General features: G+C 39.9%; 1 protein-coding gene, 5 long non-coding RNA genes and 1 pseudogene across 16 annotated transcripts; 5 read left to right on the top strand and 2 right to left on the bottom strand.

The window, feature by feature from the left end:
- Positions 1-5,202: 5,202 nt before the first annotated feature.
- On the bottom strand, positions 5,203-28,658 carry LOC114013906 (uncharacterized). The gene is made up of 3 exons (XR_003557164.2): positions 28,466-28,658; positions 15,874-16,035; positions 5,203-5,626 (listed from the first exon to the last, which is right to left on the bottom strand). It is a non-coding gene; the product is annotated as an uncharacterized LOC114013906 (long non-coding RNA).
- Positions 28,659-31,098: 2,440 nt separating this feature from the next.
- Positions 31,099-33,888, top strand: LOC114013893 (uncharacterized). The gene is made up of 3 exons (XR_003557151.2): positions 31,099-31,192; positions 31,971-32,136; positions 33,520-33,888. It is a non-coding gene; the product is annotated as an uncharacterized LOC114013893 (long non-coding RNA).
- A 10,915-nt stretch (positions 33,889-44,803) lies between these two features.
- Positions 44,804-77,220, bottom strand: LOC114013910 (uncharacterized). The gene is made up of 4 exons (XR_003557169.2): positions 77,003-77,220; positions 51,991-52,511; positions 49,117-49,182; positions 44,804-45,316 (listed from the first exon to the last, which is right to left on the bottom strand). It is a non-coding gene; the product is annotated as an uncharacterized LOC114013910 (long non-coding RNA).
- Positions 49,768-66,466, top strand: LOC114013909 (uncharacterized). Its single transcript, XR_003557167.2, has 3 exons — positions 49,768-50,361; positions 58,887-58,975; positions 62,413-66,466. It is a non-coding gene; the product is annotated as an uncharacterized LOC114013909 (long non-coding RNA).
- On the top strand, positions 67,210-81,824 carry LOC114013911 (uncharacterized). Of its 2 annotated transcripts, XR_008745063.1 has the most exons (9): positions 67,210-67,425; positions 68,372-68,512; positions 71,962-72,033; positions 72,948-72,997; positions 73,450-73,489; positions 74,846-74,894; positions 77,219-77,403; positions 78,723-78,789; positions 79,340-81,824. It is a non-coding gene; the product is annotated as an uncharacterized LOC114013911 (long non-coding RNA). The 2 variants fall into 2 exon arrangements; XR_008745062.1 differs by lacking the exon at positions 79,340-81,824 and having other exon boundaries at positions 78,723-79,152.
- Positions 81,825-86,347: 4,523 nt separating this feature from the next.
- On the top strand, positions 86,348-116,156 carry LOC101922569 (pulmonary surfactant-associated protein A1-like). 10 transcript variants are annotated; one of them, XM_027795536.2, is made up of 9 exons: positions 86,348-88,235; positions 88,679-88,829; positions 89,550-89,627; positions 106,045-106,170; positions 109,956-110,096; positions 112,688-112,835; positions 113,446-113,562; positions 114,787-114,849; positions 115,594-116,156. In XM_027795536.2, exons 6-9 carry the CDS (start codon positions 112,703-112,705, stop codon positions 115,968-115,970), a joined length of 690 nt encoding a protein of 229 aa, XP_027651337.1. In that variant the 5' UTR covers positions 86,348-88,235; positions 88,679-88,829; positions 89,550-89,627; positions 106,045-106,170; positions 109,956-110,096; positions 112,688-112,702; the 3' UTR covers positions 115,971-116,156. The 10 variants fall into 10 exon arrangements, with proteins under 10 accessions (XP_027651337.1, XP_027651343.1, XP_027651338.1 ...); XM_055819969.1 differs by having other exon boundaries at positions 86,358-88,235; positions 113,497-113,562; XM_027795542.2 differs by lacking the exon at positions 106,045-106,170.
- On the top strand, positions 89,637-96,623 carry LOC101922388 (mannose-binding protein-like; annotated as a pseudogene).
- Positions 116,157-121,896: the final 5,740 nt, after the last annotated feature.

Here is a 121,896-nt window from a genome sequence, read left to right on the forward strand (position 1 = left end):
ATGATCGCATTCCCAGCAGAGCGGCAGCTCCCCATCAGTACATTAATGCTTAGGGAGACAAAAAGAATGGGTTTTTTAAAGCAAACCCTTTACTAAATTGTTGCAATAGAAGCAAATTGTGTATTTTGTCTGTATTTCTATCATTCCCCAGCATCACGTTTCACCATGCAAACCAAGGATGTGGATACGTAAAGTATCGGCAACTGCACTGCCTGCAGTTGTAGAAACAATTCACTAACTGCAGCAGCTTTTTCCTGAGCACTGTGCACAGGGGAGGGATGCCACACACCCACGCTGCTCCCACAGTACTTGTGTGACTAGGACATGAGAACCCACTATGTGAGAACAGAGTAGGTTTTCTGTCCCCTGTATGTCCCGTGGTACATCTGTCCTTGTACAAACCATCGTACAAAAAAAAAAAAAAAACAACAACCCAACAAAACAGTACCCTCTGCCTGTACTTCACAAAATGTAATGTCTACTCCTACACTGCAATTAGTCAAGATATATAACTGAGACTTAATTTATCAGGGGTTCTCTCAACAGTGAGAAGGCGTGATAGAGAACAGCCAGCATCTCATGAGGTAGAAATCTTAATTTATGTCTTTTTTTCTCTATATAAAACAACTGTGTGTACATAAATAATCAAATAATACCCACCCGAGTGGGACAAGGCAGGAGGGAAAGGAAACAGGCAGAGTATGTCCATGGCATCCCTGTGATGGCAACGGTGGGAGATGCCTGCAGATATATCCTTCCTTCTCCAGGCCGAGTCAGAACGACAGGCAGCATGTCCTGAAGCGCCTCAGCATTGCAAACTGCTACTTAGGAATGAAGATTTCTTAGCAACTCTGTTTCAGTAAACACCGCAAGCAAAGATGAGTTGAGTTGTTTTACAAGGAAATTGCATGAAATTCTAGTCTAACCAGCACAGAAATTGTTCGTGAAAGTATGCTAAATGCTAAGGACTGTAAATCTGTGTCAAAAACAAAATTGCCTGCATTACGGAGAGAGAAGCATGACACAATTGTTAATAGCGTGGAGAGGCAAGAAAATTGGAAAACTAGGGCACTCTACTGAAGGTGTGAAAATGACATAAGTATAAATACCATCCGCTGCTTGTAAAGTGAATGTAACTGCTTTCTTGTCACTTTGCTAATTGCTTTAGAGAGGAGCCTTGATGTTGCAGCTGTGGCAGAAAGTAAATACATGCTTGTTAGTACCTCAGACCAAAGTTTAATTCTTTTTTACAAGGAAGAAAATTAACCTGGTTGTGCTCACTGTTTGTTTTATATGGTGAATTATGTCTTGTATCAATAAGTTGCTGCTCTCAGGCTATATATTTATTAAGATGTTTGTGGTTTGTTAAGTCCACGAAAGTACATTTGGAGCTAATACAGCCTTGTATTTTACCTGCTTCTGGATTTTCATCCTATTTTTGCCATCCCAGGTGAAATGGACTAATAGTAGGCTGCAGTGGTGGAGAAAATGCAGTCCTACCTTTTTAGATAGATTTTTGAGGTGTGGTTTTCTCATTGTAGCCTGAAAGTGTTAAATTCACTGCAGGGGAAGGAAACAGACTATATTTTTAATGTTGGACCCCTGTACTGGTTTACACCGAGAGTTTTGTAGTCTTATTGAGAGAGTATAACTTCTCTAATGTCAGTGGGCATTTAGGTAAATATATTGCAGCAATGTTGTGGGCACTTTTATGTGACGATAAATTGAATAAAGCAAACCGTACTCTGAGCTGCATCACAAGCAACTTGGCTGGCAGGTCGAGGGAGGTGATTCTCCCCCTCTAGTTTGTTCTCTTGAGACCTCACCTAGAGTGCTGCATCCAGCTCTGAGGCCCCCAGCATGGGAAGGACATGGGCCTGTTGGAGTGAGCCTAGAGGAGGCCACACGGATGATCAGGGGGCTGGAGCACCTCTCCTGTGACGACAGGCTGAGAGAGCTGGGGCTGTTCAGCCTGGAGAAGAGAGGGCTTGGGGCAGACCTTAGAGCCACCTGCCAGTACCTAAAGAGGGCTGCAAGAAAGGTGGGGACAGACTTTTTAGTAGGGCCTGTTGCGATAGGGCAAGGGGGAATGGTTTTAAACTGAAAGAAAGTGGATTTATTTAGATATTAGGAAGAAATTGTTCCCCGTGAGGGTGGTGAGGCGCTGGCCCAGGCTGCCCAGAGCAGCTGGGGGTGCCCCATCCCTGGCAGTGCTCAAGGCCGGGCTGGACGGGGCTTTGGGCAACCTGGGCTGGTGGAAGGTGTCCCTGCCCGTGGCAGGGGGGTTGGAACTAAGTGGTCTTTAAGGTCCCTTCCAACCCAAACCGTTCTGTGATTCTGTGAATGACTTGCATTACATAAATATATAGCTGTCACTTAGCACTAACTGTTTTATTTATCTTAATTTTTTGGTTGGTTTCTTCCATTATTGTACCGTGTATTGGCATCCACTACAACTTCGCTATTATATTCCATCTTTCTTGATTTATTTCTTTTTTATTTCCCTGTCTAAAATATTTTATCTCATTTCTATATCTCCTACTATCCCACAGCCTTATTCATCCTTCCATAGCAAATGAGGAATTCATTAACTAATGCTTTTATTAAGTGTCGGTGCTTTTTTAAAAATTACTGTTGACTTTTTTGCTTATGTTATTACTACTAAAAAATGTGTATTAGGACATAGCTGAGGCTGACAGTGAGCAGAGCTTGTTTTTTACATAGCAAGAAAATTATTTTGCTCTGGATTTTACTAATTTCACATTAAAGATCCTCATGACAAAAGGGTTAGGAACTAATTTCAGACAAGGCAAAAAAACTTACTCTCACACTTCTAAATCTAGGATGTCTTTTCAGTATCTGCTTGGCAATTAACAGATGTGCAAATCAGCTGGTGGTAGGCAGGAGCTGATGCATGAGATGAGCCTATTTAAAAACTCCGGTCTTATCAGGCAGGGCCAGGAGGAGTGTAACCCAGCTGCCTTTTTGGCAAGAAGAGCTGCGTATTCTTGGGCACTGGGTAAGAGCTGCAGGTCCTCACTCCCCAAGAGCAGATTAGTTGAGTACAAGTGGCACTTAACATTTGTGTACTGATGAGCTTTTTAAAAACCATTGTCCAGGTATGAAAAGAAAAGCTAAACAGAATTAACGAACAAGGAAGAACTGTCTTGCAACTACAATCCAGGGGTAGTTGTATGGCCCCACATCTGATTATAAATAAGACCTCATTTTCTACTTAATCTGGCATGTACTATTGGCTGTTACATTTTATTGCAGCAAATTATTTTGTGGCTGGGGTTTTTTTCCTCTTCTAGTCATACTGATTAAAGTCTACACCCTATTATACAGTTGTTCAGTAAAAAGCCTTTTAGGAGATTACCATACAATAATTGTTGTACTAAGTTGAAACTAGAATTTGAATTTAGGATTTTTAAAAGCCAGTTTAATAAAGGAATAATTACTGAGATTATTTAAAAAAAAAAAAAGTGAAAAAAGTGGAAGAAAGCCAGATTTCCAATTTCCCTTGCAAGCCACTGGCAGTTCTGGTTTTTGCAGGTCACTCAAGCCTTAATACTGGAGAGCATTTTGCTTCAGATACAAAGTGTGTAAACCTCCGTAAGTTTACATTATGTCCCTTTATGTCCCCTGTACCCCTATGGAACATGAATATTTGCTGTGAAAGTAAGAGCATACCAAGTGCTTTCCTGGAGGCTCAGTATTGAGCAATTGAGTGGGACTGGCCACACGGTCTGTCTGTCTGCTCATCTCAGTCCTACGGCTTTCTGCCAGCTTGCCTATTTGTAATGAATCGTATCTGCTTGCACATAAAGATTAAGTGAAGCTGATGAGAATCAGTCATTTAGTAAGCGATGGCTAAGTTTGATTACACTGTTTGTGACAAAATTATTTCTTTAAAGGTGTCAAATCTGTACGGCAAAGTTCAAGTGAATTATGGCAGCCTTTGTTTAACTGCAGTTGTTAGCCTGTTTGCTATTCCAGCCGCTGTTTACAAAACACTTCTGTTGTGGGATTGGAGTCTTGCAGGCAAAAGTGGGTTGTTCTAAGAATTTGGAAGATATGTGACAGAGCATTACTTGTCCAGCGACAGTTTGAGGAGTTGAGTGCTGTATGTGACCCGTAGATGCTATGGTAAAGTAGCAGTCAAAGCTCATCTGGCAGATTTAGTAAGCAAGTATTCCTACTGGTGAAAGACGATCATTTTTCATAGCACATTTCCTTCCCCTTTGGGGCCTACTCAGACCTCACTCTGTCTCTAAATTATTAAATTAGGTCTTTCTTGATCATCCAAAGGTCATGGCGCCTAATGTGTGTTAATGTGATGGAAGTGTCAGGCGCAATTAGTTTCAGTAGTAAAACATGGGTTTATAGCCCTAAATGCAATAAATTAAAGTGTGCTGTAGACTGCTGTAGTCAGGGAAATTTCTGCATCGTTAAGATTTGATGAGGAAATTCATGTCCTCTTCAGGTAGGAATGGGGAGCCCCGGGTGGAAGGTGCTATGATGTGCTTCACCTCCATGATTCCTGTTACTCTTCATTTGAGAGATTATATATCAAATGGACATATACCCTCAAAACTCCACTTGCCCTCTCAGGAAATGTCAGGCAATAGAGTTTTACACTTCTTGCATATTCTCCTTGCTGGTATCTTCTAATGCTGTGAAAATTTGAAGGCACATTTTAGGCATCAAAACGTCTTTAATCTCGATGCCGAGAAGGGTGCACGCTGTCAGAAACAGAGCTGCTTCTGTACAGCTTGCTACTAAAGTTTCAAACTTTTGCCATGAAAAACTCAGCTATAAATAACTGTGGATGATAGAAGTGGGTAACCCAGGAGGGAGTAATAAAAGTAACTGAACTGCCGTGTTCTGTAATTGTCTAATGGAGCAGGATTTTACAATGAATTGTGACCGTATCTGTTTCCTGTCTGTGAGCAGGAGAGAAAAAGCCTCACAAGGAGATAGTAGCAGATAAGCAGGGGAGAGATGGATCTATTTTAATTGAAACTTTTGGTAGCTTTGCTGTTGAAAGACAAAAACCAATGTCTAGCTGTGGTAAATATCATTGATAAACCAAAGACCTGCTTGTACATTTGCATTTACAGCGTATTCTGAATTGTTGCAAACTTAAAGTATGCAGAAACAAGTGCTTTCAGTAGCAAGGAAGTAAACAATTTTTCCCCTACGAAAAGTGATCCTTCTGGGAAATCTACTGCCCTCTTAAGTGGCAATTCAGTGTTTTTAATAGTCCTGTATTATTCATGGGGAATCATCTCTCCTGGGTTGCGGTTTCAGAATGGGAAAAGAGGCTTCCTCTGAGTAGAAGGAAGAGACTGTGCAAACTGGTTTGCATGTAAGAGAAGCTGGCCAGATTTGGATGTCTTGCTTCCTCTGACAGAGGAATCCTCTCTGACTGGTTGAGTGCAAAAATGCAAACCTCAAATCAAAGCTGTCAAATCCAGCAGAGTTAATGAGGAGAAGTGAGCAAAGTTCTCACCGCTGTTTGATGGTTCTTATCTCAATGTCGTGCAGTTTTCAATGGAAATCTGCTGAAATGTGCTGATGACGCAAATAATGGGAGGCATACTGAATTCTGAGGCAAAGACATCTGTAAAAAGTAGAGAGAAGCAGACAAATCAGAAGAGTAAGACTGAAACAGAGGAAATGCCGTAGTGATCCCTCTGGGAGCAGGTAATCAAATACATAAATATAAGCTCAGAGAGTGCTGATAAGGAGAAGGAAGTGAAGAACTGATGGAAGAGAAGAAATAATTTGAGAGTGAGCATCAAATTGAAGTTGACTGTAGAATTCAGGGCTGTGAAAATCTGCAATGCTCTAGTATATAAACAGAAGAACTTGGTGTTCCACAGTGGTTAGAGCAGGAAAACATCTGCTTTGGTCTCTGCACTTTAAAAAATTAGGTACGTGACTGCTTCAGCAATATGGAAAACCAAATCTGAAAGATGTAATCAAAGTAACAAAAGCCCTTTTCCTCTTACTTGTGTGAAGAGTGCCCGGCACACTACTGCTGCTCTGTAAAGTTAGAAAACAAGACATTGTAAAGTCAACCAAGTAGTCTGAATTCGTGCGGCTTAGAAGATGTTTTATTTTTCATCCAAAAAGGAATTATATTCTAGAAATGGTGGAGAAACCCAGTGCTTTTAGAATATTCAGTTCTAACTTTTAGCTTTTAGTTATAGTAAAAAACCCAATCTGAATATATAATGAAGGACAAGGTCCTGCCACACTGACAACAAAGGCATTGACCAAGCCTTTGAAAAGCCATCAGTAACAGCAGAAGTTGGTGGTGAATCTTGTGTAATTTCAACAATGATCCATTTCTTAACAAAACCATCATTTGCAAAAAGTCGAGTTGCCTTTCAAGGCATCTCAAATTATTTGTTTACAGATGGAACGTTTACTGTGAAAAACCTTGACCCCTTATTTTGACTGAGAAATACAGAATGCTAGCCCTGGTACAATGTTTATCTCCAAACTCCAAACAGTGTGGTAGATCTCACTAGGTTTCTTCCATTTTGTGTATTTTGTGTTTCTTTTCATGTGCAGGGGGATAAGCACAAGTGGAGTGGTTTGGTTTTGTTTTAACATTGATAATAAATGTGGTTTTAAAAAAGAAAAATGAAGAGGCCTATGTAAATCACAATAAAGCCATTAATCTACCAAAGTGCTTTAGCAAGTAAAGACCTCATTGGATTTAATATGATAATTCCAGGATTTATAGTTAACTATATGCACAAGTGATTTGCAAAATCAAGGCCGTGTTAGAGATGTTATCTGAACTGATTTGTTGTTAGAGTTATTTCATTGCTGTGCTGTTGGGTTGGTTGGGGTTTTTTTTTGCCATAATGTATTTAAAGGTTTTGCATTTAAAACTATGAAATGCCTCGTAAAGAAGAGATTACTAGCTATGGAATAGAAAATACATTATGGTTGTGAACACCCTTTGTTTATGGCAGGAGGAGTTATGGGCAGTCCTTCCCACACACTTCAGTGGATTTGGGCTTCCTTTCCTACCAAGGCAGAGAAATCAAGGCACAGAGTGTGTAAACAACTTATCCACACCCTATACAGTGACACCGGTGGGCCTGGGAATGCAGTCTGCTGCTTGAATCCAAGCTGCACACAACCATCCCTGCAGCATCTTCTAAGCCTCAGCTGAAATATTCTCATTAAACCTGGATTATTCAGTGCCAAATCAATCATAATGCTATTACCTGCAGTTCCAGGAATGGCTGTTGTTCTGCTGGGACTCAAAGATTGAGATCTTTACCTAGCTAGCAGGGACAAGCTTTGATGATTTGAGAGATTGCCCCAGCTCCAAACACATAAGTGTATAGTCCGTGAGACCAGAGAGCTCACATTCAGAAATGCCCTATGTCATAAATCTACATTTTTAAGATCACTATTAAATCAATCATTCCTCCCAAATAATATCCCACATAAAAAAGAGCATTGATTAAAAAACATGAACATCTGACAGCATTTAAATATGACTGCAGGAAAAAGTCCCCTGAAAAGAAAATTATGTTCTATATGTTAATGATATTGTGCATAGGTATCATTAACACCACCCTGTTTAGGAGGTTGGCACCCATTTGTAACATCCTTTACTGGTTAGTGTTTTGCATTATTTTATATGTACAAGATGAAATCTCTGCCCTGTTGAGTCACATTTGTAGTACACCCCACCTGAGTCCCCTTTACAGTTTTAAGACCAAATTCCTGACGGTTTATGCCTCCACTTTATGTTTTCGCTTTGAGCTGCTTTGTTACCCTCTCAGGAGATAAGAGTTTGCTAAATTTGCTTGTGGCATTTTTGATCTAGTCTTCTTCCAGATCCACAGGCTACTTCTGAGAGGCCAATTAAAAGTAAAGGAAAAAGTAAAGCTTACAGTCTGGAGGCTGAGAGGTTATCATGCAGGAGTCCAATGTAACTGGAACATGTTAAGAAGTCTGAAAATCAAAAGGAGTCGACATTTGTTTGCCTAAAACCCTGACCTTGCTCTGGCAACTTCTTATGAATTGGATGCCTTCATCTCTTTCAATTTAACGTGAACTGCACAGAGAAAACAATAAAAATTAAAAAGTTCAGCCTGGTGTTTTTACTTACTCAGAGGAACTTTTCCTAGTGAAAATTTACCTCATTCTAAAAGTACTGTGTGTTTCCAGTCCCAGGCTGGCCCCAGGATGCTCAGAACTTGGCTACAGTCTGTTCCAAACTTCAGAAGATGCTTTCTAGGAAATCTGCCCGGACTTCCTGAAAGATGCCCCTGTGTCCGTGTTACTATCTTGACTTTCATCTTTTTTGTGCTGAAAGCTGAATTGAGACAACCTTGCTGATCTGGAGTGCATTAGGTAAGGGTTGTTGGTTTGCCCTCTCTGTGACCAAACAGGATATTATTTTTGGTACTAGGTGCCTTTAAAGCTCACCAGCTGTTTGCGTGGCACAGCAGAATGAGTCCTCTGTTTGTAGCCTTCCCGTTCCCCTCACAACGTTACTCTGCCTTTTACTTCTTGTAAGAAATCAGGATTGCAAAGGGGAACTTAAAACTGCAAGGGAGAAGCGAACTGGAGGTTTGAATGAGGCACAGCAAGGATTTTTAAACCTGCTTCTTGTAGGGCTGCGTTCTGGCACTCTGACTCTTGGCCGGCGTATGTCCCTGTTCGGCAGAAGGAATCACTCAAGCAATCTGTGCTAAGACTTGTCAAAGTCTAAATTAAAATGCAGCTATCTTACCCTGGCGTTGTCCTAGGCTTCTACAGCGTGCTTCCTACTAGTAAGCTAGAAAAGAGGGGAGGAAGGCAAGCATTTATTTTGGTGATAATTGAGATTATCGATTATGCCTTTTACACCTTTTCATCTAAGAAACGAACATTTTATATCATTTGTGTCTCAAGAGAAAAAGAAGCTGGTCATAAGATGACTTCCACAAAAGGAGAGCCCCTCTAGCATAATTGTCTTTTCAGACAATGTAAGTGTACTTCTCTTTCTAATTAGTTGCATTTATGATCATGATTTGGTGTGTGCCTCTTAATCTACAGAATCTCCACAGAATGGTATCAGACTTTTGTCCCGTGGCTCCTAGCTGTATTGTATTTTATTATAATCATCTTCATTATAAGGAAATCTCTTAATTATGCTCAAAATGCTTTGAAGTTGAGAACAGTGCTGAAATGTATATATGGTACTTTCCCAAATGGCGCAGAAGTGAAAACGTACAGGGTTGTGCAGGAACATATAGTGCTATGTAACTCGAAGAGTTTAGTTGTTTCAAGGAGCAGAATTGTTGACTGGAATTCAGATCCAATAAATTAAACTCCCTGTGCTGCAGCTGACTAGCCAAGTGACCTTAGGGAATACCCTTATTCTTTTTGTACATTTTCCCCTTTGATGAAGTACGAATAATGTGACCGCAGAGAGGCACAGTGAGACTTAAATCATATTTTCACAAAGTGCTTGAGGATCCTCTAAGGAAGAGCATGTATACATGTGATTATTTATTATTTCATCGTTTAAAACTTTTGAAGTACACGAGTGTTGCTAGATTCTGTCAGTGTGGTTGCATGTAGGTGTAGTAAAATTAGAAATACATTTTCCTAGATAGCAACAGTATTAATGTTGTGAATCTGCAATTACCAGGGGAGTTGGGCAAAATGTAGGGTTGCAGGTGTGGCGATAGCTGTGACAGAAGCGTGAGTCTCAAATATTGTCCCTGAGGAGAGATTCCCAGAGTCTTCAAAGAGCCTTAGGAATGGTTACAGAGCAAGTTGGTCTGCTTTGCTCACCTGGTTTCTTATGTTGATTCTTTGACCATTTAATATGCAAGGATTTGGTTTATACTCTTAAATGAACTTTGGATTATATTCTATTTTTTAGCTTGAAAAGTAATTATTGAAGAAAAGCTTATGTTTTTTGTTGGGTTGGGGGGGACACGAATGAGAGAGGGAAACCGAGTGCTTAGAAATATTTTCAAGAAGGACTCGGAGATGTTACAAAGCTGACCATTAAAAAAAACCCTCATATAAGCTTAGCAAGAAGTGCTCCCTGTTGTTCAGAGGACCACAACTTTTTAAAAGCACTCTGGCCTGAGAAAGCAGCCGTAATAGCCAATGCTGACAGATGGTATTAAAGACACAGGCAGGGAACCAACACGTTTTTGATACTTTTACTCCCATTACAAGCTCTCTCAGTGCATGTCTTGTGGGTTAATTACTTGAGCTCTCACAGAAGGAATCCTGGCTTCTGGTGCAGCAGCTTGTTGCAAGACGTGGTAAGAAATTGCACAGGATTTTGAGCTCGTCGCCTGTGAATGTGTGTCACCCTGGTAACCGTTTGCACCTGCAAGCATGAGTCATAAGGGCTGAGGAACTGTAGGGTGATTTTTGGTGGTGTTTTCTTTTTGTAGCCTTCTGAGCATCAGAAATTCTTCATAGACAAAGCCACATAGGATAGAAAAGCACTGTTTTTTTTTTTTTATTTTATTTTTTAATTTATTTTCTTTTTGACATTCCAGTGGCTTGGTGGGCACGACCAGGGTGCCTACTCCAGTTGTCTCTGTCCCACTGCATTTTACATGTATGTCAGCTAAGGGTCTATCTCCTTTATTTAACTTAAGCTGGTTTAGGTGGTGATCATTATGTTTACACTTGATATATAGGAAAACAAGACAGAATTTGGCAGTAACTACAGCCTTTCGTTCTTAGGGTTGTCAGGCACTTGTTAAAAAACACAAAACCTGACCTTTTTTGTGGTTTAAGAAAGGCACTTGTCAGAAGTAAAATGTAGCTTAAAATTCAGAGTCAGTGCAGGGACCATGCTGATAAGCTGATGTTTTATTCTGCAGATATCTTTCTAATAAGAATGGTATTTGTCCTCTTACAAACCCCATTTTATTTGAGGAGCAGGAGCTTATAAATTGGATAGCTTCAGTGACTATAGAACTGACAATTATCACCAGCTGAAGGTCTGTTCTTGAAGGTTGTACCAATGAGAGATTGCTATTTTGTAGCACCTTTCATCCTGTGTCTTATAGTGATTTGCAAACATTAATTAAGCCTCATAGCACCCCTCTGATCTGTGTAAGTGCTGTTAGTCTTAGAGATGTGTGAAATATTCATGATATAGTTGGAAGCGTTCAGAGTTTACCCCCCTCCCAAGCTCAGGGATGTTAAGGAAATGCAAAGTTATTTGAGATTCTCTGCATTGGAGAATTTGTCTTTTTCCTCTCTTTGCATATATCTGTTGACAGCCAAAGTGTCTTACTGTTTGTGTGCAGTCTTCTTGTTATTGTTCCAATTTTCAACAGAAGTGATAGGTGTTCTTTCAAATAAATGTTGTATTTTAATTCTTTGTACTTCCTAATTAACCAAATCCGCATAGCTGTCCGCTATATAAAGGGCGATCAGGCCAGTGACTCCCTGTCTACTCCAGAAAACTGCAGGTAGAAATTATCTGGGCTAAGATCTATTATGAAACTGTAACGGGAGAAGGAACCTGTAAAGCTTGTTGTTGTTTTGATTCCACCATAACTATAAAGGAATATTTTCCTTTTCATACCTCCGTGGGTGTGTCTGTGTTAGCAGTTCAGAAGAATATTGGGCTTTTGAAGCGAACCCCCACTCCCCGTACTTTAATTCACATCACAGAGAGGTCCCGTAGTTCATAAACTGCATCTCTTTGGGATGAAACTGAACTAAAAGCTGTACACCAGCCACAAGCAAGCCATCAGTTTGTGGGACCACTGTGGGACCTCACTGAGACCTAGCAGCAGCGGGTTTGTTTCCCAGACCCACTCCCCTTGCTCTGCACTAATGGAAACCTACCCTGCATGTCCCAAATACACCGTTCTGCAGCAAACCCTGTAAGTCTCAGCAACCTGATATTTACGAAGATAACCAGAATCTGAAGAACCAATACAGCTCTTGTTCTGGGTCTTCTTCACCCCCTGAGGTAAGGAGGTGATGTTAGAGTGCCTTGAGCAACCCCATTTATTTTCTGCGCGATCCTTTTTTTTAGAGTATGCTTCAGCTTACATGGGAGTCTGTTTTGTTTACTCTCAGTACTGTTTAAGCTTTGATTTGTTTGCTTGCTTTAGTAAGTAATTAAGCTTGGGTTCCTTAAAATTGGTTTGCATGTTGTTGTGTGGCTCTAACATAGTTAGTTTGGGTTTGGCTGGTCTAACCTTGCTGTGGTTAAGCTGCACATATTTTCCAGGCTGTTAATGGTCTCTGGTTTGATATAGTTTTTCAGTATAATTGAGCAAGCAGCAGGAAGGGGAAGCTATGGCTATTGAAAAAATGTTTCTATTGGAATATTAGAGCTGTCCACATGATCCACTGGACTGGGATCTCACATGTATGTAGCAAAGAGGACTACGGTGACACCAATACACAAGATACTGAATGATTTGTTGTTTCCATTATCTCCTATAATCTATATAATTTATCCCAACTTGTTTAGTGAACTTTGTTCACTGTATTAGAATCACAAAATGCTAAACTTCCCATTTCAGAAGTGGTGTGTTGGAGTACTTTTGGGACTTTTCTTTAGGAACAGTTGGCTTTCCTAATGAAAACTGTTTAAGAAAAAAGAAACCATCACCATCCCTATTTTTCAGGTGATTTTGCACTATGTAAGCATTTTAAGCTAGGGAATGTCCCTGTAATGTGCTAACTTCTTCAACTGGTTTGAAAAAGCTCTAAAGGTGGAAGGTTGAATGAGTGTGCAGAACAATGAAACAAAATTTCAAAAGACCGTAGAAAGTATGGTATTTTCAATAGTCTGTCCTACTGCGTAGCTCAGTGTCAATAGGAACTCCCCTGCCCACTGACACATATATAAAAAATAAATAGTTTGATTGTTATTTTGATCTGCTTTTGGCTAACGGTTTTTCATAATGAAATTTCGTATCATCAGGCAGCTTTACCAAAGCTGTGGATGGCAGAGGAGAAAAGGAGACTCTGTAGCCACATGGACATATGTGGGTGTGCTGTTTGTTTGTTTAGATGTCCACTGGATGGAATTTGATGAGTTAGCAAAATTTAGGAGATGTTTTTTCTCTTTCATAATTTACCGGTAATGTTTTCCTGTAATACTAATACCCCGTATTTGCCATGAAAATTCATCACTTTGCATAATCATTCAGGGGTCTGTAGTGGTAAAAATGTCAGCGTTATCCCTTTCTCTTTATTAATAGAGCAACAGTGGTACCAATCTACTACTCCTGAAAGACTACACACGGCCTGCTGGAAATCAATTGCCAGTTCCCTTATATATGCTAGCAGAAGGCTTATTTGAACTATGAATGGTCATAAGCTGCAGTGTCTAGTTCTAGAGATAGGCTCAGAGTGTTATCCACCAGATCCTTTGGGATTCTGGCTTGGACCCGTCTGTCTCTCTAAGGGACTGCATAATGACGATCAAGGGCCATCTTCCCATCTTGGAACTGTCAGGTGATTCTGCTGAGAAAGGATATATTGGAAATGACATCAGAGTTCGTATTATAGACCTAGGGACATGCTGCAGAAACGTTCTGCTGAGTCACCCTGGTAACCAGCCCAGATGCAAATCATAGTTTTCCAAAGGAAAATAAAAGTTAGGACAGAAGGGCAGATGTTTCTCTGATGAGATGGAAAACCAAACTATCAATCCCAGTAGGCTACAGTGGCACCTGGAGTGCAGGTTTGTGTGGGACAGGAGAAGGAGAAGGATGGCGTGTTTTGCCCCTGGTTGTTTTGGAAGGGGAAGACTTGAAACAAGCTCAGAGCACTTCAACCTTTCAGCTCCGTAGTATATTGAAGAGGCTGTCACCTAAGCAAATATTAGGCATACAAGAGCAAATCAAACATATTTTGTAGCTGCTGACCTGAAACAGCGAAAAGATGGAAAATTTTAATTTCTAGTCAGGTTCACATGGTAGGCATAATGTTGTGTTGTCCCATAATCGTTAATTTGATAAAGAAGAGTGTTGTGTTTGGATCTCATCTAGTTAGTATCAGCTCCCTTTTTACTTACTACTGTATTTTAAGGAGGCAATTTTTCAGCGCTCTGCTAATGTAATTTATCACCTACATTCAAGGCTCTGACAAGATACCGGCTCTTGTGTTATACATAGTAATTGCTGCTGCCCTCATTGGATTTGCTCTCTGGTTCTTTCTATAGCTGGAGTACTTCTGCTCTCAGATCTGCTTTTCTGGAAAGGATATTACAATGAAACAAGTGTCATAATTTCTCATCACATGCAATATACACAGTCTGTAATTTCCCTTTTTATAAAATGAAGCATATAGAGGCTTGGTATGAAGTGTGTTACATCCTCAAAATGGAAAAAGGTAAATTTGATGTATTAACTGGCTAGAGAAAAGACACGTAACAGGGTAATTCAGTAGGGATCAGGTACAAAAATATTGACAATCAGGTCTCTGATTAAAATCTACTTACCTACCAGTGACTGCTCGATGCATAATTAAGACAGATTCTTTACAGACTTTGTTTTACACAGAATGGTTACAAATACTCAGTATTTGAGCATTTTGTTTGCATGACACTTCATTACAAGGTTCTTTAACTCTTTCATGATATAAAGGGTATAGAAAGCATAAAACTAACATAATTTAGCCACAGTGAGAGCTCTAAGCTCAATTTCTCAACCTGAGAATCTCAGTCTAATAAATTATCTAAATTTCAATATTTACCGATTATAAATTCTAGTTACATTTAATTTTGAGAGGTCTGCAAATTAAAACACAGCTCGACTTTGATACATTACCAACCTAAAAGCAATCAGCTAGAGTAAATGTAGGCTATCAGATATCTTTTTGGCTTGAGGACTGACAGTTACAATACTTTCAGAGGAGCTTTGTCTCATTGCCACCCAGGCAAGTTCCGTGTTGCAGAAATGTTATTGGAAAGCAATACTCCTGCAAAATATTGCATACAAGGAGTTGTATGCAAGAAAGTTCTTCATCTGAATATTTCTATTCATTATAAAAACCCTGAGAAATCCTGTGCGGATTCTTACAATGCATCTTTTGGAAGTGAACCCAGAGTTCTTCTGGATCCTATGGATGATGGATAGTTAAAGTTCTTCTGGATTCTTACTATCTCAGATGCTCGCATAGAGAGAATTTACAACCTCTCTCCTTCTTGCTGAAAGCAAAGTTCTCATGTTAATACAACAGACATCCAGAAATAATTGCAGTCTCATCATGAATATGAACATCCAGCTGGGATTTAAATCCCAGCGATGGAGTGCAAAGAGTAATGCATTAGAGCTGAATTCTCATTAGTGAATTGAACCTCCACGTTGTGGTAGGTACAAAATATCTATGCTAGTTGAAAATTAAGGGAGCAAGAGAGAAGAGGGAAATAAGCAAATCTTCCGAGAACGTGGCCTGGAAAATTGTAAATGTATTTGTTCAGGAAGATATCTTTAATGAAGTGCCTAACAGCCTAGTCATACCAAATCATTTTCCTGCAGCTTGGATAATCAAGGTTAGAACTACTCTAGTATCACCTCCTCCTCTTGAATTTGGTGACAGGTACATATGTTGGCCTGCAGACAGTTCTGTTCCATAGCACCTTTAAGTCTTCTGACATTTATCAGCTCTGTGCTGCAACAGAAGCAAAATTGTGCAAAGGTTTTGCTTAACAAAATTTTGTCTAAACAAGTGTTCAGTTAGATTTTTTTCTACCAGTTGAGCCTACAGAGCTGTGGCCACAGATATATTCCTAATTAAAATGTTGTAAAAATAGATATATTTCCATGAAGTAAGTGTATGTGCATATGCCAGCCCACACTGTATATTGTGACTAGGAAAGGTTTTGAATACCACCTTTTTTATCAGTGCATTCACTTCATCTGTCTGTGATGTCAGCTGGGACTGCTGACTTCTGTGAACTTGGTTTGAAGTAGTTGCTCTCTTGATAACTATAGCCATTCCTCATCATCTGACAAGGCAGCCAAGACTCACAGCTTGGCCATCTGAAGGAAGAAGCTGCAAAAAAGAAAAGTGGCAGGCTCTCAGAAGTCTGTCCTGTATGCAGATCAGCTCGGGAAATATGTTCTTTCCCGAGCAGGAAAAAAAATATTTGGTCCTCAGAGCATATTAAATACACTGGAGAATTTCACAAGGTAGAAAGAACATTCAACCCAAATCAGTAGTTTTAGGAGAACTTCACATTTGATACAATTCTGCTCTGGTTAGATTTGTTTTCTGGTTTTTAAACCACAAAACCCATTTGGTCAGTATCAGGACATTGACAAAACCACTGCTATTGCATCTCTTGGTATCTATGAATCTTATTGAGAATGTATGTTTAAACCAGGCCTTCCTCTTGCATGCTTGTTGCATTTTATTTTTCGATTTACTTCTGTTAACTTCTACAACATCAGTTTCTGCAGAGTCAAACTTCTCTGGAGCTTTGACATGAAGACGTTTGACTCCTAAGATCTTCTATTTGGGACCTTCTGACCCTAGGTTAAGTATCATTTTAAATTAATGATATTTAAAATACTAAAGCCACAAGTTGAGGGAAGAAATGACCTTGTGGAGGTTCTTATGTTAATTTTGCTGTGTTATCTTTGGCAGTAACCATGAATGCAAATGATCTCCTAGCATATAAGGATAATATGGTTTTAATTTTGTAAGTCAGTAGCTACCAATCCAAATGGGGGTGGGTTACTATCTTGGCATCTCTGCTGGGAAAAAGAAGGAATCCGAACAGCTGTGCCTGAAACAGCAAATCTGGAAACACAGCTGAGAGTTGGTATCTATGCACTGATCATAACGTACAGTCTAGTACTGGTCTGTTTTGACATGTGGCTAATAGTGGCTTTTAGGAACAAGTGGAAGAAAACAAACCTCATATGTATCTCATCTCTCGCAATGTTAATTAGTGTGTAATTCATCTACTACATGCAACTCTTCAAAGAAGAAAGCCTTTCCTCAAAATGGCTTCTGATGCACAGGGTAGCAGTGTGCTGGTTTTGGCTGGGGTAGAGTTGATTTACTTCCCAGCAGCCAGTGTGGGGCCGTGCTTTGGATGCGTGCTGGAACAGGGCTGACAGCGCAGGGCTGTTTGGTTACTGCTGCGCAGAGCCTGCCCGGAGCCGAGGCCCTTTCTGCTCCTCTCACTGCCCCACCAGCGAGGGGCTGGGGGGCACCAGGAGCTGGGAGGGGACACGGCCGGGACAGCTGACCCCCGCTGACCCAAAGGGGTGTCCCATACCATACGGCATCATGCTCAGCATGTAAAGCTGGGGAAGAAGGAGGATGGGGGGGACGTTCAGAGGGATGGTGTTTGTCTCCCCAAGTCAGTGTCGGCACGTGACGGAGCCCTGCTTCCCTGGGGATGGCTGAGCACCCACCTGCCCGTGGGAAGCACTGAATTAGTTCCTTGTTTTGCTTTGCTTGCGTGTCAGCTTTTGCTTTACTTATTAATATGTCTTTATCTCAACCCACGAGTTTTCTCACTTTTACCCTGTTGATTCTCTTCCCCATCACACCAGGGGGAAGTGAGTGAGCAGCTGTGGGGGCTTAGTTGCCAGCAGGGGTTAAACCACAACAGTTGTCCGTAAACATAGTGAAAGCAAAGTAGTAACAAAATTCAAACATTTTAATCTTTGAAGACCTTGGTCATGATGCTGTGTAATCAGCTAAAAAGATTCTGCTGTCAGGTTGCCTTTCTACACATTGAAATAGTGGAGTTTTTAAGGATTTATGCTAATGTAAATTTCCTTATGGCTAGGACTGTGAAGTAGCATTTGGTTTCCCATCTTCTCAGAATGGATGTCTCCATTCTGCAGGAAGGGAGTATTTTAGCTGGATGTACCTTTTTGTTCAATGAATAACCAATTAGTGATCCATAAACCAAGTTACGACCACTAGTACGATATTCTTTCTCATGTAGTGTCAAACCAAGAAAGCAATCAGTATCTGAGGATTATGTAGCACACTGTGCAAAAGCAGGCTTGGTTTGATAATGGTGGCACCGTTATTTTTACTGTCTTGTGAAATTACCATTGAAGTTATAAATGATGTTGTGTAGCGTTATTGAAAACTGTTGATAATTAATTATTAAAACAGTACGTACCTAATGTATTGCACCTTGTTCTGGTGTATCAGAAGTTTTTTAGGAAGAGGAAGAGAGTTTCATCTTCACTGAAGAAGGAACTTAAATTGGATTTTGGTTTGGTTATATAGCTACGAATAGTACTGGGCTTTATGACTACGTCTGGTGTCATCTTTGGTAGGTCACATCACAGGGGAAAGAAGTCAATATATTTTGATGGAGAACTTGCACCTCTGAAGAAGTGTTTGATTGCGGGTAAGGTGGCACAAAATTAGTGACACAAAGTTGCTCTGGATTTCATCAGAGTAAATGAGACGTTTGGCCTGGAGCCTGACAAATGTCCCAGAACTGCTCGCTTCCTATCGGATGTGATGCTGTTTTCACTGTTTTTGATGAATGCATTCTGCAGTTCACTTCCTCCTTCAGAGACATCTTTTTTGAGCTCTCCTTTATGAAGTGCAAAGGCATTCTCCCTGCCTTGTTATCGAGTCCCATTCACAGCACATAGAATTACGACATTTTATTCTTTATGTAAATGTATTATAGGGAAGTAAAGCAAGTAAAAATAATGAGATGATGAGCTTTGATGGTACTGTATAAGGAACGCAGTATTTCAGTGAAACAAGTGACAGCCAATAACACTGCCCTGTTTTATCTTTTTGAACACATTTTACATTTCATTCTGGTGCTTTGCATTAATTCACATAATATGCCTGTTGATAACAGGTTTATTCAAAAACTCATTAAAAGTTGTAGAAAAATGAGATTTGCATAGAAAAAAATGTCTTTGGAACTTTATGTATTTTCCCCTTCCTCCTTTTTCCAGCCCTCAATGTGCACAGCAAAAGGCTGATATGGCAGACATCAGTCAAACTTCTGCTGGCGTGACTTGTCAGAATTTCTCAAAAAACTTCACAAAAAGAAGGCAAGGGCAGGATCCAGACCTGCCAAACTTGCAAAGGCTGCGAGCCTAAGGCTGTCCTAACTGCTATTAGTGGGAATTGGAAACCACATTAAAGCACTTCAACACAGCAGAGAGGCCTCCTGCACCAGTGATTCTTATTTCTGAGCATGTGAGACCCCAGTGTCTGTTGGAGGTGCCAGGCGGAGTGCCCTGGAGGGGAGCGACTGTCCGCTGGTGCGCAGGGCAGCACCTGCTCCGCTCCTCTGCCACGGCTCACCCGGGTACCCAAATGCCCTTGTGCATTTGTGGATCCCCTCCAGCAGTAGAAATGCATTTTTGAAATTATTTTTTTCTTTTTTCTCCTGCTCATTTAGTTCTTGGCTGTATTCCTAATTCTGCCCATAGGGAGGCATATGAGTAGCATTTGTTAAAAACTGGGGGATGTGGATACCTGCCTATTTGAAACTGGGGAAAAAAGCATCTATAAACCATCAAATATGTTAGCCATAACTAAATATCTAATAGCCTTTTCCTTGGAGCTGCCCCATAGGAAACCTTCCATTATTCATTGTGTTCTTTACACTCTAGTATATGCATTTATGCTATAGTATGAAACTGTTTTGTAGGTGACATCTACTAACCTCTAACCACTCTAACCTCTGTAACTCTGATTGCACTGTAACCTCTTCAATCCATTTGCCTTTATCACATTTATTCATGTTTTTTTCTGTGACACAATATGAAGTAATGGTTGCCACAGGAACTGCTGCAGTCGCAAACAAGCAGCCACGCAGCTTTCACCACACCCCGTGAGGGCAGAGGGGCAGCACAGGCAGCTCCACAAGCGACAAGGGTCGTGCTGTCCCTGCAGTCAAGATGTCAGTTTTCTAGGACACGATGTCTTTGGGTTAGTCTGCAGCGTGCTTTCTGGAGGTCAGCGCATTAGATGCTGTCAGCTGTCTGCAAGGAACAAATACATTTTGCTTTTGAAATGACTAGACAGAAAGTTCTTAGCGCTCTGCTGGCAGTAGGTGTTTTGGGTTTGTGGCCTGCAGACTTGTCAGCACAGTGCCCTGGGACCTTTCAGTAGGTCAGCTGTAAAAAGTCAGGCTTATTAAGGAGTATGGAGAAGTACGTCTCTCTCACACTTGGAATCTAGCTGTTGACATCGGTGTTTCGTTGAATCATGAAGCAAGCTAGTCCTGGGCTGTTGGCATTTGGCTAGGTAAACATCTTCCATGGGCTGAAGGAGGTCAGCATGAGGCAGCCAGCCATGTGTTGTGAATTTTCCCTGCTGTTCCTGGAAACTGTTTTCTGTATCACCTGCACAGTTCTCTTCCCTTTCTTCTCCGCTTCCATAATCTGTGGTGGCCACAGCTCCCTTGTGTTGCCACCTCCCCTGTTCATTGTTCCCTGCTGAAGGAGCCGGCAGCGTGGGGGTTTTGCCGCAGTAGCGTGGGGTGGGGACTCCACCACCTAAATCCATCCATACCATCTCCTTGACTTGCTGCCAGAAGGAAATGATTTCTTGCCATTTTGAAGACAGGCCCCCCTTTTTTACCTCATTTTCCTCAGTAGCTTGCTGATCTCAATGAAGAAATAAAGAAACCCTCAGCTCTTTTCTCCCCCTCCGTCCAGAGCGGCCAGAGGGAAGGAGGAAAGTATTTTAGGAGAGAACGAAGCTGGGAAGGCTGGGAATAAGTTGGGGGAAGGGGGGCAAGGCAGGAAAACAGAAATCTTCTTCTGTTAGTAGTGAGTCAACTCATGCAAGGGTTTCAAGGCAACTTTTTAGCGCACACCTGCTCTACGTGATATGTTGTGGTTTTTATCATGTTTTCCCCACTTTTGTATTGTTTTAACAGTGTAGGTACAAGCAGTTGTAACAGCTACTTCTCATTGTTTGGCTTGCAACAGAGAAACTGTCAAATTAAAATAAATTCTTGGTTGTTGATTTTTTAAACATTATTATTAGGAAAAATGTGCTCTTTCAGAAGTATAGTAAAAAAGTCAAACTAGTAGTTGAAAAAAAAAAAACCAACAATAAAAAGAGGTATTACACAGGTAGGACTGAAACATCCACTGCAGTACAAGCTGAATTTATCAGTCCTACAAAGCAGGGGTAGTGAACCAAAGTTAATGAAAGTGGTGTTTTACAGAGCTCCTTCAATGTGCTAGTGCTTAAGAACAAGCACTGAACCCCTAAAGAAAGGACTAGGATGGCACAATAAATTAAAGTATGTTATTGGATTGAAGAAGTTAGCTGAGGAACTGGGTGATCTCAGTCAGCCAGCTGTTCCTATGCCATTGCTTTGGTTTGTTTCCATACTGCTTGTGGCTTTATAATGTGTTAGGATGTAATGGTGACGTAGCTTTTGTTGTCTATGCTGACTGCCAATTTCATCACGTGAAGCTGTTTTAATTATCTGCCCAGAAGAATAAAAGACAAATTAAAAGTCATAAGGGAGTAGCAGATCCTTTGAAAACAAATTTGCTTTCACTTCCACAGTCACTGACCCACTGTCTGCCTTGTGAGGTGAAGCAATTGGGTGGATGCTAATGTAGAAGTGTGAGGGAATGGAAAACAGTGATGTCATACTTGTCTATTAAATTATTGAAGATTTTTAATTACTGTCTCAATGGAATTTTCTCGTTAACAGCATGTTTCAACTCTCAAGCAGTGCAGTAAGTCTTACACAATCACCAGCTTTTTAAATTAATATATTAAACTCAGATGATGTGTATGATCTTTTTAATACAACATAAGATAGCTCTGCTTTTTGATACTCTTCACTACTAAATTTTTTTCTTATGCATTTGGCTCTGAAGAACACCATTATAAGTGAATTAATACATAGTGCAGCTACAGTTTATGTCTTCTAGTGTGCTTCACTTTTTTCCTGTTTGATAATTCAGGTTTTATGGCTTGTGGGAAATTTACTGTACAGGTACATATACAGAGATTGGCTAGGCAAAGGGCCTGAGAGCCCTCTGAACTAAGAGGAAGGCGTAAAAGCAACAATATGTCAAGGAGTGACTGAACAAAGTGGCTGAGGAAAGAAACTGAAGGATGCAGGGGGCTGCTGAGGTTTGATAGAAAGCCCAGGAGCCAGCCTTGGGAACCAGTAATAAACAGGAGATGAACTGGAGTGGGAAAAAGTGACGAAGATGATGTGGAGACTGTGACAAATGCTTCCAAGAACTTTTGTCCTAGGACATATATGAAATTGGTTTCCTTTTTCCAATGAAATATGGAAGGCTGAGGTTGTTGGATCTGGGATAGGGATCCCAGAAGGATCGTAGTCTTGATGTCTGCTCTTCAGAAGGAAAAGATGGCAATGCACCAGAAGGTAATGCCATCACACAAAATTTACAGGAAGGCATAGCTTATCAGGCTTGTTCTGTGAATGACCAAGCACGCCCAGAAAATACCCACTAAATAATCCAAACCTGTGAGTCCTAAAATCGATGTTTCTTGCAGTTCTTCGGCGAAATTAGGCAGCTTGTACACGTGCCTTGGGCAGGCCCTCACAAAGCCATACTTGCAGGGTAGAGGTGGTTTATTTTTTATGAGAGTTAAAATATTCATAGAGAGCAGCTGAGCTAGCTGGAGACAGAAAACTGCTTTCAACTGGAAAATCTGTTAGACAGGCAGGTTAAAAGCCCAGGCCACCATATTGTGTCGGCACGCCTGCCATTCACAGATGCTAGCGCCATCCGTACGTGTGCAGCTGGCTGCAACCAAGCTTCCAATTTGCTGCTGAACTTTTCTGTCTGATGTCGGAGTCCTTCAGCTGTTTTTTGTGTTGAACTGATTTATAACTTCTTGACGTCAAGTCTAGCAGTATGTGTGCTTTATGGGCTTTCAGTGGATGTGCCAGCAAATTTATGAACCACATCTGGGTCAAACTTTTTGTTCTTAGTTTAGTGTTCTGGTTTGGAGGAAGTGAAATTTGGCTGGTGGGATATGGCAAGAAATCTTTTGTTTCACTTTGATACTAAGCAAGATAAATGTTTTGGTTTTTAAACCAGCTATTCGGGATTTTTTTTCTTTTGTACATGTCAATCACTACAAAAAGGTTTTCATTGCATTGAAGGTAATTCAGCTTTTGAATTTGAAAATGCACACAATTTCTGTGTGGGTTTTCATGTCATACTATCTTGCTAACAAAAATTTTAAGTCAAATGCTTATTCTAAATATGAAGTTATTCTTCTGAGCATCAGTTTCTGATGGGTGGTTATATTGTCATTTATTAATTGGATAGCGTTAAAAGGAATCTGGGGCAGAAGCAGAGCTCATTGATGCAGGTATTTTAGAGGGGAAAAACAGATATAAACTTAGTTCCCTGCTGTGGTGTAGATTCAAATAGCTGTTTTTTTCTCTACTTTGGCAGTATGAACAAGGAGGACTTAAGGAAGTGGCACCTGTGCATTTAAGGGAATTAATTCATTCTGGTATGATGTTATATAAATAAACCAATGTCTGCTACTAAGATTTTAATTCTTTTCTTGCCATGCCCTGATGAAGATGTAGCTCCCTGGCTGCTGCTGGCAGTTTTTTGGGGTTGCCTTGGGGTTCTTTTTAAGTGAATTTGAGAAAATTTTAGAACTTTGTCAAGTAGTCTAATTTTATAGATTGGTGCATAAGAGATGAAGCATTTTTGTTACTTAGTTCTTTGAAAGGCAAGAAACAGGGGCTTTGCTATGACCAAGCCATTTCTCAGAGTCACACAGTACCAAGGAACTGAAATGTGCTTTCCAGTTCAGTTCCACGGGTTAAAATGCCTTTCTGTCATGGGGCACCAGCCAGTCCTTTCCTACATCCCTATTTACCTAAAAATCTTTCTGTCTACCTGTGCATCTATATTCAGGGACATTCCTGAATGATGTCTGAGGAGACTAATGGCATTTACATAAGCAAAGAGCTGTACTGACAATATTGCCCTGCATTATATGGATAAAGTGCTTCTAAATGAAACCATGAGAAAAGAGTTTAAAATTGTCTTTTGTCATGATTTTAATTAATCAGGTTAATCTCAACATTGTGATATTGTCTACAGAATAAATGGTATTAAACCAACGTAAATAAAATAATTACTGAGATGGGCTTGTAATTCAATAGACAATTCATGTATGATTAAATGCCCACACTTTGCTACATTTATTTATTAGAAATTAGTTTTAAACTGATTTTTATGGATTTATTTTTGCTTTAATTAGTATGAACTACTTGATCCATGTATAGTGTCAAACACTTAGGGATGTATTTGAAAAACTTTTATGTGGTGTATGGGTAACTTTAATCTTTGTGTTTCTGAATTTCAGATGAAGTGTATGGTTAATAAATAGACAGAAGGAGAGGGAAGGTGCTTCAGGAAATTTCAGCACAGAAACATGCAGGTCTGACCGAACAGCAGCTGATTTAAGTGGCTTTAGTGTTCAAAATAAGCAATGTCTTCTGAAGTAAAAACAGAAGTATCCATTTTATATTGGTAGTAATTCTGAAAATCCACCATTGAACATTTTATTTAAAAGCCTAAAATTGTAGCTTGGCTTTACTACATCACAACAGAAAGGTGGACTATCCCTGTGGCTGACTGGAAAACTGTCGGTGGATAGCCCCCTCTCAGATGGATGGGTCCCTGCTTTAAGCCCAGGGATTTTTCAAGCGAGTGGTTTCTGGTTGCTCCATTGAATACAAATTGAAAAAAAAAAGTCTACAAGCTACAGATACTTATCTCAGCTTTCAAAGCATGTGTTCAGCATTCAGGAAAGCCACTGGAATAGCAACCCTATAGGCTTTGTTGTGGAACCTGATTTAAGACAGAAACCAACCTTTCAAGTTTTTTCTCTTTGTTCTGCCTTTGTTCTTTGTAAATAAAGTTGCAGGAAAGGCTCAAAGATGAGAATAGTTGTTTCTCACTCCTATCCAATTATTGGCCTTTCTGCCAACTGAAAATACATTGACTGTTGCGGGTACATGCAGTATGCAGTCTTCAGTGTATGCAACTGACCCAACAAACAAGATAATTAAAGCCCTGGCCACCAGATTTCCACTAGCCACTGTCATCTAGATTTTGTAGTAATGGTTCAGCTGGAAAACTTTCCTTTCTCTCTAGTTCCTGGAAGTAAAACTTGCTTAAAAGCAGCAAGCGCTTCCTGCTCAAAAGCACACTCCTTGGAGACGTTTTACTCGGAGGCAGACCTAAGGTTAGTATGGAAAATGTAGGAAGTTGCAACAGAGCAAACGTTAAGCCCATTGTGCAGAATGATAAGATGCAATTAATCCTGTGTATGTCTTTTACATCTGTTTCTGACTGTCTCTGGCATTGGCAAAGCTGCTGTTGCGGTTATGTATCTTAAGAAAGCAAAATTTAAGAACAGTATTCTATTGGTGACAGCACTGTAACTGTGCTGACCTGGTCCGCTTGATTTGCTAAGGGCAATTCACTGACTTGGACCCATCTTGTAAGTTTAACTATCAGTGAATGGCCCCAAACCCACCCCTGTAGAGTAAGAGGCATCTTGTGCTTGTAACAGTTTGATTTAAAAGAGTAGGAGGCTTTCTGGGACATCACCTTCATTTTCCATAATTTCTGCCTTGCCCTGTAGTAAAGTTCCAGTGGCAAAGTTGTTTGTTGAGAGAAAGGGCACACACATCACACATGCCTGTTTGTGAGGCAGCGGCAATATTCTGTTTCTCTTTGAATTTCCATAGTGTTTAGTGTGTGTAAACTGACAGCAAGTACTATTTCTGGAAGAAATCGTAGTTGAATGATGTCATACTTTCGTGTATAGTGCTCTTTAAAAAGAAAATGTGAATTTTAACTTCAAAACAAGAAAAAAAATGCAAATGCTCAGCCTGTCCACCCATGTGCACATGCAGATAGATGTACGCTGTATTTCTTGTGAAGGTGGAAAGATGGTATTCAAAAGAAAATGCCATTTTAAAAACTCAAGGAGAGGAATAAATATCTTCATCAACTTTATTCCCCAGATTGTTACTTTGATTCACATCTCTTTAGTGGTGGTGTTCACGCCACTGCACACCTTCTGCTGTTCCAGTCAGTCATATTGTGTGTTAATTTTTCTTAAAGGTTTCTTTCTGGGCATATAAATGGACACCTCTCAAAATCCAAAATAGTCAGTGTTTAGTTAACGGGTTAAATGCAAATGCTTCAGACAGTGAAGGGAAGGTGATCCAGGAGACCTATAGATGTCACTGCAAGAGGCTCTCCATTTATTTGTATCTATTTGTATTTATCTTTGCATGTGTGTAACCATTTGAAGTGTGTGTGTATTAATATATACTTTAGAGGAGGGCGACTAGAATATATTAATGTCTTAACACATCTCAGTGGGTATTTCATAGAAATATGTAATTTTATGCAAGAGGAGGGGTGCTCCAAATTGGTAGCAAAGTATATGCTTATCAGCTTTAATTAGTCACAGAACTTATACCTCCAGTAGTTTAAGCAGGTATGGAGTCAAAGATTTTCCTGTGGGATTCACCATCTTTCTGTCCTGGCAATTTGCTTACAGATGCTGACATTTTGATGTAATCCGTCCATTAAATAAACCCCAGAAGTAAGGTCTTCAGATATACTTTTATATCCCTGGGACTTAACAAGTGCTTTTTACTGAAAAGATTCAGGAGTGTCCAAAGGAAATTGACTCAACCTAAGACAAGGAGACCATCCATTCTTCCCTCAGACATGCATAAATTTTCATAAGGGACCTTTGGGAGCTCCTCTAGATCCCCCTCCAGCATATCAATTACATTAAGTAACTGATCTTGCTTAATGTAGTGGAGTCAGTGCTTCTTCATGTGATCTGTCAGGATGAAGTTCACAGCTGCTAAGGATGTATCTTGCAAGATCAGGCCCTCTGCTAGTGCTAGATGAGTCTTGGAAATCAGAAACAATTAATTTGCTACTCGTACTAGTTCTACCTGCAGCGGAGTGGAGGCTGTCTCTAGTTTTTACAGGACTAGGAAGCACAGTTGTGCCTAAGACTTGTCTCAGAAGTCCCATTTAAGAGTAACTCCTTTTTTCCAATCAGGCAGTGTGGCATGTACAAGCACTTTGTGTCTATCCACCCACACTTTGTCCTTTCTGCTTTCATCTGAAATGCTCCACTCTAGCGCTCAGCAATATAAAATTGATGAATAAATAATATGCTAAAAGTGGGAAAATATACTGCTGAGTAAATGAGTTGGTTGCTGCTGCTTTCCAAATGCCTGAGCTTTAGCTAGAACACAACTCATAAACCCAGAGATTTTCAGTATTGTTTTAACAATTTCCAGCTCTGTGTTAAACTATGTGTACCCTCATTCAAGATAAAGTATTGGTGTAGTAAAATAGTTTTATTCCATTGAAGGAGAAAAATGGGGAAGCTACTACCAGTATATTATTAAAAACAAAACACACACCTGGCATTTTCTGTAACTGTTTTCACCATGTACGCAGTGCTCCTAATCATAAAACAGCTCTGTAGATTTTTGAAGGTTTAAAATATACTTTTTATTTTCCTGGCAATTACGAAAGATTGAAAGATCCTATGGCCTTAGGTAGATTCTGAATGTGAGCTGAGATGTAGCTCTGCTGAAGGCGCGTGCCACTTGCCTTTAGGCAACATGCAACGGCCAAGAGTACCAAGCAGGGAAAATGTGGCTGCTGTTGTTAATAGTGGTTATTACAGCATGGTTGTGCTGCCTAGCTTGGGTGTACAAAGTTATCTTTTGCTCTCATCAGTGACACGGAAACACCTTTGCTACCCTGTGACCTTTTTCAGTGAGTTTTCTGGTGTTGTAGGTACAGCAGGTTGTGGTTTTACTGCAGAAGAAGGAAGTTCTTGGTGTTCACTTCAGAATAGACTTTGCTACGTGTTAGGTTCATGTGGTGAAAACCATGGCCGTTTTTGAGCTCAGTAGCTTAAGTAGAGGTTTCGGTGCAATTAGAAATGGAAATGGGATGTAGAAGAGAGCTCAGGGCTCTGAGATGACTAAGGGAGACGTGGTCTGGCGGAATGAAAAAAGTGAGACAGCTCCAAGACTAAGAAAGAAAAGAGATGAGAGCTAAGGAAGTCGATGAGGAACAGGTTACTTCAGTCAAAATGGAAACCAGGCCTGGATGAGAGGAGATGTCAGAGAGAGAGATATGAGATAATATATAGTCTAGGTGATACAGAGCATTCTGCATATTGTGTTACTGAAAACAGCTTCCCAAAGGACTCTGGAGAGTTCCTGACCTCCCATCTCCTTCCTCTCCCTACTCGTTATCTCTTCTCAAGTAATGCTGCTTGCTTAGCTGTTTTCTTTAAACTCTTTCTTTCAGAATATTCCAGCATTTCATAACCTCAACAGTGCATTTTTTCCAAGAAGAAAGCTCTTATGCAAATACCCCCCAGCACCTGGACCAGTTGTCCTAAGGCACCGTGAAGATAAAATCACCTTGATTTCTTGTCTGTAGAATGCTTCTTCCTGGAGTATAAGAGAAGGCAAAAGAAATTCTCCACAGGAGTTTAACATTCTGATTTCCATGTACGTGTCCTGTCCTGGTGATTACAGCTGCTGCTCACATGGTGCTCTGAAAGGAAAATTTGTCGCTGTAATTCTGAAGCTGAGGAAAAAGTAGAATTAAGATTTTGCCTAATTAGTGCTACCTTTCAAAGGTCTATTTTGAGCTGTCTTCCTCCAGCCTGAACTGTGTGATAGTTTCTGAAAATGTAATTTAATCATATCTGATTGCTTGTTGGAGTCTGCAATTAACTTAGGTGCAGGGGAATTAACAGTATTTGCCAGGTGCTGCATAATTTACCAGGAGCTGCTTGTGCCACATATATGTAAAGTGTGTTGGCTGTTTAAATTTATTGGCCAGAATATTATAAGCTTATGATTGACTAAATTTTATTGCTTCCTTTCATTTCTGTCCCCAGGATGAATCAGCCATGAAATACCATGTAATTATATACTCAGTACTACCCAACTATCCCTTGCAATTATGCCGCATTATAGCTGTTATTTTGGAAGATTCAAAACTACCTATCGAGGAAGTTATTTTTGGGATGCATTTGATTGCTAGGATGAAGCTAAATCTTCAAGTAATTCTAGACATGATATTGAATAAACATCCTCAATGAACTCATTGAAAAAGTAGCTTTCATCTCAGAAGACCTCTGAAATCCCTTCCTATCTAAAAGGGTAGAAGTCGCTTTAGAAAAGATCTTGTTCTGTTAGGACTAACATTTTTGTCCTATTTGGGAGTCAGTTCTTGCATCGGTTGTATAATTAAAAATAGTAAGAGAATAGAAAACTTGGCCGACTCCCTGCAGGAGGAGTTGTGGACTGTTTGGAGTGCCTTTCTGAGATCCAGATTTGTACCCTAATCCTACTCTCAGGCCTTCTTGCATTGTAAATTGCTGAATACCGGACAATCTCAGGAGACTTTCATGTAGTCTTTGTGCTTCTTTTTTTTTTTTTTTTTACAGTGTCAGGAAGGTAAAGCTTTAGAGGAAAGTAACCCTCAGCTTAAGTCTTGGTTCAGGAACGACAACTGTTACAACTTCCATGCCTCACTAGCTAGCAGAAAGGTTTCTACTGTCTGACACCTCTCTTCTCTGTCAAACTTGGAAATTTACACCGTCATTGAAATTCCTTAGAAAATTATTGTGAAAAGAAATTGGGAAGGCAAATATTTTGACTGGAATAGTTGTCTAATCTAAACATCAGAAGCAACTCTGAAATTTAAAAAGGTCATATGCACTCTGCGGTGGTCAGGAGCTTATCAGAAACCATGGCTTTAGACACCATTTGTTGGAAGATCCTGCCATCAACCTGGGCACAAACGATAAAAAGGCTCTTCCCTCACGGTTTTGTCAGTCAGACACGCACGATTATACGGCTCTCATTTCCCACGTACAAAACAAGTGAATTCCGACAACAGAACAACGTGGGGATCTGAAGTCAGCTCTGCAAGTCTTGTATAATATGTTATTTACATTGAAACCAGGAAGAAAAGTGCTCGTTTTCATGCTTCTGAATCCATTTACGGCCCTTTTTCACTGTTCATAAAACTGGTGAATAATGTCTTTCACTGAAAAGACTGTGCAGATCTCAACTTTCCCAAGGAATAATGCATTCCCATAAAGCTGTCGCAGACTCCAAGAAGTGACAGATAAGAGGAAAACAGCACAAATCCAACAGACTTGACAGTTTATTGTTGTGCGAACCAAACGTAATTGATGTCACCGTATCAGAGACTTGCAGGTGTTTAGATTTTAAGATGACATTTGAGACTGTAAAAGTACTATTTGCAGCAAGAGCCTTGATAAATATAATACTGTCTGAAGCTCTGTGTGCCCCCCCAGCTGGTGCTTTAGAAGAGGAGAAAAGGTTAATTTAATCACATCCAGGGAAGTTAGCAAAGTTACTTACTGAAGGCTTAAAAATGAGACTGAACTGCCAAAACCTGCCAACTGCTCGAGCCAAAACGGGCTGCCAAGTGGTGATTTGCACAAAGTGTGTGTGTGGAGATCCAGAAAGGCCCATCTAGAAAGTCAGATCTAGTTTTTGAGGGTTTTTGTTGTCGTTTTCTGTTTGGGGTTCTTTTTTTTTTTTTTTTTGGGGGGGGGGGGGGGGTGGGGCGGGTGTGTGGTAAATTCTACACACTTCAGGGAGCAATTGTCCATGGAAACTCGTGTCCCCTTCAGTTTTCAGCCTTTCTGGAAGAGCCCAAGACTGACTTCTCAAGTGACCCCTGAAGATCAGAGAACAAGATCATGTACGGCCAACTGACTGACATTTCTCTGTGTATATATCTAGATTTAGATACTTGACATCCTCCTTCTCTGCTTATGGAGAAGTAAGAGGAATATTCATTCCTACGCTTGTCCCTGAGCTTTCTTCCCATTCTGCCATCTTCTACCTGGTTTTGCCTACCCACTTTACCTTCTTCTGTTCTCTCTTATTTTCCTTCCTTCAAACGTTTAAACTATTGCATGTTGTTTTCTGTCTTCTTTTTCATCACTTTGTATATTTCTTCTTATTATTCCTAAGTCACTAAACCGGCTTCTTTCCTGCCTTGCAGTGAGCCTGTTTGGAGACATCACCTGCGAGTGATTTCCTGAAACACTGACTCAGTGGAGCCATGGCACAATCACGAAGGTTAACTCCCCAAAGGTAATTAGAAATCTCTCTACTATTTGATTACCATGGAAGCCTCATTCCTGCCAAGGATGGTCTTGTTAAGAAGATGCCAAGTTTCAAGGAAACAATTCAGAAATGCAAGTCGTACATTAGCAGACTCCTAAGCAGAATGTAACAGATCATAAAAACTTACAACACTCAATGCCCTCCTTGAAACAGGATTGGAAGGCAGTGATCCCTCATTGCATGGGAGATACTAGAGAAATGATCTTGCAGCGACAATTCAATAACTCCTAAGTTAAATCTCCTTTTAGATTTGAAGATGTTTATACATATATAGCAAAAACTTAGTTGAGGCAACAGATGCAGTAAAGTTTGCAGAAGCTACTCTGAGCCAGTAAAAAAAAAAAGGCAGTTGATTTGCCAAGAGAAGCAAACACAACCCAGTATATCACACCAAAAAAAAAAAAAAAAAAAAAAAAAAGTTAAAAAGCTATGCATAGTGAAAACCTAGAAATTTGGGTTTTAAAATGCTTTTATTAAGGATTTCAATTCAGCTGGGTTTGCAGAAGTGTTGATGCAGAGCTCTGCCTGCCATTTTGCTGGAACACTGCAGGTGGTTGAATATACTGGGAAAGATACATTTCACTGGAACTTTGAATTTGGATTTTCCTGTGAATTGTCACAACTGTGTTTCAAGTACCTTGGTGGGCTGATACAGGTTTTTCAATGTGTTTCAGAAAAATCATTGTTATTTATTGCTTTGACTGAGTATGAGGAGACTTATCACCATTCTTTAATCTCTTTGCAGGTTTTCAAAAAAGCTCTTAATATACCACCTCATGTTAAAAGTTGTCAGCACCGTTGGCAAGCACTAAAGAGGAACACGAAGGAGTTGTACTTTTCTGGATGTGATTAATTTTGGCACAGTGCTTGTTCCCATGGCTGAGCCCTGCGTGCACTGCTGTTCTTGTCAGGTTTGTTACGTGTATTTTCTCTTTCCAAGGTATTATGTCTTCACTGTGAAACATCCATCCAGACTCAGATTTGGCAAACTGGGTCTGAATCTAGCAGCATGTTGGTTTCCAGGAAAAAATAATTTGTTCCCTTGGAAAGAGGGAAGGGATTTGGATTTTAAAATGCTTCATTGTATTTTACAACACAAAACTCGCTTTACATTTCTGTATGTAACATTTCACAGGCAGATGCTTAGGAGCGACCTTGATGCTCACTGAGTAAATTATAACATGCGATGTGAAACTTCACGTTCTCTTTTTAAATGTTAAATTCTTAGAGAGTAATAATAAGCTTCAGAATTTCGATGTTCCGAACATGACTGTTGACAGTATGTTTTCCTTTCTAGCTAAGGGCAGTATATAGTCAGTGGAATTTTTAAGCAGGTTTTCCTCCCTAGGAAATTAGCCTTGAAATTATAACACAGCTAAGGAAACTGAGTAAAGACACAGGTACTGTACATAATCTCCCAAGCTGTCTGTGAGAGACTTAAGAGGAAACAGAAGTGACTTAAAGCTTTTCTAAACTAGATTCTGTGTATACAGACAGAAACCCCTATATGGGGTTAATTTGAACATTCATCTAGTTCACTCTTTTGTTTCTAACAGAGATTACATAGAAAATTCAAAGAAGCTCATATTAAACAGAGGTCGGATTTAATTGCCTCCGTATTTATTTTATTTCTTACCTCAACTTGCTAATAAAGCATAGAGCTCATCATGGATATGACGCAAATATGAAGCAGGATTAGTATTTAATACTGTGGTAACAGTCTCCAGTCAGATCTTCTGGTGGTGCATGGAGTGAACAATGTAAATAGCTTCTAAATATCAATACAGTTTTATTGCTGGGGGAAATATATATATTCCTGAAAAACCTGAATGATCAGTGCTAAATCTTGAGGGAAGTGTTTCTATTTGCATTGCAATATAAGCAATTAATTCATTACTAGCTGTCTTTCAACTGCTGTAATACTTTAAGATAAATGGATGGTTATCTGCAAAAGAAAAGTCTGTCACGGCCAGGGCAGGTCTGTGGTAAAATGGGAGCAGTTCAGTAGTGAACATGGAGGCTATAGGGATGTGTCTTCCAGGAATGGCTACCCATGGCTTCACTATAGTGATCCACACTTCTCCTGTTTTATCTTGGGCATAATTTATTTTACTTTATATAATACTGATATTCTGGGAAGTTGTGCCTTCATGAAGGGCCTTTTAATGATAATAATGGATATTTGGGTGTGGTTTTGTGGCAGTTTAAGAAAAAAAAAATTCCTCCTCAAAAATACATATTTAAAGGAGGACTTCATATTTTGTTGACACCAGCAAACTTTTGATTTACCACAGATGAAGGATACCAAGTACACAGTCCAGGAGTCATAAATTCTGCTTACTCTCGGCTCAGTTCAGGGAGAGATTGCAGCGGTGATGTCCTTCCAGTTTCATTCTTGTTGTAAGTATTAGGATTTGGGAAGAGCTGACTATTTTTGTTCACGATATTTGGTGCTCTGAAGCTGCCAGCTTAGATGCTTGTTGTAAGGTGAATTATTGTCTGTTAGGCCTGGGGTGAAAAAAGTTTCATAGAAAATAGAAAGCTAAGTATGTTTTTGTAATAAAATAATTTTGAAATGAAAGTAATTCTTCTGTTTCTTGAATTGTTATTTCATCTGCTGATGAATAGGGAATGGTGTGCTGCAGTAGTTCTTATTTCAGTCAAATCCGCGTTAAGTTATGGTACAGACTTCAGCCCAACAGATTTGTGTGTTAACTAGTCAGAGTCATCGTTATTAAATTATTATATTAATCATTGTGATGTTTCTGAGCTTTGTTATTCCAGTTAAATACAACTTTCTAGAAGTTAAGGGTTTGATTGTGTGTTGCTCGGTTATTCAAAGCTGTTGGTATGCAGCTTTCAGCCAGTATATTTCTGATATGGTTATTGGCTTAAAAAAAAAAAAAAAAAGGCAATTGTATATTTTAATTTTCTGTACTGCCAATATTGAAGGAAGTCTCCCTCATTTTTTGCTCAGGGAGATAACTCAGCTGATAACCTTTGTATAGTTCAGAGACTCACTTCATTGCTTTCTAATAGAGTTTCTGGAGAGTATAGATTTAGATTACAATGTCGAATGACCATAGGGCCTCAGGGAAATATGTTCTCATTAATGGACTTGTTAATGATTATCATTGAAGGGACGCTAATAGTATCAGATGTAAACGTTGTCACAGCCCTCTATCTTTATCAGGCAGATATGGAGATGCATCATTAATTCACACAGACTGATTCTCAGAGCTGTGCAAATGGATGATGCGGTATGATAATGTCTGAAGGAAATTAAAAGCTGTGCGTTATCAATTTAATATTTCAGATGACTATTTCCAATTCATACGGTCTAAGAGATAAGAGGAATTGAACCGTGACAGTAGTACGGATCATTCAAAAGAGATCAAAATCAGAGTGTGCCTCCATCAGTTCCAGCTTCGCAGTGGTCTTTTGCATCCTCTTTGAGAGGGTTGTGACAAATGCAAACTTGTACCGGTGAAGTCTCTCAGCTGAAAAGTTAAACACACATACGCTATATAAACACAAAAAGCCTATGGCAATATGAAACAGTTTGCAGAATCTAGAATAATTTTAAAACAATCTCTTTTTCAGGAGTTACGTTTATTCAAGTACAGTAGTATCTTTTTTTCTTTATCTTGACTTCAATGGGTTTATTCATAATGCATTGAGAGCAATAAATCAGAATCCATCTGAAATTTGTAGCTTTTGACACTACATATTAATAGCATATTTGTTAATTCTTTGCTCAAATGTTATAACCATTTGATTATGAGTAGTTGGTTGGGAAGCAGTGGTGGTGGTATTTCTTTGCTAGGAAACACCCTGGATTATTTCTTTGTTGTAATCACCTGAAATATCAGTATTTTCAGAACAAAGGAGAAATGTGATTTATTTTTTTTTTTTTTTTGTACGCAGTCATGAAGGTAAGCTTTTAGAAATAATAGTGCACTTATAACTATGCTATCACTTTTGTTGGAAATGGTAAAGAGCTGGGTGCTAAGATCGAATCAAAAAGTTGCTTTTCAGTGATCTGTTTTGATATCAGCCTGTCCTATTGGATGGGTCTCCCTCAAGGGAAGGGAGGTAGAAGAGCAGATTTTACGAATGGTAACAGTGTTGAGTTGTCCTAAAAGGAGGACAAAATATGAGCAGCTAATACTGTCACTTGTGCTGAATTCTAAATGGTTGTAGAGTCCTGAATGAGGGAAATCACCAAGGGCAAATGTATGGGGTGTAAATGAATTTGCCTTTGAAATGGCAAATGGGATGTCCCTACTGAAAGATAAACAAATTTAACAAACTACGGAGATATTCTTTTACGTCAGTGAGGAATCAACAGAACCCTGAACTAAGCATGTACGTCAAAGTAGGGAGCAATTGATTTCATATAGGAGAAAAATCACAGGATCGTGTAGAATAATGAAAAGATGAAAAGCACACTACTAGAATGCTACACACCATTGAAAGATACATAAATTCTCTCGAGTCTACTCAATTACATTCCTATTTTAGGAAAAAATGCTGTAAGAACATTTTTTGTGTGTGTCTCAAGGGTAAAGCTGCTACAGCATTAATCTGTTACAAACTATCAAACTTTGAAAGAATGTTAGTGAAGTACTTTGGGAATTGATGAAAAGAGTCACAAGGTCCAGCTCCAGAAGAATGCTATCTCAGTCCACGTGCCCTGTGCTTTTACGGGTGCAGGTGAAAGATTACACCAAGTAAGGTCTCGCAGAACTGGAAAAGATGTAAAAACGAATATTGACAAAGGAAATTTACATCAGAGACTCTTCTTTCAAGCAGGACAGCAGCAAGGGAAGTTATCTGTGAAATCAGATCTCAACACAGCTATGGTAGAAAATTCACGCTTAGTGCTATGCTCCCGGCAGCCAGCCTTGAGGGGACACCAGCCGTGGCTGTGCTGGCTGGGTTTGGTCAGCACGTGTAAGGTGCCACAGTTACTCTACCTGTTGCTAAGGCAGTGGGTGAGCAGAAGCTAAACCACAAAAAAAGTTAGGTAAGGCTTCAGTATTTTTAGCTTCACAAGAGGGGAAAAAAAACCAAAACTGAAGAAAAGCTTTATTTCTGGTATTTCCTGCCCACACTTACATACACTTGAGTCTCACAGAACTTATACGTTGTTGATAAATCTATGAAATGAAGTATTCCAATTACTTATCTCTAATTAAAACATACAAACATCTGAAATTGGTCCAGTGCTGCTATAGATGTCATTTTATTAAATTATTTCTGTGCTGCAAGAGAGGAATTGGTGCTCTTTTTCTGAAGTCTTACGTATTCCTCTGGCACTATTCTTGCAGCAATACACTCTGCTCCTTTCTGAATTCCCAAGACTGGAGAATAATGCTCTCTTGCTTCCTCTCAGTTGTTTGGACATTGTCTTTTGTCCGGGGCTGCCAAACCTTGCAGATTTTTGAAAATGTGGGGAGTGTATTGTAAGGTCTGTAATGATTACCTGGCTTGCTGTGAAAATTTGGAGAAGTGAAACATTAGCATTTTTCGTGCCATGTGAACTCTACTTTTCACAAAGGTAGTTCTCTTTCTCTCTTATCCATACTGATTTGATGTGGGTTTTATGTTGCACTCTGTGCAAGGTATAAAATTTGCCACCTATTCATCTCAGTCTCTCTGTCACGCTTCTCACCTGCTTTTAATTTCCCCTTAGGAAGTCACTTCTATCCCCATTGCAAGATTCTAATTTTAATAATCCTAATCTATCCAGAGCTTTTTCACCCAAGAAATATTTCACTGCACACATCACTTAGTGTGTTGATATTTCTTGTTAGTATGCAGTGTCAGGTTAGCACCTCTAGATAACCTTGATAAATTAAAAATTGGCTTATCAATATTCAATCAGCCTAGCTCATTTATCCAAATGTCTGACTTCCTTTCTGTCAGAGCTGAGCTAAAAAGGCACTGCAAAAGCAAATGGAATTAAAATTGTATATTTTCCTTTTAATCATAAATTAAATCAGTCTGCTGCTATTGTCACCTTAAATGTCACGGTTTAGCAACGGTGAAATAATATACAGTGGCGTATATATATAATGATATCACAAAATGCTAATTTTCATCAGACTTATTTTTTGAATAAAGTGAACATTTAATAAACACTTTATCAGGAAAATTAGGGAAATGTGGGTCTGGTCTGCCCAGTTCTTTGTATTACTATTGAGTCTTGCTGATTCTTCTATGTTATTTCTTAAATTTATGGAATTTTCTGTCTTCCAAAGATCTGGGGGGCAGGTGAGGTGAGCACCTCCTGAACTCCTCTCCTTTTAGCATACCAACAGCTGCGTAGTTTTCCAAATCACATCTCCCTTCACCTTGTGCTTCATTGCCTTTGCAGCTTAGAAATCCTCAAACGTCCTTTGTGTTTGCACAGCAATTGTTAAACAGCGGTTTTCTGTAACTGTCCTACTCAGTCCGTCAGCTGCTTTTACTGCCTTGCACCAGTGCCTGCTGCCCATCATCTTGATTTTGCAAGTTGCAGCGTAAGTTATTCAAGGGAAACGACAGTGGTTTTTTAACATTATAACAAAATCTAACAACACATGGTGTGAAAGGACAGGCCTAGAGAAACTCAGCAGGGCAAGGTTTGCAAGAGCCGTGGAGATGCCATAGATAGATCTGATTGTTAGTAGACAGATGGGCAGTAGGATTGTCACTGAAGGGGATCCTCACCTCTCCCTGTGTGAGAACAGCTCCCTGATGTTCTGGGGATTAGGCAGGAACCCTGAAGCTCCAGGATGCTCTGTGATATATTCTTAAAAACATTCACGTGCTCCTTGCTCAATGACTTTCTGTTGATGAAACCTGTCTACGCTGTCAGTCAATAGAAGCCAAAAAGAGGCCAATCTTTTATCTCAATACATAGACCTCATTAATTTACGTATAACATGAACCCTGAAGGCCCTAACTCATAAAATGAAAATTTCCTGGGAGTTTATCACCTAGGTTCATTTTGTATGTTTACAGCTGTCCAGGAAACAGAGGGCACCGGCAATTCCTTAATTTACTTCTGTTTTCAGTGTTCTCTAATTTTGTGTTGAAAATTAATTCCTGATGGAGCTCCAGAATTATTTGGGTTGATGTTTTTTGTTATCCCTGCTGCCAACTCAGAAATGCACTGTGAGCACTGCTTATTCTACTGAAGTTAACCTACATGGGGGTTTACATTAAGATAGTTAAAGTTATTTCAGCCCTGTAAATTGAAAAACGGAAGGTCAAGCTATTTCCCTTTGAATTAATGTAAGCAAAATATTTAAACAAAACCTTGTGGGTTTAAAACCTTCAATTTAAAAGTAAAAACCTTGCTGTAAAAAGAAAAAAAAAACCAACCCCAAAATAATGGAAATTTACATGAAATATTTGTATGTGTTTGCTTTGCAAGGAATGCTGTTCTCTGAATTTAGCATCCTGGTGAAAAACTGAATTATTTGTATATTTCTAATGGCTTAACTGATGAACTGATTCAAGCATTCAAGTACATTTTGTATGCCTAGACTGCTTCCATGACACTCTCCTTATCTGAACTTGACACAGCCTTATAACAGAAACCTAGTAAAACATGGAAGACAGAGTCAATTAAAAATAATTTTCAGGAAAGTCCCTCCCCAGATTTGAAAGTTTTCCTGGAAAATAGGCAAAAAGATCAACATTTTATTCTTTAAAATGTCCTGGTAATTTTAAAAGCTTTACCTAGTAAATTAGTTTCTGAATTTTGCAGCTGCCCAAGAACACTAATATTAGAAAAAATTAAGACTGTTTTCTTAACTTAGAACTTTTCTTACATTAAAATTTGCCAACTGGTGTTTAGTAACTTCTCAGAGAGTCTTTAAAAACACCCCTCCCCCATTTGAGTTTATTCATGGCCTAGGTCACTCATTGATTCTTCAGCTATTCTTGCCTTTCCCCATCCCAAGTGCAGTTATTTTAAAATTAAATAACTATGAGATGGTTTTAATTAAATCCTGCCAAGATTTAAAGGTTTGTTTCACTTTGAAAGCTCAGTACAATTGTTGCTAATTTTAAAGGAACCAACAAAAATGCTTCAGCCAGTCTATATGCACCATGGAGAAAAGATACAGGGGGAAATGCAGGCAAGGAATCACCGTTTGTACTTTTCTATCTCAGCAAGTTGATGCACTTTTATATTAGACAAATATTTTTGTGAGTTTCCTAGTGGGATTGGCAGTGCATTTTTAAAAAGTGAGCATTTGCAAAGCATATACAATATCAAAGATATCATTTGATATCATCAAAATCTTGCTCTGCTAGTTTCACTGTAATCTAGGTAGAAATGTAACATAGGAATGACCTTATTGTATGGTTTTGCATCAATAAGTTCTTTGTACTTTGGTGCAACCACACGTTTACCCTGGGTTAAAGCTGCTAATTTGAATTCTATAAAACAATGGCCCCTTTTTTCATTGAAACAGTGCAGAGAAGCAGTGCTGTCCTGCTGCTGATGTTATTGTTCACCAAATAGACTTCTAGAAGCAGGAAGGAAAAACGTGCCCGTTTCAAAGCTTGGTTATCTGCGTTTAGGATGCCTGGTGCTTCTTTAAATCACCAGCCCTGCAAAGCAGGGGTTTTGTGGTTAACCTGTACCTTGTCAGTGCATCAGACTGCTCTTTTGTGTAGTTTCTGCAGGGTAGGCAAGCCCCCAATAGGGGTGGATGGCTGGAAGATGCTCCGTGTCCTCTTCTTGGTAACTCATCTCCTTCCACTGCAGAACCAGTTTTTTCTTTAGGGTTTGGGATTATGGAGTAGGATGGAGTAAATGAAAGTAGCTGAAATGAACAGCAGGTGAGGAGGGAGTGCATCCTGGGACACTGGCCAGAGGATGGAAGTCAAACACTGTTCTAAAAGTACAAAATACTTATGCATTTGCATAACACCAAAGAAGAAAAACACAATTACCACTAACAGAAGTTTCAAATATCCAGACTGGAACATGATTCAGTGGGTGGGAAATTTTGGTAACCACAGCAACAGTAGGCAGCTTCAGCCTACTGCAGCCTTGCAGCAGGAATGTAATAGAGCAGCGGTGGAATTTATGCTTGTTTCTTGGAAAAGATGAACAGATCCTAAGGATGATATTGGAGAACAAAACTCTTTCTGAGTCTGAATTTTAATAGAAAACCTAAAGTTTCCACACAACTTACTATCTTGTAATCAACTAGTCGAAAGTCTGTCCAAGGAAGAAGAGAACCTCTTTGCTTTCATTTTGCAGTTCCATGTTAGCCGAGATCTGTGAAATGTATATTTTCATGATACTGTACTGGAAGCTGTGCTTACCTGGCTGTCTTTATACTATGTATTTCCTTTTACGTATATAGAGATATATATTTATTTTACAAATACATAGATATATATATGTATTTCTTTTTAGACAATGTTTAAATTTCATAGTAATCCACATTTTGAAGTTAACCTTAAAATCTGCAGTTGCTCTTGCTACTTCAACGGTATTAACAGATTGGATTACAACTCTGCCTGTATTGCTTTGACTTTTGCAATACCTGCGATGTACGTTAGGGTTTAAAATCAGGTCTAATAACTAAAATGTGTGCTTGGTTGATAGCTAGGCATGTAAAGCTAAAGGGAGATATTGTCTGATGAAAGTCATGGTAGTTACATACAAGGAGGGCTATCTAATGTCCTTATGATGCACTGTTTTCTTAATTAGCAGATTATCACCTTCTTCCTAAGAGTCTCTGAAGGTCTGGCCAAAACCCACGTGCCCTAGCTTTACCTGCCTGCTTCTTCTTGAAGCATCCGTTAGAAGAAGGTCCTAAGCGCTGCAGAAATATTGACTGTTGTTGCATAAATAATGGTGATCTGAGGTACAGGCTGGTGACCCTCCAAGCAAGGAGGCTGTCAGTGGCCAAATCCACAATGTCTTGGCCCCTCTGTCTCCTGCCCTTCACGCAGAAAGCAGTAATTCCTTTGGGCAACTGCAGGGGGAGGGAGGGAGAGAAAAAATATGAAAAATAAAACTGATTTCAGTTTTATAAATATAGTTTTTAATAAAACTAATAAAAACAATATCGGGGTTTTTTTCCTCATACACAAAATGAAGATCAGTTACCTCAAAATACCGAAACCTTAAATCCAAATTCAAACCAGTTTGTTTAATTTTAAAAAAACAGTGGGTCGCCTTATTTCTTATAAAATATAAAATTGCAGAGTACTGGTTTTATCTCCTAATGATGGAAGGAGGGAATCAGATCTTTTGATGGGAATGTGGAGGTGGAAAACAGATGTGCTTAGGGCATTTCATGAGATAGCGTGCGCTGTAAGGTTAATGTACACATTAAAATACGTAGCACCTGTAGCCATGTGGGAGGGGTGAACATGGTGGCTGGCTGGACTTTTTTCCAAAACTGAATTTCACAGGAAGACCACACTGGTGTGTTAAGTCTGTGCGAGATGCTGGGGAGAGATGTATGTCAGCCTAACCTCAGGCAAGGGAAAACAGCCAGGGTCTGACAGCAAAATGAATCATACTATTTTGTGAATTTCTTTAATGTCCCACTAAATCAGACAGAGAGCAATTTGGCCCAGATTTAGCCCTAAACTATTTACTTTCAAATACCTTTCCATTAGACAGTGCTGAGCAAAGAAATGAACTCACTTAATGGATGCAAATTAAGCTTTTTCTCAATCTCTGGTTGTCAATGGCTTTGTTGTATATTGATTACTGTACACATTTACAGGACTCCACAGATGAATATTTGCTGAGAAGGAGGTTTCAGTTGCTGCAATAGCTCGGTTGCTTGATAAGGCCATGTGAAGATACATTTCATGGTGGACTTTCACAGTATTCTCAGAATCTCTTTTAAACCTTCGAAGATGCTGAGCAAATTGCAAGTCGGGAGCATTCTTGGTTTAATGAGAGACCCAAATATGTTTGTACTAGAAAAATAACTGGAGTGTTTGGGTATTATTAGTAATACAGACTTAGAAAACAGTATTTAGGAATTTTCAGTCTCCTCCTGCTGTAATTAATGTATATTTCATTTAAACAATTCTTAAAATATTCTCTTATTCTGTCTAGAAATTTTCTCCCATGAACTAGAGCTCCTTCAATGTAAGTGATGATAACGATGCCCTGGTTTTCATCTTAGCCAGTTACAGGTCTAATATGTGAATCATCACATATTCTTTGTATAATTGCCATTTCTGTCCTATACTTCATGTTTAGATGAAGTAAAATTGCTCTTATTTGTTCTTTATGTGATCCGACCTCTGGCCTCATTGGAGAAGGAAAAAAAAACCAAAACCCAAATCATTTATTTCATTTCAGCAACTAATAATTCTAGGTTTTATTTCAGTCGGGGTAAACCTTAGGAAAAGATTTCAGTGTAGCTTCTGAAAAGAAAATCGCTTGAGCTGAAGAGGCATTAATTTCTACTGTGCTTTCAATTTCCTCTGGCATTTATGGAAACTGATAACTTTCAGAATTAACTTCCAAAAAGCTAATTACCAACACAAGGACACAACATATCTTTTATCCTTTCTCATGGATGCATATATGCTCACCATCAGGTAGGAAGATACACATCCTTTACCTTGACAGACGGGTTATATATGGAAATTATATCCTGGTTTACTTCTGTTTGTGAGTTGCCAAACATTTGGTCATCTTTGTGTGCCTTGCAATGGGTCTTTGGTTTTTTGACTTAAGCAAGATTCTTGGCAGACAACCATTTTGGTGGATGGCCACATCTGCAAATGATACTAATTAATAAAGTTTCCTTGCCTTCTGCAAGGAAAGAGTAATTTATAGTTGCATCAAGATGCTAACCCTCACTGAAGAAAGTACTATCTAGCAGGATAATTGGCATGGATTTCTTTCTCTAGAGAATACTGAAGAACCAAAACAAGGTAAAGTGTTGTTTTGGTGGGGGTTTTTTTTGAGTGTAATTAAATTCATACCTCAATTGGAGGTTTTTCTGCTAAAAGGTGTGCAGGTAAGAGCACTGGGCTTCACTCCTGAAACTGAATTAGGCTACAGTGTTAGCTTGCATGTCAAGCTTGACCGTGAGGATGCCAGCTGTTAATACCAAGTCAAGCATGACTTTGGAATAAGCTAAGTAAAAAGTGAGGTTACCTTTGTTCTCATCAGTTTCTTTTCATGATCACAAAGATATTAATGCATGAAAAAATAATTTCTGGCTAGTGATCCAAAATGCAGTTCTAGGCACGTATGGGAAAGCACTAAGACTGCTGGGGAATGACCCAGTCACCTCCAGAGTTGGGATGGCAGTGGTCCTCCTGGCCTTCTCACTCATCTCAGATCTCATGCTGTGTGTCTGCTTGGCAAGTGCTGCCCTCCCTCAGCAGAGCCTGCCCAGCGAGAGTGTATTTCCCGGGGCACTTTGGTGATGGATCTCTGTGGACCCACCAGCTGGGCTGGGTGCTGATGTGCTGAGCTTAGAGAGTCCTAGTGTGTATCCTGGGTCTCCTCAGCTCCCCGGGGTGCCCTCTGCTCTGTCTCTGTGAGTGGAGTGCAAGTAAACCCTCAACAATTTAAACTTTTTAAATATTCTTAGGTAGGTAACGAAAATCTTCTTTAGACAATTAAAATGCTTAGCGATTAACTAAGCAGCTGATCGTGGCCAGCCAGTGCTGGCAGAGAATACTGGTGACTTTTATTTTAAAATGAGAAAATGAGAAACCTTGTAACTGAGACTTCTTGCTAGGATGAGAAAAACATTTCTTTGCCTTAACGTTGCGTTGTACATATTTTTCCACTTTAATGATAAGAGTAGCCAAAAAGCGTGAAAAAAAATCTATAATTAGCTCCAGCTATGTAAGTATAAATCCATCTGCTAGTTAGCCTTTAGAAAAAGAGCCGTTTATGTTAAATTCATTAAAACTTCCCCATTAAAAAATGAGCACCCATGAATTAGTTTGACAGGGAAAAACTGCTGGAGCGTTTGCTTGGATTTGGCTTGGTGTGCTCCCAGCCTTTGTCTTCACTGCAAGCGTTGCTGCCAGTTACTTCACCCAGCCTAGCCACAGCCTTGGAGCCCAGAGTGATTTGATTAGCAGATGATAAATTACGCTAACTCGAACTGTAGCTTGTGGTTGAAGTCCCACTGCATTATTACTTTGGTTCTCAGCAGAGTTTGAATATTATACCACAGGACCTTTGAGGCTGGCGAGTTCGGATTTGAAGTGTTTCTTTAAGTTAGAAATATCAGTGACTGGATGGGAGTCTGTTTATAGTAAATATATACACGTATGGCTTTTGCTAATGTTGCAATGAAAGGAAGCTGAATAAAGAGGTAAGTCACTCAGATGTAAGCAGCTCATCAGAAATGTTCACAAAGTTGACAACCAATTCAGCTTGTGAGGCCGAAATGTTTTCATTGTGAGGTGTCAGTATTCTTGACACAAGCTGCTGCTTTTTTTTTTCCTGTTTACAAGAGAAAAATCTCCCCAAAAATCTACAAGTGTTTTTTTCTCTCAAAGCACACTCAAAGGAGAGGTGCGAGTGGGGATAAAATATGAATAGAATTTATAGTATCCCCTGTTCTCTTTAAGCAGAGTTCTCTGTATTATCATGAATTTCTGAACTCTCTTCAGAAGCTGCAATACTGAAGCTGATTTATTGTTAGCTTTGCTTCAAAGCAGTTTAGACCATGACCTAAATTATCTGATTAATAAGTGAGTTAGCTGTGTGTTAAGTCCCACGCAGTTCAGGTAGGGAACTGCCTACTGCATTTATCTGTTTGTGCTCAGGAGAGCTTCAGTTCTTCTGCCTTCTTGGTTTCTCTAAAGGTAAGCGTGCAGGGTTAAAAGAAAAAAGCTGTAACACTGAAGAAGTACTTATAATTGTGTTTTAGCAGTAGTTTCTGTCAACTTCATGACTACTATTCCAGGCATCTTTTGCATGGTTATTTTTTATTTAACATTGGCTAGTACACATTTTTCTGCACTTTTCCCTCTAAAATTTAAGCAAATTGAGAGCTTACGATTATTCCCCTGTTCATTATCACCCAGGCTCAGCTTGATTGAGTCACAGGAGATGGGAAGGGTAAACTAGAAAAGAAGAAATACACAAAAAGATGATGGTATTGCCATAAGTAACTTCACAATGCTTGTTGGAAACACATAGAAATGATATGTTACAAAGAATATTGTGCTTCCCAACCCTTGGATACTGCAAGTAAGTTTGTACTTTGCTCCCAAATCTATTTATAGTTCCTAGATTATGTGAAGTCCTTATGAAATTGTTTAGTACCCATGGTTACCAAACACATGTTGTAAACTAACGCAATTCTAGTGCTGCGATAGATCAGCAATTCTTTGTCTTTTTTTTTTTTTTTTTTTTTTTTTTTTCTCCAGTATTCTGGTACAAATCCTCACAGGTATAGATAATTAAATTAAAAAATATATATATTTCCTGTGTTTGCAATAAACTGTATCTAATGTTACCTGTATGTATTCTACATGGCTTTACTGTCAGCATAGTATTGTGGCACTTTGGAAACATAGTCTTGGCCTGCATTGTATTCCAATGAAAACTGTCCGTCTTTAGGACATACAAATTCTAAATAAATGAGAAAGAGCTGAAAAGCCTTCATGCTTAAATCTAAGATGGAAACTGCACCTCAGCCACATAAACCTTCCTTTTTATTGTCTTTTTCTATTGCAAATGTGAGCAGCCAGCAGCGACTGTTGGAGCTATAATAATTGTAGCGTTAGAGGTCCTGTGATATTTTCTTCAGCTGGTAAGATTCACACTTTTTTAATGTTTTGTTCTTTTCATCTGATGATTCAGGAAATGTGTGAAATTGAGCGAGGGTGCTGTGTCGTATGGATTCTCTGTGACAGAAAGGTAGGGATATTCACCAAAGATTTCTACAGCTATGAATGATTCCCTGTGAAGGGAAGAAAAACTGACATAATTGGCATACAGTGAAATTAAAGCTATTATTTCTTGATCCTGTTGTTTCTTTTTTCTCCTTTTTAATGCATTAAACCTTTGGGGTTTTTGTCTTTCTCTTGACACCTCTGATATGTATCTCTTGCACACATACAAAAGTTGCATCATGCTAATGTGAACTATAACAGAAAAAAATATTTACAAACTGTTTTAGTTTTAGCTACTCCTTTCCTGTTTTCCTCTAATCCCTTCATATGCACTATGTATACATCTAATTAAATCAAGTAGCAAAAGGCAACATGACACCCGTATGTATCAGTAATTAGCAAGTACAGTCTGATTGCCATCAGAAGCGGGTAATGTTTTGGCACTAATGGGCCATTACAATGAGTGGGCATTACAGTCCCAGCACTTCTTTAGTGTAATCATCTTGTCCTGTGCATTTTCTGTTTTTCTTGCTGACAGCAGCTTGAAGTAAAATCTCAACTAAACCAGGTAATCCATCTGATCCAAACCTGCTCGCTAAGGAAAAACTGTTGGGAAAAGGAAGTATTTGGAATATCGTTAATATTTCAGAAGTATGTTTATATCATCTAGGCTTGTATTGTTTTCCACTCTAATCATGCTACTTGCTTTTAAACAAAAGTTTACAGGAATCCGTTCGATTCACAGGAGACCTACAAAACTGTAATGCATATATTCATTCCTATGAACTGTTTATTGTATCATTGCAATTCATCTCCCCCTTCAGCTATGTGTGGTATATGGTAAACACAGTAATTGGAAACATATCTGAAACGCCTGTTGCTCTAAATAGATTTCTGGAAGGGAGGGGAAAAAAGTAAATAGTTTGTACAGAGCTTTATTTGTAGAACATAGATTCTTGTTTCATTTGCTCGTTCTTTTCTAAGCAGTATACAGGGACTGGTAGGGGTAGTGTTGTTCTTTACCAATGGATAAAAAAATCACTTGCTACACACTTCTGTCAGCATTTATGCTGTCTTTAGGGACTGGGAGGCTAAGGTAAGAGAGGCTCGTGGCTGGACAGGAGATAGCACCTGGTTCTGCCCTGGCTCAGCTGTTAGCACAACCTGCCCAGTGCTGAGCCTTGCCAGCAGCAGCTTCTCTTCTGCCTCACAGCGTGGGGCTGGAGCCACATCAGGCATTTTGCAAGGGCTGTGCAGAGTGGCCTCCCATCAGGAACGACTGAGCAAACACCCACTCTGTGTGTAGGGTTGTTTAGGAAGGGAGAGACTATTTAATTACGTGCTGCAAACCACATTATACCTGGAAGAAAGACAATTTTCCCTTCCCTTTTTAGCCTGGCTATGAAGCTTGGCATAGCTAGAGCATGGGAAGTCTGTGGGAGGAAAGTATTGTATGTCTTGAGATATAGGATGCCAACAGCTATGAGCCTCGCTCCCCATTTTATACCTGCCTTGGGCACAGCACGTGAAAGCAGCCCAAAGCTGCTAACGTAAGAGTGTGAAATGCCCAACTAGAGAGTGGGCAGCTGCTCGGAGAGTGAAATGCCGTGAAAATGGGTATGTCCAAATGGCTATGTGATTGCACTGCGCTCCTCACCCCACCGTGGAGGAGCTCTAAGGTGGGAAAAGTGCAGCCACTGGCCTGTGCGGGAAGGACCCGCTCCCTCCGCTGTTTCCCCGGCTGCTACCACCTGATGCCTCCAGCCCACATCAGTGCAGCTGGTGCTGGCATTACCATGGCTCTGCCCTGAGCGAGCCCAGCTGCCAGCGCAGGCTGCAACAGTGCAGGAGCTGCTCCTTGCTACCTCCTGGTTCAGGCTTGTTCTTCAGGAACTCCAAGTTATCCCAAACCGGAACGTGTTTGGGCGAATGCTTAGGATATGTAAATCCAGGACAACACTAAGGTGGTGATATTTGTGACCTGAGCCTCAGTATACTGCTGACAAGCTGATCTCAGCATCTGTTGTGTGAGATAATTGGTGTGTCTTGGCTTTGTGTCTAGCATTAGGCTGAGCAGAAAGATGAACATGCTGTGCAGATTAAGGTTAAGCCAAGAACAACATTTCCATGAATGTCGCTGGAAGTAAGTTTGTCCGCAGCATGATCGTGCAAACGTGATGTGTCTCCCCATGAATCGTTTACTCTCTTCCTTCCAGATGCTCTTAGGTTCTGTGTGGGTTTGTTTCTTTGTGATTTATGTGGAAAAATACCTGTCATCACACCGTTAACAGTTCCTGGACACTACTGTTCTTTAATGTCACTGTCATCTGGGCCTTGTGAGATCACTCCCATTATAGGCTTAGGTAGTCAAACTCTTTTAACATGCAGTATTTGATCTGTCTATCTAGAACGTTGCATGAGTAGTTTTAACTACATCAGCTGTGAGTAAAGCTATACTTATAATCACAGAGCAGCAGAAGACATAGTAGGAAAAACAGATATTCAAGAAAACAGGTAATTGATTGGAAGAAAAAGTGAATGAAGCCAAATCTGAATATGAGATTTTGGATTCCGTAATGATTTATGCTTTAAAATCCATGTGGTTTTGGTGTAACTTGCAAGTGAAAAAAACTAGTAATTGATATCAAAGACCTACCTGTGGACTTTAAGTTGGGCTATGAATAACAGCAGGAACATCTCTATGTGCAAAACTGATCACAGAAAACTTTTATAACTGTTAAGTTTTAATTGTAAAGGGGTTGTTTTGGGGTTTGCTGTGGGGGTTTTTTGTGTGTGGGTTTTGGTGGGGGGTTTTGGGGGTTTTTTTTTTGCTATGTCACTTGCTCTTCTGTAAAGACTTTCAAATAACTGAGAGAATTTACCAAAATTTTGAAACTAAACATGCTGGACTCTGTTAACTTCTTGCTTTTGCCTTCTCACGAGCAGTGAGATGATGGACATCAATAGCAGTGATTTGAACTGAACATTTTAGCTTCAGATTTCAGTATTTATGGAAGGAAGAATACCTGTCTTATTGTGGTCCTCACGATTCTTGAAGTCATTCTTGAGGCATTTGTAATCAGATGCAATTTCTGCAATGGTAATGGGGTTTGTGAATTACTTGCAGACCTATCTAAAAATCTTGCTCTTGAATCTTTTTTTTATTTTCTGTAGTGATTATTCTCCCCCCACCCCACTCACCCACCACCCTCAAAGTAAGTTTGTTTTAAAGCCAAGTTTTCCCAGCTGAAACCTGCTCTCTACGTTTTTCCTGGGCTCACCACTGCAAAACTCATATACAAGGAAGGAGACTCTGCATCAGCTATAACAGAATTCAGGCTGAGTAAAGCGTATTGTGCTTTTCAGCAAAATGCTGTTTCTCCCTCCTTTTTTCTCACTCTTAAGTCTCTCCATTTACTTTATTTTTAATATATATTTTAAGTCTGAATGTTCTTTCCTTCACTTTTTTTCCTATTTTATTTCCTCTTGAGTGGGATTTGATCCCAGTAGAGCTGGGTTTCAAGCTGATCTTTTAGAAACAGGATTTGATTGGCTTAGGCATAAACCACAGTAAATAAATTCTCCTCTTTAATATTCCTAAATTTAAAGTGAAAACTCAATTTCACTTCAGGAGATGCTACTAACACCTCTGTAACTTCATTGTTTAATAAGAAAAAAAGAACAAAAAGACCTAGAAACTTGCTCTTTATTTGTACAGATCTAAAATCTACGGCAGTTTCATACTGTAAATCCTACATAATACTACAATTTCACACTATAAATCTGTAAATCATAAATTAGAAATGTAGCCTGTAGCTATATGACTGTGTGCAGCGGTCACATTTTTCCAAGTTTTTCCTGCAGTAATGTAAGTCTTCTTTTAGTCTCATCTGACTACAGATTGTGTTGGCGATGACTTGGTACAAGGCACTCTTCCTTCTGGTTTGAAACTACATGGTGCTACAGTCCTATGGACAAAAGCAGAGCTCAGAACAAGTGGGCTGTGCTAACAGAGGGTGTTTACAATGGTCTGTGGATGATGATAATGGCTTTATCCATGGTCCTTACTTCGTGACTTTATCTTTGCTTTTTACAGGACTTCCAGTTAACAGATTGCATATGCCATTCCACTGAAGTATGAACTGTTGGTCAAGTCAACAAAGTCTTGCAACCTCTATGCATGGCAGAGCATGATCTTGGATATCATCAGCAAAGACTGTGAGCTCCTCCCAAAAGAGGCGCAATTTGTTTTCCAGGCATTAAAATGCAAGGTTGGTAGCAGAAAAGGGAAACTATGAAAAAGCACCGAGAATGCAGGTGCTTTGCAATAAAACCTGAGCAGATGGGATTTTATTTCATTCTGACTCTGATGACACTCTTCATTTAATCTGACAGAACATACTTGGACACATCTTTTCAGTTCTATTACTAACTTTTAACCGCTTTTAATTAAGATTAGATTTGATCATCACTGGTGTAAATAAATCTTCAAGCTTGCTTTCCCGGTGAATACAGTGAAGATGCCAAAACTGCTATGGGTTAGAATTATTACTGGGGGAAGTTGTAACAATTAATGGTAATGGATTGGGACTAAGAGTAATTAAACAGTAAGGAATTTTCCTATTTCATTATGTTTGGATTTCATGAAATCACTAGGTGAAGTTAAGCTTGCTTTGAAATCAGTAGGAGGTTTGCTTTGGACTTTAATGGCAGTGGATTTCACCCATCCCATTCTACAGCTGTCAAAATCAAAAGGGAAAACAAAGAAAACAATCTTCTTGTTCTTTTTGATTACAGCTGTCCCTCAGAAGCTGCTGACTAGCATTCTGTTCCTGCATGTATCTCCTGGAAGGATGGTAGATGTACCTGCACATGCAGATGCATTGTGGGTTTGTGCATCAGTTTTTAGTGCTCTCTAGTGGTTTCATTTTCCTTTTCCTTGGGGTTCAACATACCATTTACTAGACAAGCGTGGTCCTTATCTCCTTTTTGTGGAAGACATCATATATCTATTGTGCCTGTAAGACTAACTGTAGCAACATCCAGCATGTTCTTGAGACCATGTCCTCTGTTTACAGTCTTTAAATGAGGTGACATGGATGTTTTTTGGATTTATTGTTGTGTTGTCAGCAGGTTAATTATCCCCTTCTCATTGTCCATGCTGCTGCAGCGATTTATTTTACACAGTTGGCGTCATTCTGCTTTTTTTACACAAAGCTTCTGAAGAAATCATGTTGCAGTATAAGCAGGGTTTCAGAAGCATATTTAATCCTTCTTTTTGCAGTAGTTTCATCTGTCTTTTTAATTTTATAATTCACGTCTTCAGTTTTGCAAGAGGTTAGCTGCTCTTCTAACAGAGTATTTTACTGCAGCATCTTGTCATCATGAGTCTTTGTGCTGTCAGATGCTAGTCTGCCTGTCCTGAAAGCTTCCCTCCCTCTGAGATACTAGCTGCATGGTTTATGTCCCAGATATCTTTATGTTAACTCTAGTCTATGTATTGTTAAAAATCTGGACAGATGCTTGTCTGACATCTCTTGAGCCTGCAAGAAAAAAAATATGCTAAAGGGAAAAGTACTTCAGTGAGAATGACTACGTGTTTCTTCTTAAATCAAAGTTTTAGTAATTTCTCATCGGCCGTCTCAGAACATGCAAAACATGTTTTTGCAGCAGGAGATCTCCCTAAGGAAGGCTTTCTCAATTCTTGCTCAGTGCTGGCTGTGCCTACTGTATGACACTGCCAAAATGTTTGATAGCAGATAGGACTTCATTTCAATGTTTTATTTATTTTTGGCATAAAGTGTTCTTTAAGTGGTAACATCTATCTGTTCCAGGAAGCAGGTGTTTCCTCTGTCACTATCCATGCGGGGTAATAAAATAACAAGTGCACTCAGAATTACCTGGGATAGAAGCACCAGCTGATGTTAGGAGAGGGTTCCTATCAGGCTGTCAGGTTTAGGATGCACACCTGGTTGGCGGTGGTCTCACAGCTCCAGTCTCAGAAGACTGAGCAGTCAGTCTCCTGAAATGAGGCAGGTATTACAGCACCTTCCAGTCTTTTTGGATCCTAGACTTCAGAGGTTAATTTCTGTCCCTCTAATTTCCTGGTGAGTGATGATGAACATGCAAACCTTACATTTGTCTCTTAGTCAAGAGATGCCCTCCCACATAAATACAGATATATTGGGAAATTTTGGTATATACTTAATATCAAACTAATTTTAACCTACTATGTTATGGTTTTCTTTTTTTTTTAATTTGGCATGCCGCATCGTCTTACAAGTGCCAGGGCTGTTTCTTAAGCAAAGACTGAAAGGAATTTAATCTCATTTTAAGTTGCAGCTCTGTACAATTTAGAAGTCTGTAGTCATTCCTCATATTCTGGGGAGACCCCAGTCAGGGTTTCCATCAGTATTCCATCCTAAAATGAAAATGAAAATAATCCTGAGTTATGATTTTGGATACAGTTTATAGGATAATGTATGCATGTATACGTGTGTGTGTGTACCCGTATTTTATATATATAGGTATAAAATAGTGCTTGGTAGAATGGTCATCTTCTGTTTGCTTGGAAAGAGTTTTTTTCTTCTTGCACAAAATCATTTTTCTTTGTATTGATCTTTTGGTTCTTGGCATTTTACTATCATAAATCTGAACAGGTATTCTTCCAAGGGCTTTTTTCTCTGACGCTCAACACATAGTGTCATGCAGGATTGGATCCCTTTTCCTCTTGATTTGTTCTACAGAACAATCCTAAACCACTGACTTTGTAAAACGGTGATCGATTCCAGAGGGAGAGAGTGATGCTGCAAATACGGAATTACAACCTCACCCCTGGCTTAGGCACTAGAAGAAATGGGTTTCAGGGATCTACGTGTTTTCATATGTGTACAAATATCTAATGTACAACAAAGAAAAAGCAAAGGAGAGGACTGTTCGTTTCTTTTTCCGTAAATGTACTCTTTTCTTTTTGAAGCTTGTTGCAATGAGAAGGCTCAACTTTAATTCTAGTGAGCTGAAATACAGTTTCTAAACAGTCTGAAAGGCATAAATCATCTCTGGCACACAGGTTGCCTGCAGGAGGTGAAACGAGTGTCAAACTGAGGTTCCTCTTTAAGAGTTAAGGAGATTATATGGTGCTGTAGAAGCCCACTGTGCAATTACTTCACTTTCGTAGCCACCGATTGCTACTGGAATCCTTCTGTCTGATAGCGTTTGATGAAGCATTTAACATTTTGAATCCCAGTGGACTAATTCAGTTCAGAATGAATCTTGAATATTTTAACTGGATGAAATGCGTCTAAGAATTGATTGTCTCAATGTGCCATGCTTTTTTACCTTAAGAATATCTCAGGCATTTTAAAAATATAGTATTGAAAATTCCATATGCTGCTAGTGATGCTACAGAAGATTTAAAAAAAAAAATAACAACTTTCCTTGGTGGCTTTGGCCATTCCTTTTTCATCATGAAGTATGTATTAGCTCTTTGGGGCAGCTGAGCAATCCCTTTGTCCTGGGCACTGAAAAGCATAAAATCACTGGCAATCACTTTGCCATTGTATTTGGAGATTAAAGGACAGGACCTAACAAGTGAGGCAGACCTTGAGTCAGAAGATGAGGTAGCATCAGGTAATGAAGCTAAACAGTATCTCTAGCACAGATTGGCTCTGAATGAATTCTTAGCCAGTCAGCCCTTTGCCAACCTGTTTGCCCAGGTAAGGTCTTGATTTATCTTTCAGGTAGTATTGATTTTTATTTTTAAACTTTAATTGGTTTTTGTATTCAATTTTCATTAAGACTTGTGATGGTCTTGTACTCTTCCAGAAATGCATAAAGAGCACACTGTGTGTTAGAAAACTCCACCTGGACACCTGCTCCTGTGGTTGCTCTCTTTACTCCCATCCTGCCACCTGAATGGCCTGATCCTGGCAGCACATATTTTTATCAATTTATAAATTTTCTAATGTAAAAAGCAGTCTATAAGGGTTTATGTGACGGTCTTGAGATGACTCAACTATTGGCTCGCATCTCTGCAGCAGAAGGCTGTGGTTTCCATTGCCACCTCATGTACTAGGCTCATACTCAACGCTTGGCACTGCATTTCAGTGACAGAGGGTATTTCATTGTGGAAGATGTCATCATGAAGATGATATGATGAACTCAGCTCTATTGTTTCTCCATCTGGAAATCACACACACACACACACAGACAAGAATACTTCAGAAAGAGCAGGAGTTTAACTTAGGGCACTGCCAAACGTTCCTAGAATCATTGCCATGGCGATGTGCATGTGAGATGTTCAGTACATGACAACCGTGTTTCTGCCTGAAGAGTTTTTGCAGCATCACTGTCTACATCATTTTCATCAGTGTACTGCATCTGTTGTGCCATTTGTAAAACGCTCAGATTTCTATTACCAGAGCAGAAATTTGTCTTCTGTGCGAGTGACAGCGATTGTAACAAGTCGGCTGTGCTGCTGCTGCCTCTTCCTACCTCTGGAGAGGCATGGTCTTCCTCTTGCTGCAGCTGCGGGGTGAAAGGCAGTTGTAGAAGTTAGTGTGTGGCACCACTGGAGCATTTAAATCCATCTGCCAAGGGAAATGCTTTAGCTGATTGCATGTTTTTCAGTGATCTGGAGACAGAAATTCTTTAATTGTGGTGCATGATGGAGGCGGTCACAAGGGGCCAATACTGACAGTTTATAAATGTCTTTAGTTAAAGGAGCTTGATGTATCTAGGGAATATAGAAGGGGTTTGGTTCATTAGAATAGTCTGCTTTTAATCTGCACTTAAAAAAATCCCACTTTATTTTTCTGAAGTCTATACAGTGGGTGTCATCTGCATCTCTCCATGTAACTCCCCGTTACCCCAGCTTTTCCATATTTCTCTGTAGAGCTTTCTGCCCATTTCCTTCCTTCCCGATTCAGAGGAAGAAAGAAAGAAATCTTTCAAGTCATTCTTCCCTGTTTGCTTCTTTTTCCTTTGTTTTGAGAAAATGTTTGACCCTACCTATGAAAACTGTGATAGCTGAGGACCAGACTTCAGCCTTGTGTTTTCATGTTCTTCGGCAAGGAACTTGCTGATGAATCCACCAGATCTGGTCATAGCCCATTAAAGAGCTCATTCTCACCCACTGAACTTTGACAGTAGCTTTCAGATAGGTTTGGGGTTAGGTATACACAAAGAAAAGGCTTCTGTTTGTTCTGTTCTCTTCAGGCTGGGCCATTGATATTATAGCACACAATATTTAGTGCAGTAGATTTTCACGCGTTGAGGTCAGAACTTGCTCCCCTTAATCCTGAAATTATAACATGATCATTCCAAGACAATCTTTGCCATCGCCTTTCTACCTATCTACTTTCTGATAGTCTAAATGGTACTAAGGCACCTTATTGCAAACGTTTGCCCTAAATGGCTGTTTGGTTGGGGGTTTTGAGTTTCCTTTAGAAGTCTGCTTAAGAACTATACTAAATCAAAGCTGTAATTATATGTGAAGTCTTGCATCAAGATGAAGTGATTGGACAATATTCAGAGTGCAATTTGGATGCTCATAGTGTTAAGAAAAATGAAAATTAAAAAACCCCAAGCCACCAAAGCAACAAACTCTAATCCATAGTTTCTTTGTATTTTTAATTTATATCTAAGAGATAATAACGAACACTTGTCTGCGAATGTGCATAGGTTTTATGTGAACAGCACTAAAGCTTGCATCGATGAGTTCCTATAAATTAGTCTTTCTTGTAAGTTTTTAATACCTTTGCCTTCAGTGACTATGGAAATAACTACCAAACAACTGTTTTTCTGGTGGTATGACAGATTCTTCCATTTACACTTGGAAGTATATGGGCATGGACAGCTGAGAAAATACTAAGAGGAAAATGAAATGTCAGGAAGCTCTTAGGTTAGAACACTGGTTGTCATCTGGCATGAGGGGTAACTAGAGTTTAACCTAAAAGCGTTGTTTTCTGTTGTGTATATCAGTGTATATTTTAAAAACACAGATATTTTGTTAGTGTTTTTTTCAGTTTCTGACTGTTCAGTGTTAGAGGGTCAGAATTATTACAGGTCACGTGGGTTATTACAGACAGCACAAATTATTAATAAATGGACAGTTAGTCTTATTCCAGTATTTTTAGCAATGTAAAGAATTAACTGGAATTTATGACCAATAATACTGGGACAAACTTGAGGTTAAATAGCTTAAAAAGCTTTGTAGCGTACACAACTCCACGTATGTCGTGTGTTTATGATCCCGTTGGACCGAAGCATCAGCGAGTGCTGTCTTACCCTTCTTGCAGCTAGAGTTTTGCTGCTCCTGCAAGTCAAATACCATCATTGGTCCTGTTCTGAAACGTATGTTGGCATTACGTAATGAAAATAGTTTTGAGCAAAGGTGTCTGGCTACTGAATACTGTCATGGATTTATACCATAGCAAATGCAAATATTCTCAGCTAAGTATGACATACTTCTAGTATCTACTTATACAAAACCATAGAGGTTTAATGCTTCTCTGGGGACATATCTCAACCTGCAGCTGACCAGTGTGCCAAACTTCTTCAGTAACTCTCCAGGTTTGATTAAAACTTAATTAAAAAATATTTTCTTGATAAATCAGGTATTAGGCAAAGCTACGGTCAGTAGTGACACCTCATTTTACTACAAATATTCTGTGAATGCGTTGGCTAGGACTGTTGGGTGATGGACCCTTTGCATATTACAGTGAGTCATGCCAGTGACCAGGGCTAGGGGCAGCGTGCTGTGAAGTACGAGCCTTGCTGATACCAGTGGAATACTTGCTTGCTTCTCCCTTCACCACAAATCTAATTTTAAAGAACAATTAAAAACACACTTTAAAGGTATATTATGATGACCTATTATCCGTAGGCAGGGGATACCAGGATCATACCAAGGATACCATCATGTTCTAAAATGCCAGTATTCACAACCTGCTGATACTTTGGAGACCTGAACACTTCTCTGTCTCTGAGCTCAGAAATAACGCTTGATGGAAGTTTGTGGAAAATCAGTTCTGAAAAATATTGGCAAGTGAGAAAAAATAGGTTATTTAGCATCATGAAGAACATCATGCGTCTTTATAGGTAGTATAATGTTCAAGTAAGATCATTTTTGTCCCCGCAGTTCTCGTGACACAAAACACCATTGAAAATGCTAAATTACATTTGCCTTATAGTCCACAGAAATAAGAGAGATGGCATCTTCAAAAGGGTCTCGTGTGTGAGCAAAGTTGCATATAAAATAGTCTCCTGTTAGGGAATTTAAGTAGCTTTCTTCTTTGAGAAAAATATGGCAGTTAAATGTTCTGCCAAACTTTTAGTAGGTTAAACCACAAAGATCTCTACAGATATCTGGAAAGAAGCCACTTTGGAACATGATTTTTATCAACAGGGATTAGAAGGAATGATCAAAACAAATCTGAAGTTTTAATAAACAAACAAGTTTCCATCTTCATTGCTTGTTACTGTTTCCCTCTTACGCTATGCAGGTATTGCCAGATTGCAGGTAGCAGATGGGATTCTTGTTCTTCATTAGACTTTAATATCACTTCATATATATTTAAAATTTATAACAGGCCTCATGAATTCAAATGAGATGTTACAGTCCACAGATAGAACTGCAATAACAGTTATACAGCTTTTAGAAAATAGCCAACGCCAGGTGTTGACTCATGAATATTTATACACATCAGTCATCATGGAAGCAAAATACAATTTGGACCTGATCCTATTCCCAGTAAAAGGGATTAAAACCACCCAGAAACAATCCTTTAAAAGACATCTGAGAAAAAAATAATAATTCTTCCCCATTCTCTTGTGTTTCCCCAAAGAAATGGAATGGGGGAGACGGATCAGAAAATTAAAACACGACATGGTATTGTTTATTTTTTAAAAAATATTGAGAGGCTACATATTTTTCCTAAATTTGGAATATATTCTTATCTTAAGACATGTAAACAAACTCTTTTTTACACACAATTTTTTGAAATTGTGTCACAATGTTAGAACGTAAGCAAATACTCTTTGCATGCTAAATTTCAATAATTAAAGTAATTTTTATGATGCCCGTGGAAGTAAAAGCATGCATAATTTTTTGTTAAGTCAGTAAAGATTTTGTTTTATAATGCTGGAATACAGCCAAATTTATTTTTCTCAATTAAAAAAGCACTCACTCAAACCTGAAAAGTTTCTCTTCCAAAATAGGTTTTTTGGAATGTTCTAGGGGGAGAAAAAACAAACAAACAAAAAAAAACAAACCAAAAAAGATCTGTAACTAAACAAGATAAAACTAAATACCTGGTTACAACAGGAGCTTTGGGCCAGATTCTGACTTTATTTGCACCCTGATAGCTACTGGGATATTTCCATAAAGTAAGATTGTTGGATTGTTGGAGGTCTGCCTGGTGACATTGAGGTCGGTATCATGCAGGCAGATGTCTGACGGAGCAGAGGTGAGCTGCAGGGATTTTTAACCATTGGGAAAGCCGGGCAGTTCAATGGATCAGGAAAACAGGATCAAAACCGGACTTTACTTTGAGCTTACATTTTCACTCTTTTCTCCTTTCTACTCATTCCTCATGTCTGCTTTTCCTCCTGAAACCAAAACTCCTTGAACCAAGGAGACAGTAAAAGGTGTAGGAGAAAATGCTTGTGGCAACAAAAAGGCATGCAGCTACCTGAAAATAAATGAGGTACCTTTTCTATCCATTTAGAATGTAAATAAAAGCTTGTGAAACACAATTTCTTAGAAAGACCCAAATCTGTTCTTTTTTTTTTCTAGTGACTGTGGATGAGGATGGAAGTTGTGCAGAACTGGTGACTGTGTTCTATGCCTTTTCCCAGCAGCCCATAATTTTCCTGCGTTGGCAGGTAGGATATTAAAGTATTAAAGCACTAATGATCAGCTCAGTCTGGTAAGTCTTCTCTATCTTCAGAGTTAAAGAACTGTACTGAGTTACAGAAGACAGTGATACAAGTGCAGTAGCCAGCAAAATTAGAAAAGAGTCACTTCTCATCTGTTTATTTCAATATGACAGTTCTCTGGGAATGGAGGAGAAAAGGTTGATTTCATGAGGTGATATCGCTGCTACTTAGAGGACCAGAACTATGCACTAAGAACTTGGTAGGTGTTCAGTTGTCTTTCAATTTTCTAACATCTGCCAGCTTCCAAAGCTAACTACAGTTTCAGGAGCGATGTTACCTGAGTAAAACTTACAAATGTAAGATTTTTTTTTGAAAATATGGTGAAAATGATACTTCAGTTCACTGTGACTTGTCTTGAGGCCATATTATAGAAGAGTTTTTTAGTAGCCATTATATATTTGTGACAAAGACTTTGAATCCCAGAAGATTTACAGAAACCACATATGGATGTTATTTCATTATTCTTCCGTTTAAAACATTTCACACTTACTTAGGTAACAGAAACAGTATCTGATTTTGGTGTTTAAATTTTAAGTGGGGTATAGTCAGCGTAAAAATACTTTGATGGAAAAAGAATTAACTTGGGAACTATTTTTAATGTGCAGTTAAGCCAAGAAATAATTGTTAAAGTTCTGCTTTAAAGGACATACAGGAGGACATATATGAAAACTCTTTCCTATGCACGATCAGAGAAGAACACTAAGTAGACTGCCCATGTGGCTATCATATAGGCAAACCTGCATTTTCTCTCATTTATTCTTGTTAAATGTGTTTTCAATAAAATATGAAGTTCTCCTTGAAGAGCACAGCGCTACATGTGCACAGGGCAATGTGCAGGTGACACATGACATTGTCATTACTTTTTTCAGTACGAGTGTGTAAGGAAGGGCAACCAGTTTGTATCACGTGGTCTCAAGACTGGTAATCAGGTACAGGCAAGTTGGGATCGATTCCATATCTAAGAAGGGATTCGCACCAGCAGGAGTAAGTGGCGTAGAGGAGTTAGATGGCTGTTTGCAACCTGAGATCACGACAGAGCCTCAGCTGTGTTTGGATATCAAGGTAAAAGCAAGTGGTGCAGGCACCACGGGGTGTCTTTGTATCACCAGGGAATGTGGTTTGTATTTGCTTACTAACTGTAACTGCTGACACAAGTCTGCAATATCTAGAGAAACAGCTTAGTGCATGTTAATTTATTGGAATTGCACAAAACAAAGCAGCAAGTACAGTTTCCCATGGACTCAAACAATTAAGGCAAATTAAAATAGGTTAAAACATCTATCTGTACTTATGCAGAAAAGGGATTAGGACTTAGATGTAACAGCATAACCTTCTTCAGCTGTGTGTGAGGCAAAATTTGGAGCTCTGTGCTGCATGATGATTAGAATTCATACAGAAATATTGCTTAGAGAGGAAAGACAGAATCACAGCATCACAGGATGGTTTATATTGGAAAGGGCCTTGAAGATCACATAGTTCCAACATTTTAATTTATGTCTTCTAACTAATTATAAAGAAATGCGACATGCAGGCAGCATAACAGAAGAAAAGGATACAAGTCCTCCGAAGCTATAGCAGTTATTTTGTTACCATAAGGAACACCATCTTTAGTTTTACAGTTTCATGGCTCTGCATTGCTAGGGTTGATAATTTCCAGTACACCAGAGCAATAGGCTTGCGTGGAACTTCATGAAATCTGGGTCTTCATCAGAAATGGGGTAACTGAATGTGTGCCATGTTCAGATTAGCAATTCAGGTGAACGGTAGTCCTCCAGAGAGACCATAATGTTCCCTGAGAAAATATAATTGAAACGTACCAGCAGTACATTTCATCCAAACAGCAATGCTGGAGATTGATGTGCTCTCTAGCCACAGAGCAGAGATACACTAGCGAAGACAAGCTCTGCCCTGTTCCCAGCAATGTGCTTTAGTTCTGATGCATAAGGGCCACAGGTGGATCTGGAATAAATGTTTTGCAGCAGCAGAACTGCGTTTGAGGGACCATCGGTGTAGGCAGGACAGCAGTGTGGGTGTTTCATGGCTTTCGTCTGTATTGGTGAGGCTGGAAAGCGCTGCATGATTTGGAGCTGAGAAATAAAAGTATTGGCAGGCTGGGGGAGGAATCCTATTTCCTTCTGACTCCATTACTGAACCTGGCAGCATCTCAGATGCCAGCAGGGATGATATTCTATATAATGTGGCTAAACCATCCATCACAGGGAAGCAGATTCCCCATCGGCAATAAAGCCTTTGTCGGACCAGTTGCTACTGGCCTAGACTGGTGGGAAGCGCTGGCTTCTCCCTCTGCTCACAGCACAGCCAGCTAGCTTTCCCAGGCTGGGGTTAAACAGCATCGCTGCCCGGCAAAGCATTCGCCTGGAGATAGCGACATCCTCTTCAGCCTGCCTTCCCCTCTTCGTTATATATCCTGCAAAACCATATAGGGTGGCTGTTTTCTGCCCCAAGAAATGACTGCTTTGTGCCGGGGTGGGCGCAGGCGATGGTGAAGCCGAGGGAGCGCGGTGGGAGCTGCCGCCCTGCCTGGCTGCCCAGCACGCACAGTCTGCTCGGAGTCTGCTCCCAGACAGCCACAAACTGCAGTCGCTTTCCCCCTGTTCCAAATGTACCAGAAACTTTGGAACATTTGGTTTCGGTACAGCTTATTCTCCCTTCACGACTGGCACAGTCATTTTCATCTGCTCTCCCAGCCGGTTTTCCCCTGGTCCTGCCTGATAGCAGCAGTGGGAAGTAGGAAGAAATCAAAACAGCGTTTTGCAAGGCTTAAATGCAGTAATCCAGCCTCCTCTTACGTGCTGAATAAATGCCGAAGAGCTTAGTAACTGCTCGGTCACGTTCAGTGGGGTGCTTCGGCTTCAGCCCAGCAGATAGGCAGCGCTCTCCTTATACTCGTCTTCTGCCACTGAAGACCCCGCCTTTAGGAGTGGATCTCTGTGGAGTACTTCGATGGCGTTGATCTGGTTAGATCACACCTATGTCAATCCGTTCTGTCAGCACCTGAGCAGGCGTACAGCCTTTACAATTGGTTTCAAACCCTTACCATGGTGCACTGTGGAAGCATATAAAAAGTGCAGCAGGTCCGAGAGCGCTGCGATGTGTGGGAGGCAAGTTTGTGGTTAAAACTTTCTTCTGAAAAAGTAGTTGTTACTTTGCACGTTGTTTAAAAGTATATTTAAATTCAAAGGGCAATTAGATGATTTGGAAGGGAAAAAACACCCCATGTCATAAAGTAGTATATCAGAAACTCGTATTACTGTAGTATACATTCATGTCTGTACTTCTGCTCCTCAGTGGGAAACTGTGAGATAAATTGATTTAAAGGGGGGAAAGTGACAGATATATAATTCTTGTGTTTAATTTCACAGGCCAGACTGAAGAAGAGCACATAAAAGGCATACCAGGAGAGCCTGGCAGCCTGCACAAACCTATGGGAAGGTAGAGGGTGGAAAATGACACAAAAACATGGACAATACTTCAAGAGAGTATATTTGAAGAAACTGCAGAAAATAAAGGCAAGTCAAAGAAAAAACACATACACACTCAGAAGTTTGTTTTAACTTTACTGTCAGCAGCTGGTGTTTAAGTTACTCAATATGTAGAAATCATACATTTTCCTGATTTATTTGACCATTTATCCAGTTTATACCCCAGCATGTTTTGATATGAACTTTAAGTACTACTGGTAAACAAAAGAAGAGGATCAATATAATAACTTACATTCGCTTTATGGATTTAATTTTCTCCTCCTCTTTTCACAGTGACCTGGAGCTAGTACTTTAAATATCCTTGGCTCCAAAATACAAGACAATTTATATTTATGTCAAATAGTGAGGGGTTTAGATAGTAAGTAATACATTCATGTGCTTTGCAGTTAATACCTGTTTCCTGCTTTTTCTTGATATCTTGATACCTCTCCTTCCTGCAATCACCTCTGTGTGCCAGTTAGAAAATATAGAAGCACCATAAAGACAAGTTTTAAAAGAACAATAGTGTTTTAGCTAAAGGAAGCCACAAAACCACTGCTGGGCTCTGATTAAACTGGGCTCTGTGGCTCTGATTAAACTGATGGAGCTGATTCTAGGTCAGCAGATGAGACATGCCTTCTCAGTGATATCAGACCCTCTGTCATTTTTGCAGCCACTCTATGTTTTTCTACCCACATCACACAAATTTATGTCTGTACACACCATTATTACACTGAACACAAATGAACGGAGAAAGAGTTTCCATAGAATGTTAGTTAACTGTCCATAGGAGCAAGAAAATGAAGTGGGTTTGCATGAATTCTGTACTGTACTGTCGTCCCGTTTATGTTATCAGAATATTTGTATTCCTTAGTTGTCTTTTGAAACTATACAGTGCGTTCTTGGTGAAAAACCAAAGATGATTAAGAGAACAGATCAGAGCAAGTATATTTTCCCAGAATAGTTATCCACAGTCCTTTGACAGGGTTTGTTAGTATACGTGTATAGGTAATTTTGGATGTAAAGGCATACAGATATACTTTCCTTTGGTTCTATGAGTACATCAGTTTTCAAGTTTAAATTATTGCTTTTAGTAAATAAGATGCACTTAGTAGATGATGTCTTTGTTATCTAATTGGCTAGAATAATGACTACAATTTGGCAGCAGTACCATTTCTTTCCCTATCTATCCCAAATTCAATTAAAAAAAAAATCTATTTTTGTGATACAAGTGACAATCTATGATAATTGCATTATAACAATTTAAACTACAACCTCTTTAATCTCATGTAATTTAGATGCATCTAAGGAAGAGTGTTTGAGGTACAAATTTTGTTTTCTAATATTGGAAGTAACGTATGTAAATGGAAAGTGAATTATAAAAGTTTGTTTCAAATTACTTTTATGGCTGTGTAATGCTCTCTGTTAGATTGGTAGTGCTTGAACTGTGCTCAGAATTTACAAAATTGTCCGTTAGTATATGATTATCACTGTTATTTGTTTGAGTCCTTGTAATCTTAGAAGCCTGTGTTTAGGGATTTATTTTATCTGACGATAAAATGAGAAAACAGATATTAGGGAAAAGACTGCATTTGTGATGAGAGCTAGCTAATAGTTTTATCAGTCTTATTTTCTGCTCCAACATTTTGGCTAGAAGACAGGTCTAGAGACTTGGGAGAACCTCACAACTTTATAGCTTTTAAAATGCTTCAGGAACCAGGAAGAACGATATGCTTTCACTTTGGAAACTATAGTTTCTGAACCGCTGTCTCATTCCAAACCAAGGCTAGGAGGAGAATGTCCAAAACAAAGAATCAGCTGAAAACTGAACAAGCTATTTTTGTGTTTAAGCAAACACAGAATATTAGGAAATGCTTAAGTGAATTACGACAAGAAGGGTGGGTAATTTGACCTTTTTGGCTTCTGCTAGATTGCGTGCCCTCGGGTAGGATTTGACACAGGACACCAAAAGTACGCAAGAGGTCTCCAAGGAGAGTTCAAGGTCCAACATGTTCCTCAGTGCAGACACTGGCTGCCTTTTAATGGACATATTTTGCCAGCCAGGAAATTCTGCACAACAACAATGTCATAGCAGAGTAGGTCTGTTGGATTTGGGTTTCAAGGAATGGATAAAAGTAATTATTTTCCTTAATTAGTTTCCCTACCCAGTGGGGTCGGTTGGTTTCTCAGTTTTTAACAAGTGACACTGATTCATTTGTGTCTCCTTACGTTTGAGCAACTGGAACACGGACACGGGGATACAGCGAGCACGTTTTGGTTTATCTCAGTAGCACAAAGCAGCTCTTGCGGTAGTTGCTGCTGGGTGGTTACTGGTCTTCCTCAGGGCATTGCGTGTCTGCAGCAGAGCTGTGGGGAGAGTTGAAGCTCGAGCCAGCAGCCTTCTGCTGTGCTCAGGGAGGACTGGTGATGTTTCTGCCGCGTATTTCATTAGCATTAAGATGAAGCAAGCAGGCAGCATTGCTTTAAATACAAAGTCATCTCTCCTGCCTACTCTGGCTGCCTCTCTGAATTTTTCCTGATGCTTGACCCACTTATTTGGAACTATTCACCCTCCTACATGGATTTTTTTTTTTCCCCAAAATTTCTGCAGAGTTGTTGTGCATGTAACTATGAAAATTGGACTTTGGAACACTGTGGAGGTTTACAGAAAATGAACCAAAGAGGTTGTGGTTTTTGTTTGTTTGTTTTAGAAAGCTGTTTTTATTTTTAAACTAATACCATGAGCTTCTGAGCATAAGACATCATCTTTTAAGGCCTAAAGGGAAACTAATGAACTGATTTGTGTAGGTAAAGGAAATATTTCTGTTTAGGAGTATATCGTGCATGAGATACTTAGCTAGACATATGGCCAATGAGCCATTTATTTCAAGTAAGTATTGCATATATTTTATGCTAATTATCTTAACAGACATTAATTCCATCAGAGACAAATTAACCGATATCCCCAAATATAACTTATGCTCGGTGTTCCTCACGTTGTTAGCTTAGATTTCATGTCAAAAGATTGATTGTTCTGCTTTTTCATGAAGAAAAATAACATAAAACCAGTCCTACATAATGTCATCACAGGTGCTTAAGTCATAAAGAGATAACAGTCTGCTTTCCTTTAGAGGCAGATCATTCATATCACGACACGAAATGCAAAATGGCAATAGATATTGTGACAAATATTCCAGCATCTCACATTTTGGTACCAAAGCCCAAACCACTTTGATCTGATTTTGAGATTACATTGTAATATGACCTTTCTTCTACTGGAGGAGGCAGGGGGTTCCACGTGCCCTGCCTTCTGCTCCGTCAACCATATCTCAGGAAGCATGGGAAGCAAAGTTATTGCGTTGCCCTCTATGCAAGCCCAGCAATGTGGAAAATGTTCCCCCTAATTCTCCCCACTTAGTCCTACTTCATTTGGTGAACGCAATGAGTCAGCTTGTATCAATATGGGATCATCTAATTGCTTATTGAAAAGAACAAGCTTGAAATAGCTTTGGCTATTTAAATACTTGGCTTTTTTGAGGATAAAGTGCTGTGGTGATGGCGTGAGCCTCAGCCTGGGCTGCATGCGTCTTCCTAGCATTGACACTGGATGGGTATACCTAGTTCATCTCTTAAAGCTTCCCTGCTCTTTGTCCCAGACTAACCAGGTTAAAATGAGGTTAAGTTTGTCTGCACCATGGTTGTAGCATGCATTGCCTAAGGTCAGAGTGGTCCCCGTCTGATCTGCTCTAACTCCTCGCAGGTGGTGCAACATACTGCTCTCTCCTTGGGTTTTTAGAGACAGCTGTGTTTCTTGCATTGCTCTTAATTATACTGGAAAAGTAGATGCAAGTCAAATCATTTCTTTCTCATTTCCCTTTCAGATGTAAATGAAATGGTTAAAGTATAAGTAACGTGATAAAGTCATCAGGTTCCACAGTAAATTTTCGTTACATAATTCAGTGAGAGACTATTGGTTTTAAGAGATCTAATTCAATAGGTTTCATCAATAACTTCTAAACAGAAATAGGATCACATCGTCTCGACTACAAAAATATCTGACTAATCTTTGTGTGTTGTGTTTTGGTTGGTTGTTTTTTTAACCTAAACCAAAACATAGCTTTAAATCGCAAGGATTGTGGATTTATATGCTTTTCATCATAGTTTCTCAGAGGTCAAAATAACATGCAGACACTATGCAGCTGAGATGGCGTCCTTATCTTAAACATTTTGGGAACAAAATACTTAGTAAGGGTTGTTAGTATAAAGAGTGGAAAATTAGGGAAGAAATTGAAGTTGAGACAGTCCAGTCTGGTGTCCCTCTTTCATTTGCCAGTAAAAATGTTTTTTTTAATACTTTCACAACTTTAATATCTCCTCATGTGAAGTTAATTTAAATAAATGATTCTTGAGTGTATCTGGCAATTTCCAAAGGCTAAGATGAGCATGGGTGAGACGTGATCCTTAATTGCATGGAACTTCTTTAAGCCTATACAAAGCTGAAGCAGGGACACACCTCCATAGTGGTCATCTGGGAGAGCTCTTTAAAAGAGTGATTGGAAAGGAAGGTATCCTAACTTAATAGTCTAATAACGTTATGGGGGTCATTACAGTAAATCAGAAGTTGCCACCTTCTGATTCCATAAAATAAATAACTGTAAGTGAGAAGGCTCATAATATATTGAAGCTCCCCTACTGAAGATGACCACAACTGACATATAACATGCAGTTTTACAAAAGGGTTGATTACAAAATATTAGAATAGCCCAGTATAAACAGCTGCCACGATATGTTTTGCAGGTGTAAAGGGATGGAAGAATCATGGTCCCTTCACTCATACGCTGTGTAATCTTGATGTATAAATGTAGCCTTAGCATATGTGCATCTTTTCCTTATCACCACTCGCTTATACCATTGGTACGTATTATGCTCTGTGTGCTTTTTATCCTCTATAATCCTTTTATTCTCTCTGTGACTTTGCAAATGTACTCCATAATGCTTTGAAGATTAATCCTATAATTAAAGGACAGATAAATAATGAAATTTTGGGTTGCTCACACTGAAGCAGCATGTACAATCTTCAACCATTAAAATACCTCTAAAACTGTATTTCACTTGAAGTAACAAAAGTACCAGCTAATGTTTTCAAAAGCAGGACTTACAGCTGGTGATCCATGACATACCAGCTAAGCATAAATATCATATCGTATATTATGCTTTGGCTGGAATATACGTCACTTAAGGTGTAACATCCCTACTATTGTCATGTGACTGTAGAAACACCTTTCCTGTTTACTAAACAGAAAAGGCTTAATTTTACTAGTACACCAGCACAAGAACCCACAACTGATTGAAGAGGCTGTGATGTGTGCTGAATCAAAATCTAAATATCCTACAGCACAAATGACTCCAGCTCCTATTTGATGCCTTGTCTGCCTATGGATAAGCTCATTCAAGTGGAGTCCTGTTTCTTCAGTTACCAATTTGATCTGATAGCTGCCTTCATTTTGGAAAGCTGTCCCACATCTCCTGCCGTAACTAAGCCATCCCGCTGGCTGAACAATAATAGACTAAGCAGTCCTGCCTGCCGCCGGGATTCAGCGAGGCACAGATGGAACTTAGTCATCAGATGTTTGAGCAACAGAATACCCTGCTTCTAGTCATTTGTACTGAAGTGTTTCACCTGGGGGATTACTTTATCCACTTGATCTCTTCAGTTTTGGCTTGAAATGGAACCCTGGTGGTGACCTTTTGTAGTTAATGGTCCATCAGATATCACTAGGACTTCCCTTAACTTGCAGCCGGGTAGGGGGGGCGGAAATGACGTGTTAAGATAAAAATATGATTTTTGTCCTTTTTTTAGATAAAAAGCTGCATCTGTCATAGAAGTACTGAGCAAAATAGCGTCTGTCCTGTGAGTCAAACCCTGAGGCCAGAACTGACTGAATCGCAACAGATGTTTCTCTAACTGCCAGCGTACCTGTAGGAAGCCTGACCTTGCTGGGTAACTAAGCACATGCAGTTTTGGATAAAGCCAGAAATACCATGTGCATTGCTTGAAAAAGGTTGAACAAAATATTATAATGTACCAACCCTGTGCAAGTTATGTAGCGTAAGGGGGAATTTCAGGCAAACATGAGGGGGGAAAAGAAACAATGGAGAAGGTTCAATGGAAAAGGGTTTTATTGAATCTGAGGCCTTGACTGGAGAGGAGGAGGGGATCAAGAGAGGGTTGATAGGCTGTGGGAGGTAGAGCTGATTGAGTAACCCAAGCAGCATAGGCCATGCCCAGAAGTTCTTGGCCTCAATACATCTTAGTGAGCCAACATCCTTGAGCTATTTCAGTAGGATGACCTGTCATCCATAGATAGCTCTCCTTTTTTCCCTCTCGTTCTCTGCCTGCAAGAAAGAACGCTCACACAGTTGCCCTATGTGATTTTTTTGCTTTTGGCAATCTCTGCTGTAAGGGAAAATAAAGAATCGAAAAGCAGTGCCCTCCCCATGGAACAGGTAGCAACAATCCTGTAATCACTATTAGAAATCTATCGGTAACTGGAAGTAGGAATGTGATGGTCTTTCTCTTAGAATTTAAGAAAAGGTGCTGGACTGCCAAGATTAACTCTTGATGCTAGTGTTGGTCCTCCTGTGTTCCTTCTGAAATGTAATTTCTAAAAGAATTCCTGTTGCCGCAAACTTCAACTTTCTCACTTCCTGATTACTACTCTTAGCAAGGTCAGGTTGTAGGTTGATTTGTTATTTGGAAAGGTATAGAATTAAGATTTCTTAAAGGCTACCAAAGGCTGAAAATTATAGAAACAGTTCCAGCAGGAGGGATACAGTTGACCAGAACGGTGTTAAAGTCTGTTCTTAAGGGTCAGCTCTTGTGATATCCCAGAGTGATGAAATTCTCACAAAGCATAAGCCTTCTAGCAACTTAGTTTAATGTCTATATACTTGTATATATATATATTAATATATGTGTGTGTGTACGTGCATCATTTTTGTCTTTTCTTAATCTTTTTGCATCTGTAGAATGGGGTATGAGGGGAAAGGGGGGCAGGGACAGGTCGGGGGGACACCCTGTTCAATCCAACGTTTTACACAGAAAGAGGGTAGCAACAAAAGAACTGGTTTAAATGGAGAGTAGCAAAGCCACATCTGTTGAAGCACATTGTACTGAGGACAATTTTTAGAAGATTCTGTGACCTTTGCAAGTAATGGGTCTTTGTGGCTGAAAAGCCAGGTGTGGATACAGGCAACACAGAGCGAATCACCAGCACAACCTGCAGCAGGTGAAGCGGCAGTTCGGTGTGCTTTTTCCTTCTTTATTGTTTCAACACTAAACTTTCTCTTGCTTGTGCTCACTCATGCTGTCATAGCTTCAAGTATGGTAGGTGCCGTTCCTGCTTACTGTAAACTGGCACAGCTTGAGAAACCAGAGATCCTGGCACTTCATATAATATACACGCATACATGTGTATGTATAAAGTGCCAGATTCTAAGCAAATGGTTTGTTACGGATTTTCTAAAACACAATGTCAAAATGACTTGTGTCTTTCATGTCTCTCAGTTATGTTCCTAAAAGGGGAAGCAGTATATAACTTGCCAAAATTGCTTTTCTTTAAAGTATTTGCATTGTAGATATTAAACATAGAGCTCTTTTTATGCAGCTGTTGCAGTGTGTGCTGATATCTTATTTGGGACACTAACACTGGATTTTAATTCTTCTCCTTTCCTGACAGCAGTCCAGAGTGCAGCTCTGGATTTATGTTGTTAATCCAGAAAACTTGGGACTGTTAGTACTGGCACAAAACTATCGGTGTGACAAGCATGCAGTTAGGACTGCAGAGTGTAAATATTGCAAAAATAATTTTAAAGCACGTGCATGAGGCTGCAAATGCAGCAATTCATTTTCTTAAAAATATCTGCCTACCTAAAGGTTGCGGTTACACAACTAGCTCTGTAGCACAGGAATGATTGTTAATGATAAATAGGATTGTTCGAATGTTAGAGACGTGCAGGCATTTTACTACAAGTTATAAATGCCTTAGGGGGCAAGTTCAACAAAGTGACTGTACAGACGTGAAGTAAGGAATGCTCAAACATGAGGAAGTGTTCAAACATTTATGATTTAACAGCACCTGCCTGAAAGACCAAAGAATAAAAACATCTGTACGAGTTCCAAAGCATTTGTTTGTACGTATGTATGCAAATAATTCCTGTTGTAGACATTTAGCATGCCTTTAGCATTTTTGTAGTACTGAAACACATGTACGTTACTTTGCATCAAGATACCCTGATTGTAAGTAAACAGTTGAATGGTGCTGCTGCCACCAGTTCCCCAGCCTCCTGTCCTGGTGCAATCCCAAAATGTTAATAGCCAGCTTTAATCCGACTCAGACTTTCCCAAAGTAGGAACCAAATGTTTGTGTACTAATTAAAAATGGAAGAAATGGGATATAGGGCCTTAAAAGAGGAAACATAGATTGGGTTTTGCTATTATTTATTTTGAAGTTTATTCATGGCTCTACCTTCTTTTTAAGTTGTTCCGAAGGATTACAATTTGATATCATGTAGTGCTATAAACCAACAAATTCTTGCTTAACTATGTGGATATCCTTAATCTGTGATACATGTTAAACTCGGAACAAAAAGCAAAAGCAACGTTCAAAATCCAGATCAAAACGAGGTACATTGTGGGCCAGGATACCTGCAGCGTAGCACTGGGGGTGGCTCAGGGGAACGAGGGCTCCTGGGGTGGGACTCCAGCAGAGCCCTGCTCAGCCCGGGGAGCCTGGTGGGGACCTGGGCTCACCCGAGGGGCTGTGGCTGAAGATAGGCTTGGAGAGGGTCAGGGCAGGCATTGGGCTAGAGGTAATATCCCCAAGCATGTGATGCATGCATGGGAAAGGGGCCTGAGGCTGACCTTTGTGCCAGACCGGAGCGGAGAGTGCACAAAGTGTTCCTGGTCCTGCTAGCTGGGTGGCACCCTCAAGTGAAGAGGTGGGTGCTGCTGCAGCAGGATTTGGGGAAGCAATGCTTCAGAAGCATCTCAGTGCCAGCATTTAGGCAGGAAAGGCAGTGACAGCTGGAAAGAAATGTTGCTAAGCAAATTATAAAAGCAAAAAAAGTTGCTGCTCTTTCTTTGGAGTATTTGGTTGAAGTCAACAAGCAGCGCTCCTTTTTCTGCTTGCTTTCTTTTGATAGGCAAAAAAGGAAGAACCTGGGAGATTCTGCACTGTCAAAATCAGATCAGTTAATTGCACCGTTAGCCGATGGAATGCCAGTGAAAAGAAGACAGTTTTGAATAGGGCCATGAGAAGGGTTAGAAGGGCCACATCAGTGTAGCTCTAGCAGGCATGATATGTACAAATTAAAATACATAGCTGGCATGTTTACTTTCTTATCACCATAAACATTCTTTTTTGCATCTGGAATTTTTTTTTTTTGCAGGCTTTTGAGAAGCATTTCTGACTAATGTAAAACTGGCTGCCAGAGTGCCTGCCAGCCTGCTACAGAACTAAGGTAAGTGCCAGGCTCTGATCTTGTCATTGCAGTGGGGTTGTCGCTGCTTAGACGCCAAAGTACGTTTCTTTAGACTAGAACCTCCTCAGTGTTTCTTTAATGTCAGTGAAATCACAAGTGGTATAACCTAGGTGATAAATTCAGAGCATACTCCATTTTTATTTGGACATTAGCCTACGTTTACAAAGTGTCAACATTTTAGAGCAGGATTAGAAACTCCAGGTTTCATTGAAAATGCTGTCTCCGAAAAGAAAATAATTTTAAACCTAAATCAGATATGAGAGTAATATGAAGAAGGAATAGAAGTTTAGGATCTGATTCACACCTAAATCTAACAAATGTGTTAAAATAAATTCAAGCTTGTCATTTAAGCCAGAGTTTATAAGGTAGAACATATTGTGTTTAGACTCTCCATAACCAGGCACATGGGGACAACCTTTAAAGCACTAGCTGCCCCGAGGTCACAGGGACCTGTGTTGGAATAAATCATTGCCAAGTAGATGTGGAAATACTCTGCTAGAAGACACTGCAGAAAGCCCTATAATGACTATCTGTGGTTGGCAGATTATGTAGTTCTAATAATATTTTGATTATTCAGCTCTGATAGTTTTTAAGCATCAGCCTATAAATTAGTGAAATTGTAAAAATGGACATTTTGATTACAGGGGTAAAATCACTGGTGAAACTGAAAAGAAGCATCATCAGTTCTTTCACTTCTCTGCTGTAGATACGGGCATCGCTACGGAACGTCTTCCACAGTAGCCCATAATGAGATACCCATTTTATATAATAGATGATAAAATGACAGCTGGGAGTGGGGAAAACACCCTGGGAATTCCAGATGTGATCTGAAGAATACGTACTGAGGTGAATATATTAGAAAAGAATATTTTTTTTTTATGTTCGTATTTCAGATTTTGGATTTACTGCTGAGTTCAGCATCATGCAAATTGGCTCAGAGAAGGTATGACTCGGAGTTGTTACAGTCCACAGAAATATTTTCCTTGCCTTTATTAGACTTTTGATCAGTCCTAACTGTAGAATTTGGATGGCCTTAAGCAGTAGCTTGCAGTAATTTACACAGACATTGCTTCTGGTATTACCAAATACTCTGGAAGCCTGATTAGGTTATATATTTGGCCTCTATTATGCCTTGAAGTAGGAGCATCAGTTAATTAGCTATCAGCTGCAATTTCTTTGTTTCTACAATGGAATAGCTTACCATAAAAAAATATTTTTAGATTATTTGTTTAGATTAATTGTTTAAATATACCTGAAATAAAGTGGCTTAGGGAAGAAATTCAAGATCCTTTTCCTAATTGCTTAGCAGGCTAATGGAAGGCTGAATTGCAAAATTACTTGTGCAAAGAAACAAAGATTACAGAGTAAATAACTGAATATTCTCTCTGCCTCTAGGTTTTTCTGTGTTTTTTCAATGAAGCTCCATTTAGAAAAGGTGAAATTTATTTATTTTTTTTATCCAGAGTATGTCTTTATGTGGATAACATTCTGATGACTTATCTAGTGTAATAATGCTGAATTTAGCATAACATGTCACACCCATTAAATGTGTCTAAGGTAATTAATATTTCTGGCCTCCTGTTTAACAGAAGATATGTTGATTGCATCATCGTCTTACTATTGAGAGTTTATAATTCTGGATTTGATTTACATTGGTGTCATTCGCACAAAGCAGCTTATCTGTGCATATCTACCTCTTTTCATGGTTGGGAAGATAAATGTATATTTGATAGATCCAGTCTGTATGGTTTTTGGCTGCTGACTGTGAAACCTTAAGCTTAGTAAATTGGATTTTAGTGCAGTTCTGTTTCAGCAAACTCAGCGAATCCCGAGCAACTGTGAGCTCAGATGCAATTAGGCATTAGATATAGCTAATGAGTAAGACAGCAAAAAAGGATATCAAGAGGCGGGATTATAAGGGCTGAAGTTTGCTTTCAAGGAGGAACTTTATTGGCTTAGCAGAAATACCCCCACAGTTAAAGCCCTTGCCAAGCTCATCACCTTACACTCAAAGGATAAAGACTTCCAAGCATCCTGGATACCTGCTCCATCTTCGAAGTCCTCTCATTTTCAGGGGACATCGCAGACCTTTAACTCTGAGCATGGGGAAATGCATCTGGGAGTACCTACATGCCAAGGCTATGGCAGTGTAATGTGATGAAACCGTGGTTTACCACTTTGGGTTTCCAAATTTTAGATGATTTTTATTATTAACTTGGTTTTTGTGGTTTTTATGTTTGTTTGTTTGTTTGTGGGTTTGTTTGTTTTTTTTTTTAAGAGATTCTTTCTTAAAGGAGTTGTGTAGGAGCTGTCCAGGAGCGCTCATGCTATGTATTGAAAAGCAGCAAATCAGAATGAGAAGTGGTAATCAACTCATCTTGATTTAATATAGTTACTTTATAGAGCATGAGCAGCTAAAAAGAGTCAACAGCTCTGGCAGTAACTCTGTCATTAAGTCTTCCAGACCAGACTGAGCAATGCTGCTGCACCCAGCGCTGAGCACATCGGTCCTAGGCAGGAGTGCTCCTGGTGACAGCTCCACCGCTGGAAACCCACGCCAGGCGGTGGCCCTGCTCACAAAGAAAAGCCAGGCAAAGAAATCAGAAATAGGAAGGAAACAGGGGTAGAAAGGGATCCAGGCACAGAAAAATGTCTTTCTCCAATTTGTCTCACTAGCAACTGCATTCAACTATCTTTCATTAAATGTACAGTCTTCATCACCGTCCTGAGTATGGACAGCAGGTTTGTGAGCTTAGCTGATCTGAAGGTTTGTGGAATCTTCCAATTCCAGGTGATTCTGTGGTGAAAGGCTAGAGGAACGCAAGAGCACCGTGCAAAGTGTGAGTGGAATATTCCATGAGTATGTCTTGTTCTGTGGAACTTTCATTCTAGATTCACTGTATTGAAATTTGCTCTGGTCTGGTAGTGAATTAAATCTGTTCCTGGTGGAGTTGTATCAGAAAGTCTTTGAAGAATTCTTCATGCCTTTTTTTAAGGAAAATATGATGCTGACTACTATATATCCCAGTTCAATATTTCACACTAAAGCTGGAAACATCTATAAACATGTCAGAGTTGTTTGTTGGTTTTTTTTTCCATAATATCAATAAGTGGGAAATGAAAGGCCAAAATAAGAGTAGTCCTGTTGACTTAAGAACACTTTTCTATATAAGTTGTTGCTAATAATGAGGAACTTGTTGGCTGCCTGGGAACGCTCATTCAACACCCTTACCAGGCATGCTCAAAATGACCTAAAGTTGAAGAACTTGTATTCATTATTAAAGCAATTAAAAATGCTTATGTTAAAACTTCAAGGAAGGGCTGAAGATTTCCCACTAGGAAGGTAAGAAGAAAAAAAAAAACCAAACTCAAAGTCATGTGTCATTAGAGATTGATTTCTCATAAAACGAAGCTGTTTGCAAGAAAACAATATTAAGATGTAAACCAATTTAAAAAACAGTGAAGAAGAGAGGGCTGCTGGAGGTTGTGACAGGTCATGTAAGCCATCTCTGTGCCTGAAGGAAGAATAGAATAGTGCTTTTAGAGCAAACCTGAAGGCGCTGTGCTTTACATCATCACTGAAGCTAGTTAGGCAGGAAAATGTAAACATCTCTGATTCAAGCAAGCAAGGCTTTTCACCACTTCCTCAGCCTTTTCACAGTGGTGGTGGCTTATTTTCGCTCATCCGTGCCAGCAGGCAGCTGAAGAGGACAGCATGGAAGATAAGAGACCACAACATCTGGTCACGGACAGGCAGCCTCGTGCATCACTGCTGTAGCTTCAGTGGCCAAGGAGGAGGCAGGTTTGCCCTTTCTGCCCAGCAAATCCATCACTGCATTAGTTCTCCCCAAAAGTGTCTTCCGTAACTATATACCCTACCTCCGTTCTTGCAAAACTTATTATTGTCTCCAAATATTGTCAGGGTCTTCTCCAGTTATTTTCGAATTTACTTTGTTACCAGACATCTGGAGTTTCTCTGTGGCTTTGCATTGGTGCTTCTTGTTGTTACCCTGTAAGCAGCCTGGAGAGAATGGCAGAAACGTCTCTCAAATATGCCATACTTGCAGACAATTCTCACCTTGCCATTGTCCTCCCAGGGCAAGTATTTGGGTAATACAAATTTTTCTCTTGCTTTCCATATTTTCCTCTTTAGAAACGTCATTGACAAGAGCTACTAATGTCATTCTATGCAAATATAAGGAGAAAGGAAATAATTTTTTGCACATTTGTTCCTTGCAGAATTCCTGAGAGCAGCAGAGATGGTGAGGAGGGTAGTAAGAAAGACAGGTAGGCCAAGGTAAAACAGCAGCCGTTTTCCAGCCAGAGCAGCTTTCCAGCTTAGCTAGTAATATTGACTAAAGTCAAGACACGCTTCTAAAGAGGCCATTTCTACTCACCATAATTACTTCACCTTACAGTAATGCTAATTCATTGTCACAGCACTCCTCTACATAGAATAACATCACTTTACATTTTCCAATAAATTCAATATATTCTGAAATTTACTAAGGCAGTAAAATTTTTGATTCCACACAGTAACACATAGCATTCACTATTTACCACAGAAACCCCTCATAATGAATGCAGTAGTAGGGGTTAGTGCCGATCTTAAATTTAGAAGAGACCGGATTTTCTTCTGAAATTACAATTTATATATTCCCAGTATATCTAGGTCAGTGCAGTTGTTTAGTGTATTTGGAAAATTAACTGCTGTGTACATTCTTCTACAATGAAAGAAGAAATCCACTGTGTAGCACTGAAGCCTTTTCACTTTGCTCCCTCCTCCCACCAGGTAACTACAAAGCCTTGACTGGGCAAACTTGCAGAGAAAACGATGCCTCTTTTCCACTGAAATAATTTTACTGAGGCCAAAAGGAAGGCTTAAAAAAACATTACTCAGGAAAGGATAAGAATTTATTGAAGAAGAATGTAAATGCGAGCATCTGACCCTTTTGAATGTATTTAATTCCGGTATTCCACGCAAGCTCCATGAGGATCGAACCTTGTACTTTGCATTTGTAGTTAAAAGATTAGGGATTCCCTTCAGCTGTTACAGCCTGCATCTAGTGGCTTTAAGAGCAACCTGCAAATGTTTACTAAGCTGTGAGGCTAAAGTAATGATTAGCTTTATTTGCTCTGTTTCTCTTCAACTCATTCTCTTCAGCTTCTCCGGTTCAACTCATTGGGCCGTGAAGTGTTGAGGATCTTGGAAAAACGGGCCATGTGGACCAAAAAGGACAATGTTCAAAGACTCTAGAAGATTTGGGAGCCATAGTTCAGCCTTCGCTTAAAGGAAACAAAAGACACATGAAAAGAGTAGCCTACCATGGTAGACAGAAGCCTCGTAAGGTAAACCAACATGTTATAAAACTAGGAGAAAAAAGGTCCACTCCCTCTTTCCCGCATGAGATAACATCCTTGTTTAGATAGGAGAAGCTGGTGTAGCACAGGTATGGCAGCTTCTGTCAGACGCTTCCCTCATGCAGAGACCTTTTGAAAGGTGAATCAAATTGAGACTGACTCTGCAAGTGGTTTGGGCACCTGTGGGGTTGTAGGTTTTGTTTTGTCCTCAGCTGAGAGATACAGCCAAGCTGTTGCATGGCTGGTGGTAATACACTGATGGCATAAACAACGGCAGGTCGGTACATATCAGAAATGCAACATTCCTCCAAGAAAAAATGTTTCCCAGAGCTACTGCAGCTTCCTCAGGGATCTGACTGAAGTAATTCTCCAGGATCTTAGTAACACCTGTGCAACATGAAGGCCATCTCAAAGGGCTTCTTGTTCCAGGACCTCTTTGATCCTGAACCCCCTACATCTTTCAGAGAACTGCAGAGCTGGAAACCCATTTAAACTTTTCATTTGGAATAGCAGTACTCAGCTGAACTGACATCAAAGTAAACTGGCAAATTAGCTATGCATTTGTATGCAGTGCTCTCACACGTGTGTCACTCGGGGAAATAATGTGGCCTTGCTCAGCAGGATCCTAGAAGCTGCTGCTCTGTGCTGTGCTGAAAGTAATTTAGATGTATTGTGCTTCTGGGTCCTCCTCATTCTCCTGTTCCCAAAAGGCATGATTGCTGTTGGAAAAATATTAAAAAGTGGTATTTTTTGAAGGTGACTTGAGACTTCAAAAGCTCTTCATTACCAAGCTGCTGGGTAGTTGGCCTCTCTAAGGAAGTCAGCAGAGAGCAGTGCTACAGAATAAACAGCAGCTCGGCATAACCCTTACCTGAAATAGAAGATACGCAGGCAGGAGAAATGCCTCGGCATGTCAGTAATGAAGTCCTACAACTCAAACTGGAAATCCATAGAAGCAAATAAAGTGGTAAAAAGGGAACAACAGACAAACACATAAGTGAAAGGATGGGTCCTGCTAGTAATTTCTGACTCTTGAATCTACCTGCCCCTGGGTTATTTGTCACTTGGCATAAACGTGCGCGTTGCTTTATATGTTGTTGGTGTGTCCTAGTTAAGTAACCTTTTGGACTATATTGCATAAGTAATGTCCCCATTATGGCTGTGCTGTACTCTATCACAGTAACAGATTAACTATTTTGGCATTCCTGCTTGGATTCCACATTGAAGTTCAAGAGCTTTCTTCCTTCATTCATTTTGTCATCAGCGAAAATTAATTTTCTTGTATTCTCCCTTCTTATCTCTTTTAGAAAAACAGAAACCGTCTGCTGGCTAGTGGCTCACTGAAAGGAAAGGAACATTCCTTCTCACTGCAAGGTGGTATTAGCGACAGTAAATTCTCCCATGACCTTATTTATCTATCATTTACCATTCAATTCACAGTTATGTGTGAAAAGCTGTGATGTATCCTATGATTACCTAAAAACAGGTTAGAAAACATTGGGTGAAAGTGATGGTTGTTTTTTAGGGCTTCTTTTGTATGTATGAAAGCTGTTGGGGATCTTTTCCATATTTTTCAGAATTATGTCTGAATGTAGACACGCTTTTTAAGCCAACCTGTTAAAATTAGGCTGCTTCTTAAAAATAAATAAATAAATAAATGAGTAGGTTTTCAAAATTTCTGGAAACCCACAGCTCTCACTGAGGTCAATGAAAACTTTGGGATACCAGACTTTTCAAAAAGATGACAAATGTATTTAGGCTGTCGCAAAAAGAGGCTCCAGAGACTTAATGGTATAGAGATTGCCCATCTACAGGAGCAATTACTAACAGAAAACAGTCTGCGCCAAAAGATCCTGTTCTATTAGATACCTTGCTTTGCATTATAAATTATATTCAAACTGCTGGTCACATAAAAATTATTCAGACTATAGGAGAGAAGCGACTAACAGAGTAACAGTCATTCTCACTGCACCAGAGCTGCAAACCTCCCACTGGATGCAACGTGGCTGAGAGGTATGTGAGAGCTAAGGGGTGTTGTCAAGGCACATTAACCAACCCATTTCTGTATTTCTGTCATCATATCAAGGTATCTTTGGCTCACACTTTTGGGGAAGATTTAGTGTTTCAATTCCTGGGTCTGGAAAATCTTGGTAACATCCGTATTTTGACAGCTGCCTATTAAGAACAGTTACAATTCACCCCCTAGTGTTTTTCAAATACGAAGGCGCATTTTGTGGAAAGATAGTCTACCAATGCAACAGCTTTGTTTTCTAATGGGTAGTAACGCTACCAAAGATTAATGATAACATCTAGTTGTTTGGTTGGTGTCTTACACAACCCAAACTGTGGGGAGGGGTTTAAAACAAACAACAAAAAAAAATGAAAATAGAGGATCCATTTTGGGTTTAGTCCATAACGTGGGGAAATTGCACACAACACTTACAAAAGGCAAAACTTCATCTCTGTTGTCCTTGGATTCAGAAGAGTTAGATCCAGAGGAGGCACTGGGGAGAACCAGCTCGTTCTGCATTGCTGTCCATCCACTGTGTAACAGCCTATGGATGCATCCCACAGAGCAGGTAAACTCAGAGGGTTTCTCTAATCGACTCAATCTGCGAAACGGCATCTGCCCTGTGACAAAGGTGTGAAACTACTAAGTTCAGAACCTTAAAAGTGGTTTTGAAATAAAGAGGATGAATAAGGGAGAACATAACAGGAAGTTATTTCTGCAATTCATGTTTATGTGTGACAAAGCGAACACAAGAGAACCGGTAAAATATTAGTGGAAAGTAGGTAGTAGGAGCTGCTGTACCAGGTGCGTACTGTAAGTATTTAATTTCTTTGCAAATATTAGCTGTTTGCTTTTTTTTGTTTAGTTCGACATTATCCCTGATATGTGCTTAATCCACAGTCCAAAGAGTCAATGGAAAGCTTTACAGTGGTTTAACTGCTGGTCAAGCATCATATGCATTTTAATTAAATTCAAATGTTAAAACTCAGCTGTTGAAGCCAGACTAGGTCTTTCTTCTGTTTTGGTAATAACTTTAGGGGATAATAATTGAGCAAGTTGTTCATTTGCAGACATTCCCCCTTACCTCCAGCAGTTCAAAAGCATCCAGTTTACTAAGGCTTCTATATAATCTGAGAAATTACAGAATAATTGACAAGAAAATGTCCCAAAGAACACCAGAAAATAGCAACGGAGTGATTACTTGAGTGACATGGAAACACATATTTGAAATCTACCTTAAATTCTATAAAGAACAGGCAATTTAAATTCAGTGGAAAAGGTTATACAGGACTGAGAGTTATGCTAGCCACTGTTTTACTGCATTGGTTTTACTGCATTGAAGCTGCATAGATGTGGATTATTTATTCATTAAATAAATCTTGTGTTCCTTCAACGTAATACACATTTAGTTCAGAACTGGTGCAGAGAAGCGTGGAGTTTCTGCAGCGCAGTCGGTGCAAATCAAAGCTGCTCACTCTTTGAGCTTTTCCATAGCTAGCACTGAGCTGGGAGAAGCCGTGAACTGAAACACAGATGTGGTCAATCAGGCACCTGTGTGTGTGGGCATGCTTTTCTGTGCCCATATTGGAGATATTTTGCCAGCAGAGAAGGGACGGAGAGTTGAGGGAAAGGAGATCTGTATTTAAGGAAAAAAAAAATATATCTTTCTTGAGGTTGCACATCCACCTGACTGGCAATAATGCCTAACTTTTCTTGTTGAAAGATTTTTTTATTTTTTTTTTTACTGAAAATGACATAGTTCTGGCAGAGTACATAGAAAAAGTTTTTGAGACAGCTGTCTAAGAGGCATGTGGAATCTGAATTTCCCAATTGCTTGTAGTTACTAAAAAGCGCAGCAACGCTGCTGGTACGGTACACCAATTCAAACTGTGCAGATGTACCACATATTGCAGTAGCTCCCAGCCTGAGGTGTTCGTTGCTAAATTTGATGTCCAAATGACTGTAGCAACGGACAATGGAAGTGCTTTAGCAGAGATAAAAAAGTGCATTCCCCCTTCTTTCCAGCTGTTTACTAAAAATTCTGAAAATGTCGATCCTAGAGAAGAAACATAGCTCTATACCATAAACATACAATGTATTTGTTTAGCGTTTGAACCTTAAATTCTTTAAGAACGTTGCGCAAACAGTGGGTTCTCCCCCCTTACCTCGCACCAGTCCTGTTTAGCGAGGGCTTGATCAGACCTAAACTGTTCGTCGCTGTGCCAGTGTTGTAGGGTTCAGTGCTTAACGGGAGTGTTGGGTTATATGCTAAAGAAGCATATGGCTTTGCAAATCAGGGAGGAATTTATTTAGTAGTAGAACTTTATTTAAAGATTGCTCATTAATTCGTTAAATCAGCTTTTGGTTACAAGTATTTGCTTAAGTTTATGCAACATAAATTGCGTACAACTACAGCTCAAATTAAATCTTATGAATAATGTATTTGAACAAATACGGGCCTTTAATGTGTTTGCAGTTGATTTGTAGTCAGTTCATAATTTTATGCCTAAGCTCATTTTTTCAAGTTGTTAACTCATTTAAGTTAAAAGTGGGATTTTATATATCTCCAAGTATTTACTATGCACTTTTCAGGCTGTATGATTTATTTTTGAGGTGCTTTTTTCCTCTCCTTGGAAGTCTCTGAATGTCCTAACAGCCTCCTGAAATGTTTACTGTGTTTGAGTTCAGTGCTGGTAGTGGAAAAAGAAGTGTAAACCGACGAAAAGCATTTCTCTGCTTCTTGTGCAAATATTAATTCATGCAATGGTTGTGCTATCATCTAAGAAAGTCTTTTGCGTTTCTCCTATATGAGGATGATTGTGTCCAAGTATTTGTGACTAAATAAATAATAATATGCATAGATTGGCATCACTCAGATTAAAGAAATAGAATGAATGATGAGAAATATTCTGAGAGGAAATAATTTTATTGCAAAGTCATGTTTTCTGAAACAGAAATGTTTGTTCCGGATCAGTTTCTGAGAAACTGCTGGGAATGCTGTTTCTGGAGCCGAGTGTCCTGGCACAGCCCTGCTCACCCTCGATAGCCCTTTTGAGCGGGGGGCAACCCAGGTACTTCTCTCGTTTCTTCTAACTGATCTGTTTCAACTTGCTGTAGTTGAAGTTTCTGCTCACCACTCAAGCCCTCGCTCATCATTCCGTTGCCCAGAGCCTCCAGTCACACGTGTCCTTTGAGACAGCCAGCTCAGAGATAAGAAGCCCACCAAAACTAAATGGGTGTTTTCTGTCTCATTGCTTCACCCAAGAGGCAGAGTTTTGGGTGCTGCAGGTCTGTGGGCTGGGTGGGCAGCACCAGCTCTGCAGCCAAAGGGCTGCTCATCCTCCCAGTAAAGGAGAGCCGCTGTCCCAGCACAGCCACTCCATGGCCAGGGGGGGCTCACCTGGTGGGACACTTCAGACGTTCCTGGGGGTGCTGAGGCAGATGGTGCTTGGGCCTCTTAGAGGTGGGAATGGAAGGGGAAGAGGGAACGGCAGGCTTTGGCTGGGAGGTGAGGCTTCAAATGTCGTGTTCTTACACCGTGTGTGTCTGTGTGCGTGCGTGTGCAAATGGTGCTTCTGTTTCAGTCGGTGAGTGCTGGGCACATGCTGTACAGGGGAAGGAGCAGCAATTAATACAGCATGTGCTTTGTCCCAGAGTGACGTTAATTTGCAGTAAGGCCACTTCAGCAGAAAGAGCAAGCAAGTCCATAACAGGCAATGAGGGAGAGCTGAACATGGGAACCATGGGAACGCTCTCCAAGGCACAAGACCACCGTCCGAGCTCCTTGTTCCAAGCCTTAGGCTTCATTGGGGCTCACGTCTGGGGCTGTGCAGCTACAAGAGCAGTGCTAACCCTGAGGAGCACCCGTGGCACTCTCCACACGAGGTACGAAATAAAAAAAACTACAGCTCTTCAAAGCTTTCACACTGCCTTCTGAAAAGCTGCTTAGACAGAAATGTGCTCTGCCATTTTTATCTGTGCTTTGCTTAGTACTGTCACGGCTCTGTTGGCATGTTCTGATGTGATTTTTCCAGTGCAATTTTCCTCTCCTGGTGAAGAGTTAAGCCAGTCCTTAATATGACTATCTAAACAAAAAAAAAATAAAATAATTTTTCTGTAAGGATGCTGCTGCCTATTAATATGCCTTGTAATTAGTACATCCTGGATCTGTGTCGAAGAGGCAGAATTGCAGTTAACCTCTTTGGCTGGTGGGAGTTCCCTGCTGGTGTGAGTGGCGGAGGAAAGCCACGTGGTGGGGGCTCTGCGGCTGTGTTCCCTAGCCCCTCTGGTCTCTGAGCAAAATGACTCATGGTTCGGTTTCCACGGATCAGTGGCCATCATCCTCTGTGAGGAGACTTAGTTGCCAGGACAACTGTTGCCAAGACAGACTGGTTTTCCTTGGGAACAATTTCAGAGCGTTATTTCTGTACCACAAACCATCTCCCGCGTCTATTGTTAAAGCCACGTGAGAAGCTGTTGGAGACTTAGCTCCAGGTTGAAATGAGGAAACAGTAGGAAGGGAAAACAATTACTTTTGTTTACCAAAAAGGAGTTTTCAGTCCTACACGGAACTGCACAAAGTCTGTGGTCTCTCAGACTGTCCCTGAACTCTGCAACCATGGGCCTCAAAGCCCAGTGTTGGAAGCCTCTTCAAGCCATGAGATCAATATGAATCCCCAAGCTTTTCTCTTAAAGCTGTGGTTCTCTTTAAAAACGCCTAGTTGGGAATAGGAGAAGGTCCTTGGGGATATTCGTTATTGTAGTACATAGCTATATAAGTTCTTATGATTGAGTACGGTGGCTGTGATCAACAGCCTGCATGTGCTGGGAGCAACAGATTCCACTGCCTCACCCAGCCTGGGAAATGCTGGTGGTGTCGGAAAGACTGACGTGCCCTCAAAGGAGTGCTCTGTTCCCTTCGAAACGGCTTGTGAGTTTTATATCACCTGAAAGATTGCCTTAGCTTTGCTTTGTCAGTGGTGTAATGTTAACAGTATATTTGCAACAGTCAAGAATCCCTTTTGTTACAGAGGCTTTGAAAGTTCATGATTCAAAACTTTACCATTGCTGTATTAGCTTCCAATTTTTTGCATGAAATACTTTTGGTTCAAGTGGAAAATGTCTTTGATTGTTATATAATATTAGGTAATATTCAGCTGGATGGATGTAAGCTAGTTAAATAGACAAACCACTCTCCTGAGAAATACGAAGCGAACAATTTTAACGCTGTTCTTGTTGTCCACCAGAGGTCACTTAAGGCCACTTTATTCATTGTTGGCTGTGCTGTCACTTGCCTAGTTAGCATCTGTGCTTTCCCTTATTAAGTACTTATGGATCAGCCCTGCAAATGCAGGTCCTGAAGACCCTACTAATGACATTGAATCTTTTCTAGAATCATAAACGTTAGGAAACAGAAATGCAAAATCCTGCTGAAACATAAGAAAAATAATGAAAAACTGTAGGGACTTCATTGATCCCATGATTTCAGCAGGTAATCTCAGAAACTACAGCATGCTTTGCAGGCTTTGCTGTATGTATTAAAGAATTTTCAGTGCAAACGGATGCTACCCTATATTACTAAATCTATATGGGATTCCTATGCGGATTCTTTTCTGCTCAGTCTTCACAAAACATTTCTCAATGTGCATTTGAGAAGCAAAATGTGTTTACAGCTTCTGATACTTCAACCATGCGTGCATCTCAGGTGTTGCATGCTTGCAGAGGCCTTTGCTTCACAAATTTTTGTTGCAACATGAAGAAAACCCTCAAGAAGCCTTTACTTGACCGATCCAGTGTGATCAACTCATCCACCTTTGGCAAAAGATGCCATTCTGCATTTTCTATCAAGGAAGAATGAAGAGCTAGAAATCGGACATGGTGTTTTATGAACACTTAAGCATCAAAAAATGCCTGTGTTTGAAGCAGTCTGAACAGAAAATAACCCAAATTCCATTTGTGTTTCATTTACAGCAGATGAAAGAAAAGCAAAGGAAAAAAAAAAAAAAGAGCGAAGGATGTTCTTATTCCTCCAAGATGAATGAAGGGAAGAATATCCCCATTAGTCTGTAGACGCCAATAGTCAGATTGCACTCTCTGAGCTTTGTATGGATGGCTTTTTTTTGGTTTGGTTTGTTTTTTTTACTTTTTGATGGCAAGAGTTAACCACTTCTTGCACAGAGTAATATAGCACTGAACAGTTTGGCATCACACAGCCATGTAAGCATCAGCATTATTTATTTAATTTTTTTTATACAGGTGAGTAAATGTCAAGGTGTGAACTGTGGTTTTGCTGTGAAGCACTATGATTTATCTTTGTATGGATATATGCTGAAGGGGGGAAAAAACATTAAATGCTCTGTCTCTCTAGCTCCCTAATTATTCTGATATTGGGGCAAGATTGTAGCTGCTCTCAAATACAAAAGTGTAAATATGTCATGATTTTACACTGTACTTAGTTTTCCAGTTGCACCGATGCATTCATTGCAGATGTCAAACAGAAAGCTGGGTGAAAAGTGGCCTGGTGGCTTGATAAAAACCCTTCCTGATTGATGGATGGCCCATACACAGATACATTCCAAATGGTAAATTCCCTTAAATCTGAGTGATGGTGAGGACAAAAGTTGTTTGACTATGAAGTCAAACTTTTACAATATGAGCAGAACAGCTGACTAGGGATGGTAAGAATAGCAACTTGATGTTATCTTCTTTCTAAAACTCATGCTTTTGAAGCTCAGATCACTTTGAGCTCAGGTAACAAAAAGCTCAGTCAGCAAATGTTCAAAAGAAGAGGAGAAACTTGGTGCATGTGTTCTTAACAGTCAGTACCCCGAGTGAGGAATCCTGTGTGAATTGTAAAATTTGTTCTGAATCTCAAACAGAACTTCCTCTGAGTTCAGCAGGTTGGTTGGATATTTTTTTTTTTTTTTGGTCCGGTCTGCTTCAGAACTGTCCTCCCTCTCTCACAGCTTCTGCAAAGACTATCTGCTTGGTCTTGCAAACTCCAAAGTACAGACTCAGCACCTCTGAAAAGTCTGATTTTAATAAGAAACAGGAATAGGGTTTTGGTTTATAAGCTTAGATCTGGACGAACATGCAGTCATTTAAATTTTGAGGGAGTGAAAGTAGTACAAAATTCTGCTTTGCTCCTGCTTTGTCAGCTGTCTGGCCCAGGACAGAAAATCAAAATTATCTGACTCTCATTAACGTCCACTGGAAACTTGCTGGACTCTGCTTATTTTGGTCTTTATTTTTATACAGAGGCATGAACTCAGAGTATTATATGTGCTGATTCTTATGCTGTCTATTTTCTGCCATGAACGAAGGGTGAGACTTTAATAATAATTACAGTATTGTTCCTATTTCTACCTATCTGTGTTATTACTAGGGCATCGTTCCTAGTGTGTCCTGCTATATAAATTTCCTCCTCTCTCACAAGCAATTGACGCTTTCATCTTGCTCTTAATATACAGAGTGGACACAAGACATCCAAAGATTTTGTCATTAATGAGGGTTGACTCAGGGTATCAGCCCAAAACAGGAATGAACTGCTAATCTGCATAGTCTCTGTGGCAGGCTGGCAAGTGAAAAGAAATAGATGAAGAGCTTCAGCTCTGCTCCATCCTTCTTACTGTGCAGAAGTTCAGAGGCACGGTAGATTTCACAGGCAAGGGATAAATTGCTACCCATTCAGAAGAAAAAGATTCTGCACACAGGACAGCTTCCACTTTATATCTTCCTAAGAGCTCTAATTAAACTCACTGTATGAGCACCTATTAAGAATGGTGCTCCATAATGCCCGGTCTGAGGTTCTTCTGAAACAAGGTTATTCCTAGGGTTTTGTTCTTCAAAAGTCTTTAATCCTGACTCTAGTTGTCTCAATGAAAAGTTTGAAATGCTTTGTAAACTCCTGGTTTGGGGATAAGAGCGCTCTGTTGGTCTGACATCAAAGTGAATCAATGAGCTAGCTGTGCATATCTACCCACTGCTTTAGCCATAGATTCTTTTGCAAGTGTCTAGAAACTGTCACCCTGCTATGCTGTGATGAAAATAATTGGATATAGCTCCCACTTCTGTTATTCCCACACGATACTGCTGCTGGTGAAGAATACTCAAAACTGATGGCTCCAAAGGCAAGTCTGAAACTTCAAAAGCCAAGTGTTCTCACGTGCTGAGCTGCTTGCTTCTCCAAGGAAAACTGCAGAGAGCTGCACCATATATCAAAGAGCAGCCAGACATAAGACCATTCCCCCAAATGAACAATATGCAGAAAGAAGGTGCATTCAAGGATCTATACAGTGAGGCACTCGATACTCAAACTGGGAATCGGGAGAACCAAATAATTCTGGAAAAAAAGGGTAGGCTGTATAGAAATAAGGAGATAGAAAATGAAATTACAAATCTAGTAAAGAAAGACATTTAATAATTTGGGAATACTAAGCCACCTACCCTTATCATTTTTGTTTGTTACTTGACGGAGGTCACTTGGTTGGTTACTTGATGCAATGGTCTTGTGGATTTGGATACTACAAATAAACATGCCGGGTTTGCCACAGCTTAGTACCATTTCTACTGTGTGATAATGCTTCAAGATGGTGTCCTGACCAGGTGAGAACCTAGGGCTGGGGAAACTGCTGAGAATCCTATCTGCTTTATACTTCTGCTTTTGCAGGCGAGCAACCTTCAGGGAAGTTCAACAGACATTCAACAAGCCAGACATTTTTGTGGGCTACAAGGTTACAAGTCGAGCCCTGGATTCCATGTGCCGACAGCATATAGACACCATATTTGGTTCTTGGCCAAAACAGCAAAGGTCAGTGTGAAAATTTCAGCTTCCTATTTAAAAATAAATAAATAAATAGATCTCTAGTTCCAAATCTCTTTTTAATGATGTTGGCTCTGCAATGTTTTTATCAAATCATGGCTGACAAATAGCACTGCTCTGAACTGATGTTTTCATTTTCTTTCTACTGAGACGAAATTTATTCTAGCTCCTAAACAGGAAAGCTACAAAGGCAGCCTGACAGCCTACAACCTCTCTATCTGATACCACCATATCAGAGAACAACAGCCCAAGAAATGGGATCTTGGAAACAAAATCACTCCTGACACTGCTGCAGGGATGGAGAGTTTGAATTGTGTTTTGCAGCTGGAGGCATCTAACAGACCTTCCACTGGGTAGTGAAATTTTCTGCAAGCAGAATTGCCTGAGACATCCCTTTCTCAGCGTTATATTTTATGTTATTAATTTTGCAGAGCTACCCATGGCAACATCCCACACACTGTTCTCGCTACTGTATTTTTCATGTCCACACAGTAGTACCGGAGCCAGCTGGACAGTACAAGCTCTACTGAGAAGTTTATTCTAACCACTAACTGTATCACTGGCATTATAGGAAGACAAGTAGTAAGTGATTTACTTTAAAGTTTAAAGCTATATTCGTTCACCCCATGTTGTTTTTTTCCAAATTCCGTATCCTATTTTCAAACATAAAAGTGTGTGTGTGTGAGTTGGACGGGTGTTTTCCACAGATAATTCAGAATATATTGCAGGAAAGGCAGTCACTGCAGTCAGGCAAGCCTCAAATATCCTTCTCTCTCCTAGGTTATTAAAAAATTAATCCATTGACTGAATAAAGGAAAAAACCTTACAGTCACAACTTTCAGTGCCTGCAGTTGTTCTGATTTTTTGGTTGTTCATTTGTACTGTAACACAGCCAATGTCTGTCCAAGGCCAGGCAAAGAGCAAAGGGCTCCCTCTGAAAATGTCATATGCAGTACCTGTAAATAGGGGTGGTAAGATTGAGGTAGGCAATCGTTAAGATTGTGCAAGACAGAGATAAGCCAGTAAGCAACCTCTTCCCAAAATAAAGCACAAAATTACAGCTTTTAGTAGAAATTTAGGGGATTTTTTTTTTTTCCCCTCTTGGTGGGCTCATCCTCATGGTCAAAATCCAGCAGGTTTCTGTTCCGTTTCTTCTCTCCTGCATCCTATTGTGCTGGCTGTCAGGGAAGCCAGTGGTGCAGTAAGAGTTTCACTGTGTAATGATCAAGTAAAGGTGCTGGCAAGTAAAAATCTCTTTGGCTGTGACAATTTGACCACACTGAGGCCATGCAACCCTTGCAGGTGCAGGCATGCTGGTTCAAAAGGACTTTTGCCGGCTGCCCCACTGGAGCGCAGCAAGCTGAGGACTCTTAGCAGGAGGTAATCTTATCAGTTTAACAGTGTTCTGTCCCTGACTATACTCTGCATAATCTGCTTTTGAGGAGCTGTTTCCCTAGTACTTGACTTAGTAGAGCTGTCCTACGCTGTCAGACTCTAAGGGTTCAGGTTAAGGACTGAGAGCTGTCACCTCCAAGACTCGATGTGGAACAAGGAATCCCTGTTGCCTCTTGCAGGATCCTTTCTCTGCTGTTACCTGCATCAAGTGAATTGTGTCCTAAAGCACTTTTTATGGAGGAAGAAAAGAATTACCAGAGATCTTTGTCTTTAATTAGGAACTTCCAGAATTAACTATATCCTAAATATAAAAGTCTCACATCATCTTTCAAGACCTAATTCTGATCTCCGCTCAGAAAGTCTGAAACTGTGCAAGCCTTGGGACCTGAGGGCTGTAATTGCACCCACACTCAGTGGGATTCTTCATGTGGGATTCTCCACCTTTTCTAAACATAAATATGGATTGCAAAACCTGCTTTTTCTGTGTTAGCTCCCTAAGATTTACTCCATTTTTTGTTACAAATTTGGAACATTTTGCTTTTTTATCTAAAGCATTGTTGGTACAAACTATAGTTAGTCTCATTGGGAAGCAATTACACTGCTAGGAAACCCTGCCACCAATTTGCCAAAGGTAAACAGGCACTTTGGCTCTCCTGGAATAAAGGGTTGGGGCAGTCAACTTGGGAAACTTTGGAGGTAAACAGATCTTAGCTCCTGACAGGCAAAACCAACAAAGGTTTGTGTGAGGCTGAATCTCTGCAGGGAGCAGGCTTCTCTGAGAGCTTAATTTTTTTTTATTTTCAAGTTTTCTTTTATTGTGCCACTGTGTTGAGCTTTGTCTTGCTGCCTTCATGGGAGACAGCAGCAATGTCAACTTCCCCAGTATTGGATAATTGACATAGTATAAAAATTCACATCAGGAAGTCCTTAGAGGGCTGTTAAGAAGTGGCTTGAGACCAGGAAGCTGGATAAGAAATATAAACCAGGATTCAAACTTAGTTATATTAGTTAGCTAAATACTTTTCCTTATTTTTTTTAATTGTATGCCATTGCCCCAAATTACAACGTGAGCCTAATGGAGGAAGCACAAAGGAGCATATAGAAAAGTGATGCTTTTAAAACTGTTTTTTATCCTAATGATAATATTCTCACCGTAATATGCTAGTGATTATACCTTATATCGTACTTTATCAGATGAAATGTGACGGGGAAGCTGCTCTCTGTGGGTAATCTTTTTTGAAGCTTAGAAGAAAGAGAAATAATTGAGGTGACTAGCAAAATTCATGCTGGATTCCATTTTTTCTCTTTAACCCAATCTGACAACCAAATGATGCTTCCTTACACTTGTTTCTCATTTTGACTGGTAGATCTGGGAGAAAAATAAGGCAAATTCACCTAGGAATGTGGCTTATTTACTATAAAAGTTTGTCAGCTCATGTCTGTGTAGCTTCGTTTTGGTTTTTCTTCCAGTTAAACACAGAATACATGGGACATGGTTGCATCAAATCTGACCCTCATACTAAAATGAAGGACAAAACCCAAGCTGCTGTGGTGCAACTTGTCAGAACATCACACGGAGCTTTACTTTACGATATTAATGCCTGTTACTGTTCTGCTCAGAGAGGGCAGCAAAGTATTGCAGATCTGGGATGCAAGAGGACTTCGGCTCTGAGGTGTAAGGCTGAGGAAGAAATCTGTCTTCTAACATGCAAGGTCTGAAAGGAGAAATTGGGAGGCAATCAGATCATTGCTGCTTAAACACACTTAAGCTTTTTGTCCCTTAAGCTCCTGGTGTTTGCTAGTAGTGGAGATGCTATCAAGAGAAACAACTTAACCACTCTAAGCTTAGGCATACAGCCATCCTGATAGCTGTGGAAAGAATAGTGGCAGCAGAAATAGAGCAGCTGGAGAGTTCAGGATTCATCCCAAACTGGAATATCAAATAAGTAATTTAGCATGAAGAGAAGTGCTTTAAATTTAGACATACAATGAAGAAAACACTGGAATGGATTTACAGCACAGTGAGATTGATGACTATTGCTATATGAGGTATTTTCATTACACCTTGAGATTTTCAGATTCTTATAAGCTTGGTTGTTTGTCTTCTGCTTTCCATTTGTAAAGGTACAATCAGAGGCTAGACAAAATGGTTCAGACATTATCCCTTCTTCTTGGTCTTTTGCCTGAAGACAGGAGTGTATTTCCTAGGCAATGCAGGCAGCGCTTTCCTAGGCAGCACTTTAAATAGATGTAAATGGAGAGATTCATGAAATTACTCTGCTTGACTTGTCACAGATCTGTGGACTTGGCAATGACTCTTCTTCAGCCTTTCGATACCTCAGTGCTTTGGCTTTCACTGTTGATGGTAACAGGTTCAGTTAGCACAGATAAACACAAAGAGAAAATGTATTGCTGCCCAGTACTTCAGCGCAGTGCTCCTGCAGTCAATGGCTTGCCTGGCAGAGATGGAAGAGATGGTCCCAAAGGTGAAAAGGGAGAACCAGGTACCGGACTATGGCCATTTAGCAATACTGTGGGTTTGACACTCCTTATCATCCTCCCTTTAGTCTTCTTTCACGCCTCCTTTGTTCTTTCATTTTGTCTTTTTACTGCTCTCCTTTCCTTCTGCTCCATTAACCTTTTGCAGGCTCTGTAGCTAAAAAATGCTTTCTGCATTTGTAATGCTCCTCTAGATACTTGGCTTTTAATAAATAAAAATACACAATACATTTTCTCAGCAGCCCATAAAACAGAGACGTAATGAGACTTTAATCTGATTGTACCATTTGTACTCTGAATCAGAGAGTTCCCTGCGATACCCTACTAAATGATTATTGCTTTTTCTTTCCAGGGGCCAGCTCTCAAAACCAGAAATCACGCTTGCGAGAGTTGGCTGCTAATCTGATGACCATAACTTGATTGCTCCATACTCGCTAAGTCCCAGCAACAGAATTCCCCCAAGGCATGATTTGTCAGTTAGGTAACTTTTTTCATGCACTGCTGCAAACAGCAAATAGAACAGCAAGTGCTTTCTGTCATGTGGTAGAACCAAGTCACCTGCTCTCCCTAGTTGCCAAATCGTCGTTTCTGTCCACACTTAATAAGTACATGTGGAATCGTACACTTTCTCACAGTGTCCCGTCTGTCGTAATGTGTATACCACACATCTTGTCACCTGCTCTCCCAAGTTGCCAAATCATCGTTTCTGTCCAAACACTAAGTACATATGGAATTGTATACTTTCTCACAGTATGCTGTCTGCGTTGTTATATGTATGCCACACATCCTGGAATTAGATAACTGCTTTTCAACCTGCAAGCACACTCCCATCATTATCACTACCACTTGATGTGAACTGTGACCTATATTGATATTCCGTATAGACATTTTCTGGTCCACATACCCTCAGCATGCCTTCTGCAATTTCATGGTCGACATAAGTAAAGCCAGCACTATCTGTTTCAACAAACTGCTTCAGGAGGCATCCTTAGTCTTATGATTTAGCTCATTTGCTAGATCATATACTGTGATGTGTGATTGGATTGCAGCTGAGGTATATTGGCTTTCTGGTTTTAGAGCATGGGTGCCTCTGCAATAACATGAGACAGCATTTATTTCATTGGATTTTCAGTGCCATATGTAGGTGTAGTAAAGATTTTTTTCATCAAAGTAATGCATTTCCTAGAAAATTAAGCTTTCCACAGGAACAGTTCAATTTTCCAGAGCTGGATGTTTGGGTTGTTGGTTTTTTTTTTTGCTGAGGAGGGAAGGAGTCAGTGTTTTCTACTCTCTCTAAGCACTAAGAAAACAGAGTGGGTGAAAAACTTACAAAACATTTTTTTTATTTTTTTTTATTTTAGATCAGACTCTAGAAGAATTGAGAGGTCTACAGCATTTCTTTAGAGAAGTAGGACCTCTAGGAATAAAAGGACATTTAGGACCATAAGGAGAAAAGGGAGACCATGGAAGTATGAAATAAATTTCTCATGTTTTTATAATTTGGTTTTCAACGCTTTAATGTATTTTCCAAAAAAATATTTGTGTTATATTATCTTTTGAGGAGAGGCATGATTTTCAGAGGTGTGAGGAGCAGCAAGGTAAACAATCTGTTCCATAGCAGATGAGTTGACCATCGTAACTGGGGGGGGAAAGTGTCTGCCATGAGTCCCTATTTCATTGCTGCCTGTGAGTGAAATAACAAAGCCTCTATTTCAAATCATAAGCAGCATTTTTTCTTTCATTCTCTGCCTGTTGTTCATGTGTTTTTTACTTCAACTTTAATTATGTTTTCATGTGCGTTTTGCCTTTGAGAACTGGGCTTTTCTCTCTGAATAGAACATGACCTTGGCAGTCCTGAGAATTCAAAGCCCACCTGAACATTCATCCCGGTCAGGGATAAGGCTCTGCCAGTGGGACAAATTCCCATGGAACAACTCTGCCTGTGGATTCTGCTCTGGAAACCAAACAGCACGCTCGCATAGCATCAGGTTACAGAGAGCTAAGCATCTCTGAGACAGTTGTTCTGAGTCATTTTTTTTACTATAAATTACTAAAAAACCACCCTTAACTCCTAATTGTAATAGCCGATGACCTGCAGAGACAAGTAACTGCTTTGGAAACAAAAATACAGGGGTTTGGAGGCTGGATTAGACTGATATCAAAAAGGTAGGGTCCGACCACTGATTAGTTTTCTTTTTGGCCTGTTGAAATGATGGACATGTTTGTGCTGGGGAAGGGGTGGAAAACAGGAGGCTGAAACATATGCTACACATTTCTCTTGTGTTGCTCATGGGAGATGGTCATTAATGAAATGCTGTCTCACTGAGTACATCCTTCCTGAACTGACTGACCTGCCAAACTTTAAGGACCACTTTGCCAACACACAGGGCAGGGGCTTCCTTACATGGACTGCAGGATCAGCTACTGTCCTCCAGGTGCTTATGCTTTAAGCATCACATTACATTCATTTTCTTGCCTCAGTTCTAGATAACTTTCTAGCAGTAGGCATGGATTGGGATGTTGTCTGCCTGGGCCTGGCTGCAAGTAATTTCTCAAGAGATACGGTGTGAAAACTTTCAAAGAATGTCTGGTCAGTGCACTGCTAGTCCTGATAGAAAGTCTTATGGCTTTTTTTTTTTTTTTTTTTTTTAAATTGGTTGGAAGCAAATATGCTGAGGTACTAACAGACTGACTCCTGTTCTTACCTCTGCTGTCAAGAGTGGTTCCAAAGAATGTTTATCAGTATGGTGATAGGTGCTTTATATATATAAATTATGCATTTATATATTATTTCCACATTAGGAAAAACACAAAGTCCATCACTGTTTTTAAATTAACCTGGGAGGAAATGATACAGGGTGCAATTTATCACATCATGAGCGTTAGCAGGATAAAGCCATATAGCTCCCCACCACCCGCTGGCCCTCCTTCCGAGGGGGCGTATTCCCTGGAGAAAGCACAACGTTGTAGCTATAGTTGTGTGTAAAGCCTGAAAGTTAACATGAAACTGGGGCAAGAAACTGAAGAGCACAGAGAAGCTGAGCAGCTGGTAGCTGTAACCTCTTCAGGTAGCTCCCTCTTGTCAGGCGTTGATGTATCAGTGCCCTAGAACAGGGTGTCTGAAGCCATCGTGGAGGTTGTACCCAGCACAGAAGGGCAGCAGGTTCCCTGCCCACAGGAGCATTGTGCTGGTACCATTCCCACAGTGTTGGGGGAAAAGTTAGCACTGCATATGTCCCAGTTTTTGCGTCATTGTTATAAGGTGGGAGACTTCCTTCACACCAATCCCAAAAACTTCAAGACAATAACAAGAAACAATTTGCCCACTAAAGACAGCTGCTAATTTAACAGGAGCTTCACTTTCCATTGGCTTTTCATGAAAGCTTGTCAAGCACATGAGCTATATATTCCTGCTTCTCCTAAGATAATTCGTATTTCCTGGAGAAATAGCTTCCCAGGCTCACTAACACTGTCCCTATGTCTCCTCTTTCTACTCTGTTGCTCAAGCCCTGAACTCCATTACAGCCCCTCAGCTTCGGTTCCTGTGACAAAGCTGATGAGTACAGAAGATCTAACTGCAGCTCTGTTCCTTTGTATGATTTTAACGGATCTGTGATTTTTGCATTGAAACCTGGCAAGCTATTTTGTCATGCTCGCAATCTGGGCTTGAATTCTTTCAGATCCTAATTCGAGAGCTGTGATAAGATATGAGCTGGAGATGGAAAACATGAGAACGCGACTTGTGATCCAGTTTCCTGGGAAACTCCAGTTTTCTTGAAGTGTGGGCTTGATATTTTCAGGTGTCTATTTTGTTTAACTTCTGCTGGGTTCCACCTACTCCTTCAATAGTCTGTTTGCAGCTGGTAGTAGCTACTTCTGAAGTACAATTGTGATATGGGTAAATAACTATAGCAAGCTCAGTTTTTGGTACAATACCATTATGTTCACTTTTGTTTCTAGCTTTGATTTGAAAGACCATCAGGAGTATTGGCAAAAAATATTTTTCTCAGCTGGAAAAGAAGATACTTTTGACAAGGGAAAATCCCTTTGTGCAAAAGCTGGAAGTGCACTTGCCTGTGCTAGGAAAGAGGCTGAGAATACAGCTTTAAAAGACTTACTAAGACCTTCACAGCAGGCTCATATAGGGATACTGATGAACAGACTGAAGGCAGGTTTGTGTATATGAATGGAGGGGCTGTAGTTTACAGACACTGGAATGCTGGAGAACCAAATCACCTGAAAACTTAAGACGGTGCGGTAGTACAAGACTCCAGCAAATGTAATTATATTAATTGTCCAAATTCACGTGCCTTAATTATTTGTGAATTCTTGAGCTGATGAATCGAAGAAAACCCAAAGTTTTTGTTCTCAATTATGTGGCTGATATAGAAGTGTCTTCCCAAAAAGGTGGCCTGGAGTAAACAGAGCCTGAGTGTATTTATAATTGTTTTCTTTTTCACATTCAGTTTTCAATCTCGAAGTAAAATAGAGATTTAATTTTTTTCAATTATTATGAATTAGATTGCATTTATCATAGTGGTCCTAAGGTTAATAAGTTATAGCATGCTCGGCAGGCTGGTTGTTATATCTTCCTATGAGTTCCCCATAAATGCAGTGTGAGGGAAGCATTTTTAAATAACCTTCAAAGTTAATGATTTTTTTTAATATATTCTGTCTTTGAGCTGAGCTGTAAACTTGGAGAGATTACTCTCCACATGTTGCATCCGATACATTCTTTTATCATGTAAAGAGTGGACAGTGCATACAGTCCTATATTACTTCAGTATTTGATGATGACTTTGTTCCTAGTATGCTTTTACTGTAGTTTGCAAATTCACTGATAATGGTCACTTAAAGCCTAGAGTGGTATTTGTCATCTGGATACAGAGGTCTGTTGCACACAAGTGGTTACTGCAATGCAGATAATTTCTTTTTTGAAGTTTCAGCTGTTTTCTTGCTTTTTTTTCTCCATGTGATAGGAAAATGAAGTGTGCTGTAACTACAAAGAGGAATAAAAGAGTAGAATGCCCAGCCAGGTTGCTTTATGTGCAGTGGAACAACCACAAGAGAACAAGATCTTTTTTTGGCAATCTATAAGCATCGTTTGAAGTACAGGACATATAGATCAAGACATATTCAATAGAAAGCAGAAAAATTTTGTCTTAAACACAAGAGCCCACTGGTGAAGTGTACTCCAAGTGGAATTTAGCTCATGCAGAAAAACAGCAAAATGTTTATTAATGTTAATTTATGTGAATAGGTCCTTAATGTGAGAGAAGTGATACCATACCTTTGTATGATTTTCTTGATGAGAGCTTCTTTCCCCTCGAGTGAACTGCAAAAAGGTGACCCACAGACTGGATTAATTAGGATTAGGTGAATACCGTGACAACAAAGCCTAACACCAGAAGTTTGCCAATTAAGAACAATGTTTACATGCAGGCTTTAAGTTTTTGACCATGGGAGAATAGAACATTTTCAATTCCTCTTCCACTTAAAGACAGGGAAGCAAAGTTCCTCTATGACAAGAAAGGTTGTGCCTGCACTGGCCAGGTATGTGGACCTATGGAACAACATATCTTTACAGAGGGGCATTTGGTGCCCAGCTCATCTGTTTTATAGCTGGTTCTTTTCATTGCCTAAGTCAATGTCTGTCTTTGTGAGTAAGGACATTTCTTTTCTTTGCACCAGATTATACAGGTACTCAAAAAAGCAATTACTGAAATTGGTGAAGGTATGAATTTTCTAGAGTAGAATTTATCTGCTGATCTGCATCATGTTCTCCTTGTCATTACTGGTGACATACCTTTGCAGTTCTCAAGTGAACTGCATTCCATTTCTTGATTAATTGGTGTCCTGCAGCTATGAAAGCAACTGTTTAAATTTTGCCTGGGAGTTTTTAATCAGTATTTATTATATGAGAGCACATGATATGGTGCAATATTTAAAAGACAGAGTTGGGTTAATTTAGGACAAGAGACATTCTAGAGAGTCAGTACAATCCTGTTGGGCTTCCAGTGTAGGGATTAGTGGTCATTCAGTCTCCAATGCATTTATTTGGAATGTTTATGTAAGTCTACTTTGAGAATGTGTCCAAAACCCACTGTGATATGTTTTGTGACCATTTCATTTGGAGCTGGACTAAGAGCAATGATGTACTATGCCCCCAGTGCATCAGCCAGTAGGTTATAATGACTAAACTGCTGATGTGAAAAAGATTCAGAATAGTATTTTTCAGATGTGAATGATTGTGTTCTTTCAATTCAGTTTTTCTAGAAACACTATTCCTAATTGCCATATCAATCACTCTCTCTAGAGTCCAGCTCTGGAACATAAGACTAATTTTTACATGACTTTGCCCAGCAAATCTCCAATAGGGTTGGCAGAAATTCATGAGGCATCTTGTAACCTTATGTTACGATTGTTCATGTTTGGAGAGCACGACACATCGTTCAAATGGGATCTATGAAAACTGCACAACTATTTGCAGGCTAGTGGAAAAATAATCTTATGCTAAAACATTGGGAGTTCACAAAAGCAGGACAGAACATTCATACTGTTATGCTCACTTTCATACAGCCCAGAGGTACAGATAACTAACTTTTTTACCAGGCTGTGTACATGAAAGGTGTATTTGGCCCCGGATGGGTGTATAAGGTAAATCTGAACTGCATTTCTTGAATCTGCTTGGAATAAATGCCGGTCAGCTCATTTCTTGTGTCCTTAAGCTCTTGGGCTTCAGTCTGGTATCACTTTTGCTATTCCAAACATTCCCTGTCTTGTAGGTTTACACTGGTGTAGACCATCACAAAGTTTACATAGATCATCACAGAATCATAGAATGGTTTAGGTTGGAAGGGACCTTAAAGATCACCTGGCTCCAAGCCATGGGCCGGGACACCTTCCACTAGCCCAGGTTGCCCAAAGCCCCGTCCAGCCTGGCCTTGAGCACTGCCAGGGATGGGGCACCCCCAGCTGCTCTGGGCAGCCTGGGCCAGCGCCTCACCGCCCTCACGGGGAAGAATTACGAAGTAGTAGTGAAGAACTGCATCGCGTAGGCTCCCTGGCTGAAACACCTCCAGTGCAGAAGGGAAGCCCCTAGCTTCCCTTCCTTTCTAGAAAACCAAGCTCTGCTCTGTATTGCACTGATGGAAATCCATCTCTGGTGGTGTTGCCCTAGAATTGCAGCTGTGTAAGTAAAAGTATAGCTCTGTTAGCCTGGGCTTACCCAGTGAATGGTCCTGTCCTGAACCGTTGCTCAGAGAGGCAGAACAGCGGTGTTGAAACCTGTGAGCTTTTGCAGGCCATTGTGTCGATTCAGGCTTAACTCCTGACTGCACACAAGTCCACAGGGCAGGAACGAGACCTAGCTTTTATTAAGTCATATTGCTTGAAACTTTTAAACTCAGCAAGGTACCATCTGATGTACCCTAAGTTCCAACCTTCCTCACCATGTATGCTGGGGACACCTTTCTTCAGCAGGTGCTGAAAAGAGGAAGAAGTTTGAAATTATGTTCTATTATCTTCCAAGAGGCTTAAATCAGCATCCCTGATGACCACTTAATTTTGCATTAATTATAAACTAATCTGTATTTGCTGTTATACCCCTGATTAGAACCATCTCATTTGGTGCTAATATGACCTCTGCAGAGCTGCTGAGTAATTCAGGATGAGAGCAGCGTTTCTTAATCAGCTGCTGGGTTTATCTTTCTAAAACACAATTTCAGGCTAAGTGCAGGCTAAGGAAAACCTATCCTGTCACATGTGAAAAACCACAATCTCGGAAAAGCTCTTTTGCTTCTTTTTATTTTTCAAGTGGCAATTTTCAGCGGGAGCTACAAGGTGGAAACGGGAAGCTATTTCAATCAGTGGCAACTTGTATTCCCTGCTTTATTTTTTAATTGTAACACATAAATATGGGGAAAGGGGTGGTTAACACGCTCAGAACAACGGAGAAACACGCCCTTTGCTCTGGCTTGCTTCTTAGTGTGAAGGCATCACTATCTATGTGAAACATGCAGAGAAGAAGTGTTACACGGGGAAGTCTGTGGCTTTAAGGTTACCAAAGGGGCTCTACCCTATGGCCCAGCACCTGGAGACATAAGGAAAGAAAAATAATTCCTGGATTGTAGTTAGACCAATAATGCCCCGGAGAAGAAATAAGGCAGGAGAGCCTGGAAACCTAAGTGCAGTCTCCTATCTCTTTGAAGCTCTCTGCTAAACCTCGGCACTAGCAGCATGGCTGGGTCCTCTGTGTTATCTCCACGGAATTAATTTATCCTGAGGCACCTACAGTTAACATCTCTTTTCATGGTCTGTGACCCTGGTGATGTTTCAGACATCAGTAGCTTGAGCTGTTTAGATCAGTGCTTCAGGGTAAGCAGTTGTGAGAGCTTTTTCCTGGCTGGCCGTGGGCTCTGGTTTCTTTACGGCTTTCACTGGTGGCACACTTTGCCCCACGGAGCTGCGCTTACCCTTATCCTGCAATAAGCTTCTGGCAGCTTTGCAGTGGGAGGAAGACTGCTGTGTCTAACGGGCTGGTGTGCTCTTCCAGGGGGGCTTAAATACAGATAAAATGTCAAGCAGCCTGACTAAGTATACAGAATGTGAGAGCGGAGGGCAACCCACACGTAGGTGTCTGATGCCCGAGTCCGGGCGGGCTAATGCTGGGCGTCAGGGAAATGGGTGTGCAGCAGGCTGAATTTCAGTGAGCAGCCTTAACATAAAATACTACTACGGAGCCACAAAAAATGTGTATGTATACTGTCTCACAGGATTCAAAACCCTAAAGCTGCCCTCTGTTCCCGTGTTGTTTCGTCTTAGTTTGGTCTCCTATTTACCCTTTACTATTTGGATACTCACGACAACTTTACCTTGATGGGTCCGAGTTGTTTACATTCCTGTCCCACCCCACCTCACAGCTTGTACTTGAGCACATTTCAGAGATGTGCCCAAGGCAACGAGAAAGGGAAGGAGGGGTAAAAGCACCTGCTCCTGCTGCAGCTTTCCCTGCCAGGCTGCCCGGCGCGCTTGGCATACCTCTGGGCAGCACCTCTGCCTATTGGCCACCTTGGCCTTGTGCTGAGATATGTACAAAAAAAGGCTTTGTGCAACCTTCCCCCCCCCGCCCCAGGAATTACTCTCCAGCATATTTTTGGTTGAACTTTTCTTCTGATATAACAAGGGAAGCTAAACTACTCCAAGCTGCCTTAGCTGAGAAGGGCAAAGCACCAAATTTAGTTGGAAATCCTGAAATCTCCTAAACAACACTGTAATGAATACATTGGTTACTGTCTTGATTATCTCCTACTTTGCACTTTATGGATCCAAGAACACCTGTGCAAGGGTGTCCCACTCAGAAGTGGTTTGATCAATGCTACTTCGTTTATAGATCGCAACCTTTTAACCGCTCTGTTTCCCCTTATGCCTCCCCACCCTGCTTAAGCAGCTACGTGCATTCACAGAAGCAAGGTAAAGAGCGTAAAAACAGGAAAATAGAAAGGCAGGGGGGGAGAAATGATGCATTTTTTGAACCTTTTTACCTTTTATTATAGACAGCTACAGCTAAACTTCCTAAGCTTGCTAAGTAGACCTTTTATTTGTGCATCAGAAACTAGCAGAGCAAACATTATCCTGAAGCCTCAGATTGTCCTCTCTGCGCTGTATTTTTCTAGGACAGGGTGTTTAGCTGAAAGCACAATTGCCAGCATCTGGAGAATCTCTGCTTTCACTTTCAAGACTAAAGCATGTTTCTAGCTTTCATGACTAGTAGTGAAAAAAAGTTAAAAGTCTTTCAATTCTTTGTTCAACAAAGAAAGTGAAAGTGTTTGTTTCTTTTTAATCTCATATTTTAAAGTCTACCCTAAAGCAGAACTTGTATTTTTAACAAATGGGGATTAGATGCCAGGATCAGCATGGGCTGCTGTGGACACTGTGGGGCGAGAAGAGCTGCCAGCTCATCACGCAATAGCAGTTATGTGAGAAGTTTCAAACGTTGTCTGCAACACTTAAGTGTATTATAGATCACTTTACTGAAAATTGTATACTACGCTCTGTCTTGAGTTACTGGGAGTTCTCCAGTGGTTTTGAATGCTGGCAGCCGGGAGGTTTATCTTTGTCAAGTGCTCTCGGAATAGTTCTGAATTTGGCCTTTATTTTTGGCACATTGTGTGAGGCGTTGGGAAGTATAATAGTTTACGTCATTTATCTCTGTTACAGTGGCACAGTATGTCACTCTGGGAAGGTAAAAGAATGTAAAATATGGGAGTTATTAGACAGTTGAGCCCCATTTGTGTGGAAACATAGCTGGGAAAAGAGATGCCTGAGGAATGTGATGTACCATTTGCATGGTAACGCTGTTGCTGAAAGAGTCAGGAGCACAGTTGTTCCCTCCAGGTTTTGCAAACTAAATTTGAGAAATCAAATACTTAAAATCCACTTCAGCTTTAGAGGATTGCCCAAGATAATAGTGGAAAGGGACTGAAAGGGGCACTCCGTGTACCCAGCAGGCTGGGCTCTGCACAGGGCTGAGCACGCAGCTGAAAAGGCACAAGTAGGAAAAACCTATGCTACGCTGATTCTGATTTTCTAGCTTGAGCCCCTGAGACAGTTTGGTATGAAAGACAAGCAATGAAACTGCTTTTTAAAAAAAAAAAAAAAAAAAAAAAAAAAGTGTATTTGAAGTGCTCTCGTGCAGATTCCCACTGCTGACAATCAAGCATATTCCGCCCGCCAGCTGCTGATGCTGCAGGTGTGTCCCTGTCACAGCCTGGTCCCTCACAAAGCTGAGGCTACAAGGTACTCAGCCCACTTTTATAGAGGGGATGCTACAGCCTGCTTCCCTCTCATGAACATAGGCAAGAATATTCAGAGAACAGGCAAGTATAAGGCTGGTGATAGACATGGGAAACCACCAAGGCTTTCAGGAGATGGAAGAAAGGCAGGAAAAGGAAAATATTATGAGCAGAACAGCTGCACCCATGATTTAGCACAGTTACCCGAGACTATAGGTCTAGACCTTTAGGTAGGCTTCACTGTACTCGTGGCATGTGTGGTACCCTGATGTGAACAGGCTTGATATAGTTTGGGACTTGTTTGGAATCTCATGCCTCAGCTAAAATGAATGGAAAAAACCAGGCAACAAAAAAAGCACCCAAAGCTGTGCCGCAGTTTGGTAACAGTATGGGTAAGCCGGCAATCTGTAACAACTTCCATACTCACTGCTGGGGAGATAATATTTGAACTAGCTAATGGCTTCGTAGTTGCATGGTACATACCTGTGTTGGGACCCAAGACAAAATGACCAGAAGCTGCTGTTTGCACTTTTGCATTTCGGATGGAAAAAGTAATGGAGATGCACATAGACCACTGTACAGGCATGCATATATTCGTCACACGTAGCAGAACGGGTTTGAAATCTCTAGGGCAGGCTGCACTTTGTATTGCCTCACTGAGAACAGGACAAGTGCTCTTTAACCAGGCAGCGAGCAGCTGGAGCACAGGGGCGAGATTTCTGCATGCCAGCCTCCTAGAATGACTCCTCAAATCAGAGTGGTGAATGCCACACCAAATTTAAACATAAACAAATAAAATTCAACAGGTAGGTGAAATGGTTATTAATAATTTTGTAGAGCTTCTCTTGTCTTACTAAGAAAAATGTTTAAGCTTCAAAACTGCACCTAAAGCTGCTATACAGGCTGTAAGGAGTGACCCCCTTGGAATAACAAAAGTATATTTTATTAGTTAAGTAGTTGACATTCATAGTTATTACAATTCTCAGAGTTATTAAACATGCTCTTTGATTTGTCATGCAAGCTAAGTCTGCTCTGTTTTAATAACCTACTAAACAGTTTTAGTTTGAATCGTTCTGGCCTCAAGCAAAATTCAAGATCTAGTTCCTCCCAAGAGAATCTGAGGTCGCAGGGCTCTGTTCGTTCCCATTTGTTTTCTTTTTATTTCTCTGGGTCTTTATTCCTTGTTTTTATTTGCTAGATGAATTCCAAGGGGCTTTAATTAGCTAGCTAAAAAAGAAAATGCACTACTGAAAGGAAGCAGATGGGAATGTGTTTCTTCATGCCACTTGCGCTGCAGGTTGCAGTGGCTTGTGCCCTGGCTGAAGGACCGTGCTAGGTGGCTGTTATCCTAACCAGCAATGGAACAGCCCACCTTTTCCCTCTCGATATCCGAATAGAGAGAAGAATTTCCTTCCAGTGATTTCTCAGCCTGTCCTTCTCCAAGTTTTCCCATCCCGCACTGTTTTTCATTCTTCTCCTCCACATTTTACGTGCCTAAGGAAGCTTTCAAAAGGCAATTAAGTACACAATCCCTTTGAAGGTCACTGGAAATCAGAAGATTTTTGGAAGTGCGGGTGTTAGGTGTGAGACTCAAAGTCATTTGCATGTTCCAACCTTACTACATAGTGTTCCCTGAACCATTCTGTTCAGTACGAGAATACTCTTTGCTGATGAAAAAGGGGAAAAGTTAAGTAAGTACTTGGCACTGTTTTGTTCTGTTCTGTGTGGATATTTTCATGAAATCTTAAAAAAAAAAACCATCAGTGAAAAAATACTACTGGATGTTACAATGCTTTTTGAAAACGCCATAGATTCAGCTGCTTGAATTTCAGTTACAGTGCAACAGTCTTCTAAGCCTCACAAGTGAACAAATATATTATGGTTCATTGTGCTATTCTTTCAAGTTCTTGATATCAGTTTTTCACATTTTATAATCAGAGCAAGACTTTCAGTATAGCCCAGACTTAACAACAACAGGCAAAATGGTATAAGAGGAGTGTAGTTTCAGCAACTATTATACATCTCATATATATATATATATATATATATATGGGGATATATAAGCATGGCAAAAGTTTGCAGGGACAGGTCATACTTTTTATTAGGGCACCAAACGTAGGCCATAAGCTTCTATTTTGGATGTGAAGAATTTTTGTGATCACATCTCACCATTTTTTACTGTGTCAAAGATGGTGAAAACAAGAGTTACTGTTCTTCAGGGAGCATCTCAAAATATGTTTTGAAGCAATGCAACAAGCATTGCAAACAATGCCAATTTGGTGGGAAAAAAAATCTCTATTGAGGGAATCCTCTCAATTTTAACCTGTTTCCTTAGTCAGTTGCTAATTATGAAGTGAACTTGCCCTCCAATTACATCCTTTGTATTATCTCTTAGCAGATGAGTAGTCTTGATCAAATCTCACTCTGTAGGAAAATCCAAAGAATTTCAACAAGCCGTGTTTACTTTCTTTAAGGGTTTGGCTTGCAACGCCTTTCAGAGAACTTAGCAAGGAAACCGGCTTGTAAACAATGAGCAAAACTCTAAGCATCTTTCAAAATTTCAATATTTTTTTTCATCTAGGATTTCTGAAAATTTAGTAATAAACAAAATTTCTGCAGAAAATTGTGAAATAACTCTCTTTAGCAGTTGGGCTCCAGAATATTCTGTTGTGGATGCCCAGCTACAGTCAGGGAATGCTCAGGGTGAAAGGAAAAGGGTTTTAATAGATGTATCTGGCCCCTCGGGAAGCCAGAGCTGCTTCTCTGGAGGTGAAGCGCAAAGCCCTCAGTGGGATTGCAGAGGCTGGGTGGCTGCACGGCTGTGCCTCCCCAGCCCAGGCAGGTGCCCCAGAGCTCTGCTTGCATGGAAACTGAAATACTGAAGTGCCTTAATATCTATCTGCTGCCAAAGAGAGAGAAAGTGTTCCTCTATAATTTTGCACTAATTAGAATCTACAAATGTGCCATTACAAAAGAAACAGATTCGGTATATTAAATGCTATATGCTTCAAGCAACACAATTAGCTAAAACATACAGAGTTTTGTGTTCAATCTCCTAAAAAGTTCTGTGCAAAATGAACTTCTGTAATACCCATCGTCTTAATTTTCAGCTCGTAACGGCAATAGCAACCACGATATGTGGTGCTTCCTGGGAATTCATTACCAGTTGGGGTCCCCTCAGTAAGATGCAAAATGGCTTCATTTTACTGTGACCATCGGATCTTAACAACAGCTTGGTGAGTTTATTATTTTCATGTGTAACTCTGTATTTTCTGCCATGTGTTTTCAATAACACATTTCTCCCAAGGACTTTGAATTTCAATTGCAAATAAAATGTTGACAATGCTTTTGGATATATACGTTGTGACACTTATCAGCAAGACATTAGATGGGCCATTTCCCAGCAATAGCAACGTAATAACAGTTTAGCAGGATTTTTTTTGCTATCTGCAGGCAAGATTATATTTATTTTAAATTGATAACAAGGGCCAGGTGGCTGTTTATAAGGGCAAGATATGAATTACGAGCATATGTTTCCTAGGCAATGTTGGCCAGTGGCTGCTCAAGCATAAATTGCTTCCTATTACCACTTTGGATAGGAGGGACACAGTACAGTTCATCTCCATGGGAACACGACATGGCAGGACACCTCTGTGATTACTCTTCGCACTATTTCTAGTAAAAAAGCCAGCCCAGTATTTATTCCATCATGACACTACTAATTGATATTGCGGTGTGTAATTTTGTTGTGTTGTTGGCCAAGGATAAGGAACCATCTCCCTGTACTGTTGTGTAGCGTTCCCAGAGGGCTACATGCTTGGCATGGAAGAAGCAAGGAATTACAAAGTCAGTAATATGGTCTAAAGGATATACAAATGAATCGATGCTGGGGGGGGGTGGGGGTGGGGGGGGTGGGGCGGGGGGCGGGGAATGGACTTTTTCAATGATCCTAGGGATAGCATCTCCCTAAAATTTAGTTTCTTTAGCTGGGAGAAACAGGTAACATATACAGACCTGCTGGAAATCATTATTAGGTTGTGAAGTTGCAATGAGATTATTTCTGGGATTCTGTTTGTTTCTAAAAGGACAAGTCAGAAGCTGATTACAGCATGGCTCAATTTTTGCTAAACCTGGAGAGAGAATATGAGAAGGAAGAAGGTGAGAGTATTTGTCCTGCCTCAAGGAAGGCAGAAGGCTCTCTCTAAAATCTGCTATGCTATGGCAAAGCAGGAGCTGCTTGCTGGTTTTGTTCTAATGTGCTCTGGTTGATTTTCTCTCATTTTTTTTCGAGGTGTAGAAATAATCGTTCGGTCAAAATGACTTGTCTAACTGCTTGTTTAACATTTTTGTATAATCCAAGAGGCCCCTTTGCTGATGTCCTCTAGTATGCTGATAATGAATCTGTGCTTTAAATCAATTGCTTCAAGTGTATGAGGAAGAAGGAATGAGATATAAACTGAAAACAAAGGACGAGTAGTTCTGTTAACATAGTTTTAAGTTACAAGTTTTTGGCAGGACAGAACCATGCCTTTTTTTACCATTGTTTTTTTAACAAAAGCTCTGAAAGACCTGAGCACCCCTTTTCTTGGTAGTATAGTTTGAATTTGCTCTTCCTAGAACGGGAAATAGATTGAAAAGGATGTGGGTTTTTGAAATTGAATTTCTTGAAGTTTGATTATTCTTTTTGTCTCTTAAGCTTATGTTTTCTGTACTTCATAAGAGCAATGCCATGCAAGGGCTCTTCAGTACAGTGTGGTGGTGCCAGTTTTTTTAAATCCGCTACTCCAAGCTCTGTTCCCCATCTTTGCTGTCCTCTCTTGAGGATTCTCATCATTTATATTCAGCATTCCTTCTTCTCCTCCATCCACCTACTTACACCCAAACCTTGACATCTCTGCCCTGGGATCCACTCCCCAAAACAACTGTGTGTTACTAGGCTGACAGCATGTCGGTGGTACCATGCTTGTTCATAAATATAAACACGGCTCATCAGCCATTACATTCTTCCTGTGAGATGCTTATCCTCAAGTTAAAGTGGCATGTCTAGCTTACACGCAGCAACAATACAAATGTTAAGACTTACCCACAGAAGACCTTTCAGTATTGGCAGTGTAGTAAGGTCCCACACTCTCTACATTTTTCATATCTTATTCCTGCATGGATGCACTGTAAACTAGCACAAAACTAATTGCCACTGTTTGGTGTTTTCCAAAGGCAGAGGGACCGTTGACCTTCCTGAATGTATTGTTTAGATTTGTCTCAATAAATTTAAACTGCAAGCAGGGAGGAGACAGCACTTTATCCATTGGGTTGTTTCATTACTTAACAGGGCACATGTGTTTAGTTCCCTATATTTCTGGTGAGGGCTTAAGCTGATGCCAATGAGTCTTCTTAAAACGGACTATAGGCAACAGAGTCTGGATGATTTTAAGATCTGTAGCAGCAGAGCAAATAGATTACAGTGGGAATACTAGACAAATATAGAAAAAAAGAAGAATGTTGTTTTGAACAAGGTAAAGATGGAGAATTGACTGTACCTCCTTGCCACGCAGATGCTGTGCCAAGGACAAGCCCAGAGACCTGGTATCAGGAACTTGCAGCACAGCAACACATTTAAGCTTGATGTCTCACAGACTGCTTAAATAAACTAGTGTGGCTGCACAGCGCTGCATTTTACGTGAAAGAGTGAGGCATATCTTTATGCAGATCAGGCTGTGATAAGGTGGTTACTGATCAGCTCATTTCAAAACAGTGTGCTGAGCAAAATGGAGAGTTCGCTTTGTTTTCTGAAAATTAGAGGTTTGAAGTCTATATAAAATTGGTTCTGATTTTGAAACCACCTTGGCAGTTATCAGTTTCCAAATTACTCTTTGAAGAGTGGTGTGCACAGCTGCTATATAAAGAAGCAGGCTTTCTCGGTACACGGCATCTTTGAAAATCAGTTTTTCAAAGATGTTTTTCAAATTCCCCCAAGTTCTCCTTCGCTAACACTTGAGCCAGGTCATTGCGGTGTTTGGGTTTAATTTGCTGGCATTAACAACACAGCATTAGGGGACATCAGAAGGAATCTTACTGTTCAGAAAGGATCTGGGGCCTGCTGAAACCATTCCAGTTTCCCTGGCTGGGTTTAGTGCATGTTAACCAGCTGAAGAACTTCAGCCCTTACTACACAGGTTTACCTATAGATTTCAGAATACCATGACCCCTACCTATTCTACAGGGTTGCAGAAAAAAATATTTGCTTGCTTTCTTCCTTATTCTAGTATATTTGTTTTTCTTAATCCTCTGCCACATACGCAAGGAAAGTAAATCTAATTATTAAGTAATCTCACATGCTGGAATACGTTTTAGATTTCTTATCAGCTTCCATTGTGCAAGTATAATCTGACTCATGGGAGAAGAACTGTTATCAAACGTATGTTTCTTTGGAAGTTTTGGTACAAGATAATAATTTATAAAGTTTTTCTACATCTTAAGCCATTATAAGTCATGTTTTGCTCATGCTACGCATGCCTGAATGGACAGAAATAGTGTGTAGCTGGTGGGGCTTTACTGATTTCCCTGATTAATCTTGCAATTCTTTATTTAATTTTTCTATTAAGTGTAAACTATATTAGGTGGAAGGAATAATATAAATCTGCAAAGATTTACCATGCTGCTCATGTATCAAAGTTGTATGTATATGTGGGGAGGATGTGCAGGGGCAGGGATGCCACAGAAGAGCATTAACCATTACAGCTGCTGCAGAGTTACCTGGAAACTGGATTTGTGTGAGACTGTTGTAGTTTCGGCTGGTGGGATTAGAGGTTCTGTAAAATGACTAACCTCCGTTTGAAGATTTGCTGCATATCAGGTAGAGGAAGGACTTGAACAGATCATTTTTAACACATATTTGTGAGTGTTAATTGATCGTTTGCTAAAAAGGACACTGGTATTGCCTCAATTGGCTGCCTTTTTTTTTTTTTTTTTCTTCTTTTTTTCTTGGCTTTTTTTTCCTTTCTTTTCTTTCCTCCTTTTTAAGAGGGAGAACAAACCAAGCCGAGCACTTTTAACTGCAAGGAAAAGCTCACAGTTGTGAATGGAAGTGGATTTAAGTGACTAAGTTACTTCTAAAAGGAATCACAGAAACATCGAGTACACACAGCTAGAAAATGGTGTTAAGGTAAGTACATTAGATACAGAGATGGGAAGCAAAGTCTACAGTTATTATCAGATCAGACTATCTGGAAGGTAACGTGCTTCCTTGCTTAACAAGAGCACCTTTCCTTCTACAAAAGCCACTCGTGGTCATGTGCCATTTTTGCTTCTTTAAAAACAAAGAAGAAATTTTTACAATATCACTTAGAATCATCAAAAGTTTCTTTAAAATGGTATATATTCTGGATGCATCTAAAAATCTGGAGTTTTCTAATAGTTCTAGGTTGTTTTTTCTCCAACTTTGGCTTTCTATTATAAAAGAAAGAGACATTTCTCAACACTTAAAATTGTTCTCAGTATTTACATACTAAGTGTGTAAGCAAAACCAAAAAGGCTCATTCATGATCCCATTATCCAGTCCCTACTTGAGGGTGTCATTTAACAGACACACCACTATATAAATGTGGAACTTGGGTGAACTGCCTGTTCATTGCACTTTGAAGGCAAAAGGTAAGTTGAATTTCCTTTTAATAAATCACAAGGGACTTCAGCTAGAAGGCAAACCTGTTCTTTTTAATTTCTGTGGTCATATTTCCATTTTAAAATGAAAATTTCCTTTGTTAGTGTTTTTTTACTTTGCTTATATTAGCAATTTTAGTAGATGAGGAGATGGTTGAAGGACACCAGATTGTAATGACTGATGAAGGTCATTAAAACCAAAGAGCTGTTTTTTCCTTTTTGCTGTATAACCGCTCAGGACTTTGACTCTGCATCATAATCCAATTATGAGCTGGATGCAGCGGTCCATTCAAATGTAATTCCCTGAATGATCAGCACCAGATGAAGAGTACCTGTTGTAATTGCATTTCCTTATCTCAGGGATGTTAAGTATTCCTAGCTACCTAAGGTAGGTTTCTGTTAGAGACTTTAATAATCTGCTCTCTGAGTCATTGGCCAGCATTGTCAGAGGTGTCTGCTAGCCTTCAGTATAGCAAAGGGTAAACAACCTGAGACACTTTAGATTCAACACATGAAACTTTTAGTACAGCATGTGCGTTCCTAGGCGGACTTGAAATTTCCGCTTGTTAAAGTGGAATAGGAATAGAGACGCTGCTATTAAACAGATTCTATATGCAACAAAATGCTGAAATTCATGATGTGATTGAATATTCTTATGTTCAAGAGTATGTCCCGCTGAATCAATATTGAGACATTCCCTTTGAAAAACAAGTGAACTTTGCCCTCAAAAATAGTTGATATTGATGCAGATTTAGAATAATGTCAAAAGCCTTCTACGATGGAGTCAGTCTGCAAGATAGAAACAGTCCTTTGTTTTTTTTAAACTCAGTCCAGTTTTAGTTTATCCATTTTATAAATGGTAATAATAATAAACTGATATTTTTATTTTGCTTGGCTTATATGCTTTAAGACAAATACCTTGTTTTAACTGATGAACCCAGGTGTTAATAACCTTGCAGCATTCAAGCCAGCCAAAGTTTTATTCCCAACTCTAAGTGGAGCCGATTTAGAATGTATTATGTGTCAGTTACAATATTCAACTTTTTAAGGATAGAAGTTGTTAAGACAGCCTCTCTAATTTGTGCCAAAAGAAAAGTTAAGTCGTGGGTGTTAAGTTAGATATTCTGTGTGAGAGTCAACCCATCAGGGTCATCTCATTAGAAAGGAATACCCATTCTGGCATCTTGAGCCTTTCTTTATCTCTCATTATTTTAACCGAATGATGCCAATGATTAGATATCTCCATGCCATAGTCTCTTATAGCCCATCAGTCCAGGTTTTATAACTGCATTTATAATGCTGCATAGCAAAGCTGCATTGTAAATCCATGATCTATGTAGTTCCAGAGTGCTTTTTAGTCATGGTATCTCAGCACTGAAATTAAAACTCTACTTAATGTTCTATCTGAAAGGATAAAATAAGATGAATAGGCCTATTGCCAAACAGCAAAAATGTATTTTCTACAAGACTAACTGACATTTTCAAGCTTGTGGAATTTTGTTCAAAACAAGATAGGAATGTCAATTGAGCTATAAAATTTTGCCCATGTGGAAAAACCCTATCACTCCACTTATTTCAAATAAATGTGTTTCAATAGTACTGTGCTTAAAGAGATTGCTAACTAGCTCTGAACCACCACAACAACCACTGTAACAGATTGTGCCTTTCAGGTTGGCAGGAGATGCATCTATGTTTCATTGAGTGATTATAGCCCTTACAGACAGCTAATGGCTTAAGCGTGATCGGTTGCATCTGAGCCCATCATTTCTCCGGGATTAATCCAACAAATAGTCAGTGATAGCAAAAAGGATAATTTGTCTTCACTACTCCCAAATGTGTGGCTGTCGTTTGGTAATGAGCATACCAATCTCCATCAGTTTAGAAACAGGTTTGTGTGTAAGCCTTGCAATGGTAGCAGAATAAGTCTGGGTAATCTCTTATACCTAAACTATAGGCTTTATTTAAACAAGGGAAGAATTGTAATTTTCAAGAAGGGATGAAGGGACGGGAGAAAAAAAAAAGTGTTCTGTTATATAAGCCGATGCCTACAATTTCTTACAGAATCATTACCTGACAAATCTGTGGGGTTTCTTACAGCTGGCCTGAGCAATCATGTTGTCTTACTCGTCCTACATGCTCACAGCAGTAGCTGCTTTGCTAGTGACTTGTGATGCACAGCATAAAGGTCCAGGGATTCCCGGGCTGCCTAGAAAACATGGCCTGAAAGGACAGACATATCTGCCAAGTAAGTACACTTCCCTTTTTTTATTTATTTTTTTTTTTTTTTTTTTTTTTTTTTTAAGAAGTCCTTGTCACGAAGGCTGCATGAATAAAAACAGTTATAATACAGAAGGACATGTGCCCTCAAGGAAGGAACTGCATTAAGCAGAGGCAGGAAAACTGAATGGAGGAAATGGTCAATTAAGTATTTTTTTTTCCTAAAGTATAGGCCTCCTCTCTTCTGGTAGAGGTGAGGAAATGAACAGGTTATCAATATGTAAACATGTAAATATTATATATATATAAATATATATATATATACACACACAAGTCTTTGTACTTCTTTTCCATTGACTTTCCAAAAGGAATTGCTTCATTCACTGCAGAAGCTTTTAAGGATGAAAATAAATATTAATCAAGTATTTACAAGTGCAATTAAAAGGAGTCTGGCATGTTTCTCTAGTATTCAAAGATGGTATGTGCAAAAGTATTCTGGTAAGGAGCACACTTTGCACTTTCAAATTTTCTAGGTAGAAATTTTTTGTTCGGGTCCATTACCAAGGCTAAAGCGCTATCAAAATTATTCATAGATGTAATGCATTTTAGTTTCAGATTAATTTCCATTTTATCCTGAGGTTCCCAAAATATGCATCAATTGGAAAGAAAATTATGCATCCCTTTTCCAGGGGATCCTATGAGACCTGGAACCCTGATGGGACCTCCTAGAAGAGGCAATCGTCCTTGGACACAAGGTGAGAAAGGAGCAAAGGGGATATTGGACCAACACGTGAAAAAGGCTGATGTCCGTGTAATGTTCTGTTGGTCAAATATGTTGTTTTCTACAGTCTGTGAAGTGCAGTGAGAGCTGCAACACTGAAACTCAAAGAGAAGGAGATGCAGCAATATTTTGTACTTCGATACTGCCGTTTGTTTTAGTTGTGAATAATGAGAACACGATCATGGGAGCACACTAGTAACTATTCTACATGTAGGACCTTTGCTACCCACAGAAATTTGTATGAAAAAAGTATCTACCTTTCCAGTGAGTTCCCTTCTGCAGTGAGCAGTGCTGGATGGACTGTATTTTACACAGTCTATGCAGAAACCCTGCTATACCAGTGTTTATGGGTACCATTTAAAATAAAATCCCATGGTAAAAGCACAAAGCATCCACCTAGCAGATAAAAACCAAAATGGCATGGTGCCATAGGAACTGTTCCCTCCCCCAAATCTCATTTGTTCCTGTTCAGTAACAATTATTAGAATGAAATAAGAGGAGTGGCTGGGGGGTTCAGCCTGGAGAGGAGGGGGCTCAGGGGGGGCCTTATCGCTCCCTGCAGCTGCCTGACAGGGGCTGTAGGCAGGGGGGGTCGGGCTCTGCTCCCAGGGAACAAGGGACAGGACAGGAGGGAACGGCCTCAGGTGGCACCAGGGGAGGGTTAGATTGGGTGTGAGGGGACATGTCTTCACCGAAAGGGTGGTCAGGCACTGGAACGGGCTGCCCGGGGAGGTGGTGGAGTCACCCTCCCTGGAGGTGTTTAAAAGACACATAGATGTGGCACTTGGGGATGTGGTTTAGTGGTGGGCTTGGCAGTGCTGGGTTAAGGGTTGGACTCTATGATCTTAAAGGTTTTTTCCAACCTAAACAAGTCTATGATTCTGAACAAATTCTCTTTGGTAAAGCCACTTTCACAGACACGACAAGCATAAGGCTTCAACCTAAAAAAGTTAATTTTCTTCTGTGCAAAGAGGAACTGTCAGCATTTCAAAGGGCTGGAAGGTTCTGTTTGTTTGCTTTAAGATACGTAACAACAGTGTGAAAAAATACTGGGGAAATATTTATTTTACACCAGATGTTAAAAAAAATCCATTATATGCTAATTCGTTTTAGAAAATGATCAGGTTTATCCAAGGAATATTTCTTATCAGCAGAGCCTAGTTTTGTTTTTGTATAACTTCTGTTTTTATCTGTGTAGCTCTACCTGAACTCTACAATGCTTTGGCAATATTGAAGCACCGACTTTCCCAACTTGAAGGCGGTAATTTTTCCCATTTTTACTTTTTCAGCTCACAATCACAATTTAATGCAATAGGCAATATTAATTATAGAATCATGACTTGCAGGAAAGAAATCACACTTGGCAATGGTACTAAATCCCAACCTCCATTTTCTCATCCAAAGCAGGGGAGATCCAGACTCATTTTTTCCTGGAGAGGCAGATTTCTCTCAGGAACACTACCGTGTATTTATTCAAGTTTGATTTAGTAAAAAACCAACCAAACAAACAAAACAAAAGAATCACACTGAAGTTGCACTTTCCACATGGATTCATGGGACCTCCTCAGCTTTGTATCACATTGCTAGTATTTTTATCTATCAACAATCAGATTGTTAAAGGTGGGTAAATTGTTTTGTACAGAGAAGGAATTAATAAAAATTATCATTTCTCTCTTCCATGTGCACAAATTGATCCTCTCTAGGGAGTGCACACAATATAATAGGGCCGATGGTGTATGTAGCAAATGTTAATGGGGTCATCCTTGTTTTGGAGACCAGGAGAGATGGTCACAAGCAGCATAACAACATACTTAGTCGACAACTAGTGAATTGATAAAGTTTATATTTACTCCTCTTCGTCCCTTACTCTCATCAGTCTTGCCCTCTGTTCCTCTTACCACTTTTCAATTTCTCTTCCTTTCTTGATTTCTCTTCCTTTGCTTTCTCATGAATATGCCACAGGAAATTTGAAAAGCTAACTAGGTTTTTTCCTTTCATGTTTTAGTGCTTGCTTTGAATGGGAAAATAAGAGAAGCAGGAGAGAAAATAATTGCCAGCAATGGGAAGGTAGTTGGTTTTACATCTGCACTGGAATCCTGTGAAAAGGCTGGAGGAACTCTTGCAAGACCCACAAACACGGAGGAGAATGAAGCTATTTTGAGTTTTGTGCAACAGTATAACAAATATGCTTACTTGGGCATTAAAGAGCATGAGAATTCAGGTCAATTTAGGCATATATATGGCACACCTCTAAATTACACCAACTGGCACAGAAACGAGCCTAATGGCAAAGGGACAGAAAAATGTGTAGAGATGTACAGTGATGGGAGCTGGAATGACAAAAATTGCAACCAGCATCGCCTCATAATCTGTGAATTTTAAAGACTGGCCCTTCAGCCACCTCAGAGTACCGAGACAATGAAATTGCCTGTGGCTCAGGTTTATGCAATTTTTGCAGTTATTCAATGTCAGAAAATCTAAAATGAATCATCTTACGGTATTTTTTATCCTTAAGAAAATGCCAAATGTGGTAGCTGATTAACTTTAATTAAAGTGTGCCTAGTCTGATGTGTTTGTCTCTTTTGGAGGGTTGGGAATAGCTCGGAAATAATTTTTCATGGCAGATCGTCACTGTACCTTTGTGAAGATCTAAGGAAAATTCCAAGGTTTGGCTTGGGATATCGGAAAAGTCTGAAGTTGAATTGTTTCTGCCTTAAGAGATGCACAGAGGTTGATCTCAGTGGAGCAACTATGGTCTCTGAATTATAGGGTTTGTATTGTGTCATACTGAAGCAATGACCAATTCATTCAGCATCCATATTTAACTTTTGCTTTATAAAAATGTTAATATCACCAGTTACAATTAATTTTCCTAGTTTCAGAAGCTACTTTCAATAAAACACTAAGGTAAACATCGTATTAGATCCATGTAGACAGAGAGATATGCGTATAAAATACTAAAGATTGCATTTTGTTACTAAAACATCACATTCCCCTACAAAACTATGACCATTGCAGTGTCAGAAGGCCACCTGTCTTCTACCAAACCACTGAACAACCACATAATATTATGGGGGGGGGAGCAGGTAAGACTGGAAGTCCAAGCAGTTCAAACATGAGCTATTTGTCTGCTGGTATCATGCCGAGCCACCACACAGTCAGACTGATCACTCATGTGATCAGCTGGGATCAAGAAGCATCTTTTCTCAAAAGATTTTCACCACTACTCAGTTTGGGTAGCTGGCGAGCAGTGGGAGCTCAGCAGAGCACCACAAGCAGCAAATCCTCACACCCCTACCTTGCAGTGAGAAAGTCCTGGCATCAGCCCGTTAACATTTTTATGCCACCTGAGGCTCCCCTCAGGAAGAACTGGAGGTAAAAATATATGCATAAATACTTCTACTTCATCTTCTCCTCCTTCCCTGTGTTTGGCTCCAAGCAGGAAGCCCATCGGAACCCAGGCTTGAATCTGGGCACTGTTGTCCCTTGTCCCTAGCCTGCAGTAGGGAAAGATGGGATCTATTCACGTGGTCATTTCAAGCCCTATGAAGCAGGGAAGCTTTAGCATCTTCAGATGCAGGAGGCAAGGGGATGTTTTTGGCAGCAAAGGATTTATGTCCAGCGCTAGCATACAGCACTCCGGCTGTTCTGAGAGCAGGCGGGGACTTTGACAGTACACCCAGTGCCAGGTGTGAACCTGCTTTACAGAACAGCTTCCTTTCACACCTCTGACCATGATACCATTTAAAATGGGGAGGCAATAGATCACACCATGACCAAAACTGTGACTTGGGTTATTCTGAGAAACAAAAAGGCTAAACTAATGCCTTTTAAGCCTGCTTGAACGGGTGGGAGGTTTACCTAAAACTACCTCTACCTCTTGCATTTTAATTATTAGTATTTTAATGAGTAAACCTTGTTAGCAATTTCTGCAACTTTCAACTGCACAGATTCTTTGTTAGAGCAAGGCGATTACCTGGCATAAGGTGGCATCGTGGTGGAGAAAGACAAAACAGAAACCCCCCACTCTCCTAACATGACCTTTCATTACCTGAACCCGTTTCAGAAATTCATTTACAGAGATTTCCAACTAGATTTAGAGTATCCTATTCCTTTACTTAATAAATTATTTCCACCACCTTTGTGTTTGCAAAATGACTATACAAATCTCATCTGGTTAAAATCCTTAATGTGTAAAATTATAAAATGGCTTAAAACACTATATCAATCACCTATTTCTAAACAGATTTAGACTTTAAGACTTGGGTGCTTTTTATCCAGTTAAGAAAAAGAAGATTTTTTTTTTTCAGTCAAAAGCTATTTTTAATCACATCAATAAGTAGAGTATCTAAGCTAGGTCTCAGAATCAAATTTCTTTCTGCTTAAGCCATTAGTATTGGGGGGGAAGAGAAAAAAAAAAATCAAACACACACATGCTGCTTAAAAATACAAACGCCCCAGATCCAGTCAAAGAACTGCTATGGAGCCCTTACCACTTGGTAAGGGCTGTAACCACTGAGAGCTGTAACATTTCAGGTAATTGAATGAAACTCCTCAGTTATTTTCATAAATTCTCTCCATAAAACATCATACTCAGCTCTTCCTTTGCTATAGTCAAGCCTTCCCCCTGTACCACGCTGAAGCCGCCCTCCTTGTTCTGTCCAGTCTTGACTGTGCCTCGTATTTCAAAAGGACACCTGCCAGTTTCCTGCCACCTTTATAAAAAAAGACCTGTGTCCACTTTCTTTTACACGGCCTCTGATCCAATACTGATGAACTTCAGAGAGGGGAAAAAAAAGGTCCAATGTCAACCATCATATGTAGAAGAAATAAAACTGGCTAATAAAAAGCAATATTCTACAGACAGGCTTGGAATGTATTTGTATCTCATGGGTTTCATATGTGGTAGTTAAAATCCTGGTGAAGGTACCTGCACATTAGAATGCTACTTGATTATTCCTTGCACTTCCACAGAGGAACAGAAAAGTATCCAGAAATAATTATTTTGGTCTTTTAGATGGCTTTCTTTTTTTTTAATAATATGTGTATAACTCTATTAATTTAAACCCTCAAATGCTGTTTAAAACACTTTAAGCATTTGTCTATTTTTTGTGAAAGATCTAAATTCTGCATTCATGAATGGAATTATTATTTTAAATGGGCAGAGATGTCAGGCAAAAGAAGAAATAGAACACATTATTTCTGTGTTCTGTTATTGTAGGATAAACAATTTTGATAAAATCTTTCCTTAAAAATGCAGCGAGCAAAAATAATCCCTGGTGCATAATGACCAGCCTGGGAAAAATCTAGGTTAGTCTTTTTTTTCTTCATTTGTAATAGCTGGCTGCAGAAAAGCAACCTAACAGTAATATCTTTAATCAGAAAATAACTTATTCACTGCTCAAATAAAGGCAGATTTTGAGAATTAAGATCTTAGTACAAGTTAAAAAGTCATAAAAATTCAGTCTCTTCTGAAGCAAATGGGTTCCGCATCACCTAAGAGATATTTAATACAACTGTTATTACAGTGTATTTAACAGTGAGAGTTTTGTCTGGCCATAAAAATGATGGATATTGATTTCAGAGAGAATCCTTTCTGGTCTAGGGTGATATCCCCTTTTATAACTGTATAATCTAATTAGGTGATTTAGCTTAGAAATACTATTAGCAATTTTGAGCACTCAAAACCATCTCCCCCACCGCCATCAATCCCTACCACACATAAAGAAACTAACCTTTGATTACAGCAAATAAATATTTTCCTGTGGCTTCCTTATTTCTGTAGAAATTTGGTTAAAAAAAAAAAACAAACAACTCCCATGGTTCTTACAAAACTTGAGAAGTGGTGGAAAGACTAATGGCTCTATTACAACTCTTCCGAACCAGAGGAAAGCAATGTGCTTGTAGGTATTGTCTAATGGTATAACAGACGGGTTTGTCTGGACCTCAAAAAGTATCGGATTGCAAGCGACTTTCGTTATCAGAAGTTGAAATGTACTGTTATAAAATTGGATTAACCAACAGTTGTTCAAACATACCTGAGTTTAAAGCATAATCAATACAGGATGCCTGGAAATTAGAGTAGCACCTTTGAAAATAAAGGGACTTTGATTTGATTTGAAGTCTCTGTTAGGAAACCAGGGTTTGGCAAAATTTGGCTCTAGGGTGATATGCCAGGTGTGATGCCGGGTGAGACCTGGCGTGAAACTTTCACCCACCCCTGCCCTTGTGGCTCAGGAGCCAAAAGGAACTGTACAGCAAGGGTGCCTTAACCCCCGAGGAGGCTGCAGCAATGGTAATGATGGTAGTAGAGGCTGCAGTGAACAATTGAACCTTCTGCTGCAGAGAACGGAGGACGACTGCAGAATATATGGAATAATAGTTTCATCTGGTACACAAACATGAGCGTTCTTTTCCCCTCTCTCAGGATTAGGATGCTGTTTTGCTATTAACAACTTTTGAAGAGATGAGATATTGTCTTGCTTTCTATTTCTAATAACCACAAAACTCTTTCTTGTGTTTTTCAGCTGAGCTGCACCAAGTGACATACCAGAGACAGCTAGTGACCTCTGCTTGGATCCCTCACACAAATCAGTGGAGTAAGATGGTGGTAGTATTTACAAGCACTGATCACACTGTCTGTGGGTAAAATTAAGATTTTCTGCTCTAAAATGTTGCTCAAAACAACAACAACAAAAAAAACAACCAAACAAACAAAAAAAAGCTATATTAAAATTTACCATATCTTTGAATTCTTTCCTTCCTGTTTTTAAACCTCAACAAAAACAGCCCCAGCCCTCCTCTGAGAAGGCAAGATACCAGGTCCCATGTGCTCTGCGCAATTTCTGATATTGCCACGTGAAAGGGAGCTGCTAGGAACAGTCTGACAGTGATTTGGAAAAGAAAAGGAAATGCAGGGAAGCAGAGGACAAGGTGGTGGCAAGGTAGGATGGAAACAGCAGCAGAACGGCATAAAATCAATGTAAACAGAAAATACAAGTGGGGTTGGCATCACTTAAATACAAACTAAGGGAACAAGAAAAGAATTTTCAAGGTTATCTGAAGCGTGACTAGCACTATAAAAAAACCCCAAAACCAACAACAACGAACTTTCAGGAGGTTGAGTATCTAAAGGAAAACCTAACACTCATGGAAGGAACACACACCCACTTCCAAGAGCTGAATTTCAACTCTGGCATCTATATTTCTTGAAGCGGCCAAGAAAGCAGTGTTGACCAATGTCCTTAGCATGGTTTGCACTTACCTACCTACATTGTGCAACACAACCTACTGCCAGAATATCCTCCATTTGCTGCACTAGCACTGAAATTCTAAAACCTCTTCATGACAGATGTGGAAACACAGAAGAAAAGCTGCCTCAATACTCAAAAATCTTTTGTTCTTTTTCAGAACTGTATCTTTGAATCTTTCCAAGTCTGTGATATGCAGCTCAAAGCAAAAATCAGAAAACAGTTTACAAGTTATGATAGTTACACAGAACAGTCTATTAGGCAATCATAAACAAGCATAGTAGAAATGCAAGTATTTTTAAATATCTATTTTAGCTTGCTCCAGCTTATCAGTACACTGATGAAAGTCAAGACAAGAAAAGTTTAGAAATTATCAAATCTACATCACTTCTTCCCAGGAGTCTATCACGGAAAAAAACCTTCTGTCTCCCTCCAGGTTTCCCAGGCCATCAGCCAGCTTGTGGAACCCACTCATGGAGGCCAAGCCTCCCACTTGCCCCACCTGCGCCTTCTTCCAGATGCAGCTGAAGTGCTAAAGCTGGTCTCACCACGGATGCAAAGACCCAATAGTCTCTGCCAGTGACTTTTCCTGCGGTTCATCTGGATCCCAGGAAATGGCTTGCCTCATGTTCTTTCTTTTGGTTCTTGTTTGGGTTTGTTTCTTTTTCTTTCCACCCCATAAAACAATCAGAAAATGCTTTTAACATTCTTTTGACTGAGGTTAAGTCAAACACTCAAAAGAAACTAAGAAATGTAGAATTTAACTAGAAACTTTAAACAAAGGTTACTCATGCAGGTTTAAAATGGCCTTCTTCTGCCAGGGTACACACAACTGGGTCCTGCTTTTTTATTTTTCCCAGGGCTGGTACCTTTTCTGGGGCACACAAACAGTGAAGCTGGAGTCAATCAGGCTTCAGTGGGCATAACGCCAATGACAAAGGGCTCCACATCAGTTGTTGAGGTAAGTATGAAAGTGCAAGCTACAGGCACAGGGTGCCTGTCGGGTGATCTAGACTTGCTCAGATCCAGCATCATCTTCCACTAATATATGGATAATT

This window comes from Falco peregrinus, chromosome 1 (assembly GCF_023634155.1).
Source record: "Falco peregrinus isolate bFalPer1 chromosome 1, bFalPer1.pri, whole genome shotgun sequence".
In the NCBI taxonomy this organism is placed as follows: domain Eukaryota; kingdom Metazoa; phylum Chordata; class Aves; order Falconiformes; family Falconidae; genus Falco; species Falco peregrinus.

Bases quoted from the DNA above. Each gene is read 5' to 3' on its own strand.
- LOC101922569 (XM_027795536.2), top strand. From the start codon at position 112,703: ATGTTGTCTTACTCGTCCTACATGCTCACAGCAGTAGCTGCTTTGCTA. The intron at 112,836-113,445 runs GTAAGTACACTT...TTTTATCCTGAG, and splicing joins AGGACAGACATATCTGCCAA to GTTCCCAAAATATGCATCAA. The intron at 113,563-114,786 runs GTGAGAAAGGAG...TTATCTGTGTAG, and splicing joins CAATCGTCCTTGGACACAAG to CTCTACCTGAACTCTACAAT.